The following is a 143585-nucleotide window of genomic DNA, read 5'->3' on the forward strand; positions in this document are numbered from 1 at the left end:
GCTGGGCTTTCTGCCTTTGGCTCGGAGGGGCAGAAGTTGAACATACAGTGGTGCCTTGCAAGACGAAATTAATCTGTTCCGTGAGGCTCTTCGTATAGCGGTTTTTTCGTCTTGCGAAGCAAGCCCATTGACAGCTTAGCAGATTAGCGCTATTAGCGGTTTAGCGGCTTTTAGCGATCAGCTGTTAAGCGGCTTATCAGCGGATCAGCTGATAAGCGGCTTAGCGGCTTAGGAACAGGGGGAAAAAGGGGGGGGAACCGCAGGAACTCGCAAGACATTTTCGTCTCGCGAAGCAAGCCCATAGGGAAATTTGTTTTGTGAAGCGCCTCCAAAACGGAAAACCCTTTTGTCTAGCGGGTTTTCCGTCTTGCGAGGCGTTCGTCTTGCGGGGCACCACTGTATCTGTGTTCAGAAAATCCCTTATTTTGGCTGCTGATCCCTTATTTTCGAAGCCGCTGGTCCCTTATTTTCAAATCTGTAAGTTGACAGCTATGCACAAACCCAGAGTAGAGTCCGTAAGATGGTTGGATGGTGCCTTGTCTGCTGCAGCAACTCCTGCAGCCAAGCTGGTACCAAACGTATTGCTCTGCTTTCCTTTGGACCACATCAGTGAGGCAGACAGAGGAGTCTTGTCATCCAGGCATCCCAAGACCTCAATACACACTGCCCAGGCTTGCACCCCAGGGAGGTCACTTTGGTGCTGCTAGCACAGCAGATCAACTTCACCCCCAGAGGTGCACTGTATTGTCTCTCAAGACAGACAGATGCCAACAACAACAACAACAAAGTCTGTCATTCACTGATCAGAAAATAAGGGTGCTTTGTTGTTCTTCCTGAATGAGCATATGCAGAAGAGGCAACACAATCAGAAGAATACAAGCAGATTTCCCCATCTGCATTCTTACACAACCCTATAATTCTGTGGTGGTGAACCTTCTGCAAGCCTTAGAAAGTTGTGGCTCGAGGACCTGAACCCCGCGCAGTGGAATGAAACACAAGGACACGTGATATAAGGTTAATGGGCAAGAAAAGGCCACAACTTTATTGATTACAGCAAGTGAAAAGGTATTGGCTTAGGTATTGGTTTACGTCAGCTGACTCCACCCACCTCGGAGAGGGGTGAGTCTAAAAAACAAAGGGGGTTTATTCACCAGTAGGTGGAGCCTGTTGATGCTAATCCAACTATAAGCTCTCCCCTGATGTCACCGAGGGTCGTGCCATGGCCTCCCGCCAAGCAGGCATCGCACAGAATACACGACCGCCGGATTTCTTTAACAGAATACCCAAAAATTGAAGGCGCAGGCGATGGCCACACCCAGCCCTTTGACACCACAACACATTATTCCAATGCCTAACCTACCCACCAATACCATGAAAGTTGTGACGATTGCTACGAAAAAAACCAAAAAGCCTAATGCCAAATGGAAAAATTCCTACCAGGCCCCCCGGACAACCAGGGTGACCAACCTAAGGTCCAAGGCCAAAAGAAAACTGGAAACCCTGCTCTAAGGGAGTGGAGGGTGGGTGACTCGCGACGGGACGACAAAAAATAAGGGCTGGAGGCTGGCGCCGCAGCAATTTAGGCTGCTGTACACGCCCCCTTGAAGGCACCTGGTTGGGTGCCTGGCCGAGGGCGTGGGCACTAGCCAGGTGAGTGGGAGGCAGGGGGCAAACGCCCCCTGCTTGAGGCGGAGTCCGGCCACAACCACTCCCCTCTCTTGCAGGGAGGAGAGTCTCTGTCACATAAATAGGGGAAACAACTGGCCATAGGGATAAAAGCCCGCTATCCACTCAAATGGCAGATTTAAGAGAGAGTCTGTTTGATGGATTCTGTCCTAGATTTTGAGGTTATGCTTTGTCAGATATGTTGCTGGCACCCATAAGCTTCGTAGTATTCAGCTATGGAGATCCCGATGAGAAAAGCCATCAGCAGACATTCACTCCAATATTCTGTAACAGAATTTTGGGCTAGTTTGAAAATTATTATTTTTTAAAGATTTTTTATTAGTTTTTACAATTGAATATTCAACACATTCATCATATAAAATAAAAAAATCCAAAAATCCAAATCCCCACCTCCACCCCGTGACTTCCCTCAACTTCCCCTTCTGGTTCTTTAAATATTTGCTACTTCTCCTTAATTTGTTTTTCCTTAATTTTGTAATCTTTTAGCTAAACACTCTTATATTCTTATCATTTTATACCATGTTTTCTTTCAAATTACATCTTACACTTGATTAATTTCCAAATTATTATTTCTTAACCTTTACATTTGCTTTCTTAGTTGTATGTCTTTACTCAAACCCTGCTAGTGAGTCCATTTCTTTACAATGTTTCTGTAAATACAGCATGAACAGTTCCCAATCTTTTTAAAAGTCTCTAATGTCATTGTCTCTGAGTCATCCCGTAAGGTTCGCCATTTCTGTGTATTCCATAAGTTTAAACTTGTCATTCTTCTTTCATTGGCATCTTGGCATCTTTCCATTTTTGGGCTAGTAGAATTCTAGCTGGGCTAGTTTGAAAATTATAATGTTAACTGATGACCAGTCTCATCACCTGTACCATTAAAGGAGCATAATTTTTAATGGGAGTTGAATTGAGCCAGGAAATATAATCAGGAAGAAATAATGATGCCTTGGAGGTTGAAGAAGAATTTTCAACTTTTCGATGATGTGTCACTTCCTAGAGGAAGGGCGACTTGAGATGTATAAATAAGGTCCGCCGTCCCGCAGAACTTCATCCAATCCACTTGGGTTCATCGTTACCAGTTGCTCCTGCTAACTAAGGTAGGAAATATTCCATTGATGTTCAACTTTGGGTGGACTTCTCATTGGTTATTTACTGATTGCATGGAAGGCTATTACCCTCGTGCCCTCCTTGCAGGCTCTGACTGCCATGGGGAACCTTTATGATAAGACTAGATGGAGCTTTGGTCTGATCCAGCATGACTCTTCCTGTGTTCTAATGAAGGAGGATGAGGTTAGGGAGGTGAGAGATTAAACCTTGCAAACCTCCCTCTCTATGGTTGAAGAGCCATAGCTCACTGGAAAAGCACCGGCTTTGCATGCAGAAGGACCCAGGTTCAATCCCCAACATCTCCAGCAAGTACTGGGGATTGCCCTTTGCCAGAAACCCCAGAAAGCCACTACCAGCCAGTATCGTAGACAGTACTGAGCTAGATGGATCAATGGTCTGACTCAAAATGAGATAACTTCATATGTTCCTAGGAGACCAAACTGTGGGGGGGGGAGGGGTGTGTGGATTCCATCCTCTTCCTTCTCCTCCAAACCCACTTGATCCCAATCTCCCCATTTGGTCCCGGAGACTTTTCCCAGCCACAACCCATCTTCCCCACCACACCCCTCACCAGTCCTATTTTGAATCCTCCTTGAGTGTTTTTACCTGGCTGGAATGTGTCCTTGAACTCTGATCATGCCCCTTGCTTGCTTGGATGGAGGACAAAGAAGGGTTGTTGGACTGCGTGAGCAGAAATTAACCTGCTGTACAAAGCTAAAATTCACATGTGTTGCTCCATCCACTTTTCCCTTTTGCCTACTGCCATGTGGCCCCCATAAGGTTTCCCAGAAGGGAATGTGGCCCTTGAAATAATAAAAAAAAAAAGTTCACCATCCCTGAACCAGAAGGATACCCATTTTGAACCAGCAAGTGTCTCTTTTTTGTTTCTTATGGTAACCATACCTAACTGAGGTGTTTTGATTTATCTTCCAGCTTTTCATTCGCTCAACAAAGATGAGCTGTTGTGGCTGTTGTGGTGGCTGCTGCGGTGGCAGCGGAAGTGGGGCAACCATCATTTATTGCCCAATGCCCATGGCACCGCAGCCATGCTATGCACCCCAGTGTATCCCTGTCCAAAGCTACTATCCTTCCATGCAATCTTGTTGCCAGTCTCTGCAATCCGCCTGTGCCCCTGCGAAGGCCTGCTGCCAGTCTCTGCAATCCGCCTGTGCCCCTGTGAAGGCCTGCTGCCAGTCTCTGCAATCTGCCTGTGCACCCGTGAAATCCAAGGGTGGCGCCATTCCCCTTCAGCAGAGCTCAGGTTCGGCCAAGATTTGTTAATGGAACATCTGTGGAAATAAAACCCAGCCTCCAAGTTGCTCGATTATCAGATGGATTTGGAGTATCATCATCTGAAGACTTCCTGGTCTATCTTCTGCCTGCAACTGGCAAAGGCTGTCAGCTCTCTCATCCTCTTTTGCTAAATATCTCTTCTTTTCTTTGCTGGAATTAGTACAATATTTATCACAGCTGTTATTAAGAAACAGGAGCTTCGCTGCTGAATAGTCTTCTTGATATTTTCCGTTGATAGGTGAGCTAAATTGCTTTCATATTCCTCTCCTCTATATCTTCCTTCTTGGATGAGGTACCTAGAGTACAATAAAGCTTACATGTAATTTGCACAAGTTCCTGTTTGTTTTGGTGTTTTGTTGCAAATTACTTTGCTTGAAATGGTCTCACTTTCCTTCCAGATGAATTTCTGCTACTTGGGGGAATGGGTCAGGGTGGGCACAATTCTGGAGATAAAAGGCCCCTACAAACTAGTGTTTTATTACAGTGCATTCTACAACATGCTCTTGACATAACAGCATACACACAGTCTCTAATCTTGTGGATACAGTGGTACCTCAGGTTAAGTACTTAATTCATTTCGGAGGTCCGTACTTAACCTGAAACTGTTCTTAACCTGAACCACCACTTTAGCTAATGGGGCCTCCTGCTGCTGCTGCACCGCCAGAGCACGATTTCTGTTCTCATCCTGAAGCAAAGTTCTGAACCCGAGGTAAAATTTCTGGGTTTGCAGAGTCTGTAACTTGAAGCATCTGTAACCTGAAGCGTATGTAACCCGAGGTACCACTGTATTCTAAATGCATTGTGATTTACCAATGATATTTATTTTTAAAAAATAACAATGGATGCTGAGAGACCCAGCAACAGCTAGAAGACCTTGAATTGGGCCTGGAACTGAACTTACAGCAGAGCATCAATCATGGATTTCTTCAGCTTTAGTTTCTTCTGTGATGCTTCCCCAATGCTGTACCACATTATTGCTGCCTGGAAGGTCTACAGTGCAACAAAAGCAGGTCGGAAATAAACCAGAGTATTTGTGGCATAAAAAGTCTCAACAGCCAGTGTGGTATAGTGGTTAGAGTGTCAGATTAGGACCTGAGAAAGACCAGGGTTCAAATCCCCACTTGTCTATGAAGCACACTGGGCATGATATTGGGCCAGTCATTACTTCTCAACCTGATCTACCTCACATGGTTATGGTGGGTTAAACTACAGAGCCTAGGGCTTGCCGATCAGAAGGTTGGTGGTTCGAATCCCTGCGATGGGGTGAGCTCCCGTTGCTCGGTCCCTGCTCCTGCCAACCTAGCAGTTCGAAAGCATGCCAAAAAGTGCAAGTAGATAAATAGGTACCGCTCCGGTGGGAAGGTAAACGGCATTTCTGTGTGCTGCTCTGGTTCGCCAGAAGCGGCTTAGTCATGCTGGCCACATGTCCCAGAAGCTGTACACTGGCTCCCTTGGCCAATAAAGCGAGATGAGTGCTGCAACCCCAGAGTCGGCCATGACTGGACCTAATGGTCAGGGGCCCTGGAAGGGGAGAACTATGCACATTACTTTGAGCAATTTGAAGGGGGGGGGGAAACATAGGTTGTAAATGCAATACAGTGGTACCTCAGGTTAAGTACTTAATTCGTTCTGGAGGTCTGTTCTTAACCTGAAGCTCCACTTTTGCTAATGGGGCCTCCTGCTGCCGCCACGCCGCCGGAGCGCGATTTCTGTTCTCATCCTGAAGCAAAGTTCTTAACCCAAAGTACTATTTCTGGGTTAGCAGAGTCTGTAACCTGAAGTGTATGTGACCTGAAGTGTATGTAACCCAAGGTACCACTGTAAATATGTAAAATAAATAAATGGATTCAGCTTGACATTTGGGTCTAGGAAAAAATAAGGATTCTATCTGAGTAGTGCTTCTATTACAGCTTGCACTTTCTGTGGGAGAAGAGCTAGAATTTCTAGTTGTCCAAATGATGCTCCTGTCCCTCAGGACAGCTGTCTAATGGGCTCTTAATTTCCTCAAGCAATTACAACAATCAAAGGGGTGATCTAATTGGCTGAGGATGTTCCTTGAACCCATTGGTCACAAATAAAATTAAAAATGAATTCTCCACCAAGAATCAGGGAAAGGCCTACAGGAAGGGTGGGGATGCTCTAATCTTTCCCATGTTGCTAGACTGAAACTCCCATCATTCCTGATCACTGGGGCTAGGTTGGGAGAGCTGAGAGGGGAGAAAGAAAGGTGTGACTGGGCCTGGAGGCTGCCTCCTCTCAGCACATGTTTGGCCACCCTAAGGCTTGCTTGGAAGGGTAGAGAGTTTAGGATGGTGTGGCCACCTGGGAAGGGCCATAGCTCAGTGGTAGAGCACTGGCTTTGCATTCAGGAAGTCCCAGATTCAATCCCTGACATCTCCATGTGGGACTGGGAACGGCCCACTGCCTAAAACCCTGGAGAACTACTGACAGTGTGGACAATACTAGATGCATCAATGACCTGACTCAGAATAAGGAAGCTTCCTACATTCCTGAGTCGCCTGGGATTGGAGGATGTTGGAATCTAGCAACATCTTAAGGGCTGCAAGTTCCCCATCCAAGACCAAAAAAGGCCGATTGAAACATTTGTGAAAGTGTCTACCTTTAGTAGGGATGGGAAAATCTGTTAATTGCACTTCTCTCACTCCCCCCCCCCCACATTTTTGCAATCTTAATTTCAGCCGTAACTTGCTGCTTTTATGTTAAAAACGTCTCGTGGAAATTCACCAGCATATTAATGAAAATTTCTCATAATAAGCACATTCTGTCTGCAGTTTGGACTGGTCCACTCACCCTCTCTGGTGGCCGCCATTGCGTGGTGGTATCCTCCTGCACGCTGGGATCCGATGTGGGAAGTCCCAGGGCCTGTTTCCCAGACAGCAAAGGAAGCCTCTGGGCTCAGCTTGCTACCTGGGTAGATTGGTCCTACCTGCTCACCTAATCAGCGAATCACGAGCGGGCATGGGTCACTGGGGGCTGGCTTGGCCCACCCCTCCCGTATATAACATAGGCCTCTGCTTTGCTCTGCAGCCACTTTTCATTGGATCTCCCCCTCCCACATGTTATATATTGCTGCTGCATGTTGTTCTCCTTGACCTTGTTATGGCATAGCCGGCCAGCGTATTCAGGGCCAGGTTGGCATTTTCCCAGTTGGCAAATTGGCTCCATCCCTCTGGTTTCCTCCATCCTCATAGCAATTGTCACAACTTTAGCAGTTTAGGCATTGGATAGGCATCGTCTTGGTCAGAGGGTAGGTTGTAGCCTCTGCCTGGCCCATCCGAAATAGGGTATCTAGGGTAGATGCTTCTATCCAGATGCCCATGTGGGGGGCGAGGTGCCACAGCACTCCCCAGGTGCAACATAGTAAAGGAGTTACCTCTGGATGTAGGTCACAGACTCCCTCATTTCTGGTTGACCCCAAAATGCAAGTTCTTTGGGCAGGTGGGCTGGAAGGGGTAGGGCCTACCCAATGCCCATGGCCAAACCTCTTACATCTGTTATCAAAGTTGTGGCCTGATTTCTCCCAAATATTGGATGTCATGTGTCTTATTCTTGGGGGAGGGGGACTGAAGAGTAGAGAGGGTGCCTTGCCACACAAACGTCATTTTTTCCTGTATTTTGACAGATGTGCATATTTTAAAAAGCCATTTCCTCTAATGCAGTGCTTTTTGTATCTTATTTTCACCGATACATTCATTTAAATGCATGCTTTCCCTCGATATATGCATTTTTTGTAAATACTGGTTTTTTGGGGGGAGAAGTGCACCACAAAATTCAGATACATGTGCATTTCGAAGGGTGGGTGTGTTTCGGTTCTAATATTGTTTTGGAAGGTGTGGATTTGATAGCTTCGCCTTTAAATGCAAACTGGGTTGGATTTTTCTCCCATCCCTAACCACTGGGCAAAGGAGGTATAACCAGTGTGAATGCAGACAGCAGAGAGCCAGTGTGGTGTAGTGGTTAAGAGCGGTGGACTCGTAATCTGGGGAACCGGGTTCGCGTCTCCGCTCCTCCACATGCAGCTTCGGGGTGACCTTGGGCTAGTCACACTTCTTTGAAGTCTCTCAGCCCCACTCACCTCACAGAGTGTTTGTTGTGGGGGAGGAAGGGAAAGGAGAATGTTAGCCGCTTTGAGACTCCTTCGGGTAGTGATAAAGCAGGATATCAAATCCAAACTACTCCTCCTCCTCCTCCTCTTCTTCTTCTTCATTTACCAAATGGTGTCTTGCCCCACTATTGAGATATACTCGCTTCATCCATTCTTCTGCATTCTTCTGATCAGTGTTGCTGGAAATCCTATCCCTACACAATATCCAAATTAGATTTGTATAATTAGTTGGACACAGGACAACAAATGAAAAGTGTTTAGAAATTCTGGAGCTGTCGTTTGTTAAGGGTGCTGAGAGTTGTCAGGAGATCTGCCCATCCTTCTCAACAGAGCTGAATTCCCAGAGTTGTTTAACCATAGATCCCTCCTCACAGGGATCTCTGAAAGGGATTCAAATTTGTGGATCCGTGGGAGTTAATAATCTTTATAAAAGTTTATTGGGTGGCATTGGTGACAAAGGGGCGGGGCATTGTGAACCATAAAATGTCCAGATATGACCCACGAGCTGCAGAGTTATCCACACCCCATGTTGCTACTAGGGCTACCAGGAGTTGCAGTCAAACAACCATTAGAGGACCACAGGCTTCCCATCCCTGTCTCAGATGTACACCAGGGATGGGCAATATATGGTCCTCCCAAATGCTTCTAGGCTCTAGTTCCCATTATCCTTGACCATTGGACCTGGAGGTTGAATCCTGACAAGTCAGAACTACTGTTTTGGGGGGACAGAAGGTGGGCAGGTGTGGAGGACTCCCTGGTCCTGAATGGGGTAACTGTTCCCCTGAAGGACCAGGTGCACAGCCTGGGAGTCTTTCTGGACTCACAGCTGTCCATGGAGGTGCAGGTCAATTCTGTGTCCAGGGCAGCTGTCTACCAGCTCCATCTGGTACGCAAGCCAAGACCCTACCTGCCCGCAGACTGTCTTGCCAGAGTGGTACATGCTCTAGTTATCTCCCGCTTGGACTACTGCAATGCACTCTCTGTGGGGCTACCTTTGAAGGTGACCCGGAAACTACAACTAATCCAGAATGTGGCAGTTAGACTGGTGATTGGGAGTGGCCGCTGAGACCACATAACACCAGTCTTGAAAGACCTACATGGGCTCCCAGTACGTTTCCAAGCACAATTCAAAGTGTTGGTGCTGACCTTTAAAGCCCTAAATGGCCTCAGTCCACTATACCTGAAGGAGCGTCTCCACCCCCATCATTCTGCCCAGACACTGAGGGTCCAGCACCAAGGGCCTTCTGGCGGTTCCCTCACTACGAGAAGTGCGGTTGCAGGGAACCAGGCAGAAGGCTTTCTTGGTAGTGGCGCCCGCCCTGTGGAACACCCTCCCACCAGATGTCAAAGGAAAAAACAACTACCAGACTTTTAGAAGACATCTGAAGGCAGCCCTGTTTAGGGAAGCTTTTAATATCTGAAGGACTATTGTATTTTAATATTTCGTTGGAAGCTGCCCAGAGTGGCTACTACTACTGGAGGCTGATTGGAGTATGACAACATGTGGAGGACTGCAGATTCCCCCATCTTTCACAGAGGTGGGATTCCTAGAGTTCCCTGGGAAGAGGGATTGAGTGTTCAACCACTCTGAGAGGGTAATCGGAGCTGGAGTCAGTGTAATACAATACTGAGCGAGGCAGTCCAATGAGCTGATTCAGTAGAAGGTGGCTTCCTTCAGTGATGCCTAATTAGCTGGATTTGCACAGCGCATTGGCCATACCAGTTAAACACACACACACACACGCACACACACACACACACAGAGCATTTCACCACAAACCAAACCACATCAGCTAAATCAGCTCATTATTCATTCAGCTATCATTTCAATGATAGCATTATTAACATTCACATCCATATTTTTACTATAATTATTGGTATTATTTCTGGCATTCCTGTTGATCTAATTGTTGTAATTTATTAGATTTATGTTCTGCCCTTCTTCCCAAAGGAGCCACTTGTGGTATTTCAGTGGCTGAAAAATCCAGAAGTCAACTTCAGACTTGATGACAAATGAGAAATTTAAAATTTGTGAATCACATGGTTTTTGTTATTTTTCGTTTTAACAGAAGATGTTAAATCCTGGAGTTTTGAATTGAAGTCTTTGAACTTATGGTGTTGGGGTGCTGCAGTGCTTGAAATGGTAGTTTATTCAGCTTTTGGTATGGACGGATTCTGGGGAATACATGTCATGGTGTTTATAATGCATGGGTGCCGGAGGATAAGGTTGAAGAGGGTTATTCTGCCATGCTTGAGAAGGTCCAGAATGCTCCAAGTCATAGTGGGCAGGCCGTGGTTTGCTGCAGCAGCAGCAGCAGCAGCCACCACTATGATGGTGTCTGGGCTGCTTTGGCACACACGCTGCATGTCTACGAGTTTCATGCCATGTTCTTTCATCATGCTTCCTCATACCACTTCCACAACAGCCCATCTTTCCTGTAGCTGCGGTGATGCTGAAAAGGGATTAAAAGCATTTGAGAAAGGAGCAGTTATGGCACTCAGTATCTCCCACATGACTCTTTCCTGTCTCTGCAGAAGTTGTCATAAATTTCAAAACTGGCAAACAGAGGCTGGCTGGCCACTTTTGAGGGACCTTCCAACTCATGAGTAATGTAGATGCCTATCTGAATGTGGTGCTTGAGCTTGTACATAAAGGCTTTGAAAATCACATCATAAGAAGATCTCTGATTGAAGTGTGGGAAAGATATAAAAGTTTGTTGGAACAAAAAACACCATATTGGTTATCACCGTTGGAGGCGATGAGTGTGAAGAAAATTATGAAGGGGGGATGGGTGACATATGAGAAGTTAATAACTAAAAGAGGTAAATGGAAAATGAGACCATTTGAAGAGGTTAAGGAATATGTGAATGATTGGCTGCATTTTTTTCAAATTAATGAAATGTTTAAAAAAGGGGTTTTGCTGACAAAGAATCAAAATTTCAAATAGAAATATTGAACAATGATTTTAAAGTTTTGGCAAAAATGTATAAGATATTACTAGAATGGTGTACAAAGGATGAAGAGGTAAAATCAGTTATGATTGATTGGGCCAAAGACTTAGGATATAATATACAAATGGAGGATTGGGAAAAATTATGGGAAGAAGGATTAAGATTCACTGCTTGTACAACTATGAAAGAAAATGTGATGAAAATGATGTATAGATGGAATGTAACACCGGTGAAATTAGCAAAGATGTATAAGACAAGTAATAAATGCTGGAAATGTAAAGAAAAAGAAGGTACATTTTATCATATGTGGTGGGAATGTAAGAAGGTGAAAAGCTTTTGGGAAATGGTATATAATGAATTGAAGAAAATGTTGAAATATACATTTGTTAAGAAACCAGAAGCATTTTTACTAGGCATTACAGGTAATGAGATAAATAAGAAAGAAAAGAAGTTATTTTTATACGCAGTGACAACTGCAAGAATACTGATGGCCCAGAAATGGAAACAGGAGGAGCTACCTTCAATAGAAGAATGGAGAATGAAAATGATGGACTATGCAGAACTTGACAGAATGACGGGAAGGATCCAAAATCGACGAGATCAGAGATTTACAGAAGATTGGGAAAAATTTATTGAATATTTGCAAAAACTAAGTGATAACCAGATAATGTTTGTAAGCTTTAATGAAGCTCTGTGAAGGAAAATGTTAGAACAAATATTTTTAAAAAATGGGATTGAATATACAATAATAATATAAATAATAAGGTAGAAATGTGGAATAAGTAAAACTATGAAGGATTTGCAGACAAATTGAGGGAAGTCAAAAAAGAGAAAGAAGATGTGACTAAGATGTATGGAGTGTATAATTTTGTTTTGTATTTGAATATATATATATATATATATATATATATATATATATATACACCGTATTTTTCGCTCTATAACACGCACCTGACCATAACACGCTCATCATTTGTAGAGGAGGAAAACAAGGGAAAAAACATTCTGAATGAAACAGTGGATGTATCATTTTTGTGCTTCATGCTGTGGCCACAGACATGTGATCTGATGGTGAATTTGGGCTGACCCAATGCAAAAATCCTGAGAATCCCTGTGGATCCATGCTTTGTAACCACGTTTTTGCACCATTGCAGCCCCAGGCAACAGTGGGTGCGTGGTTTTTTGGGGGCAGGCTGTAGCCATGGACATGCTATGTGCTCTGATGGTGAATTTGGGCTGACCCAATGCAAAGATCCTGAGGATCCATGTGGATCCATGTTTTGTAACCACGTTTTTGCACCATTGCATCCCCAGGCAACAGTGGGTGCGTGATTTTTGGGGGGCAGGCTGTAACCATGGACATGCTATGTGATCTGATGGTGAATTTGGGATGACTGAATGCAAAGATCCTGAGGATCCATGTAGATCCATGCTTTTTAACCACGTTTTTGCACCATTGCAGCCCCAGGCAACAGTGGGTGCGTGGTTTTTGGGGGGCAGGCTGTAGCCATGGACATGCTATGTGATCTGATGGTGAATTTGGGATGACTGAATGCAAAGATCCTGAGGATCCATGTAGATCCATGCTTTTTAACCATGTTTTTGCACCATTGCAGCCCCAGGCAACAGTGGGTGCGTGATTTTGGGGGGGGGCAGGCTGTAGCCATGGACATGCTATGTGATCTGATGGTGAATTTGGGCTGACCCAATGCAAAGATCCTGAGGATCCATGTGGATCCATGCTTTTTAACCACATTTTAAGTGGTGAGGGAAGGAAAAACACAGAAGGGACAAGGAGCAGGAGAGGGGTGTGCAGAGAAGCAAGTGGCTAAGAATGCAGGAGAGGGGTAGGGAGGAAAGGAAGGCAAAAGTTTTCCCTCACCTACCCACCCAAGCCAGCCAGCTCCCGCTCTCTCTCTCTCTCTCTCTCTCCCTCCTGCATGTTTTCAGCTTTGTTTTCAGGGCTTTCCCTGCTCTTTGTTCCGTTTGAGCAAACACAGCAAGGAAACAGAGGTGGGTGGGCAGTAAGACCCTGAGGCAGAATGCCGGAAAGCAGCCGCTTCCTCTTTTCATGTTTCCCTTCTAGGAGACGCGCGATTTGAATTTTGCCTGCTTTGTTTTACTTCCCCTTGCACTATTTGGCTCCAGGGACCACACATTCGCTCAATAACACGCACAGACATTTCTCCTTCCTTTTTAGGAGAAAAAATCTGCGTGTTATAGAAGGTTTCAGGTGGGTTTACCACCCACATCCTCACACATCTCCACTGGAGGTCAGTCTTGTCCACCTAAAGGCTTGAGATGTGGAAGGCTAATTGCAGCTTCCTCCTCCTCTGCCCTGTCTTGCTACTTCAGAGGTGAGGAATGGAGGTGCCTCACCTCCTCAGCCACCTACTAATGACCATATCCGATATAGCCAATATAGTGCCCTTCAGAAGTTGTTACAGACTATCAGCTCCCATCAGCCCCAGCCAGCATGGCCAAAGGTCAAGAATGGTGTGAGCCATAGTCCAATGACATCTGGAGTGCACCACAGTAGGTACTCCTGAGCTAGATGCAGGTAGTATGAATAGGAAGGCCTATAGTCTTCCAGCCACACGAGCCATCTTACAGAACTGCTCAGGAGTTTAAAAGCCACTCATTCTTTTACAGAAATGCCATTTTGAAACAACAACAGCCATTGTTTCCTGATATAGTTAACACACCAAAACAATTTCAGACATGAACCTAGTGTTCCCAGTTGACTTTGAGCATTTAGCATGGTGGTCTCTCAGAACCAAGCCAAACCCCTTGACTTTTCATGGGGCTTTCTGCCTGGATATAAGCAAAGACACAAATTTGCATTCATGGCTGACGGATGGAATTCAGTGCTTCCCTTTTTTTCCCAACAGAAGGTGCTATTTCATTATAACACAGTCAGTGCTATTTTTCTAGAAAGAGAGGTACCAGAGCTCACCATGAAAGTCTCCCTTGTTCTCTTATATTGGCAATGGTAACCACCTAAGAGGTGCTAGAACTGAGTTCTGGCAAGTTTTGCCTTTTAAAAAGCCCTGGAACGCACATAGGGGGAATCTATATCCTTCCAGATGTTGCTGAACTTCCATTTCCCAACTCTCATCATCACTTATCAGGCAGGGATGGGGAACCAGTGGCCCTCCATATATTATTGGATTACAGTTCCTGTCATTCTTCACCACTGGTCATGCTGGCTAGGGCTGATGAGATAGTGTCCAACTACATCTGGAATGACAAAGGTTCCTTGCCCTAGTGAATGGTCAGAGATGTCTGATGAGAGTTGGAGCCCAGCTGCATCCGCAAGGTACATCAGATTCCCTGTCTCTGCATCAAAAGAAGACTCCTACCAGAAACAGAGAATATTTGGATCCAATCCAATGTACATTGGGTTGGATGCAAACACATGCAAGCGCGCGTGCGCGCGCACACACACACACACACACACACACACACACATGGTTGCCACCCTTGCTTGCCAGCACCATCTACCCCTCCCTTTACACCTCACCCAAACCCCATTTCCTCACAGCTTCACCAAGCCTCTCACCCCCCAACAGCAACTTTGAGCCTCCCCCACCCCGTATCTTCAAATATAACAAAATCCATTCATGCTCACCCTTTATGGCAGCTGTGCAGCAGAAGGCCAAAGTGCTCTGAGTGAATTATTTGGACCATAGGACAGACATCATTTTATACGGTGCCATATCCCTCCCCCAGGACGTGAGGCATAGCCCCAAATTGGGAAAGACATCATGCGCCTTAACCCGAACCACAACAGTCTTTTTGTGCCTTCATCCAACATCTGATCTTGGGCTCATTATTTTAAATGGAATGACAATTTAGACCTTATTATGAACAAAGAGATTGTTTGTGCTACCTAGCACTGAGAATATTCATACTTTGTGCTACAGAATGCTAATGGTTTTGTTCGTTTGTTTGGGTGTCTGTGAAACTTGCGAGAAGATATGGAATAGAATATCCTGGAAGAAGGCATGGCTTGTTGGGACACTGCCAGGGAGACAGGGGCACTTGGCAGGCCCCCAGCTGGCTCCAGCCACCGGCCAGCAGCTGGGCGATCTCCAGTACAGCATCAATCAGCTACACGAGCCTCAGAAATGTTCAGAAGCTGTGCACACTCTTATCAGCAGAGTGAATAAATTATCACAATGGAAGTGGCAGACAGAGACATGTGTAAGCATTATTTACAGGCATTTATTCAGCATAGTTCAGGAACAAAGGAAAAACACGTCTGCTTCCATTTGTGTCCAGCAAAACTGCAGTAACAGAAAAGCTATATACAAACAGAAGTTCCCAGCAGACTGTGCTGGAAGTAAACAGGCATGTGACACACAACAGTCATGCCTGTTCCTTTTAAGGTGGAACGGAACTATATCCTAACATGTCTGTAGTACTTAACACTCCATCCTGCAGCATCTACAGTTGGAGGCAGAATGCCTCTGAATACCAGTTGCTGGAAATCACAATTTGGGAGAGTTGCTATTGACCTGCTATTGCGTGGACAGGCGGAGTCCCCAGATCCCATGCGGTCCCCCCCCCCCCGTCATGTGGAATAACGACTCAAGACAACGTGCTATGGGATTAAATTGGCCACAACTTTATTAAATTTCAAATGTGGGTAGACCTTGGCTCAGGCATTGGGCGTTCTCCCTCCCCAGTCCCCAGCCGGGGACCTAGGGAGCATCAGGGTTATCCAGTGTGTGTGTGTGGGGGGGAATGGGCCGGCTCTGGAGAACATATGTTCAGTGTTGGAGGCAGAATGCCTCTGAATACCAGTTGCTGGAAATCACAATTTGGGAGAGTTGCTATTGACCTGCTATTGTTCCTGCTTGTGGGCTTCCCATCTGAGCAACTGGCTTGCTGCTGTGAGAAAAAGGTAGTGAACTGGACAGTCCTATAGCCTAATTCAACAGGGATGCGAAGATCACTTCTTGGGATTCAGAAATGGGAAGAGCTGCTGTTGCGCTCACATTCTGCTTGCAGTCTTCCCACCACTGGAGGAACAGAATCCTAGCCTAGATAGGCCACCATTGGTCTGATCCAGCAGAACCCTGCTTGTGTTCCTATGTTGAAAGCCCTACGTCTCGACCTTAGACCGGCGAAGTCCCGTCTGAGTCTCCTCCCCTTCCACACCAGTTTAAGACTCTCGCCTTGCTCCACCTCTTCCTAAGTTCCTTTCTCCTCTGGGCCCTCCTGCCCGCTAGGGTCTCATCCTTCCTGGACTCCTCTGACGCTGACCCTGACGATTCTTGCCCCTCCTTCCGGCGGGCTTTAGGACCTGGTTCCCTATCCGGGCTACCTTCTGTGCCGCTCGCCTGTACCTTTGAACTTGGCGCGTGCGCCCAGCCTGCAACTTTCCTCTTGACCGTTAACTCGCTCTCCGATGGAGGCGTGGTCAACCCTGACTCATCTTCTCTCGCTGGTGGTGCATATGTGGGCTCTGACACCTGGAACTCCTCCCCCCCACTGCGCTCTGGTGGGGAAGCTGGTCCTGATTTCCAACTGCTGCTCTGGGAGTCCCCGCTGGCCCCTTGCTTCTGGGATGTCCCCCTTGGGTCGCCCCTTGCCCTGCCCATCGGCGCCCCCTTCTGTGAATCTTCCGATTCGCTGGAGAGGCTCATGGAATCTATCGGGCTGCTGTCATCTTCTCCTACGCTGCCCTCGGATTGCTCCCCCTCGCTCTCCATCTCCTCTCCTCCCTGCGCTCCCGCTGAGTCCCTGACACCACCTTTCACCAGGAAACAGGAGGAGGACAACGACCGGGAGCAGGGCCGTCTTTAGCAGATGCAGATGCTTGGGAGGCCTCTGCAGGGATCACTCTCCTCCTGCGGAGGCTTGGGAAGGAAGCTGCATGCCCACCAGCCATATAGTTGGCAGGGCGGGGCGCAGCTGGCGGGTGTGCAGGGAAAGGGGAGGCTGCCGGTAAAGCCTTGCAGCTCCCCCACTCACTAGGGTGCCCGAGAGGACAGTGCCCTGGTGCAATGAACCACTAAGCCCTATGGGAAAGACGGCTCTGGAATTGGGGGCAATCTCATCACATGTGGAGGTATGTGCCTGCAGAGGTGCAGCCTCCTCAGCTTTTTGGTGAGCTTCCTGGGCATATCAGCACCAATTTTCATGGTGTTGGGTACCAACTATAGGTAAGTTTCAATACTACCTCTCTCTGCCCCCCACTCTACCCACCCCTCCCAACCTTATACAGTATACAACATCATTGTCTCACATAGAATGTAAGTGATCTGTAGAAAAAACTCTGCAACCTGAAAATAGAGACAATGTGTGTATGTTTGTAAGCCAAGAAAACCTTTAATGAAAACTATTTGGAAAAAAGAAAATACATTATTTGATGAAGAAGAAAATCGTTCATGAGCACAAATCACAAAAGGTCCCTGCTTCAATTCCTGGCATCTCCAGGTCAGGCAGGAAAGACCTCTGTCTAAAATCCTGGAGAGTCATTTCAATTTAGTGTTGGCAAGACTGAATCAGAAGGACCAGTGGTCTGACTTGGAATAAGGCAACTTCCTGTGTTTGTTTTTAATAAGAATGAAGTCATTGTCCTGTTCACAAGCCCAGCAAGCATTATATTGGAATTCAGGAATTTATCACATCATTCTACTAGCAACTCACTTCTTGATCATGTTTGGATAAGACCACATGTCTTCTAAAAATTTATAGAAAAGCACCTGAACTTTTTAAGTAATTACGCACACATGCCAAACACACACACACACACACACACACACACACCTGTTCTGTTTTCTAATATTACATAATGAGATAAATGGTGTGAGAAAAGGAACACGACAGAACAGTCGGTTTACCACAAAGGCACAAGCCAGGAATGGTTGGATTCTAAACATGGTCACCACATCATCACCCAGTCACGAGAGGTGGTTCTGAAACCAATGTGCCTCAAATTTGATCACCTCCAGTGCTAAACAAACATGGTTGCTACCAGTATCACCGTGGAATAAAACACACATAAAAAGGCAATGTAGGTTAGTTCAGTTGTAAAACTGTTTTTTTTATGGTGCTCAGGTTGTCATTATGTAGGAATGGAAGCAGATTGAAAAAGTGTGAGTCAATGTGTTGAATGTTGTATCAAGGGAACACCAAATTACCAGGGCTGACATGAGGAATGAAAGGCCCATATACAGCAGAGTCTCTCATTACTGAGGAGCTCCTGAGCCCTATAAAAAGGCCATGGGTCCCTCATACGTTCGCCCCTGCATCGCCTCACAGAGCCTTGACTATCCACAGGGTAAGTCAGACCACACCAAGAAAGCTTTAGTCCAAGGATGGGGAGTCTTTTTGGACCCCAACTTCCCTTAGCCCCAGTCAGCATGCCCAGTGGTCAGGGATGATGGCATTTGGATGTTCCATAAATTCCCCACCCCTGTCCTAGAAGCATGTCCCAATCAATCAGGGAACACGTTTAATGCACTTGCAGAGTTGGGGAACCCATGGCTCTCCAGAAAGTTTCTGGCATGCTAACAAAGCTGAGTTTCCTATGGGAACAACTGAAGTAAACACCATGGCCAATGGTGAGGGATAGCAGTGGCTGTCTGGAGAAATGAGGAAAGATGTTGAGAATCTCTGCAGTTTGCAGATTCTGGGTTTCCTGGACATGTGGCAGGATGTAAGACAGAGAAGGGAAGCTTGTGGCTTTTCAAGATATTGTCTGGAGGGTCCTTATACAGGAGCTCCATAACAAGACCGAGCATCTATGTAGGATCTTCTCTCCCAAATTCTCCAAGTCCTGACTCTAAATTTCATCTCATAACATGCAAACATGTCTTCCAGTGAGGTTTAAACTGCTTGGAGAGGATCACAACAGAGTGGTTATAATCCAATGGTTGTGCAGAAATCCAAGTGGATTATTTTGCCAGAGAAATAAGACAATGGCTTCTGAGTGTCAGAAAAAGCTCTTCCAGAAGAGAGAAGGTAGGGTTAACTTTCAGGTATGCTCAGAATGCTGGCGAATGGAAATCATTTTAAGACACTTCTTGAAAGCAGCATCACAATTAACTTTCCGCACATCAAAGTGTTGCTGGTAATTATTCTAGCAGATGTGAGTCATGTGCATTTATAACAATCCATGGGAGATGAGGATAGCTTGGATTTCATGATTCAGGCATAAGGAAGCTTTTTTTCTCCCTTTCTCATAAAACTAGAAGTGCTTTCAGATTACCTATTTATTGAGGAATATTGTTTATTGAGTCATTGGTTTTTTTTAAAAAAAATAACACTATATATTATAGTTTGTTGATATTATTGTTGGCATTTGTTGATCTCTCTGGTCATGGACTAGAAGATTTTCTTATCAATCATCTCTCTCTCTCTCTCTCTCTCTCTCTCTCTCTCATCAAACTTGGCAGGTTGTGTCACCACCAATAGGTAGCCTTGCCAACTCCAGCATGACAAATAGCAAGAGTTTATGTGTGTCTTTCTTAATGGAGAGGGGAGAGCACATCACAGAACAGCTTAGCATGCCATTCTGTGAAGCACTCCTCCTCAATCAAGTGTTGCTGCGGCGAGGTTAAATGGAGGGAGGGAGACACTTCACACAGCGGTTTAGCAAGCCCCTGTGGGAAGCGCCTCCTCCCTCCTTGAAAAGGGGCTGGGAGTTGAGGTGAGCTGGGAGAGGAGCTTGGGGGAGCTGTGGGCAGAAGGGGTGGGACAAGCTAGGATGCGATAGGTGAAAAGTGTGTAAGGTGTAATGGGAGGAGGACTGGTGTCGGGGAAGGGACATTGGCAAAAATGTTGGCAGGTAGGGAGGGTTGGCAAGTGAAAAGAGCAAGGGCAGCAGCTCCTAGTATGTGTATATATAGATATATGGTGTATAAATATATGGTATTGAGTTTATTTTTTTGCACTTACTAGTTCAACATACTTTCAAGGTTCGTTGTCTCTATTGAGCACCCACCAGATTTGTTCGAAAGGAGATTAGATGCCAAGTTGGCTAGTGGCTGTTGGGACAAGGGGTGATGAAGAAATTTGCTTCAGCTTGCCTTGAAAAGTCAACTTACGAAATTTGCACTTTCAAAATTGATATGTGAACTGAAGTACTGCCACACTTTGAAATTTGCACTTTTCTGAATTTTGTAATGCCATTCTCTATTCAAGTACAGTGGTACCTCGGTTTACATACGCTTCAGGTTACAGACTCCACTAAACCTCGGGTTAAGAACTTTGCTTCAGAATGAGAACTGAAATTGAGAACAGGCCCCATTAGCTAAAGTGGTGCTTCAGGTTAAGAACAGTTTCAGGTTAAGAACGGAGCTCCGGAATGAATTAAGTACTTAACCCAAGGTACCACTGTAATGTGCACCAAAAAAGGGGGCATATGCTTGGGAAAGTGTTTCTATACCAGAGGTGCCAACTTGAATCATTTTTTTTGGGGGGGGGGGCAGGGAAGTCCCACCTAGCATAATCAATCACATGATGCAGTGCAAGCACGTCATTTGAATGGCAATGCCCATCAACTTTGGGACCCCCTGGCCCCTTCAAATATTTCAGGGGGGGGAACCCCTCAGCCCCCAGAAGTTGGATCCTACATTTATATATTAGTAAAAAATAAAATAAAAAAAACTTTACATGGGGGAAATTGCTTTGCAAAAATGTACATATTAGGGGAAATGCATTAAAAATGTGTATTTTAGCAGAATTTCGCACTAGGATGCTGGTGAATTTTCAGGAGGATTCTCTTTTTCTTTTCTTTTTTTTAAGAAAATGAAAATGGAGGTTACCAATTTACCCTAATAAAAAGTGTTTTGGTATGTTATTTTCACCAATACGTGCATTTTTATGTACTCTGCAGTCTATGCATTTTTACGAACTGCATTGCAAAGTTCAGAGATGAGCAAATTTCAAAGGATCGTTGTCATTTGGTTCGCATATTGTTTCAGAAAATGCAGATTTGGCAGCTTTGCCTTTAAAGACAAACTGAAATCAATTTCTTTCCCATCTCTACATCAGCCACAGGTCCACCAGTGCCTTGTGGGGCAGAGGCATTGTGAAGTGTGAAGGGGAGGGAGGCATTGACCATGCAATAAATATGTTGGCCACTCTGAGAACAGGATGCTAGAGTAACTGGACTCTGGCCTGATCCACCAGGGCTCATAGATATACAGTGATCTATCATTTAATTACTTCTGTGGTTTGTGGAAGCAAAGCTATGCTGGACTATCTTTTGGACCACTTGCCAATTTGTTTTCTATTCTTCCAGCCCCCTGCTCCTCATCTGGATACATAATGACCTGCTCTTCTGGGAGAGAGTCATACTTCAACTTGAATTCAGTATGGTACGACCCTGCAGGTTCTTGGCTGGATACCCGCCGCACGCCATTTTGCTATGGCAATAACACTTGTTGCATGACTTGTTGTGACAAAGATCTGCCCATCAGAGGAGGCCACAATTACCGCTGCTATGGCAGCCGAACTCTCTGCACTGGTACAGCCACAGAGTACTGCTGCCAAAGAGGGTCGTGCTGTGTCCGCAGGCCTTCGGGAGGCTGTCGGGATTATTGGGGCCGTCCTGCTGGAGAATGTCAAAATGGCGGGCGATTGGCTTGTGCCGAGAGCTGCCATGGAGGATGCTGTAGCACTGCAGGACCAGTCTGTGAAGAAGAATGCAACAGTAGGGAATAAGAAGAGACCTTCTGGATCAGGCTAAAGGCTCAGCATAGTCCAACATGTCATGGAAGTCTACTCAATATTGATCCAGGGTAGATTCCAATGTGGAGTTAGCAAAGTAACAACTTAAACACGTTGCAAGATTCCCCAAAAATAGACCAGAGGCAATTAATATTTCATTCAGCAGAGCTTTACCGCTACTGAAGGCAAATGAGCATGATCATAGAATCATAGAGTTGGAAGAGACCACAAGGGCCATCGAGTCCAACCCCCTGCCAAGCAGGAAACACCATCAGAGCACTCCTGACATATGGTTGTCAAGCCTCTGCTTAAAGACCTCCAAAGAAGGAGACTCCACCACACTCCTTGGCAGCAAATTCCACTGTCGAACAGCTCTTACTGTCAGGAAGTTCTTCCTAATGTTTAGGTGGAATCTTCTTTCTTGTAGTTTGGAGCCATTGCTCCGTGTCCGCCTCTCTGGAGCAGCAGAAAACAACCTTTCTCCCTCCTCTATGTGACATCCTTTTATATATTTGAACATGGCTATCATATCACCCCTAACCTCCTCTTCTCCAGGCTAAACATGCCCAGCTCCCTTAGCCGTTCCTCATAAGGCATCGTTTCCAGGCCTTTGACCATTTTGGTTGCCCTCCTCTGGACACGTTCCAGTTTCTCAGTGTCCTTCTTGAACTGTGGTGCCCAGAACTGGACACAGTACTCCAGGTGAGGTCTGACCAGAGCAGAATACAGTGGCACTATTACTTCCCTTGATCTAGATGCTAGGTGCTAGATGATGGTCACAAATCCAATACATTCAGGATTGGCACTGTCCATAAGAAAACCAGTTGCAGCAGACTTTAACTTACAAACACTTACAACAAGTCTAAACCTTAACCCTAAGCATACTATGTACAGAACACCACGCCAGAAGGGAAATACATAGAAAGAGTATGAAATCCAGGCTCCTTCTGGCCTTACTTTAATAGTCAGCATGACCTTGAAAAAGAGATAACAGAAACAGAACCAGTTTTAGCCAGCTGTACTCAGCTTCTCTGAAGGAATAACTCAAACATCATGAACCTTCTGCTTGTTTCTTTCACACAGAGAAGCTCCCAGAACCCTTTTGAATTAATTGGAATAGGAAAGATCTCTACACATCAGATCAATACTTTCTGCACTAAGAAATGAAAACCGACACATCTCATCCAGCATCGTGTTCTCACAGAGGAACTGTGCAAGAACTATGCAAACTCTGCAAGCACAATCTGAACGCAACAGTCCTCTCCCCACATGTGATTCCCAATTACTGGCTTCACATTCAGAGGCTTCTTGCTTCTGACAGTGGAACTAGAACATAGCCATTGTGTCTAGTAGGCACTTATAGCCTTATATGCCATGTGTTTATCCAATCTGCTTTAAAGCCAAGTTGGTGGCCATTACTATCTTTTGTGGGAATAAATTCCATAGTTTCACTGTGTACTGCACAGTTTGTTATTGTTTGTTAATTTTTGTGTGTTTATATTGTAAGCTGTGTGGCTAGATAGCACATCCTTCTTGCATGGTTTATGGCTCCCTCTCCTCCATACTTCATAATGCTGCCCCCTCACTTTACATGGCACCCATGCATATGGATGGATTTTTAATTATTTTGAATGTAATAGATTGGTTTATATGTTTTCTAATATTCTTGGAAGCAATCTTGGCATTAAAGAGAGCAAAAACAAACAATGCACTGTGAAAGGCTAAATTGCAGGGTTATTCTCCTTGAAATCCAACCACTTAAATACTTTAACATTTCCTAGAGCAGCAGTTCTCAACCTGTGGGTCCCCAGATGTTGTTGGACTACAACTCCCATCATCCCTGAGCTCTGGCCTTGCTAGCTAGTGATGATGGGAGTTGTAGTCCAACATCTGGGGACCCACAGGTTGAGAACCGCTGTCCTAGAGTCTTCATGTGATGACTGACCCATCTTCAGGGTACAACCAAGGTTAACAGGTCCAGGAGCTTAAATGAAAAGCCATTATACACACACACACACACACACACACACACACACACACACACAATTTTAAAAAGCAAGGTTCATTAGAGAAAGAGAATTTCAAAGGGCAACACAAGTTAAAGCAACTTAGAAGCAAAGAAAACAACAAAACTGTCTTATCCGGCTAAAGACTAACAACACTTACACAAAATACTGGAAGTTGAGCAGGAAGGTGAACTTCAATCTGGCATCATGGCAAGCAACTGCACCTTCATGATGAACATTTAAGGGAATACTGGTCCAAGTCTCATAACCAGAGGCAGCCAATCAGGAAGTACAGGTGGTTAAGCCTTTGAGAAAATGGGCATTCAGTCCTTCTATCATAAAGCAGCGAACACCTGTTTGCACCACAAGTTCTTAATTAACTAATTTTCCTTAGAGCTGGCCTTGAGAGCCTAATAAAGAACACCTGCACTCAGATTCAATACGCTGGGATTTTTAGCAGCTTCTAACAAATTAGGCTGGGGGGGGGGGAGAGACTGTTTCTCCACACTTAATTGGAAGGCTCTCCCCATCTCTGAAAGTTGAGCTGGCCTGTTTCCCCTGTGGTGCAACAATTTGTGTTCACTGCATCTGTGATTGGGTTTAACGAGGCAAGGTAAATCTATTCATTTGTTTCCTTGCATTAGAAACTTCCAGACCAGGTAGTCTCTGAAAGCTGTTTGCAATCAAATAAGCATATGGCATTTTTAAACACACACACACACACACACACACACACAGAAGCATTTATAATCTCCTATTGTGCCTGCAAAATAGAAAAACTATTAAAGGCCAAGTGGCCTGCTGAACTCTACCGCATGATACCCAGCTGAATTCACTATTGGGGGGAGAACAAGGAACTGGAGTCAAATTCATTTGCAGGGGCATTCCGAGGTGGGGGGGCGGTCCGCCCTGGGTGTCATTCCAAAGGGGGGTGGTGACAAAATGCCAACCTCCAATTGGTGGTACCCCTGGGGCACGCAGCGCACCCCCCGGATGTGTGCCAAGCCCCCGGGACATTTGCCAGGCCCCCAGGATGCGCACCATTCCTCCTACTGGTGGTGCGCCACGCCCTTCGGGACGCACACCAAGCCCCACCCCCCAGGACGGGTGCCGCTCCAGGTATCGGAGCAGGTTGCTTCGCCTCTGTTCATTTGCAAGAAAGGTATCTGGCTGAATGGTTAAATAAAGAAAAGAAAAATGAAATTGGGGGAAAAGGCTTACTGTAAACACTGAGAAGGCACTTCTGTCACTGGAATCAACTGAATGGGGAGCACAGTGGTGGGATAGGTTTATATACCACCTGCCAAGCCCTGTTTCTGATATCTAGTCATGACCAGCATCTTTACAAAGAAATGCTTCCACTTAATGTTTTCATCACTCACAGCAATTATCTTCCGAGTCACCTCTTCTGATGTTTATCTCATCTTGTATGTCATTTGTCCTCTGCATGTTAGTCCAAAACTAATTAAAGGGCGGTGCCTGCCTTTGACACTTTTAATAGCACTCTAAATGAATTTTCTGGAAATGGTAGCCTTGCACTGCAGAGCTTTCCGTCAATAGGGCATGGAAACAAGGGGCTCAGAGCAGCAAAGAGATACACAAACCAAAGGAGAATCATTCTAAAGCAGAATGGACCACCCTCAAAGCAATTGCAAACACCTAAAAGCAGTTGCGGTTAAAATAGTGCAATTGCAATTAGAAACATGCTCCCATCCATCGATCTTGAGGTTTGCCAGGAACAGCCCACAAAATGCCCGCTTAAACAGGAATATTTTAAAATTCCTCCTGAAATGTAATAATCATGCGGATGGGTGCAGTTTACTGGAGAGGGCATTCCACAACGAGAAGGACTATTTGATAAGGCAATATAATTGGGGAAGATCCAAACACATTGCTGCATGATCGTATCAGCTTCATTGCTAATGAGAACATTCCACTAGAATGAAGAAGCCGACTCTAAGTCTGTCTATTTGCGCCTCCCTCCCAGCCTGCTTTCCTTTTATGAGCCTGTCCGATCCTGAGATCATAGCCACAGATCCTTCTCTTTATGGTTAACCTCCAGGGAAGGTCGAGGAGTTGGCAATGGGAGAATGGGCCCTCTCTGCAGAAGCTCTCTGTCTGCATAATGATCTCTCCAGGAAGACCCATCTGGTGCTAAGCCTGTCATCAGTTCAGTGCCAGGTGAATACCCATTTGTATTTTTAACAACATTCACACAATTTCATTACAAATGACTATATATCACTTTTTCTTTAGTGGGAAATGATGTATGGATTTAATGAACTAAACCTTTAAATTTTATTTACATTTTTTATTTTTTTTAATACTTTTATTTTGCTTTAAACAAATACAGATAAATATAAACAACCAAAATTACAAAAGAAAAATCCTTAATAATAGTAATGGAAAAAAGCTAAAAAAAACTGCAAAAAAAAAATTCACTACATGGCATAGAACATAAGCCATTATGGGAAAGAAAAAAGGAAAAAGGGAAAGGAAAGAAGGAGGGGGGGGAGGAAAAAAAAAGGGAGAGAGAGGAAATAGACGAGCCTTCTTGTGTTTTGGCTCATTTTCCTCTTTATTTAAATTTTTATTGTTATTTTTCAGTGCTTTGAAAACTGTTTTTGCACACATTATTGTTTGAACACAGATAATCAACAACGAGATAATAACCCTACCAGGTGAGGTTCGGAAAACCCCAATAGGGTGACAGCAGCAATTCCCTTACAGTTGTAGCATATTACTTTACTTCCATGTTTGTTTGTTTCATTCATATCCCACCTTTTTTTTTTTTAGCGAAGTCATTTTAATAATACAAAGGACCTGAGCAGTGAGTTGAAAACAGTACAATGAGCATGCATGCCTGATATCAACTTGAGCTGCCTGACACCACTGCTGCTTCCTTGCTTACCAGTCTGCTTGCTGTTCTGTCTTCACACTGGAGTTGCACGACAACCTTGCATTTTTATTATATAGTAAAATTTATTTGGCAGATTTGTAAACAGTTTTGCAGCTGGAAGCTATCAAAGGTGTTGAGCTTCGAGAGAAAATGCAATAAAATACAAATACAGTTTTTAGTTATTCATTTGGAAGGTTTATATACCTTACCTGCCCCAAGGTGGTCTACAGCAGGTTGCAGTAACACACACTCCTTCCCAAGCTCAAACATACTCAGTGCAAATCCTTCCAGTACTTCTTCTTGGTATCTGAAGAAGTGTGCATGCACACGAAAGCTCATAACAATGACAAACTTAGTTGGTCTCTAAGGTGCTACTGGAAGGAATTTTTTTATTTTGTTTCAACTACGGCAGAACAACACGGCTATCTACCTGTATACTCAGTACATTTTGTTAAATGTTTATTGGTTGTAGCCTGACTGGAGTCTATTTTTCTATTGTAAATATCAATATTGAATTTTTTTAAGGTATCTTAAATTGCAAACATTTCAGCAAATTGAGGGAGCATGAGGCTTTTGGACTGAGAATAAAACTTGTTTAGTCGTTTAGTCGTGTCCGACTCTTCGTGACCCCCTGGACCAGAGCACGCCAGGCATTCCTGTCTTCCACTGCCTCCCACAGTTTGGTCAAACTCATGCTGGTAGCTTTGAGAATACTATCCAACCATCTCGTCCTCTGTTGTCCCCTTCTCCTTTTACCCTCCATCTTTCCCAAAATCAGGGTCTTTTCCAGGGAGTATTCTCTTCTCATGAAGTGGCCAAAGTATTGGAGCCTTAGCTTCAGGATCTGTCCTTCCACTGAGCACTCAGGGCTGATTTCCTTAAGAATGGATAAGTTTGATCTTCTTGCAGTTCATGGGATGCTCAAGAGTCTCCTCCAGCACCACAATTCAAAAGCATCAATTCTTCGGCGATCAGCCTTCTTTATGGTCTAAGAATAAAACTTAGGAGGGCAATTTAAATTTTGTGAGATTTGCAGCTGCAACTTGAGGCATGCTTCTTTGGCCTACCTAACCAGTCACAATATTGGCTCCCAGTACGTTCCCGAGCACAATTCAAAGTGCTGGTATTGACCTTTAAAGTCCTAAATGGCCTCGGCCCAGTACACCTAAAGGAGCGTCTCCACCCACATCATTCAACCCGGACACTGAGGTTCATCTCCAAGAGTCTTCTGCTGGTTCCCTCACTGCAAGAAGTGAGGTTGCAGGGAACCAGGTAGAGAGCCTTCTTGGTGGTCGCACCCGCCCTGTGGAATGTCCTCCCAGCCTTCAGATATCTTCTAAAAGTCAAATGGTTGTTTGACTTTTAGAAGATATCTGAAGGCAACCCTGCTGAGAGAAAAATGCATCACAGGGTTGTCATAAGCCAGTGTAAAGCTATCTCTCCATCTCTCAGCCTCGTCTCCTCCACCCTGCAATATGTGGATAATGAGCTCCATTAGCACTGGAATCCACAGGCACACAGTGCTTTCTCAGCGCCTGAAGTGCAGTCTCTAACGACAAAATCATATTGCATGCCAATGTAAATATTTCTGTTCCCGTCTCCCCAAATCCCTTGCAGTGCCAAGGAGGATATTAGCATACCACGAAGAGAGCCATCATTCCTGTTCTTCATAGAAAAGATAGATAGAGGCATGACATCATCCTTATGAGAGATTATTGGATGAGGAGACACCTCAGTTCATTTCCAGTTACAGACACTTTTCGAATTTAGGTATTGGTCCCAGTGTGCAGATACCATGATATTTTGTGGGCAGGTTGTCTTGCTCGATCTCCTTTATTTGTAAAAAGAGTTTGGTTTTGGTTGTCTCTTGAATTTGGGGAGCAAGGCTCTCAGTTCTAGGGTTGCCATACGTCCGGAGTCATACCTTAACAGTGTCTGGGTAGAAATCAGCCAAATGTCCAGAAAAATCTGGACATAGGGCAGCTCATGTTGGAAATGCCAATTTCCCCTTAAAATAGCTCAAAAAATAAAAATAAAATATTCAGCAACTTTGTCCTCCCCAAAAAAACTCAACAAATTTTCTGTCCAGATTTTCACTGTTTGAAATATGGTGACCCTATGCAGCTCGCCACTATGGATGGAGTCTGCCTCCACTGTCAAAGGCAGTAGCCCTTTGAATGCCATTTGCTGGAAATCTGCTGGGCAGAGTGCTCTGGTACCCATGCCTTGCTTGTAGGCTCACCAAAAACATCAGGATGCTGGACTAGATGGGCCATTGGCCTGATCCAGCAGGGGTCTTCTTATGTTCTTTCCACTGTGGATTAGCTTTCACTCCATCTGCACCTTACATTTAAAGCAATCGTGATCCAACTTTAACCATTTGTGGTTCCCGTCAAAGAATCCTGGGGACTTAAGTTTGTTAAGGCTGCTGAGAGTTGTTAGGAAATCCCTTGTTCCCCCTGTATAGAGTTGTATTTCCACACACCAGGAGGTTCTGCTCATTCCTCTGGCACCCAGAGATTTCTTCACACACTGTCTGCTGGTTTTCAAATACAAATCATAGCCACATGGACTAGACACTTGATTTTATCTCATTTTTAGGGTTCCCTCAAGATGCTAAGGATGCGGGTGGCGCTGTGGGCTAAACCACAGAGCCTAGGACTTGCTGATCAGAAGGTCGGTGGTTTGAATCCCTGCCATGGGGTGAGCTCCCGTTGCTCGGTCCCTGCTCCTGCCAACCTAGCAGTTCAAAAGCACATCAAAGTGCAAGTAGATAAATAGGTACCGTTCCGGCGGGAAGGTAAATGGCATTTCCGTGCGCTGCTCTGGTTCGCCAGAAGCGGCTTAGTCATGCTGGGCACATGACCCGGAAGCTGTACGCCGGCTCCCTCGGCCAATAAAGCAAGATGAGCGCCGCAACCCCAGAGTCGGCCACGACTGGACCTAATGATCAGGGGTCCCTTTACCTTTACAAGATGCTAACATAGGTCTGGGGAAACATTGGCCCTTGAGATGCTGCAGAATCACATGCCGCAGCATTCCTGGCCATGCTGCAAGGGGTTGGTGGAATCTGTCGTTCAGCAACATCTGGAGTGCCACTGGTTCCTCTTTAACTCACAAATACACACACAAAGAAAATGTTGAGGTGCAGCAGATGTAAAAAGGAACACCAGTGTAAGGAATAATAGAACTACAACATACAGTCTTAGCTTAGCATATGATTTTATTGGTTACTGTTGTCCAAATAGGAACCAAAACAGAAAAGGGATATTTCTTTTTCAGATCACATTTCAGGATGAACGAAAGATGCTGGGTTTCCGTTCCAGATGGAGAAAATATCTGATAACGTTTTAATACAGGGAGTAAGACATGCAATAGGTTCTGGGGGGTGTCCCGCTTCTTTCAGCCAGAGGCGGCTCACAACAGAACATGTTGGCCCTTCAGACACCAAACAGGTCTTCCTTGGGAGACAAGTCTCCTTTACTTCTGCTGGCCTGGCCACTGGGGAGTTTGCTTCGTCTGCTGCTGGCAAGGGGGTGGGACAACCACAGGAGGAATGCATGGAGGTGGGATGACCACGGGAGGTTGTTTTGGGCACTGTGGTGGGACAACCTGAGGAGGGTTGCATGGAGGTGGAGTAACCACAGGAGGTTGCTGTTGGCAGGAGTCCTGTGGTTTGTTGCGGCATCCTCTATCGTTGCGGGAGCACATCTTGATATCGGTCAAATTTGGAATCCTGTGAGAAATGAAGAAATAGCCTTTCAAGGAAGGTCCAGCACAAGCATATCTTTCTTAGTCTTCCACTCAAAGCAGCTCACAATATGGTGGCCTTCCCTCCCTGTAGGAGGCATCTATAACGTTCTGTTTGTGTTAGAAGCTGAAATCAATTTCTAAATGGAGCCAGTGTGGCTTAGTGGTTACAGCACCAGACTAAGATCTAGGAGACTTGAGTTTAAATCCCTACCCAGCCACCAATCTTACTGGGTGACCTTGAGCCAGTCAAGTCCTCTCAGGCCAGCCTACTCCACAGAGTTGTGAAGATAAAATGTATAGGAGGAAAATTACGTATCTTGAGGTCCTTGGAGGAATGATGATGCAATTCAAATTTAAGTAAATAAATACATATTTTAACTGCTGTGGGTCTCACTCAATGTACACCCAATGTACACTGGATATCTAATTTTGTAAAACAGGAACATATAAACAGGAACAAAAACCATTAGTCAATCTAGCATCTCCTGGTAGATTTGGGATTATCCCCTTTCTGATCTCTGGAAAACCACTGCCAATCAATGCTAACAATACTAATCTAGACTAGTCAGTGGTACCTGACTCAGCGTAAGGCAGCTTTCTGTGCTCCTAGTAGCTGAGGCCAACGTGTACCTATATTGAGGTTCAGAATGGGGGAAACCATCACCCCCTTTGTTGCTCCTTGACTGAACATACAGTATGCTCATCTGGCAAAGCAAGTGATCTAGACTAAAGGAGCTCTTGCCTTAGGTGACAATGCTCCCTAATCTCTTTAAGGGAGAAAATATGCCTTGGACTCTAGTGCCATCAGGACTAGCCTATCCATGAACATAGGAAGTGGCCACATGCTGAATCAGATCATTGATCACTGAGCTATTTCTACATTGTCTACACAGTGATTGGCAGTGGCTTTCCAGGGGGTGATTTCAGCCCTACCTGGAGATGTCAGGAGCTGAAACTAGGACCTTTTGTATGCAAAGCAGATGCTCTACTACCAAGTTAAGAACATTGCCAGAGATTCTCTTGACTCCTTCGTTCACCAGTGCCTACAATCTGTCAATTACTTGCTAGCAGACTTCACTTAAAATCTCTGCCCAGAGATGGTATTCAAAGTCCATGCTAGTTTTACTCAGAGGATACCCATGGGGAAAATAGACATGGCTAACAAAGGTTCATTCATTTCATTGTGTCTATTCTAAGTAGAATGTAGTTAGATGCAACCCAAGGACACCTAATCTGGAAACAAGGTTATCCTCATACATCTTGAATATTCAAAGTTCAGACCTCCCACAAATATAATCAATAGAGTGGGTGGTATCTCCAGACTTACCCCAAATGCCAACTGGAAAAACTGCAGTAGTGAAGATCAGAAGTGTATGTCCGGATCCTTGGAGGGTGAGACCTTTTATACGGTCCCCTTGCCTTACTTCTGGAAATGAAATTCCTCTCTTGAGCAATTGTGAGCAATATTGCCCTTCAAGCCATGAGCAAATCTTCGATGGATGGGCCCCACCCATGGAAAAGTGCCACCAGGAAATAATAGGATCATGTATGCAATACAGCAGGCGCCGAATCACATTCCAAGGGGTGATTCTGTGCCGTGTAACTTAATTAATTGCCTTTGTCGGAAACCTGCATATCAACAAACATTGGGCAACTTTTGGGATAAATAAATACAATGCCTGGCAGGAGAAACCTATCACAGGACGTCTTCCTGGATTATTTTAAGACAGATCATGGGGAAGATAACAGTTACTGTTATCAGGGCGCAGCCTGACTCCCTCCTTTGGCAATCTTTACAAAACTTTAGTTTATGGTTGCCATCAATTTTGATTTTAATTTATTTTTATAATGTTTTATAATGTTGTACTGTTTTAGTGTTGTTAGCCGCCCTGAGCCTGGCTTCGGCTGGGGAGGGCGGGATATAAATAAAATTTATTATTATTATTATTATTACTGATAAGGAAAGGCAATATCTGGTAGGACAATCACTTTGAGTGATGTTTTACTGGATTATTTTAAGACAGATCATGGAGATGATTGTTTCTTTCAATGTTTCCACACAGTTTTTGCTATAGAACTATGTTTGATATTTTACAGTTTCTTTCAATGTTTCCACACAGTTTTTGCCATAGAACTATGTTTGATATTTTACAGGGATAGTCCTGGATTTGCAGAAACCGTCCTGGTTTCTGATTTGATCCCGGAATGTCCCACTTTTCCTTGGGACATCCCTATTTTCATTGGAGAAATGTTGTCGAGTATGGTAGGATGTCCCTATGTTCATCAGAGAAATGTTGGAGAGGATGGAATAGGATGTCCCTATTTTCATCAGAGAAATGTCGGAGGATATGCTGCTAGAGTCCATGATGGTGCAGGAGCCTCACATTTCCCGGAATAGGGACACATCTGACACTAAAGAACACTAACACTTACAGGAGAGTTCAGTTGCTGTGAGAATACAGCAGTGCATTCTGGGTGTAAGAGTCAACGAAGGGTTTTTAGCCATTGTTTTTATTTCTGCTTCATTGTGCATATATCAAAATGTGTATTTCAGCTTTTTGTTTCTGAAGTGAGACCCCACAATGCCTTTGGAATGATGGGTAGGTGGGGTTGGCGAGTAGCACAAGTGCAGGGAGTGGAAGCACTAGTACATTTAAAGCACTATGATGCCGTTGCTTCCAGTGTGGTGTAGTGGTTAAGAGCGGTGGACTCATAATCTGGTGAACCGGGTTCGCTTCCCCGCTCCTCCACATGCAGCTGCTGGGTGACCTTGGGCCAGTCACACTTCTTTGAAGTCTCTCAGCCCCACTCACCTCACAGAGTGTTTGTTGTGGGGGAGGAAGGGAAAGGAGAATGTTAGCCGCTTTGAGACTCCTTAGGGTAGTGATAAAGCGGGATATCAAATCCAAACTCTTCTTCTTCTTCTTCTTCCTCAAAGTATCTTGGGAGATGTAGTTTCTTAAGGGAGATGAGACCCCGATTCCTCCTAAACAGCATTAATTTTCAGAGTAGTTGAACAATCAATCCCTCTTCCCAGGGAAACCAAGGAACTGTAACACTGGAAGGGGAAGAGGGTATCCTTCTGATAACTCTCATCACTTTGAATGGACCATAGTGCCTATCTCTGTGGACACACAGAGTGTTGTCCTCGTGCAGTTAATGGCTCCTTGCCAGGAGTTCTTGGGTGTTCTGTCCACGTTGCAAGGTGGGCTGTCCTCCCCTTCTACACCAGGATTGGGACTCATTCTTCTTGGCAACTGGGGTGTGTGGGGACTGGCCATCAGTCACTCAAGAGCTCTCCGTCTCTCCCATTCATGCCTCCCCCCCCCCCCCGCAACCTCAGATCAGACGCAGCAACCCAATGAATTTAAGCATATTAATCAGTGGAGGACAAGAAACTAGCCAGGATTCCCTCAGTCGGTGGTGGTGGCGGCGGGGGGGGGGGGGAGAGTTTCAACTTTAGAAGAAGAAGAAGAAGAAGAAGAAGAAGAAGAAGAAGAAGAAGAAGAAGAAGAGTTTGAATTTGATATCCCTCTTTATCACTACCAGACGGAGTCTCAAAGCGGCTAACATTCTCCTTTCCCTTCCTCCCCCACAACAAACACTCTGTGAGGTGAGTGGGGCTGAGAGACTTCAAAGAAGTGTGACTGGCCCAAGGTCTCCCAGCAGCTGCATGCGGAGGAGCAGGGACGCGAGCCCGGTTCCCCAGATTACGAGGCTACCACTCTTAACCATAATGGTTTAAGTGCATGGTGTGGCATTGGCCAGATCCTTGTTAATTGATTAATTAATTTCATAATCTTTATACAACACTTGATGGTAAAGAACAAACAAACAAAGCATTTTACGGAAAAGATAAAGCGATAAAATCATCAATAAGAACCCCCCCCTAAAAAAAATAATAATAGTAATTTAAGACTGTCAAAAAGTGAAAATAACATTAGTTTAAAACAAGCATCCATAGGAGAACCATGGTCAGAGAGAGTGTGTTTAGCTGAACTGAAAGCAGGTTGGAAGCTGAAGGCACAGAGACATGCTTGATCCAAAGCTACAACTACAGTGGCACCTCGGGTTAAGAACTTAATTCGTTCCGGAGTTCCGTTCTTAACCTGAAACTGTGCTTAACCTGAAGCACCACTTTAGCTAATGGGGCCTCCTGCTGCTGCCGTGCCGCTGGAGCACGATTTCTGTTCTCATCCTGAAGCAAAGTTCTTAACCCGAGGTAATATTTCTGGGTTAGCAGAGTCTGTAACCTGAAGTGTATGTAACCCGAGGTACCACTGTAATGTGAAGCAAGCTTTTGTGGGGTGTTAATGCTGTGAGCTCCTCCATCCTATGCTCCAGTTATGTACATGTGTAAACACCCCAGTCGCCACTGAAGTTCATTCCAAGAAAACTGAACCTGGGTAAGCACCTAGAACCAAGGGATTCTCTCACCACTTGCAGATTGGGATGCTTTGTGACACTACATATCAAGTGAGAATGGCCATAGTCAAGAAGTGTTTCTTCAGCATATGATGGAAACTATACAATGAAGGCACCAGAGGCACCTCTGTGGGAAAGGAATTCCACAGCTTAAAGGCTGCCACAGAGAACACCCTTCCCTGGGTCACACATCCCCAACTTCTGAGGGTGGTAGAGCTACCACAACAGGCCCTCCTCTGCTGATCTGAACACCTGAGACTGTTTCTATGGAAGAGGGTGGTCTTTCTGGGGCCTAAGTCATTTGTGGCTTTAAACAGGAATGTGAACTCTTTGAGTTGGACCTGGAAACAAGCTGGAAGCCAATGCAGCTGCTGGTCCTAAAACTACAAAAAGAACACAGCCCCATTAATATCTCCTTAAATGTCCTCTTGCTGGTGTATATGTGGTAAATGCAGTGGAATTCTAAGAATGCAGTGTAATTCCTTTTGCATTACCAGAAGCTTCTTCACTGGGGATCATCTCACAGAGAACCTGAATCCCAACTGAGGGCATTCAGAGTGTGATACGCTTGTGGGTTAATTTTGCCCTGGGAAAACGCCTTGCATTCCATGCCAGTTCACAAGTCAGTGCATGAACTGTGTGCGAGTAGTTTGCATGGGGAAAGTAATGAAGGAAAATAGGAAACTGCCTTCTACCTAATTTCCGCCTCACAGAGGTACAATTCTGGGGACCCTTAACAAACTACAGTCTCCATTCTTCTTTAGGGAAAGTCATGTACAGTACTTTAAAGATACTATACTATACAGATACAATACTATACAGATACTATATCTCCCCACACTCAGACCAATTGATCCATCTAGTTCAGGACTGTACAGACTGACCGGCAGCCCTTACCCAGGATTTCAGACAGAAATTTATGGAGACCTGGAGATTCCTTTTTTAAATGATAATAATAATAATAATAATAATAATAATAATAATAATAATAATAATAATTTATTAGTTTTTATACATGTTTTTCCAGCAAAACATCCTTTTAAACATCATTTCAAAATTTTTGGCTATCGCAGCCTAAGACTTCCTTCAGCCTCGACTAATGGTTTTCTAAAGTCTTTCTAATTACGCATTTTGTTACTATAATTATTGCTACAAACTCAAATTTCCAATACATCTATTCTTAATTCTTTTCACAATAATTTATAAATTACTGAGACCTGGAGATTCTAGGGCAGGAAATCATCTAAAACATGCAGAGTGTCTGTAAACATCTAAACATCTGAAACAACACCCACCCTCTTTTAAACACTGCTTCAGTCATGTTTAATCAAGCCATTGTGAAGCCATCTCTTTATTGCTGAGCCTCATCTTCTCCACCCTGCAATAGGTGGACAATGAAGTCCATTAGCATTGGAATCCACATACACACAGCAGCAGCAGCAGCAACCCATGCAATCTCTAATGATAAAATCATATTTCCTGCCAATGCAAATTCTGTTTTGTTTTGTTTATGTCTCCCCAAGTCCCTTGCAGCAGCAAGGAGGATATTGGAATACAACAAAGAGAATCATCATTCATTCCCTTCACAGGTGTAACAGGAAATACAGGTAGAGGCATGATATCATCCTTACGAGATATTATGGGATGAGGAGACCTCAGTTCATTTTCACGCAGAGAAAATGTTGAGGTGAAACTGGAGGTGCTGGGTTTAACCCAACAGCCTATGCCCTTTTAAAACATGTCTTTTTTTTGGGGGGGGGGCTATTGCTTTTATTTTTATTATCTATTTCACGGTTTTATATCTTGATTTTATTCTGTGAACCGCACTGAGACCCCCAGGTATAGGTTGGTATATAAATTCAATAAATAAACAAAATAACCACAAGTGTAAAAAGGAAACCAGTGTGTCCAGATAGCACAAATGAAATGTAAGTACTGTATATAATAGAATTGCAGCAAGCAGTTATTATTTCACACATTGCTTTACAAGGCAACAGTATTTCATTGCCAGTCATAGAAGATGATTTTTGTTTGAGGAAGAAGATGCGCAATAAGATTTTCTTTCTTTCTTTTTGGTTAAAAGCAGCTAAGAAGTTGTCTCGCCAAAGGCAAGGTAGCTCTTTTAAAATGAGTTTCAGAAGCAATACAAAATAGTGAAAATGAGTAAGAAAATTAATGATTTTATTCTAAAACAGCAAGCAATGCATTGAATTGAACTGAATTGAATTTATTACTGTCCCAGACCAGACTCACATACCGTACGAAACAAATCAGAAACACAATAAAATTAAGTTTGAATTAACAATCAATATAACGATAAACAATACAGTTATGGCAGCAGTTAAAATATAGTTTAAGTCTTAATCTCTACAATACCATCTATAATTTGCTTCTAAAGCCTTAGTCTTGTTGTGCTTCGAGCCCCAAAACCCATCCCCCACGGAAATAAAGACACAGTGGGGACAGAATTTAGTTTAAATGTTAAGAGGCAAATTTTGGCCACAACTTTATTAAAATACACCAATGTGATTGGTATTGACGTAGGCATTGGTATCAAACTATATCTGGCTCCTGCTCCACCCTACAGTGGTGCCTCGCAAGACGAAAATAATCCGTTCCGCGAGCCTCTTCATCTAGCGGTTTTTTCGTCTTGCGAAGCATCCCTATTAGCGGCTTAGAAAAAGGGGGGGGGGAAGGGAAAAAACTCGCAAGACTCGCAAGACGTTTTCATCTTGCGAAGCAAGCCCATAGGGAAATTCGTCTTGCGAAGTGCCTCAAAAAATGGAAAACCCTTTCGTCTAGCGGGTTTTTCGTCTTGCGAGGCATTCGTCTTGCGGGGCACCACTGTATATTGACTGGTGCTTACCCCTGGGGTTTCCAAGGTCCTGGCATGGCTCTAGCCCGTCTCCAGTCTTCAGACGAGATCCAGACCCCTGGATTCCTTTAACGGAATACCCTGTTCATTGGAGGGGCAGGAGATGGCCACACCTCCCCTCCCCACATTCCCCTAAACCAATGCCTAACCGCCAAACCTTACAAAGTTGTGACAATTGTTAAGAGCTAGGCAAAAACCAACTGCCCACATTGGAAAAAATTCCTACCCAGCCCCCATTCCAAAACAGGCGACCAACTGAAGTCCAAAGCAAGGCCAAACACGACCTAATTAACAGGTGGGTGGGGGGTGTTCAGCAACGCGAAGCAAAAGAAGGTCCCTGCCAAATACCCTATTTTTTGCATTATAAGACTCACTTTTTCCCTCCTAAAAAGTAAGGGGAAATGTGTGTGCGTCTTATGGAGCGAATGCAGGCTGCGCAGCTATCCCAGAAGCCAGAACAGGAAGAGGGATTGCTGTTTTCACTGTGCAGCGATCCCTCTTGCTGTTCTGGCTTCTGAGATTCAGAATTTTTTTTTTTCTTGTTTTCCTCCTCCAAAAACTAGGTGCGTCTTGTGATCTGGTCCGTCTTATAGAGCGAAAAATACGGTAAATACCCCCAACCTTGCCACATTGCTGATTCACTAAAGGCCATTGGCATAACTCTGGCACCCCACTTCTTTCAGCCATCTTTTAATCATATATTCATCTACACACTTCCATTCCTGTTTGAGATTTTGGTTAGATTGCATTCTAATTGTTGCCATCATTTTTGCTAATTCAATCATTTCAAAAAAATTAAGTTGCGTGTCGAGGTCTCCAATACACCCCAAAGGAAAATACAATTGACACTTTGGCATAATTTTGGCCACAACTTTATTCAAATACAGCAATGTGAGTGGTTGCTTAGGCATTGGTAGCACTAACTGCCCCCGCACGGGAACAGCTCTGACATTCGCACCCCTCACGAAGTCAGGAAGGGTAAGTCACCTGGGGAGAGAGACGGGACTGGGAACCATGCCTCACCTCTCCCCAGCATGCTCCCAGGGGCTTGCGTGGCCCTAGCCCCTTGCCAGGGGTTTTTGGACAAAAGCATGGGGGAGCCCCTGGGTTCCTTTAATGGTAAAACCCTTCAGCAGCAGCAGCAGCAGCATTTTGGAGGGGCAGGCACAGCTGAATCCATACCCCTCCACCAGCAGCAACATTTTGGGGGGCAGGCACAGCCGAATCCATACTCCCCCCAGCAACCAATTCCAGACCAATGCCTAACCACAAACCTTACAAGTTGTGATGATTTGCTACGCAGTAGGCGAAAACCAAGTGGCACACACTAATCAGCCAAATGGCAAAATTCCTACCAGGCCCCTGCCCCAAAGCAGACGACCCCATGACAGGCAATAGCAAGGTCAAGCAAACAGCCTAACATTAGGGAACGGAGGGCGGGTGATCCGAAGCAAGCAGCGAAAGAGGACGTCCGTCGCTGCGTATCTTGTATTTAACAAATAGGGCTGTCAATCACTAAATGGCAACATCTAAATTTCCCCAGTAACAGCCCACCCCTGCTTACAAGTTGGCCAAACCATCTGCCCAGAAACAGCAAGGTGTCTTGGAATTCTCAACCGCAACACATGCTCTCCGTGATGGAGAACACGCTTTGCCAATCTGCCACTGATGGTACTTTTTCTGATTTGCAATTTTTAGCAACCAATAACCTAGCGGCTGCAGTTGCAGATAGAAAAAATTTCTTCATGTCCCAAAGACTTTTAAAAATGATTTTTTTAAAGCCTGAATTTTAGTCTCTCCCAAACAAAGCCCTTTTGTTCTCTCGCACTTTTCTTATTGTGAGTTATTGGAAGAATCCTTCCTCCTTCCCATGCAGCCAGGCAATTTTCCCCCCTTCTGCTGGCGATTACTGAAGTATTTTTCCTGCTATAACTTTGATTCTTTTTGGCATTTCATAATTATTTTTACAATGGATATTCAAAATTCCATCGCTGCTCATAGCCCCAGACTGCATAGACTCACAGACAGATTGTTTGATTATTTGATTGTTGTTAGCCGCCCTGAGCCCGGCTTTAGCTGGGGAGGGCGGGATATAAATAAAAATTATTATTATTATTATTATTATTATTATTACAATTAAGCGTTTTCAGCAACTATTCAGAATAAAGCTTGAGTCCAAGAAAGACAGCAACCATTGTGTGACACAGTTCCTAACTATTATTGAGAATCTGGAACTAGCAAATTTTACACTTGTTGATGAACTGAAAGTTTGCAATTCTGGGGGTCACTTGAGCTAAAGTTTGAGACATTTGCCGCTCTCATGGCAACAGCCTATATGGCAACATTTTACTTTGCTTCCTATTTTGTGATTTTAAATTCCCCCTGAGTTTCTCTCACCAAAGAGTACATGCCCCAAACCTAGGGTTGCGGTATTTTGAAGTGCAAAAAAGAGGATAATATGACAGCCGTTCAAAGCAAACAAATGCAATTTGTCTCAAATTTTATGCCTGAAAAAGAGGAAGTGTCCTCAAAAAAGAGGACACATGGCAACCCTACACCTGGATCTTGACATCCCAGGAATTCTCCCTTTTTATATATACCCGCACCTGGGAAAACCCTTTAAGCCACAAATGCACAAATAAAATGAAATGTTGAGGTAATGGAGATGCCGGATTTAAGCACAAATGTAAAAAAGGACACCAGTGTGCCCAGAAAACACATTAGTGTAGGCTTGTCATATGTCTGGGTTCCCCCGGACATTAGTGAGATTTCAGTGGTGGAAGTGATGTCCAGGTGGAATTTCCCAAAAGCAGCAGTTCATCCTGGATTTTTGGCAACATAACCAAAAAATTGAGGGTGTTGTGAATTTGGGGATCTTCTTTAAAAAGCTCGACAATTTTTGTGTTTTTCTAAAGAAAAAAGAAATGCTAAACAACTTTGGCATTTTTATATATAAAGAAAGGTCTACAATTTGTTTGTGTCTGGATTTTCATACCCTCCAACATTTCTCTGGTGAAAATAGAGGCGTGCCATTCCATAATGCCAACTTTGCTATTTATACCCCATACATCTTACTGGGTTGCCCCAGCCACTCTGGGGGGGCAGCTTTCAACATATATAAGAACATAAGAAAACATTGTTGTTGTTGTTGTTGTTGTTGTTGTTGCTGTTGTTATTATTAAAAAATCCAGGATTGCCTTCAGATAGCTCAGGGGATAATAACTCCATGCCCTCCAACATTTTTCCAATGAAAATAGGGATATCCTAAGGAAAAGTGGACATTCCAGGATCAAATCAGAAACTGGGATGGCTTCTCTAAATCAGGCATGTCGCTGGAAAATAGGGACACTTGGAGGGTGACCCCATGTAAAACTGTAGCAAAAAGTTAATATTTTACACATTACATACTAAGGGGTGTAAAAGGCCAGAGTATTTCTGTGCCATTGAGAAAAGATGGTTTTTGTCTGAGGAAGATGTGTATCAATATTTTTCTTTCTTTTAGCCAATCACAGCTAAGAAGCCAATATTGTCCTTCACCCTCTAAACACATTGTTCAAAGTCCTTATGGACTGGAAACCTGACTTTCTTTTCAAAACAAATAAGAGTTCAAGGTTCTCAACAGGCCTGCCCTTTAGGCTACAGATATACAAAGAAAACAGTGCACCATGTCTTATTTCTGTGTATGATTTTAATTATTACTGTTGCCCAAACAGAGGCCAAAACAGAAAACAGTTAACTTTCCTCCCCAAATTATGTTTCTGGGTGGAGAAAAGACACTGGAATTTCAGTGCTAGACAGAGAAAATATTTGAAACAATTTTATGTAGAGAGAAAAGCATTCAATAAGCTATCCCCCATCCTTCATCCGCTTCTTTTAGCCAACGATGACTCAGAATAGAAGATGGTGACCCTTCAGCCAACAAACACATCTTCCTCAGGAGTCTCATGTTCTCTACTTCTGCTGCTGTGGCCACTGGGGGGTTTGCTTCGTCTGCTGCTGGCAAGGGGGTGGGATGACCACGGGAGGGATGCATGGAGGTGGGACAACCACGGGAGGTTGTTTGGGGCATTGAGCTGGGATGACCACGGGAGGAATGCATGGAGCTGGGATGACCACGGGAGGTTGTTGTTGGCAGCCTCTGTCCTCATGGCAGGAACTTCCACCCCTGTGGCAGGAGTCCTGTGGTTTGTTGTGGCAGGAGTCCTGTGGTTTGTTGTGGCATCCTCTATCGTTGCGGGAGCACATCTTGATATCGGTCAAATCTGGAGTCCTGTGGGAAATGAAGAGACAACCTTTCAGAGAAGGTCCAGCAGGAGCATACCTTTCTTATTCCTTCACTCTAAGCAGCTCACAATATGGTGGCCTTCCCTACCTGTAGGAGGCATCTATAATGTTCTGTCTGTGTTAGAAAATGAAATCCATTCCTAAATGAAGCCGGTGTGGTATAGTGGTTAGAGTGTTGGACTAGGACCTGGGAGACTCAGATTTGAATCCCTGCTCATCTATGGAGCCCACTGAGTGACCTACGGCCAGTCCCACACTCTCAGCCTACAGAGTGGTTGTGAAGATAAGATGGGGAGCAGAAATATGTACACCACCTTGAGCTCCTTGGAGGAAAAGTGGTGGGATACAAATGTTAAGTAAAGAAATCAACATTTTAACTGCTGTGGGGCTCACCCAACATACCACAGGTTTGTGACATTCTACTCATCCTGCAAAGCAAGTAATCCAGACTAAAGAAGCTTCTGTCTTAGTCGACAATGCTCCCTAGCATCTTTAAGGAAGAACATCTTTAAGGAAGTTCTTTCAGGGCTAGTTTCAGACAGGAGGCCATTTTGGCTGCACCTTGAGATGCTCAAATTGTTTAATTCAGTTTTTGAATATTTGTCTCTGTTTTTAATTGGATTGTAATTTGGTATTGTGACAATGTGGCTTTTATTGGATTTGTATTAAAATTAATAAAATTATTATTAAAAAAAGAGATGCTGGGAGTGGAGTCTGGGACCTTCTTCAGGCAAAGCAGATGTTCTACCACCGAGCTGTGACTCTTCATATGTCCCTGTGTGTGCCACTCAAACTGCTGGCTAGTTGCATTCTCTTTGTGATAACTCAGCTCTAACTTAGTCAAAGATTCTTTTGATTCCTTAGTTCATCAATGCCTACAGTTTGTTGGTTTTCAAATATTTGTACCCAATGCAAATCCTCCTCAGAGTAGAGCCAGTGAAGTCAATAGATATGGCTAACAAAGGTTCATTCATTTCATTGTGTCTATTCTAAGTCGAATGCATTTAGATGCAACCCAAAGACACCTAATTTAGAAACTAGGTTATCCCCATGCATCTTGAATAATCAACGTTCAAACCTCCCACAAATACAATCAATAGAGCAGGTGTTATCTCCAGACTTACCTCAAATGCCAACTGGAAAAGCTGCAGTAGCGAAGATCAGAAGTGTATGTCTGGATCCTTGGAGGGTGAGACCTTTTATACGGTCCCCTTGCCTTACTTCTGGGAATGAAATCCCTCTCTTGAGCAAGTGTGAGCAATATCATCCTTCAAGCCATGAGCAACTCTTCGATGGATGGGCCCCACCCCTTGGAAAAGTGTCACCAGGAAATAATGGGATCACTTTTGTAATACTGCAGACACCTGACCATGTTCTGGGGCTGATTCTGTGCTGTGTAACGTAATTAATTGCCTTTGTTGGAAACCTGCAGATCAACAAACATTGGGCAACTTTTGGGAGAAAGAAAGGCAGCGTCCAGTAGGACAACCCTTTTGAACAATGTCTTTCTGGATGCCTTTAAGACACATCATGGGGAAGGTGATTCCATCCAACGTTTCCACACACCTTCCATTTTAGAACTATGTGTGACTAAACCATTTGGCTACAACCCCTAGCAGGCCCACAGGCCTAAATCTAGAGTGTGGGTGCTAGAGTCTTTGATGGTCCAGGAAATTGTAAAACCATGGAATATGGACCCTCCTGCTGTCGGAATTAGGCAGCTGTGAAGGTACAGTAGTGCGGAGGGACTGTGTGTAAGAGTCAACAAAGGGATTTAACTTACCATTTTTATCTCTGCTTTATTGTTTATATCAGGGGTTGTCAACCTAGTCCCTACCACCCACTAGTGGGCATTTCAGGACTGTTGGTGGGCAGTAGGGGGTTCTATGGCACAAGCTGAATCCTCCCTCCACCGAGAACTGGGGGGTAGTAAGGAAATTTTACTATCAAGAAAGATGCATTAGTGGGTGGTAGGTATAAATAGGTTGACTACCACTGGTGTATATGCTGAAATGGTGTATTTTAACTTACACAGTATGTTGTGTAGCAACACACTATGATGCCATTGGGATGATGGGCAGTTAAGAAATGTAATAAATAATTGAGAGTAATTAATGAGCAATATGAGCCGGGGGGCAGCCCCTTGTACATTTAGAGCAATATATTGCCATTTTAAACAGCCATGGCTTTCCCCCAAAGAATTCTGGGAACTGTGGTTTGTTAAAGGTGCTGAGAGTTGTTAGGAGACACCTATTCCCCTCACAGAGCTACTATTAACAGAGTGGTTTAACAATCAATCCCTCTTCTCAGGGAACCTGGACCTTTATACAGAAAGGCTCTCAGACTGATGGGTCAGTGTGTCTGGCTATTAACAATAAGGTTGGTGGTTCAAGTCCATCCAGGGATGGCTGTGAGATTCCTGCGTTGTAGAGGGTTGGACTAGATGACCCCCCAGGTCCATTCCAACTCTACAATTGTATGTTCAAGCACGAGTTCTTTAATTTACAGGGTTGCATCCCACTAAAGCTACATTCACATTTGCTAAGGATGTTGGGAATTGTAGCTCAGTGAGGGGGAAAATTCAGTTGCTATGAATCCTTGGGGGAAGGCACGTGCTTTAATAGGGTTGCCATTAGCAGGATTTGGCTCCCCTCCCCTAAAAAAAGGTCAACAATTTGTTTGTGTTTGGATTTTCACTTCTTGAAATATGGCAACCCAAGCTTTAAAAATATGTTGGATGAGCTTTCAGTGTATGGTGATCATTCCTTTATTTCCCTACAATTGACTATGGGGGAAGAGAGAGGGAGGGAGGGAGAGGGAGAACAAGCTTTTGGCACAAGTGGGTGGCATTTGCAAATTCTACTTTGGGACTATTCTCCATTCTTCTCCAAACGATGACTTTTAAGAATCCAGTAAGAAGACCCTGAAAAGGATTGTTCTGTTGGACCACACCTTTCATTATCCCGCCAGATTGATCAATGTGTGTGATTGCTGATACATAGGAATTCTAAGGGCTATTACATTACGCAGTGCAGAATCAGACCCTGATTTGTCATGAGTTGCACGCTGCATTGCAAAAGTAATCTCATTATGTTCCGGTGATACCTTTTCCCTGGGGTGGGGCCAATCCAGTAACACATACAAATCATCGCATGAAAGTCCAGCTTTGCTCACTCTTGCCCAAGAGAGGAATTTCATTTCCGGAAGGCAGGTGAGGGACCGTATAAAACGTATCTCACCTCAAGGATCCAGACAAGACTCCAGTGATCATATCATAAGGACTCCAGTTTACATTTTCAGTAAGTTTGGGGATTCTACCTGTTCTGTGGATAGAATTGGAGGGCAGGGGTCGGAACTGATCTTCTGAAATTGATGCATGGGGTGATTTATGTCAAGGGAAGCCATCTTGGTGTCCCTCAGAGGACAATGGACAACAACTCCCATCATTCCTGTTCATTAGATGAGCCAGCTGGGACTGATGGGAGTTGTAGTCCAATGTTCCAGAAAGCACTACTTCGTCCATCCTTGGAGCTGTGAACGTTGTGAACCTAAGCCAAGGTTAGCCAAGGTGGTATCTTCTAGATGTTTCAGACTACAAATTCCACCAGCCCCAGATAGCATAGCCACTAGTCCAGGAAGATGAGAGTCTATAACAGCTAGAGGATATTTTTCAAACTGTGTTTTTGTTGAACCTTCTTGTGAGATATTTTTTTTCTAGTTCACTTGAACAATGTTCCTTTCCTCCCAAGGTCTCCATACTATTTCTTGGAATTCTGTTGAGTATCATAAGGCCCTGGTTTTTGTTTCTTTAGCTTTACTTATTTTAACAATTTTTATGCTTCTTAATTACAATCATCTCCTTAGGTGATTATTGCCCAAAATGTCTAGAAGGTTTGAGAAGCCACCCTAATCTACTTAAAATAGACATCTGCATTAGACCTTTTCTCCACAGGACTCCAGATCTGACCAATATCAAAATGTGCTCCATTTAGGGATGGATTTCATTTTGTAAGACAGACAGAAGATGATAGGTGCCATATAAGAAAGGCTGCTATATAATACGCTGCTTAGAGTGAAGGAATAAGAAAGGTATGCTCCTGCTGGACCTTCTCTGAAAGGTTGTCTCTTCATTTCCCACAGGACTCCAGATTTGACTGATATCAAGATGTGCTCCCGCAACGATAGAGGATGCCACAACAAACCACAGGACTCCTGCCACAACAAACCACAGGACTCCTGCCACAGGGGTGGAAGTTCCTGCCATGAGGACAGAGGCTGCCAACAACAACCTCCTGTGGTCATCCCAGCTCCATGCATTCCTCCCGTGGTCATCCCAGCTCAATGCCCCAAACAACCTCCCGTGGTTGTCCCACCTCCATGCATCCCTCCCGTGGTCATCCCACCCCCTTGCCAGCAGCAGACGAAGCAAACCCCCCAGTGGCCGCAGCAGCAGAAGTAGAGAACATGAGACTCCTGAGGAAGATGTGTTTGTTGGCTGAAGGGTCACCATCTTCTATTCTGAGTCATCATTGGCTAAAAGAAGCGGATGAAGGATGGGGGATAGCTTATTGAATGCTTTTCTCTCTACATAAAATTGTTTCAAATATTTTCTCTGTCTAGCACTGAAATTCCAGTGTCTTTTCTCCACCCAGAAACATAATTTGGGGAGGAAAGTTAACTGTTTTCTGTTTTGGCCTCTGTTTGGGCAACAGTAATAATTAAAATCATACACAAAAATAAGACATGGTGCACTGTTTTCTTTGTATATCTGTAGCCTAAAGGGCAGGCCTGTTGAGAACCTTGAACTCTTATTTGTTTTGAAGAGAAAGTCAGGTTTCCAGTCCGTAAAGTCATTAGGTGTTTGGTGATCAAAGGGCAAGATTGAAGGAAGGAAGTAAAAGAAACCTCAATGAACGTCTTCTTCCTTAAACAAAAGCAATCTTCTTTGATTGGTACGGAGATACCATTACCTTTTACTGACCTTGCAATGCCATGTATAAAATATTAACTGTTTGCTGCAGTTATCTTGCATACTTACATTTCACATGCATTTTCTGGGCACATTGGAGTTCCTTTTTACAACTGGGGTTGTGAGGGTTGAATTTGGGGTAATAGGAAAAAAAAAATATGCCAAGGGGATTTAACTGGCTGCACCAGTCCTAACCAGCTGCTGCAGCTGTAGACACAGCTGTTGGTGGAAGGAATAAGGTGCTTCAGAATAACAAAGGCATCAAAAAGGTGAAAATAGGCTTCATCAAAATTCAGGCTCAGGAGTTGGAGGGGAGATGGTCTGGTTGTGTCACATGAGGTTCCAGGATTTGCAGAAGAGCATGTGTGTGTCACTTCATCACATGAGATTCCTGGCAAATGTGCCAAAGCCTGTATCAATGCAGGTTGGGTGTGGACGTTGCCAGGCAGTCCTTTTTGGCACACCCGAAAGTGCGTGGGCCATGGAAAAAGCATGCCACTGTGCTGAGGCTTGGAGCCAGGGTGGGGTAGGAAGGGAAGCAAGAAGAAACTGCGAACCCCTCCCTCTCGCTCAATACTAGAAATCCAGGCGGCTGGGTGTCAGGAGATCCAGAGCAGACAAAATTATATATAGTTCTGATTCAAGGCCTTTGAGCAATGGTTGATGTCTCACCGATCATTCGATATCTCATCTTAGCTATCAATACTATCAGTCGAGGTGTTTAGTTACAGCATCAGTTTTAATTTTTATGTTATGCAAAAACTAGTCATTAAGGCTACAGTCTTATGCCTACTTACTAAAGTCTAACCCAGTTCACCAGAGTCCGCCGCTCTTAACCACTACACCACACTGGCTCCCAAAGTGGGTGGCACTGCTTTGGGGGGGGGACGGAGGTTTTTTATTATTTTTATCCCCCCCCCATTCTTTATAATCACACTTTCATCCAGGGACGTCGAATAACTTACAGAAAAACCATTCAGTCAAAAATCTAACAATACCATGCATCAAAATCCTCCTCCTATTTGTTATGCATAACAGTATATACTTTTGCCCCTACTCATTTATCCTAATTTTTTCCCCTTCCTCCCTCCCCTTTAACTCCCCCCTCCCCAAATTGTTCTCTCTTCAAATCTTTAAGAATATGCACAGATTATTCATTCTAATTCAGATGGTTTGGTTGGCTTCCCCCCGTGCTATCCAATTCCTATAACTTGTCCATTTATTCAAAATCTTTTGACATTTGTTTTCCCATGTATCTTCTGTTATTACCTGTTCAAATATATCAGATTGTATGTATGCAAAAAACTGGAGGTGTTAATGACTGAAAGGCTGGCATCACTTTATCAAGTTAATCATTTTCTTCTGAATTAATTAAACTAAATAGTTTTCAGTGTGCAATTAATTGCTACTGTTTTGAATTTTATTTTGTTATTTTCTTCCTTCTGGTCATACAACCTGCTGTTTTGAATAATACTTTTCAGAGTAGGGTAAAGGGGCACGAGGGATTAGTTTGTGGAACCAAAGGGATGGTGGCTCTGAAACGTTTGGGAACCCCTGTCTCAGAGGAAAGGTGTATGATAGAGGAGAATGAAATTATGAGCTGTGTGGAGACAGTGAATAGGTTTCCCTCTCTTTCTCATAGTTCTGGAACTCAAGAACATCCAATGAGGCTGAATTTTGGTAGATTCGGGACAAACTGATGGTGTGGAGAACGTGGATCCACTTTCACAATCACAGAACCCATTGGGGCTATCCATCAAATCTGAACGAATCTGGAATATTCAGGACAGACAAAAAAGAAAGCTCTTCTGCATACAGAGTATAGTAGTGACAGTCACCCACTTGGACAGCTTTCAAAGAGGATTCCAAAAATTCAGGGACTAAAAGGTATGACTGCATGACACGGGCCTTTAGGCAATGGTGTTGAGCAGATAATTTTCCTGCTACTGAATGTCAGGAAGCTGTCAGCAGCTCCCGGCCAGTTGCCCAGGAAACTATTAAGACAAGGAAAAGTTTCTTACTGCCCTTTTTTATTTCAGACTTTTCAGAGAGAGGCTATATGATACGATAATCTTTATTGTCATTGTCCCATACAGAGCAACGAAATTGAAAAAAATCTACATCAGACATTCAAAAGCCCACAAGCCTGTTATCCCAGCCTGCTTAGCCCTCTAAAACCTCTGATACCCCATAATTAAATACAATATACTCCCATAGAGACTACCCTTACACTGCGTTTAAAACCAAAATCGCATTTGGATAGAAACTGTTTCTCAGGCGGCTATTCCTAGTCTTTATAACCCTGTACCTTGTTCCAGAAGGCAGAAGCTGAAAGAGATCATTTCCGGGGTGCGCACTATCCTGCACTATGCAGCTTTCTTATGACACCTGGAAGCATAGATTTGATCCAAGGTGGGAAGAGTGCACCCAATTATTCTCTCTGCAGTCTTTACAACACTGGGCAGCATTGTTTTTTCCCTTACCATGCAGCTCCCAAACCACACACACAGACCATAAGTTAATACACTCTCTCTCTTTTTTTAAAAAAAATAATTTTTATTAAATTTCATATTTCCAAATTAAACACATCAAATCAATTAGTCCAAATTATAACAATACACATCATATAATCCAATTGTTTTCCAAATTGTAAATTTTTGTGGGGGGTACCCATGCTTCTTGATTGGCAGGAGTCCAATCCTCGAATATTTGTTCTGCTTCCATATTAAGAATGATGTTTCCAGTCTCCTCTTCTCAATACTTGTCATTACTCATTTTCCTTTCCATTTTCCTCCGATATGCTCTGCAAGTGGGTTGAAAAAGACAGTCTTATTTGTATTTCTGTGTGGGCTTTGTGCTGCTCTCTCGTAAATCACTCTCCTCCAACAGTCCTTTCCGCTCGAGCAAGCAATCGCCATCTTGTCATTCTGATGAAATACAGTCTAGAAACTCGCTCTTTGGCTTTTCCGACCTGTTGCATCGTAAATTAGTCTTTTTGCAGGAGGGCTGTCCCTTCCAGTTCGCAATCTCCTCGAAAATAATATATCTTCGGCTCGCCCTCCCCAAGACCAACTCCAACAACACAGGTCTCTTATCAAGCTTCCATCCTTACTGCGTCACAAGAGAGAGCCCTTCTTCTTTCCAAATCCTTCACAGAGTAAAACCTTTAAGTTCATAATTATTCCCACACAAATCATTTTTAGTCCCATTTGCAATTTATTTCTGTGACAGATCTTCAGAGGGAGGGTTATTAATAATCACATAGAGCAAAAGAAATAAAAAGTCATCCCCCCCCTTAGTTCCGGCATTCCAATCCACATACCATATTTGTAGTACTTTGATGTAATCTTCCTTCTCAGTCCGTCTCAGTCTTCTTCCTTTCAGTGGTAAAATCGTTAGCAGATAAAAACCTCCTGCCTCTCTTGAAGCATGTGCGTTATCTTTCCCAATTTTTTTTCCTTTTAAGTAACGCAACTAGTTTCGCTCCTGGAAGCAGCTTCAGAGGAGTTCCGAGGCCCGCCGAGGGTTGTGCACCCAGTGCCTCACCCCCTCCTTCTTCTGAACTCGGGGGTGATTTATGGCAACAGTGGGTGAAAACAGCATCTCTCCCCCCTGGAGAGATGAAGGGAGACTGATATACTCCCCATAATCAGCCTCTAATTACCTCATGCGAGCTGGATAGATGTTAATATCCGCCATCTTCCAAGGCGCCCCCTAGCGGCCCCCCTAAGTTAATACACTCTCAACAGTACAATGGTAAAACGCCATCAACAGGTCCTTTGAGAGAACCTAGCCTCTTGGATAATGGCTCTGTCCTGAGTGAATCTCCACCCCCCGTCTCTCCCACTTCCTTGTCACTTCTATGGGTGCTGCTAAGTGCCCTCTGTCTTTGAGCTCTTTGCTCTCCTACTTTTAAGGCTCGCCAGGTTCTGGGAGATGGACGGTCTGGAATGCTTTCTAATGACAATGTGTCAGCTGGGTGTTGTTCTGGTTGTCCCATGATTTCCCAGTTTTCCCCTCATCTGCCTCTGAGCTGCGACCTCCCTCAAACGCCTGTTGAAAAGCTATATTGTCTTCCTTTTCCTCCCTGGAAGGGTCCAGATGGGGAGGCAGTCTCCACCATTCCTCCTCTGTCCAGTGCCTGAGACTGAATGAGGTTGTTTTGACCTAGGGAACAGGGAGATCGGCCAAGTGTGGATTAGTTTCACATGTCTCCCTTCAGAAGTCCATTCTGTTTCCTCATTCATTTGCATTTTTGTTAAAAAAGAAGTAAATATTTGTTTTGTTTTATTTCTTTGGGAATATATATGGCTCAGTCAAAGAGCTATCTCTTGAGCATCTCCAGGTCAAACTAGGTCTTCCTTATGAAATAAAAAAATTAAGGTCTTATATATCTAATAAATGTTCATAAATGTACTAGTCTAGCACGTACATAGATATGGGGACCACATGTCTGGAGCAGCACAGGAAGACTGTCCTGAAATCATTTTGACTCCCAAACTGACCAAATGTTTGTTCTGCAAGGAGGGAGGGGGTGAGGGTACCTTCCCATTGTCTCGGGAATTAAGAAATCACCATCTCAAAGGAATAGCCAGACTACCAGGAAAGCCATTATCAGATAACCTGGCAGACAGAAAAAACAACAACATTCAAATTTCTGTTGTAGACCACCTTTTCTGTGATGTATGTATGATGTATGGAGGGGTAGTCTCCAGGGCAGGGAATTTAAAATGTCTATATAAGGGCAGGCACACCTTGGTTCTGGGTCCTCCTCCTTTCCTGCATGTGAGGGGAGCATCTTGTTGCAACAGTTCAATAAAGATCAGGCTTTGCGAGTTGCTTTGCTTCTCAATATTCCCTGGCTGGCCTCTGGCCTCTCCGACCGATGGAGAACCTACAAAGGACTCTCTAAGGGCTCTTGTGTTCCCCATAAGGGAATAAGGGCAGATTTTTGTTTATTACACTTACATGCTTGTGCTTGACTGAAGGGAAGGCAGAGAAGGGTTTGTGGGTGAAATGAGCCTATGGTGCAAAGATAACACAGGATAGGCAAATCAATACCATACATTAAAAGTACGTTCAATGGTCATTTAAAGCACCTGACTTCCCCTAAAGAATCATGGTGACTGTAGCTTGATTCTTTAGGCAAAGCCATGTGCTTTAAATAGGCTGTTCCTTTTTTTTCTTTTTCTTTTTTTTTTGGAACAGAGTCCATGTTGTGATGCAACAGGCGCCCTCTAGCGGTACTTTCCAGATTGTTGTTTTGAGGAACATTTCCAGCTGCAGGAAAAGGTTTCTGAGGACTGGAATCATGCTCTGTTTTCAGGAAACGAATTGTAGCTCAGTGATCGATCCAGTGCCAGATTTACATATAGACTAAACAAGCTATAGGTTAGGGCCCCACTTTCTTGGGGGGGGGGGCCCAAAAAATTTAAAGGGAAAAAACACCACAATGTACATTTCCAAAATATAAGATAAAAAACAAATAAAATATAACCTACATACACAACAGTGTTTTGTGTTGTGTAGGATCCTATGATGTAAGTCATGGGCCCCGCCTGCTAGCCTGCTCCCTAAAATATCACTGGTTTGCTATTTCATGTTATAGCAAGTTTCTAGAGACTAGATTATGAGTCTTTGTAAATTGTGTTTCTAAAGGAACTTTTGTTATTGCCAAATGTGCCAATGTGTTTGCATTGTTAAGTTTCTTATGAATAAAAAAAATCATTTTAAGTTAGAGCTTAATAATTATTTCACTATTAATACACCTCTTCTTAATTGTATTTCACTTTTAATATACTTCTTCTTGATTGTATTTCAGTTCAACAATTACTAGGCTAAAATACATATTTTGTTATGTGCAAATGGCTTTATATACCCTATTAGGTCCATAAATTACCATATGGCATATATGCAACACAAGAAACAGTGACAATTTGTGGCTGACAAAGGACAGCTGCACATATAAAGGGCCCCATTACCTTCAGCAGCTTAGGGTCTCATCAAACCTAAATCTGGCCCTGGGTAGAGCTCCTTGCATGAAGATAGTCCCTACTTCCAACTGAAGTATCTCCAGGTGGGACGGGGAATGCCCCGTCTGAAACTCTGGAGAGCTGCTGTCAGGCATTGTAGGCAACACTGAGCTTGATGTTCTAGTGGCCTGACTCTGTATAAGGCAGATTCCGATGTTCCTAGAACTGTCAGGGTAAAGGATAGATAGGAAGATGATGCATCCAATCAAAGAACTGTAGAGTTGAAAGGGACCCAGACAGATCTATCCTCATTACCAAGTAACAATTCTCTGTTTATGCTCATGAGGAGCTTTGCTGGATGTTGTGACTAACTGATCACGGGTCTCCTCTCCCCTGAGCATTTAGCATGTTCCTCCAAACCTGGAAAGAAGAAGTTCCTAAGTCTTCCTCCAGCTGCTTTAGTTTCATTGGCCAATTGCCTCTGGCTTCTGGGATGTTCCAACTTCAACATCAACAGGTGAGGTTAAACATGACCCACATAAGCCTGTGGCTTCCTGGCACCTCACCACAGAGTCCCTGAGTGGAACATCCAAATCCAAGAACAGTTTGACCTAAAGCTGGATGAATCATTCATTCCAAACATGGCAAGTCCGCAGGAACATTCCATTCCTGATCCCAACATGCCTCCTGCTGCCAAATAATATCTCTCTCTCTCTCTCTCTCTCTCTCTCTCTCTCTCTCTCTCTCTCTCTCTCACACACACACACACACACACACCTTGACTGGTGGAGGTTGTTCCTTCTTTTTGGCCACTAGAGGGAGAAGGAGACAATGAAACTTGAAGAACAGTTCCAACATATAAGAGTGGCACACCAAATTACTCTATGTCTCTTGGAAATAAATCGCTCCATCACAGTTAACATAGTTTATTATTCTTTTGTTTATTCATTCAATCATTAAATTCATATAACGCTTTTCATCTGAAGAACACAGGGCAGTTCCCATCATCTAATGGCCTAATGACACAAAAAGACCTCTGCTGGGTCAAGCCAAGGGTCTATCTAGTCCTGTATTCTATACCCTCCAACATTCCTCAGATGAAAATAGGGACATTTCTCCCTCCCCCCAATTGACTCTCCTCAACTCACCATTTTCTTCTGTGTGCCCCCCCCCCGACAGAGCATTTCCTGTCAGAAGAAGTGCCGACACTGCTTCACAAACAGGACATAGGACACATGCCCTCCACAATTCTGAGGAAAACCACTAAATCCCAATTTTATTATATTTTATTCCAGGCATAGGCAAACTCCGGCCCTCCAGGTGTTTTGGAACTACAATTCCCATCATCCCTAGCTAACAGGACCAGTTTGAAATCACAAAAAATGGTGAGCACCCTCTAAACACCCTCTCTGCAGCTCTCTCTTCAATCCATAACAAAAATACTGTATCCAAAAATATTCACAACCAGAATTGAAACTCTGGGGTTGGCAGGAGGCTGGAGGATGTGCAGGATAGCAGCTGCTGCTGCTGCAGCACCACCTCACACATCAGCTGCTAGGCGGGGAGGCAAAGCAGCCTAAACAAAGCCCCGCTGCACCTCAGGTCTCTTTGGGGCTTCCTTTGCCCTCACTGACATACTCTTTGGGCTCTGCAGAGGGTCTCCTCATGAACCACAAGGACTCTCCAGCTCGCTTCCACAATTTCTGGGTTTGAATTCAATTATTTAGTTATTATTTTATTATTTCCTGGTGCCACATGAATACACTGAGCGTGCTGCCTTTTCCTTCCCAGACGTGCTGCCTTTTCCTTCCCCCTGTGCTGTCTCCTAAGTTGCTGGGATTTCCCATAGCCTAGCTCTTTGCTCTTTCCCTTTCCTTTTCCCTCTCCTCTATCATGCATTCCTTCCTCTCTGATTGGAATGTGCTGGCTTTGATCTTCCAGCTGGTTGAGCATGTGTGGGTTTTTCCTTTGGACCTGCCCTGCCCAGACTCTTCTGGTCAACTCACCTCTAGAGCATGAGCAGAGCATAACAGAAGAACTTAAAGTAGTCTGCTGGATTAGGCCAATGACTCATCTAGTCCAGCATCCTGTTCTCACAGTTCCCCAGATCCCTCAAGAAGGAACCCTCAAGAAGGACTCCAGCACATCTGTGGTCCCTGAAGCTGAAGTATCACTGCTGGCTAAGTATTACTTGGCAAATGCAGAAGTATTACTGCTGGCTAAGCCAGGTGAGAGTGGCTATTGGTGCTCTAACCCTCTGCGAGTTAGGGACTTATCCTGCATGCAAAGACAGGCTCCGGCAGATGGACTGAAGGAGACCTATAATGGGTTCAGTGGTCAAGAAGGCTGTTTCTGCATGTGCTGTAGAGGGAAGTGAGGGGGAGGTGGAACTGGTCAATGTGGCAAGGTAGCCCATCTAGGAGAAGGAAAACTCTCATCCTAAACCTCCACTGCCTTCTGGGATATCTTCAGGAGAAGAAAAGGCTAAGGAGTAAAACCTATACAAATCCAGACTGGAGTCCCTTAGATGATAGGATGGGGCCTAGTATGCCTCCTTCTAGCAGCCAAGCTGGTGCCAAACATAAGTCTCTGCTTTCCTTTGGACCACATCAGTGAGGCAGACAGGGGAGTCTTGTCATCTGGGCAGCCTGAGACCTCAATATGCACTGCCCTGGCTTGCGAGCCAGGGAGGTCGCTTTGGTGCTGCTAGCACAGCGGATTAACTTCACCCAGGAGGCGCACTCTCAAGACACATGGATGCCAACTGCCCCTTAGTGTGGAGGTACAGCACAGTCATCATAGCTAGCAACTATTGGTAGCTTTCTCCTCCACAAATTTTTTCCATGAATTTTAAAGCCATCCAGGTTCTTGGCCATTTTTGCCTTCTGTTCCAGATTTTAACTGTGCTGCCCTGAATATTGCAACATTCATCTTTATTGAATGTCCATGAGTTCTAGTGCTGTGGGGGGGGGGGGCTTTTTTCTAACTGCTGCACCAGCCAGCTGCTCCTGACAGTGATATTATTACTGCATTGTGGGAGGTTGTTTTTTTTTAAAAAAAAAACTTTGGTTGGGATAATGTTTGGACTTCCTTAGCAGGAGGTGGTACACAAATTTAATGAAGCTGAACTTAAAAGAGGCATGTGCCAAACGGATTATGACAATGGAATTCAGGTGGCAAAAAAAGACATCATAGATGTGTTGATTTTGAGATAAGCTTTATTCTCTCCCATGCATTAAGGGAGATTGAAACAAGGAAATCGGCAGCAGTGGGTGGATAAGGAAACACCCATCCACCACAAACACACACACACACACACACACACACACACACACATTCATAAATTACATTGAAGAATGAGCCACACATTGAACATTAAATGCTATTGAAGAATGAAAGTGCAAAGCAACATGCAGAAGTGTCCTGGGTTTAACATGCCGTTGACAGGATGCTGATGCGAGGTAGCAAATTTAGCTTTTCTTGGGTTGCTTGGCAAATGCTGCATTTTACTTGATGCTTGGCAATGGGCAGACCTGCTTTGTTTGCCCAATGCATGGTGGGACGACAATGGGGCACTTGGTCTGTGAGGATCCACCACCAGATCCGCCGCTGCTGCAACAGACAGCTCCGCCACTGCCGCTGCTGCAGCACACAGCTCCGCCACTGCCACTGCTGCAGCAGACAGCTCCGCCACTGCCACCACCACTGCTTCCACCAGGTACAACAATGGTTTTCCCACTGCCACCACATCCTCCACTGGATCCTCCTCCAATCACCTTAACCCCACCTGAGCTTCCACCACCGGATGAGCTACAACAAACGGCGCCACCGCTGCCACTGCCGCCGGACGAGCTGCAACACACTGCACCACCACTGCCGCAGCTAGCTCCACAGCAAACCCCTCCAGATCCTCCGCCAACAACCATTGGGATCTTTTGCTGGCCATATCCATATCCACCTCCATATCCACCACCCATTCCACCTCCAACGCAACAGCCAGAAGACTGGCCACTGCCGCCAGATGATCCACAGCACACTGCGCCACCGCTACTGGCTCCGCAGCAAACCCCTCCAGATCCTCCGCCAACAACCATTGGGATCTTTTGCTGGCCACCTCCATATCCACCTCCGCTTGGTATAATGATGACTCCGCCGGACTGTCCGCCATATCCTCCTCTGCCGCAGCCTCCGCCACCACCTCCAGAGCAGCAGCAGCAGCCGCCCCCTGAACCGCCGCAGCAGCAACAGCTGCCCCCGCTTTGTTTTTGCTGGCTCATCTTTTGGCTTTCGTGTGGTGCGTTAGACCTGGAAAGTGGACAAAGCATAGTTAATGCACACTGCTGGCTGCAATGCTTGTTTCTCAAAGCGCCTCATTCTCATGGTGATCAACTTGTGCCCAGGATGCAGCACCAGAGAGTACAGGTGGCGATTGGCAGTGTGTTGGATCAAATGGTTGAATGCATGCATGTATACATAAATACACACACAGACACACCACCTTACTCCATATTTTCATCTGAGGAATGCTGGAGGGTAGGCCATTTGGTTAATGGTCACAAAGAGGACGCAGGTTGAACAAGGAGCCTGACCCAAGTGAAAACAGGAGGGGGGGGGGGAGAAAGCCATAAGCTGAAACTCAACATATGAAGAGACACTGCCCCCTACTGGGATTCAGCCAAGCAGCAGACCCCGCCACCTGCACTCGCGCTGTGCCTCAGCCGCAGCTCTGCTGCTATCCCTCTTGTTCCCCAACTAACTATAAAAGATTGTTTATTTCTTAGTGTGCCCTTCTTTCCCAGGGCCATTTTTCAAGCAGACCACTTCCCCTCCCTCATTCATGGATTCCATGCCTTGCCCCAGAATCCAAATTATTTTCCCCACCTCTTCTCAGGCTACTTGACAGTTCCCCCTACATGAAAGTCACTGTTGAAACAAAGGATTCTTACCATGAAGGATTCTTCCATTAGTTGATCCTGGCCCTGTGCTTTGAATTGGTGCAACCCAGTGACCAGTTGACCACCTCCAGAATCCCTAGTTTCAACTCTCTTGTTTTCTATACTTTCTGTCTTGAATCTGTTCCCTCAGTGCTACCTGGTTGGCTGCCAGCTACCAAGGCAAACCATATATCTGGTGTAGATATGGAGGACAGATAATATGAATGACATGGCTCCCCTCCCCTGCTAAGCAGGTCTGGCCCTGCAAAAAGGGCATGGATGTATAAGGCCTCTTCTGGGAATAATTCCTCAGTGAACCTTTGTCTGACAGATTTATCCCTTGATAATCATAAAGGATTAAAATGTCTCTTGGAACAGGTTAGGATGTCTCTTGGAACAGGTAAGGATGCAATCTCTGCCTTAGCTGCAGCTATCATTCAAGCACTGCTGTTTGGGAGGACACACCAATTCATTTGCTGCGACCTCAGCTGCTCAGGTGCCATCACCCACCCCCAAATACAATCTTCTGCATGTTTGTGGATACAGTAGCTACACTGCATGCCTGCATTTCACCTCCAAACCTTAGCAGCAAAAACATATACAGTGGTACCTCGGGTTACAGATGTTTCAGGTTACAGACTCCGCTAACCCAGAAATATTACTTCGGGTTAAGAACTTTGCTTCAGGATGAGAACAGAAATCATGCTCCAGCGGCATGGCAGCAGCAGGAGGCCCCATTAGCTAAAGTGGTGCTTCAGGTTAAGCACAGTTTCAGGTTAAGAATGGGCCTCCGGAATGAATTAAGTTCTTAACCCGAGGTACCACTGTACCCAGAAACAAATCTGGGCTCCTTTGTGCCCTAGGTATGGAGCTGTATTGGCGCCCTTATGAAAAGAGAAAACCATGTTGTCATCATAAATGACTCTCAAATGGGACATTTAACAGAACAAGCCTAGAAATGACTACTCAAAGGCAAACCTCACAGAGTTCAATGGGGCTTACTCCCAGGAAACTGGGTACACAGGACTGCAGCCTAAATCTGGCAAGCCAGAGACAGAACTTCTGGCCATTTTTCAACTGCCTCTTTGTTACCTTTGACAAGATGCCAGCGGACAGGCACTAAATTTGAGATTCCACACTTTTCTCAGAAGAACGTCCCACTTAAATCTACGGTTCCTTTCTCACTGGCAAACTTGCAACGGTGTGTGTGTACTGGAAATTGGCCGAAGCGGGAAAGAAACAAGGTAAAGCGACTCAGCTATGGTAAATTAAGAGGCTCTCCCGACATTTCTCAGCCAGCACATCAACTGAAAGGCTGCTCTCAAGGCAAGCAGGGAGAGAGGAGTGTGGGAAAAGCAGGCATTCTAGGATGTATGGCCCTGTAATGGAAAGCCACACTGCACAAGCTAACCACCAGCTTTGCCAGCCAACTGGGACTCCACAAGCTTCCTTCAATGGCCTGTGCAAGCAGCCAGATTCGTCCGCCGAAGCGCCAACGGAGGCGAAATTTTGCGCACCCACAGTCTGGGCCCTGGGTGGGGGCAACGTAGCCAACCACTAGGTATTTCCCTGCCTGGACTAGAGAACAAAAGAAGAACTCTCAACAGATTCTCCTGTTCCTCATTTAAATCTAGAAGGGTGACCCTCTCCCTCTATTGATTTTAAGGAAATCTATACAGTATCAAGAATCCAGATCAACCCTTTGCACCACGATCCTACAAAATGAATAGTATATTGGTTAAAGCTGCAGATGGTTCTGTGCATTAAAGAGAAGGAAGATTATCAAGGATCTAAGCCTTGAACTTACCTCGTTGGACAAATGTGGCAGAATGAAGGAAACGTCGCAATGGATTCGAATGATGAGCTTGCAGACCAGAGCTCCTCTTTATACCCATTTTCTGGCCGCTCCTATGGGAAGTGAGGCACCCCAGGAATGGTGAGTGACACAGCTAGAATCTCCCTTAACAATCGGCCTTGTCAATCCCAAGATGTCAGACACGTCATAGGAGATCCATATCTCTCTTTTGTATCACTCGCTATTTTTATGGGACGTAAACAGCTTAATGAAGGTGCTACACCTAATGAGTAAGTTCCTGCTTTGTAGCGGTGCCTCACATATTTGTGGGGGCTCTTGATGGGTGACATATGCAAGGACTGGTTTTCTTTAGAAGAGAGCGTGGCTTCCGACAGGTTTAGGCAAATCAGGCAAATTAGGCAAATTACCAAGGTGGTTTATTTTCCTCACCAGAATTCAGTTCTGGCACCTCTCAGGTGGGTGCCAATGCTATTCTAAGAGAATGAGGGTGGTATTTGTGGTGAGTTCCAGCACCTCTTTTTTATAGAAAAAAAAAGCACTGGTTATTACAGTGGTACCTCGGGTTACATACGCTTCAGGTTACATACGCTTCAGGTTACAGACTCCGCTAACCCAGAAATAGCACTTCAGGTTAAGAACTTTGCTTCAGGATGAGAACAGAAATCGGGCTCCGGCGGTGCGGCAGCAGCAGGAGGCCCCTTTAGCTAAAATGGTGCTTCAGGTTAAGAACAGTTTCAGGTTAAGAACGGACCTCCAGAACGAATTAAGTACTTAACCCGAGGTACCACTGTACCACACTTATTTTTCCAAAAGTTAAGAGACAGCAGTAGTGTGATATTTAGAATGTCGGACTAGGACCTGGGAGACCAGAGTTGAAATCTTCACAAAACTCTGAAGCTCAGTAAATGTGGCCTTGGGCCAGTCCAGTGGCGTAGCATGGGTTGTCAGCACCCGGGGCAAGGCAAGTAATTTGCACCCCCTAACCACTGGATTTGCGCCCCCTAACCCGTGGATTTGCCCTAACCCCAGATGTTGCGCCTGGTGCGGCCGCCCCCCCCTGCACCCCCCACGCTACGCCACTGGGCCAGTCACCACCTCGCAGCCTAGGCTACCTCACAGGGCTGTTGAGGGGATGGAATGAGGAGGGTTAGGACCTTGTAGGCCACCTTGAGCTCCTTAGAGAAAAAGTAGAGATATAGATGTAACCAACTAATCAATCAAATCTCTCTCCTAATTTCTATGCTAATCTGCATTAAGAAAGAAAAAAGAGCAAGTAGATTTGCTGTTAACCACGTTAGGTTGTACCCTAGTAGATTTTGCTCTTTCTACATGCCTACACCTGTTGTGTGAAAGAGTGTACACTTGTTAATTTGTATGGCTCAGCAACTGTGTACACAGATACATTGCTTGTGCACTAATTAAATGTTGCATATATGTGTGGAGACCAACTGTTTGTGCAGACAACCCTAATATCCTCAAAAAGACATAGCAGGTCAAGCTACTTCTAATATAGTATGAATCTGAAGTGGGATAATAAGAAATGGACACGTACAATTTAACTGGGTATTATTAGAACTGTGCCAGTCCCAGTTATGACGTGGAGCCTGATTGAGCCTCCAGTGGCCCCAGTCTGAACCAGGATGATCTGGGGCTGACCAGATCCAGATCCCAAAGCTGAACCAAACTGGGAGGGGGGTCTTACACAGTTTTAATTAGGGTTTGACTCCCTAATTAAGCATGTGAGGGTGGTGACACAGCCTGTTTCTTAGTCTCTGACTCTCCTGCTGTTTAACAGTCCTAAATCACTTCAGCTGGACATGATCTGACCCAGGCTGATGTGTGGTTTTCTCAACCTTCTCTGGCTGAATCTCAACTTGATCTAAACCGGTCCAATTCAGTTCGAGATCTGGGATCACAGCCACGCATTAATGCCTTTGAATAACAGTTGCTCAAAATCACAGGAGGGGAGAGTGCTATTGCACTCATGTCAATCTTCCACAAAACAAAAAGAGAACATGGTAAGAGGATAGGACATTGAGTTATTGCTTACATAATTCACATTGTCATCGAAAATATATGTATTGTGCTCATTGCATGTCCCCCAAGCATATTTTCCAAAGATTAATGAGATACGTAGAAAGTTAATTTGGGATAATGGTCCACTTCCTTTTGATTTGAGAGAGCGCAGCTGCCAATAACAGAAGGAGGTTATTCCAGACATTGCTTTATATTTTATTAGTTTAGCCAGTGTGGTGTAGTGGTTGGAGTGTTGGAGTAGGACCTGGGAGACCAGGGTTCAAGTCCCCACTCAGTCATCAAACTCATCACTCGAAGGGTTGTTGTGATCATAAAATGGGGGTGGGGAGAACTACATACAACCTTGAGCTCTTGGGAGGAGAAGTGGGATGTAAAAGCTATACATAAATAAATGGAATAAAAAATATCCCACAAAGCATATAGAAATGATTGGCAAATGCTTTCTTTTATGACTGGCCCAGATTGGGTAACTTTAAAGATGGCTTACTTAACCCTCCCTCTTTGGTCCTTTGTTGGAACTTCACCACTTTCAATTTTAGCAACTAGAGAGATTTGGCATATCTCAGTAGCTACCATTTGAGCCACATGCTTACACTAAATTAATCCAGATTTGTAATTCTGGATTTGTAATCCAGAAAATGTAATCCAGATTTGAAGAGAGAGACAGCCTTTATGTGGAAGAAATGGGCTGAATATGAGATGCCTACATTAGATCTGCTGTTTAGATGAATTTTTTTGTCATTTACTGATTTGCAGGAATGACTGGCAAGTGCAAAATATAAATACAGTGGTACCTTGGTTTAAGAACAGCTTAGTTTATGAACAACTTGGTTTAAGAACGCTGCAAACTCGGAAGTAGATGTTTTGGTTTGTGAACTTTGCCTTGGAATAAGAACATGTTTCACTTCCTATTGAGTGTGTTCCCTTTGTAAATTGAGTCCCCCGCTGCTATGGGAAAGCACGCCTTGGTTGAAGAGCGCTTTGGTTGAAGAACGGACTTCCAGAACGGAATAAGTTCGTAAACCAAGATACCACTGTATCTCCAATTACCAATGTTTGCTGGGGTTTATTTATGGAACGTCTGCTTCAAGCACTTCACCACCTCCTACATTATGGAGGGAATTATTGGATCCTTACAGAAAGCTAAATCTACAGTTTTAAATGCTTTATGAGTCTTTTAAAGGTTTGTGTTCAAGAAAGAAAGGTGTGGAATAGGGAATTATAATGTGTCACGCAGCCTAAACAATGGAAAGTTGCTTTGGAATCTAAAGAATATGAAATATTTCCTAAGACTTGAGACGGAGTTTGATGCAGCAAAATTTAACATTATGAGCATATTAGACTCAAAAATGTTTGTATAGAAATCCACTGTCCAAAACAGATAAATGTTGGAGGTATTGACTTGTTGAGGAATATGATGTGGGGCTTGTTCACTGATATATTATTCTTTGTACTAATACTGTTGCCTAAATCAATTTTGTATTGGTGAAATCCATAGTGTTTGCAGGTGCTCATGTTCTTGTAAATGATATTCCTCTAGTAATGGCAGGACAACAAAAAGAAACAAAGAGATTTATACTTTGAATATAAATTCCCTTCCCAGATCTACAATCCCAGAGTTTCCTGTGAAGAAAGAAGAATTGTTAAATCACTCTGGAATCTGTAGCTCTGGGAGGGGAACTGAGTCTCCTAACAATTCTTAGCACCATTAATAAACTACAGTTCCCAGAATTATTGGAGGGGAGAGCCATGACTGTCTAAAGTGATATCATGCTGCTTTAGACAAATGGTGTCAATGTGGTCTAAGTCTCAGAGGTGGTGGCTCTCAAATCTTTTGCAGATTTTGGGATGCGGGTGGTGCTGTGGGTTAAACCACAGAGCCTAGGACTTGCCGATCAGAAGGTCGCGATTCAAATCTCTGCAACAGGGTGAGCTCCCGTTGCTCGGTCCCTGCTCCTGCCAACCTAGCAGTTCGAAAGCACGTCAAAGTACAAGTAGATAAACAGGTACCGCTCCGGCGGGAAGGTAAACGGCGTTTCCATGTACTGCTCTGGTTCGCCAGAAGTGGCTTAGTCATGCTGGCCACATAACCTGGAAACTGTATGCTTGCTCCCTCGGCCTGTAAAGCGAGATGAGCGCTGCAACCCCAGAGTTGGTCACGACTGGACCTAATGGTCAGGGGTCCCTTTACATTTTTAAGGCTGCTGATGCCCACCTCTTGTCTGTGGATAGTACCATTGCCACCATACCAAAGAAGACGCGAGACAAGACAAAGTCCCCACTCCTGAGCCAACTACCAGCTGTATTCTATGACCATGCAGTGAGGCTCAAGGAAAATCTCCCCCATCCCTGTGTGCTCCTTCAGTGCACAAACTTAACAGGTGCACCATGGCCCTGTTGGTCAACATTCACCCCAATGTGCCTGCCAGGATGCTTTTCAGCAGCTAAATAATGGCTTCCTCTTCCCTTGAATTGCCTTGGAAATTTATGTCTCAAAATGTTGCTTTTCTTGAATGTGCATATCAGTTCTCATCCCAGATCTCAGCTTGTCTCACTGCACAGTGAGTGCTTTCAATTACTTCTGTCCCTCAGTAATGCATCTAGTAAAAGCCACAAGTGGAGGACAACCCACAATGGAACTTGAATAATGACCTACATATGTGTTTTGCCCACATATAGGCACAGAGAACAAGGGCACAAAACAACAGTGCATGCATTGAAATATGGGCCACAAATTTATGAGCCTGATGTGCTGCATTCTTGACTAGTTCAAAGCAATATTTCTAAACTCAGGGCAGGTATGCTTACTGCCAGGGGGTAAGACAATCAAAAGAATCACAGGAATTGCTGGAATAATTTTCCTCCAAGGATCATAGAAAGCTGCTTTATAAAGTCAGATCACTGGTCCACCTATCTCAGTATTGTTTCACAGATCAACAGCATCTCCCTATGGTTTCAGGTGTGGGGCATTCCCACACCTAAAGCAGATATACCATAAAACAGTGGTGTCCAATGTTATGTCTGCCAGATGTCCATAGACTGCAGCTCCTACCATCTTGACTGATGACCATCGTGGCTGGGGGCTGATGAGATTTGTAGCTCCTGCCATATGGGGTTTGTTTGCGTAAGCCATGCTTTTACACTCTGATGTACTCTGGCGTTAGCCATGGTCTTCCTGGGACTCTCCTTCAGTTGACACTAAACCTTCTTGAGTCAGCATGTTGGACTGCGAAGTGGGAGATCTGTGTTGTTATCCTCATTCAGTCATGGAGCCCACTGAGTGACCTTGAGTCAATCATCCACAAGCAATGATGGCCAAGGTCCTCTTCCATGGTTGGAGGCAACAATGCTTCTGAAGACCAGCTGCTGGAAACTTCAGGAGGGCAGTGTGCTCTTTTGTTCAGATCCTGATTGCCAGTTCCTGATGGGGCATTTGGTTGGCCACTATGAGAAGATGTTGGACTTGATGGGCCTTTGGCCTGATCCACTAGGCGGCTGTTGTTGCTACAATTCATACTTGTCTTTCATATAATAATAATAATAATAATAATAATTTATTATTTTTACCCCGCCTATCTGGCTGGGCTTCCCCAGCCACTCTGGGCAGCTTCCAAAAAAAATTAAAATACTGTAATACATTTCAAACATTAAAAGCTTCCCTAAACAGGGCTGGTTACAACAATTTAAAGACAACATTAATATTAAAACATAATATTACATAATTTTTAAAAAACCCAGTTCAAAGCAATTTAAAATGGAAAAAAATAAGGTGAGTCTTGAAAATATACAGATGTTCAGCCTACAACATAATATTATTGAATGAAGGCAGTGAAAGGGTGGGGAGATCTGACTTGGCAGACAAGTGGGGTAATAATAGTGAACTCCCTTTTTTAGTGCATGTTTGTGTGTTAATGACTTTCCCTTCCATCATATCATCAACACAGATCAAAGTAGCAGATAGACTGGAAACAACATATCTCCTCAAGAATCTTGGAATTGACCTACCTCAGGAATGGCAGTAAAGAGAGGCAATTGAAGTTGAACACACTTAACTTTCTGATGGAGGTTGTGGGATAAAAACAGGAGCAAAAGATCTCACAAACATCTGATGCATAACAACAGAGGAGAGCACTAAAGCACACCAAGTGGAGTCCTACATCCTAGACCCTCTAGATATTACTGACACACTTGTGACTTGTGACTTGTGACTTTTACCAACCTCAAGGAGAACAATATTCTGGTTACAGCTTAACTTTTAACCCAACGCTGAGGGGACTCAGCTAGATTGGTAAATAAAAAGTGTTTTATATTCACTGTATATGCAATATAACACAGTAACACCAGATGGTGCTGTGGAGTCCCATCTTTCCCTACTGGATTTCCCTGTATGAGTTTACAATGTGTTTCACTGAATCACTTCTTTGACGTGTCTAGATCCAGTCCTTTCTCTACCCCTCTCCCATTTCCTCGACTCTCTTTCACCCAGCCCTCTCCTCCCAAGCCCCCTTCCCAACATCCCAACCCTTATCTCCAACTTCTGCATTCCTTTAAGCCCTCCACTCCTTCCCTCCCTCCCCCTCCCTCCCACCCCTCTATCCTTCAAGCCATACTCTGCTATGCTGTACTGTAGTGCACTATATTAAATCACACCAATTGCTTAGTTCCGAAAAGCCTCTCCTCCTAAAAGAGGGGAGGGGTTGTGAGTGGGAGCCGGTACCCGCGTCTGCGGGAGGGGGCGTCTTCGGCCTCCTGCATCAGCTTACCTGGCTGCTGCACCACGCCTGTAGGCCAACCAATAGGGCTGACTTGGGGGTGGGGTTTAGCTGCATCCAAGCAGCCGCAGCAGCCCTATGCCCTCATTGTGCGCCCAGAAGTTGATGGATCACCCGCCCTCCCTTCCTTAGGTAATATCTATGCTTCTTACCTTGCTCCAGACTTTGGTTGGTTGCTCTGGTTGCCCGGGGGGGGGGGGCTGGTAGGACTGTTTACCCATTTGGCGAATTAGCACCAGCCTCTTGGGGACGCAGGTGGCGCTGTGGGTTAAAGCCTCAGCGCCTAGGGCTTGCCGATCGAAAGGTCAGCGGTTCGAATCCCTGCGGCGGGGTGCGCTCCCGCTGCTCGGTCCCAGCGCCTGCCAACCTAGCAGTTCGAAAGCACCTCCGGGTGCAAGTAGATAAATAGGGACCGCTTACCAGCGGGAAGGTAAACGGCGTTTCCGTGTGCGGCTCTGGCTCGCCAGAGCAGCGATGTCACGCTGGCCACGTGACCCGGAAGTGTCTCCGGACAGCGCTGGCCCCTGGCCTCTTAAGTGAGATGGGCGCACAACCCCAGAGTCTGTCAAGACTGGCCCGTACGGGCAGGGGTACCTTTACCTTTATCTTTACCTTACACCAGCCTCTTGGTTTTTTGCCTACCTCGTGGCAATTCGTCACAACTTTTGAGTATTGGCTGTTAGGCATTGGAATATGTGTCGGAATCTGGTGGTCGTGAGTCCTGTCTGATGCCCTGTTGGCGGCTAGGGCCATGGCATGACCCCCGGTGACATCAGGGGGAGCTTCCAGTTTTATTTGCCTCAACAAGCTCCTCCCACTGGCTGTTAACCTTTGAATGACTCCCTGCCGAGCGGGGTGGAGTCACGTATAGATTGTTTGATCCAATGCCTAAGCCAATACCGCTCACATGCTGTAACCAATAAAGTTGTGGCCTTCTTTAGCCGTTTAACCTAAAATATATGTGTCCCTGTGTCTTATTTATCCCTGGCGGGTGGCGGGTCTTCAACTCACAATAAGGGTACCTCCCACAGGGGGAATGTGCTTACTCCAGTCAAAACCAAACAAAGTGTAAAGTGAAGTGGGCAACAGCTGAGCCCATGGCGAAAACCAACATCCTGGGTCAGGACGTTGCCAACACTCCACACATCACTGCTGGAGACCACACACTTGTGCTGGTAGATAATTTTGTCTGGTTGATCTATATTTAAATTTAAACATAAATAATTCTCTCTGAGCCCGGCTTCCACATTCCTCATATTATCAACACTTTATATCGTTTCCATTTTATATTGCATCATTACAATGCTTTATTGGTAACGTAAGAGGGAAAATGACTATTACTCATACTTAATCGAAGCACAAGGGATTCTAATTAGGCATTTCAGCTATGCAATGTTGAATGCTTTCTGTTAGCCCTGTCCTATGCTGTTTCTGCCCTGCTTTCCTTTTAAAAAAAAAATCAAACAACTCCATGAATGAAGAACTTGTACATTGACCACTAATAAGGAACAATATGTTGCAGATATCACTGCGAATTTATTGTGCTATTTTTGTGATGTACAAATGACGTAGAAGACTATTTATCATTTCTTATTCCTATGATCCCTGTTTATAAATGGTCCTTGTTTAAAAGGTTTATATACATTCAGGCTATATTTCAACATAATACTGTTGAATGAGGACAGTTAAAGGGTGGGGACATCTGACTTGAAGGACAAGTGGGATAATAACAGTGAACTCCCTCTTCCTACTGATATTACGCTCACCTGGTGCTGATATTTCAATTGGACCATTAGTAGATGTAGAAAGAAGATTCCACCTAAACATTAGGAAGAACTTCCTGACAGTAAGAGCTGTTCGACAGTGGAATTTGCTGCCAAGGAGTGTGGTGGAGTCTCCTTCTTTTGAGGTCTTTAAGCAGAGGCTTGACAACCAGATGTCAGGAGTGCTCTGATGGTGTTTCCTGCTTGGCAGGGGGTTGGACTCGATGGCCCTTGTGGTCTCTTCCACCTCTATGCTTCTATGATTCTATGAAGATGTCATGTACACTCAGGCATTCCACAAATGTTTTTTTGGTTCCTCCGTCAAAAAATGTGTTTGTCGTGACACTGCTGCTATGTTTGAATGACATTCATATATTGCAGTGATATTTTCATGTCAAAAATGCAGACATGCCTTCACACCCTTGACTTATTGGCCTCCCCCAAAATGGTATTGATGTTTATTGGAATATTAAACCTTCCAAGTTGCTGATTATCACTTTCCTTAGCCTGAAAATTGGTGTTTATACTACATTTTTAAAGATTTGCCTTGAGAGAGTCTTTAAACCTCTTTTGTTGACCACCAACATTCCGCTTTCCATTTTTAATTTGCTTTGGAAGACGATAATCAGGCATCCACACAACATGACCAGTAGAATGAAGTTGATGTTGAAGAATGGTGATCTTTGCTTCTTCGAGTACACTGGCATTAGTTCGCCTGTCTTCCCAAGTGATGTGTCAATTTTTTTGGAGACACTGTTGATGGAATCTTTCGAGGAGTTGGAGATGGCGTTTATAAGTGGTCTTGGAAATATAGCTAGCCATAAGCTAAATTGGTCAATTGTTTGAAAGACTGCTGTCCTCAGGTAAATCAACACACTTGGGCAAGGAAGCCAACAGAATGTTTTTCTTTAAGATTCACTTAATTGGTGTGTTTCCCTGGCTCATAACAAGCCAGAAGGCAAAATGCTTTTCAATACATTTCAGTGTTGTTCCTTCCAGTCTTACTTTTGAGGTAAACTTGAGTGAATGCTTGAGATTCTTCATGACTTCTGATCCATACCAACTTGATCTGCACCTCCCAGACTAAGGGGTGAATCCAAATTTAACTCCCCACTTTCTGAAATTTTGAAAATTGCAAGTATTCCTTGTTTTGAGAGAATATGGCATTTAAAATATCTGTTTGTGCTTGAGTGGTGTGGAATCTGGAGTTGGAGCAGTCAGCAATAGTTTAGCAAAGGCAAAAATCAGTGTTCCTCGTATTTTATATCAGATCTGTCCATTCCAAACATTCAGTTCTGTCTCCCAGACACAAGGGGGTAATTGTGATGTTGAAGATACACCTGGGAAAGAGTGTTAGGTAATCCTGGGCCTCTCACTCCACTGGATCTCAGCCTAAGAACCTGATGCCTAGCCTTGACCTGGTACTAGACACAGAATCCTCAGAGGATGAACCAGACACCTCACATTGACAAAGATCGATGACTTTGAGTAGCATTCAGGATCCCATGAAACCAGTATCCAGGACCTTCTAGGGAAAGGAACCTGCTGAAGGGCCCTTGGAGATGTCAGAGGAGGTACTGGATCCAGCCACATACCCCAGTCTTTGAGAATTCTGGAGCCAACAGACTGAAGATTGCCAACATAGCATGTGTCTACAAATTCAGAATCGACACACCTCATGTGTAAGCAATCTCTAAAGTGCCATCTCTTACCAGCACTTGGTGCTATGGTATTGTGGGGCTCCTTAGGTAAAGGTAAAGGGACCCCTGACCATTAGGTCCAGTCGCGGACGACTCTGGGGTTGCGGTGCTCATCTCGCTTTAGTGGCCGAGGGAGAACAGGCCTTTTCTGCGTTGGCTCCCCGCTTGTGGAATGCTAGCCCTAGGGAGTCCCACATGCTGCCCTTGTTGCATTTCTTTAGGCGCCAGTTGAAAACATTGCTCCTGACTCACTACACAATCGATGATCTTTTAAAATTTGTGTTGGGTGGCATTGTTTTTGCTCATTATTGCGGTATGAATTTATATATTTTTATATTGTAAAGTGCCACGTGATCTTCAGATAGAGGGTGGCATAGAAAATTAATTATTTTTTATTAATAATAGCAACTCTCTAGACTTGGGATTCCTCGCAACTAGTATTCAGAGGCATATTGTCCCCAACTGTGCAGGCGGAGCATAGCGATTGTGACCAGCAGTCACGAGAAGTTAATAGAGAAGGAATGTAGCTTAGGTAGTCAGCACGCCTATTGGAAGCCCAATGATAGATATTAAGATGATATGTCCATAGTCTTGCTGACAGATCTATCCTCATTCCCAAGTAACAATTCTCTGTTTATGGGCATGCAGGGCTTTGTTTGATGTTGTGACTAACTGATCATAGGTCTCCTCCTGCCTGAGCATCCAGCATGCTCCTCCAAGCCTGGAAAGAAGAGGTTCCTCAGCCATTTTCAGCCGTCTAGCATCACAGCTGCTGGAGTGTCATTGGCCAATTGCTTCTGGCTTCTGGGATGTTCCAACTTCAACATCAACAGGTGAGGTTCAACATGCCCCACATAAGCCTGTGGCTTCCTGGCATCTCACCGCAGAGTACCTGAGTGGAACATCCAAATCCAAGAACAGTTTGGCCTGAAGCTGGATGAGTCATGCATTCCAAACATGAGAAGCCAGTACCATTGTCTGGTTGCTGGGACATTCCATTCCCACTCCTGACAAGCCTCAGCTGCCAAATGATGTACGTTTTTCATCCACCGCTTGGTTGGTGGAGGTTGTTCCTCCTTTTGGCCACTAGAAGGAAAAGGAGACAATGAAGTACAACGGAACCTCGGGTTGTGAATGTGATCCGTGTGGGAGGCACGTTTGCAACCTGCAGCATTCACAACCCACAGTGCCGTGTCTGTGCATGTTGTTGTTGTTTAGTCGTTTAGTCGTGTCCGACTCTTCGTGACCCCATGGACCAGAGAACGCCAGGCACTCCTGTCCTCCACTGCCCCCTGCAGCTTGGTCAGACTCATGCTGGTAACCTCGAAAACACTATCCAACCATCTCGTCCTCTGTCGCCCCCTTCTCCTTGTGCCCTCCATCTTTCCCAACATCAGGGTCTTCTCCAGGGAGTCTTCTCTTCTCATGAGGTGGCCAAAGTATTGGAGCCTCAGCTTCACAATCTGTCCTTCCAGTGAGCACTCAGGGCTGATTTCCTTCAGAATGGAGAGGTTTGATCTTCTTGCAGTCCATGGGACTCTCAAGAGTCTCTCCAGCACCATAATTCAAAAGCATCAATTCTTCGGCGATCAGCCTTCTTTATGGTCCAGCTCTCACTTCCATACATCACTACTGGGAAAACCATAGCTTTAACTATACGGACCTTTGTTGGCAAGGTGATGTCTCTACTTCTCAAGATGCTGTCTAGGCCTGTCATTGCCCTTCTCCCAAGAAGCAGGCGTCTTTTAATTTTGTGGCTGCTGTCACCATCTGCAGTGATCATGGAGCCCAAGAAAGTAAAATCTCTCACTGCCTCCATTTCTTCCCCTTCTATTTGCCAGGAGGTGATGGGACCAGTAGGTGATGGGACCAGGAGGTGATGGGACCAGTATTTGCCAGGAGGTGATGGGACCAGGTCTATTTGCCAGGAGGTGATGGGACCAGTAGCCAGTAGGTGATGGGACCAGTAGCCAGTCTGTGCATGTGCGTGACGCAATTTGGCACTTCTGCACATGCACAAAGCTTCTGCACATGCCCGAGCGCCGAAACCAGGAAGTAACCCATTCCGGTACTTCTGGGTTTCTATGTGTCCGTAACCTGAAAACGTGTAACCTGAAGCGTCTATAACCTGAGGTACCACTGTAAAGAATCATAGAATTGTAGAATTAGAAGGGACCCCATGGGTCATTTATTCAATTTGCATTGAATTGGATATCAGAAGATTGCAGGACAGTTCACAATGTAAAATGGCGCAAGAAGATATCTGCTGGAAACAACAACAACAACAATAACAACAACAACAACAACAACAACAACAAGTTATTTATACCACTCCCTCCCCTCCTTAAGGTAGCTAAATACATAAATACAGTAAAAATATTGAAAACCAAACCAAACCAAACCAAACTAAACCAAACAAACAATTGATTAAAATAGAAGTTAGAATACAGTTATAAATGCAGCTTAAAATGCAGCCTCATTTTAGTGGTAGCCCATAGATGAAAGCCCTAATGGGAGAAAACGTCAGATATTCACCAGGGCCAACTATCCATGGTGGTCCTACATGGGCCAGCAAAAAGAGCCAAGGGAAAATTTATATACAAAATCCCATAGGAGGGGTTCCATCAAAAAATAAATAAATGAGAGGGGGTGTTAGACTGAGCCCAGCCCAAAGGCCAGGCAGAAGAGCTCCGTCTTTCAGACCCTGTAGAACATTCCTTTTTAACCATGCCCGTTTAAAATGCAGGGTTGTTGTTTTTTGCGGGTGGGGGGGTATTGGGTTGATGTTTTTATTTTGATTTGATTGTGGTTTTATATTTTGATTTTATTCTGTGAACCGCCCTGAGACCTCTGGGTATAGGGTGGTAGGTAGGTAGGTAGGTAGGTAGGTAGGTAAATAAATAAACAAACAAACAAACAAACAAACAAATAAATAAATAAATAGCAGAGTGTTTGACTAGATGACCCTCAGGATCCCTTACAACTCTACAATTCTATTAATGATTCTTCCCACCTGTGGTTCCTAGCAACTAGTATTCAGAGGCATACAGTGGAGGCAGGGCATAGCCAATGTAACCAGTTGCCACTGATTGTCTTATCTTTCATGAGAAGTTAATAAGGAAGGAATATAGCTTAGCTGGTGCGCAAGTGTTTTTTATGCAGAAGGTCCCTGGTTCAATCCCTAGAATCACCAAGTAGGACTGGGAATTTTGCTTGCCTGAAACCCTGGAGACAGACAGAAAATGAATATACAGTGGTACCTTGGTTTACGAACTTAATCCTTTCCGGAAGACCGTTCTGAAACTGAAACCGTTCTTAAACCGAGGCGCGCTTTCCCTAATGACGCCTCCCGCCGCCGGTGCCCTTCCACTGTTCAGATTTCGTAGTTAGACCAAGGTAAAGTTCCCAAACCAAGACACTACTTCCGGTTTTGTGGAGTTTGTAAACCAAATTGTTCTTAAACCGGACTGTTCTTAAACCGAGGTACCGCTGTAGAGAAATCTGAACTAAATGGACCAATGGCCTAACTCTGTGTAAGGCAGTTTCCTCTGTTCCTATGCTCATCTGAACCTATTTAACTACTCTGGCTAATAGCATTTCACAGCTGGAAGAAACAGGATGAGGACAGAGGAACAGCCCTGCAGATGCATCAGGCCAGTGGCCCATCTAGTCCAGGATCCTAAAGACCTAAACTCACAGTGGCCTATCAGATTGCTTAGGAAGTCTGCAAGCAGGATCTGACTCTCCCCACAGGGAACGTTGTAGGTTTCTTAAAGGGGCAGTGCAATAATATATGCTATGTAGACTCTAAATCATGCTTATCATGGTTGTGCTATCCCTAGGGAGGCTTGCCTGGTGTCCTCGCTAAACATCTTTAGGTGCTAGGCTAAAACATTTCTCTTCTCCCAGGCCTTTGGCTAATTAAACGATCTATGGCCTTTCAAACCATGTTTGGTGGGTTATTGTTTTAGATTGTTATTATGGTGTGTTTTTATATTGTAATGTGCCCTGTGGGTGAATGAGACCCTGCCCTACCAACCTCAGTCTCTCTTTTTTATATATAATAATATTTATTAAAGTTTCAAAGAGATTACAAAAATAAAAAAGAGAAAAAGAAAACAAAAAAAATACAAAGTACAAAAAAGAATTAAAAAGCAATTAAAAACATTTCAATCTTTCCATGTCCTGTCATTCATTTACTTATTTCCCTGACCTCCTCACACCTCCCTCTTTTGTATTCTAGTTCAATAGTTGTTTCAGCAAGTTCTTACCCTTTTTGCATTTATCTTGATACTTTGTCATAATAAATTATAATTTTACATTTTTACATGTTAACAATCCATTTTTACGTACCCCTTAACAACATTATTGCTAAAACCACTTAGCTTCATTCCAACCTCCCTCTAACATTCCTTAATTTTACAGTGTTTCTGTAAATAGACTTTAAATTTCTTCCAATCTTCTTCTACCGACTCTTCTCCCTGGTCTCGGATTCTGCCAGTCATTTCCGCCAGTTCCATATACTCCATCACCTTCATCTGCCATTCTTCCCGGGTGGGTAGATCTTGTGTCTTCCAATACTTCGCGATGAGTATTCTTGCTGCTGTTGTTGCATACATAAAGAAAGTTCTATCCTTCTTTAGCACCAATTGGCTGACCATGCCCAGGAGAAAGGCCTCTGGTTTTTTTCAAGAAAGTATATTTAAATACCTTTTTCATTTCGTTATAAATCATCTCCCAGAAAGCCTTAATCCTTGGGCACATCCACCAAAGGTGAAAGAATGTACCTTCAGTCTCTTTACATTTCCAACATTTATTATCGGGCAAATGTGCCATCTTTGTCGTTATAAATCATCATCTTTGTAGGACACGACAAGAAAGAGAATGAGGAACAAACTAGCACGATCTTTTATATGCGGTGAACTTGTATTTTTTTTTTAAATGCATATTTATTAAGGTATTTTGAATACACATGTGTAAATATTAAACAACATTTCTTATATCATAACATAATTTTGTCGCTTCTTTGGACTCCCTCGCATCTCCCGCTCCCACTTACATCGTTACAAAAAAAAATTTTCCAAGCAAATTACCCACTTGTTTACAATCTTATCTCCGCTCGTTTAAATAAAATCTAGCAATTCTCCAAAAAAAATATATTTTCCTTAATCTCACTTATCATCAAAATCAGATCTAATTCAGTGGTGGGCAATTATTTATGATCTAGCATCCTTCTTAAGATTCAACCAAATTACAGTATTTTTGTAAATAAATCTTGAATTTCCTCCAGTCCTCCTCAACCCTCTCTTCTCCCAGGTCTCTATATGCGGTGAACTTGTAAAAGGGTAAAAGAGTATTTGGAAATGATCCATAATGAATTGAAGGAAAAAAAAAATGTTTACAGTCATACCTTGGGTTGAAGTTGCTTCAGGTTTAGAGCTTTCGGGTTGCGCTCCGTGGCAACCTGGAAGTAACAGAACGCGTTACTTCCAGGTTTCGCCGCTCGCGCATGCGCAGACAGTCAAAATGATGTCACGCGCATGCGCGGAAGTGGCGAATCGAGACCTGCGCAGACGTGGGTTGTGTTCGCTTCAGGATGCAAACAGGGCTCCAGAACGGATCCCGTTCGTATCCAGAGGTACCACTGTAAAAGTACTTTCCCCCTAAAACCCGGAGTGCTTTCTGTCAGGAATAATTCAGACTGAAATTCCCAGGTGTCAAAAAGGGTTATTTTTGGGCTTGCCTCTTGGGCTTGCCACTAGGAAAGTCGGCAGTTCGAATCCCCGTGACGGGGTGAGCTCCTGTTGTTCGGTCCCAGCTCCTGCCAACCTAGCAGTTTGAAAGCACGCCAAAAAGTACAAGTAGATAAATAGGTACCGCTCCGGCGGGAAGGTAAACAGCAATTCTGTGCATTGCTCTGGTTTCACCAGAAGCGGCTTAGTCATGCTGGCCACATGACCCGAAAAAACTGTCTGCAGACAAACGCCAGCTTCCTCGGCTAGTAAAGCGAGATGAGTGCCGCAACCCCACAGTCTTTCACGACTGGACTCAACTGTCAGGGGTCCTTTACCGTCATCTTACTGCAGGTCATGCTTTGCTAGCCCCAAAATGGAAAACGAGCGAGGTCCCAACCAAAGAAGAATCGCAACTTAAGTTGACAGAATATGCACAACTTGCAGACTTAACATATATAATAAAAGAACAAGAAGAACGTACATTTAGAGGAGATTGGAAAACGTTTATTGAATATATGGGAAATAATTGTGTACAGCTGAAAACATTGGCAGCATTAAGATGAATTCAACAAGTTTTGAGGTATGCAATAAGCAAATACTGAATTGTTTTTGTAAAATATGCAGGGATTTACGATATGTAAAATGAACCATGGAAAGAGAAGAAGGGAAGTCATTGATATTTCAGGGATGTAAAAATGAGTATTTTAAATTGTAAAACAGAGAATTTAATAAAAATTATATACAAGAGAGAGAGAGAGAGAGAGGACCAAACTAGGATGAATTGACTGTTCCTGACTGACTCTGACACAATCTACTGGAGGCTTCCCAGCCTTCTGCCCTACCAGTCCCATTGGGGACCAATAATCACTGCTGTCTAGGGTTGATGGGGGTTCCCTATAGTGAAAGCCGCTCCACTGACCTTTAACATCCAGATGTATTCCTTTATCACACGTTGTGTTATTGAGTGATGGACATTCCTGTGTGGAATAGATTGAAACTGCCTGAATTGTGTGTGTCCCTTACACTACTTCCTGAGTTTGGAACTGGATCAAAGTAGAAAGTTTCCTTCAAATCCATCAGGATTGGTTCCAATTTTATACAGCTTAGGAACCACCTAAAACACCCCATCTATCCCCATGTGCAGCTATCCAGACACTGAGATCATCAACTGACGCCCTCCTTTTCCTGCCACCTCTGAGAGAAATGGATCTTCTCTGTCGTAGTCCTCCATTTATGGATTTCTTTCACTATAGATTCCAACTTGTCAGCTCTTTGTCTTCCTTTTTGTACCAAGTAAAGATTTGTTTTTGTTTTTTTAGAAGATTGGCAGCTGAAATTGATGGAATTTTTCAGAATTGGCAAGTTTAACAAGTAGAATTAGAGGTAAGGATGAGGCAGACTTTAAGGAGTTGTAGGAAATGTTCATAAAAAGGGTAAAGGGTAAAGAGACCCCTGACCATTAGGTCCAGTCGTGACCGACTCTGGGGTTGCGGTGCTCATCTTGCTTTATTGGCCAAGGGAGCTGGTGTTTGTTTGCAGTTTTTCTAGGTCATGTGGCCAGCATGACTAAGCCGCTTCTGGCGAACCAGAGCAGCGCACGGAAATGCCGTTTACCTTCCTGCCGGAGCAGAACCTATTTATCTACTTGCACTTTGACGTGCTTTCGAACTGCTAAGTTGGCAGGAGCAGGGACTGAGCAACAGGAGCTCACCCTGTCGCGGGGATTCAAACCGCCAACCTTCTGATCGGCAAGTCCTAGGCTCTGTGGTTTAACCCACAGCGCCACCCACGTCCCTGAAATGTTCATAGATTATTTCTTTTTAGAAAACCTACTGTGAACTTGTTAAAACACAAGTATGCTTTGAATAAGAAAAACAGCAGATCTTATCTGAGAAAATTGTGTTGAAGATAAGGTGTGGAATAACTATAATATGCAGCAACATTTGAAAATTTGGGGAAACCATGGAGGTGTGATGAATTATGACAATGGCAATGGGGTGATGGAAGAAGACACTGCAGATGTGTTGATTTTGAAATAAGTTTTATTCTCTCCCATGCATTATGGGAAATTGAAGCAAGGAAATCAGCAGGGGTGGGTGGATGAGGAAACTCCCATCCACCACAAACACACACACATTCATACGTTACACTGAAGAATGAGTCACATATTGAACATGCAAACATAAAATGCCATTGAAGAATGAAAGGGCAAAGAAAGCAACATGCAGAAGTGTCCTGGGTTTAACATGTCGTTGTCAGGATGCTGATGCGAGGTAGCAAAGTTCGCTTTTCTTGGGTTGCTTCGCAAATGTTGCATTTTACTTGATGCTTGGCAATGGGCAGACCTGCTTCGTTGACCCAATGCATGGTGGGACGACAATGGGGCACTTGGTCTGTGAGTATCCACCACCAGATCCGCCGCTGCTGCAACAGACAGCTCCGCCACTGCTGCTGCTGCTGCAGCACACAGCTCCGCCACTGCCACTGCTGCAGCAGACAGCTCCACCACTGCCACCACCACTGCTTCCACCAGGTACAACAATGGTTTTCCCACTGCCGCCACTGTATCCTCCTCCACCATACCCTCCTCCAATCACCTTAACCCCACCTGAGCTTCCACCACCGGATGAGCTACAACAAACGGCGCCACCGGAGCCGGACGAGCTGCAACATACTGCACCACCACGGCCGCCGCTAGCTCCACAGCAAACCCCTCCAGATCCTCCACCAACAACTATGGGGATCTTTTGCTGGCCATATCCATATCCACCTCCATATCCACCACCCATTCCACCTCCAACGCAGCACACAGAAGACTGGCCACTGCCGCCGGATGATCCACAGCACACTGCGCCACCGCTACTGGCTCCACAGCAAACCCCTCCAGATCCTCCGCCAACAACCATTGGGATCTTTTGCTGGCCGCCTCCATATCCACCTCCATATCCACCTCCGCTTGGTATAACAATGACTCCGCCGGACTGTCCGCCGCCGCCATATCCTCCACCTCCAGAGCAGCAGCAGCAGCCGCCCCTTGAACTGCCACAGCAGCAACAGCCACCCCTGCTTTGTCTTTGCTTGCTCATCTTTCGGCTTTGGTGTGGTGCGTTAGACCTGGAAAGTGGACAAAGCATAGTTAATGCACACTGCTGGCTGCAATGCTCATTTCTCAAAGGGCCTCATTCTCATGGTGGTCAACTTGTGTCCAGGCTGCAGCACCAGGGAGTACAGGGGGGGGGGATTGGCAGTGTGTTGGATCACATGGTTGAACACATGTTTGTGTGTGTGTGTTTGTTTGTTTTTTTGTGTGTGTGTCGGGAAGGAAAGAGAGTTCAGGACCAGTTTCCTTTCTCCATAAATGTCCATTCATTTAAACACTTTGATCTCTGAAACTGGCACTCTTACAGATGCCACATGGTACTCATTGCACATTTCTAAGAAATTGATATTTTTGTGTTGCAGCACCCACATTTCAGAACTTCCTGACAGTTGATATCAGGTTGCAGTAGTATTTTCTGCCTCTGCTAAAATATCTTTCTGTCATCAAGCCTATTGAGAAACATTGATGGTTTAATGTGGCTTTTAGCTTATTGGTTATTTTAATTATCCTTTGAATGTTTTCATTAAAAAAAAAAACCTGGAAAGTTTTACTGTTTCTTTTTTTAAAATCAACAACAACCTTATTTTGCAAACAATTGAATAGCATACAAATTTTGAGAGCTATAGGTAGGTAGGTAGATGGATGGATATGATTCTAGCTGTCATGTAAACGTATCTAGCCAGTGCAAAAGAATTCCCCACATGTAGAACATAACCATGTTGAGGCGGAAGGTTGTAATCTAGTCTACTCACTGACGTGCCATATTTCTCAGACTGTATTGTCCTGTATCCCCTTTTTTCTATTTTATTCCTGCTTTGCAGTGATGGAACTCAGACACTGATTGACCACCTTCAGAATCGCTAGCTTCAGCTGTTTCCTGTGCTATCTTCCTTGAATCTGCTTCCTCAGTGCTTCCCTGGATGACTGCAAGCTAACAAGCCAAACCATTTATCTGGTGTAAATATGGAGGTCAGATAATGGGATAACATTGCTCCTCTACACGAGTTAAGCAGGTCTGGCCCTGCAAACTGTGCATGGATGTATAAGGCCTCTGCCGGAAACAATTCCTCGGTGAATTTTTTGTCTGACAGATTAATCCTTTAATTTAAAAGGATTAAAATGCCTTGAAGAAAACTTTGGCTTAGCTGCAGCTCTCATTCAAGCATTGCTGTTGGGGAGGACACACCAATTCATCTGCTGTGACCTCTGCTGCTCAAGTATCATCGCCCAGCTCCAATTACAACAAGCTTCTGCATGTTTGTGGATACAGTAGCTACGCTGTGCACCAATATTTCACCCCAAACCTTAGCAGCAAATACCCAGAGAACAAAGGACTCCCAACAGATTCTCCACTTCTCATTTGCATCGAGAAAAAGGTCCCTCTCCCTCCAGTGACTTCAAGGAATTGCACACTGTATCAAGAACCCAAATCAACCCTTTGCAGCCTCCAACCCAAATAGCATTATTTTTCCATCTGTGCATAGCTGAAGATGTTTCCATCCATTCAAAGGAAGGAGGATGATCTGAGCATTGAGCTTACCTTGTTTAGCAGATGTGCTGGGGTGAAGGAGAAGTCTCAATGGATTTGAATGATGAGCTTGTGGACCAGAGATCCTCTTTATACCCATCTTCTGGCCACTCCTATCGGAAGTGAGGCACCCCAGGAATGGCGAGTGGCACAGTTACAACTTCCCTTAACTGTCGGCCTCATCAAACCCAAGGTGTCAGACAAATCATGAGATCCATATCTCACTTTTGTATCACTAGTCATTTTACAGAGCGTAAACAGCTTAATGAAGGTGCTCCACCTAATGAGTAAGTTCCTGTGGTGATGCTGCTTTGTAGCGGTGCCTCACATATTTGTGGGGGCTCCTGATGGGTGATGTATTCAAGGGTGGGCTTTTGCTAGAGATAAGCAAATCAGAATCTATCCAGTCCCAATTGCTACTGCACTTGTTTATCCATAGGTTGAGAGACTGTTGTGGTACAGTCCTTAGGGTGTTGGACTGGATGTGGGAAACCAGGGTTCAAATCCACTTTTGACAATGAAGCTCACTGACTGTGACCTTGGGCCAGTCACTGCCTTTCAGCCTAACCTATCTAACAGGATAGTTGTAGGCATAAAATGAGGAAGGGGAGAACCATGTAGGCCACTTTGAGTTCCTGGAGAAAAAGGAAGAATATAAATGCACTATATCAATCAATTAAGTCTGTTCCCTGTCATTTCTATGTTAAACAGATTTTTTTTTTTTAAGTGTGTGGATTTGTTGATAAACACACAGGGTTGCATAGTTAAAGGTCTGTATAGTTATAGGTATGGTTTTCCCAGTAGTCATGTATGGAAGTGAGAGCTGGACCATAAAGAAGGCTGATCGCCGAAGAATTGATGCTTTTGAATTATGGTGTTTGAGGAGACTCTTGAGAGTCCCATGGACTGCAAGAAGATCAAACCTCTCCATTCTGAAGGAAATCAGCCCTGTGTGCTCACTGGAAGGACATATCGTGAAGCTGAGGCTCCAATACTTTGGACACCTCATGAGAAGAGAAGACTCCCTGAAAAAGATGCTGATGTTGGGAAAGATGGAGGGCACAAGGAGAAGGGGACGACAGAGGACGAGATGGTTGGACAGTGTTCTTGAAGCTATGAACATGAGTTTGACCAAACTGCAGGAGGCAGTGGAAGATAGCAGTGCCTGGCGTGCTCGTGTCCATGGGGTCACAAAGAGTCGGACACGGCTAAACGACTAAACAGCAACATCAAGTTTCACTTGGAGTAAACCTATTGGAAACCAGCAGCCTAAATTAGTTGTGAAAGGATCTACTCTGAATAGGACTAACGTTGGGTTCTTTGTCACAAGGATGTGTACACACATGATGTTGAGCAGAAGTGGAGGCTTTTTATAGAACGTACATCAGTTGGTGTGAAGGAGTGTACACTTGTTGGATACCCTCCAACATCCCTCAGATAAAAAAAAGGACACTGGGCTTTGAGACGCAGCTTCTTCTCTCGCTCCAGACAGCTCCTCCCACACCACTCCCCCTCCCCTACCTCCTTCCTCCCCTCCTCCCACTTTCTCCCCTTCCCTTCCCTTCCCACCCTTCTACCATGCCCTCCCTCCTTCCAAGCCTTCTACTATTCCTTCCCCTACCCACTCCTTTCCCCTCTCCATCTTCTTTCCTTTCTACCCTTCTAACCTTCTACTCATCACCTTCCCCCTTTCCCTATCTCCTACCCTACCCTACCTACTTTTCCAACCCTCCGCTTCCCATAGTGGGGGTGAATGGCATGTGCCCCCTTCCACCCTCATCAAACACAGGGCACAGAGAACCCCACCATCTTCCTCCTGTTTCAGCTTGCTAATGTGCTTGCTAAATGTGCAACACCTCTCCCAATTTTCCTGTTGGGTCCAAGCAACACAACCCACAAACTTTCATTCTGCCTCTCAAGTAGCTTGAAGCAGAGTTCCAAAAACATTCTTACAAGCATCCAAGTAGCCCTGAGGACGAAAGAGGATGAAATAAAGATCTCCCTTGTAATATATCAGTGGTTCAGTGCTCATTTCTTCTCTTTCCAAAATAGATTTTATCTTGAACAATTGCAAACACAATTAGTTAACCCTTCCCACGTTTCCTAAGAAGGCTTAACAATCTGAAGGACACTGTCCTCTTTCTATGAGAGCCAGTGTGGTGTAGTGGTTAAGAGCGGTGGACTCGTAATCTGGTGAACCAGGTTCAATTCCCCGCTCCTCCACATGCAGCTGCTGGGTGACCTTGGGCCAGTCACACTTCTTTGAAGTCTCTCAGCCCCACTCACCTCACAGAGTGTTTGTTGTGGGGGAGGAAGGGAAAGGAGATTGCTAGCCACTTTGAGACTCCTTCGGGTAGTGATAAAGTGGGATATCAAATCCAAACTCTTCCTCCTCCTCCTCCTCCTCCTCCTCCTCTTCTTCTTCTTCTTCTTCTTCTTCTTCTTCTTCTTCTTTGCTCCTCCCAATGGAAACATGCAGATGGGGACAGATATACCCCTGCTTTAAGTCATTTACACACTGTCTTCACTTGTATATTATTTACTACAAAGCTCGATGAGTAAGCTCTTTAGCGACAAAATGTTGGATTACCGGAACGACGCTTGAGAACTGAACCACTGTTATATCACAAGTGGGCTCTTTATTACTGTACTTGCTATTGTTTAAGATAAAAACTACAGTGGTACATACGCTTCAGGTTACATATGCTTCAGGTAACAGACTCCGCTAACCCAGAAATAGTACCTCGGGTTAAGAACTTTGCTTCAGGATGAGAACAGAAATCGTGCTCAAGTGGCGCGGTAGCCCCATTAGCTAAAGTGGTGCTTCCTGTTAAGAACAGGTTCAGGTTCAGGTTCAGGTTTCAGGATCTCTGGAACAAATTAAGTTCTTAACCCGAGATACCACTGTATTTGGGAAAGAAACTACTTTTGCTATTTTTATGGACATTTATTCTTTGTTTACAGATCGTTGCCTAGGAGATAATATATGGTGTCGATTGCGATAGTCATTGCATCACCACCCTGTTCATTGTTCTATTGATGACCATTGGAGCAAGATGGAAGCCCAGAACAAAGGATGGCTCCCACTTTTATCAGTTTTAAAAAGATACCCACAACACCACTCAAATTACTTCATGCATATATCACAAATTGGGAGGGTCTGGTGATAGAAACCTGAACATCAGGTTTGCCCCCATCCTTCCCTTGACCTCCACCCAAGTTTACAAGTTCCTGGTTTCCCAGGCCAAGTTAATCACACCTCTTTGTCCTTACTGAAGACCTAATCCATTCTTGGATGGTTTGCCATTCTCCCTGGGATGACTGCCTGTCTGGCACCCAGATGCCAGGATGCCAGTGATTATCTCTTGTGCAATAGGCTGCTGTGTACGTGATCCCAGGTTTCAGGGATTATGGCTGCCCATATCAGAGACTCTCCCCTTAGTAGCTACTCCTTTCCTGAACAGAACAAAGTTGCAATGGTGCAAATCCATACTGGATCGATTTCATATGACTTTGCAAAGTTTTCTGTATAGTTAGAGCTATGGTTTTCCCAGTAGTGATTTATGGAAGTGAGAGCTGGACCATAAAGAAGGCTGATCGCCAAAGAATGGATGCTTTTGAATTCTGGTGCTGGAGGAGACTCTTGAGAGTCCCATGGACTGCAAGAAGATCAAACCTATCAATTCTGAAGGAAATCAGCCCTGAGTGCTCATTGGAAGGACAGATCCTGAAGCTGAGGCTCCAATACTTTGGCCACCTCCTGAGAAGAGAAGACTCCCTGGAAAAGACCCTGATGTTGGGAAAGATGGAGGGCACAAGGAGAAGGGGACGACAGAGGATGAGATGGTTGGACAGTGTTCTCAAGCTACCAACATGAGTTTGACCAAACTACGGGAGGCAGTGGAAGACAGGAGTGCCTGGTGTGCTCTGGTCCATGGGGTCACATAGAGTCGGACACGACTAAATGACTAAACAACAACAACAAAAGTTTTCCCAGTGAGCCAGCATGTAGATACGTCCATCAGTGAATTTTCACATCTGATAATGTGCAGCAAAAGCGCCTTGAATAGATAGGAAAGACTGTGATGAAGTGCTCTGTGAGGACACCTGCAGAAGTGATTGCGCCAATCTTGGTAGTCTGGTTGTGTGTGCACAATATCTGCTATAGGGGTACCCCCCCAACCTTTACATAAATTCCTGCAACAAAATGATGTAGCTGTTTGAACAATGCTTGCATTTGAGCATGACCAAGGATGGACTGGACATGTGGAATGCCAATTTTTTATGTGACCTGGTGGGTTTGAGAGACATGGCAAGGCAGGTTGAAGATAAGAGAGATAAGGGGTGTGGTAGAGGCAATGGAACAGTCTACTTTAAAGGTAACCTGATAGACGAAAACGTTGCTTTTCATGAATGTATATGAGCAATGTAAGCACTGATGTGACAAAATAGAACCAATTAGCTTAAAGTTCTTTGTTAGAAAAGATGTTAAAGAGTTCTTTGTACTATGCCATGGGCATCTCTGGCCCCCACCTTACCTGGTGGGTGAGGGATTCTACTAAAGCAGTGAAATAAAGATCACCGGTTTTGAGTGCCTTCAATTTGTTTAGATTTGGGCTCTGTCTATTTATATAGTCACACCTGGAAAACAGACTTTGGTGGGTTCGGAGATTTCTCACAACAAAAATTCTGAGAGCAGGAGTCTCCAATACTACTTTAACAAACACAAACAAAGTGTGGATGATTGAAACACCCCCCCCCCCAAAAAAAAATGCACACAGGTCTTCACACCCCTGACTTTCTGGCCTTAAAAAAAATGGTATTAATGTGGAATATCAAAATACACACACACACACACACACAATTTTTAAAGTAAATTTTCTACATTTCGAAATATTCATTTAAACAATCTTAAATCAGTGACTTCTCTTCTATTCCCGTGGTTCATTTTGCATACCAAACATCCCTGCATATTTTACATAAACTAAACCATTCAGTACCATTGTTACATCCATCAAAACTTATTTATACTGTTGAATTTCTCTTAATGCTGCCAGCATTTTCAAATGACCACAATTTTCACTCATATATTCAGTAAACATTTTCCAGTCTTCTTTAAATGTATATTCTTGTTCTCTTATTCTACATGTGAAAACTGCAATTTGTGTGTATTCCATCAGTATAAGTTGGCATTCTTCTTTGGTTGGAACCTCGCTCGTTTTCCATTTTGTGGGTAACAAAACACGGGCTGCAGTAGTAGCATACATAAATAGTATTTTTTGACCCCTGGGAATTTCCCTCTGAATTATCCCCAACAAAAAGGACTTTGTTTTTTGGGGAAAGGTACTTTAAACCCCCCCCCCCAGTTCATTATATATCATTTCCCAATACTCTTTTACCCTTTTACAAGTTCACCACATATGAAAGTCTTTTGATGACTATTCTCCAGAACATTTATCCTCCTCCTCCTCCTCCTCCTCCTCCTCTCTCATTAGATTCCTTACCTTCCCAAATTAAATGACATCATATATTTTTCTTTTCTTTTTTAAATGCCACTTGATACAGCCCAAAAGCTACATTTCCTCTTGTAGAACTTCTCAGGAACCACATGCCAATGGTGAGCAGGGCCAGAGGCAAGACTAGATGTGAATTTTACAGACCCAGTATACCTGAAGGAGTGTCTCCACCCTCATCGTTCATTCTGGACCCTGAGTTTCAGCACTGAGGGCCTTCTGGCAGTTCCCTCCCTGTGAGAAGTGAGGTTACAGGGAAGCAGGAAGAGGGCCTTCTCGGTGGTGGTGCCCACCCTGTGGAATGTCCTCCCATCAGATGTCAAGGAAATAAACAACTGTCTGACTTTTAGAAGACATCTGAAGGCAGCCCTGTTTAGGGAAGTTTTTAATGTCTGATGTTTTAATGAATTTTTAATATTTTGTTGGAAGCTGCCCAGAGTGGCTGGGGAAACCCAACCAGATGGGCGGGGTATAAATAACAACTTCTTCAACTTCTTCTTCTTCTTCTTCTTCTTCTTCTTCTTCTTCTTCTTCTTCTTCTTCTTCGTTCTATAGGCTACATTCACATCAGAGGTTTACTACACATACACAATTTTACCATCCAAAATAGCTTTTGTTTTATCATGGAATTTGGTTGTTGCCTTTATCCGTTAAAATTAATTGATTCATTAATGTATTTAACAAGTAATGCAGTTAATGCAAATCAGATGGATCGAATGGATCAAATAAATGACTGGCTAGACATATATTTATAGTGTTATAGATTTTGAGGGGCCCTCTAAATCCCATATACTAATTGGAATTTGATTATTTGGGATATGAAGGGAAAATCCAACCTGCAAAGAAATTCCCCCTCTAGAGTATGTAAAACATCATAGCTGGGTTAGGACCGTTAAGGAAAAATAAAGGGCCATTGAAAGCCATTGGCAATGCCAGAGAACTGTCCCTCCCTGCTGTTCTGGGGTGTAAAGAGGGAAAGGAGATTTGGAAGTTTCCCAGAGTAACTGGGTATGATGTCATATGAAAAGTTTGGAGCCTTTTTAGCACAAAGCTCAGGACAGGAGAACAAAAACAGAATGATCTTGGTTGGGTGGCTGAAGGCAGGTAGGGAGACATACTATGGACTCCAGAGCTGCAATGCTGTGAGGTACAACCCCTCTTGAGATGACCATGCTATAACACAGGCATAGGCAAACTCTGGTCCTCCAGATGTTTGGGACTACAATTCCCATCATCCCTAGCTAACAGGACCAGTGGTCAGGGATGGTGGGAATTGCAGTCCCAAACATCTGGAGGACCAGAGTTTGCCTATGCCTGCTATAACATCTGCCAGTGGCCCCAATTCTAGGGGCCCCCGGGAAACCTAGCATAAGGTTACCAGATTTTTTTCAATGAATCCGGAGACACTTTTCAACTTCAATTAATTTTGTATGGGGACTGATTTGTAAAACCGGGGACTGTCCCTGGGAAATGGGGACGTCTGGTAACCTTATCCTAGCACCCACGATGTTTTTATTGTCGGTGCTCAGACCTACAGCCTCAACCGCCATGGGCTGTGCAACGCTGCTGCTGTGTACACTGGCAGAGGAAGCCAGGTGTGGGGGGTGTGGTGCGCACTGGGTGTCAACCGTGAGGGCGCGTGACATCGCCGCACCACATCCACCCCTCTCACCGCGCGAGCCGCACCCCCAGATGCTTGCCGCGTGGGCGGCGAGCTGCTAGGGATGGTCCCTACATGGGCGGCTAGCAGAGCCCCCCACGCTCGCCACATGGGTGGTGGGCGGCTAAGGATGCTCGCCGTGTGGCCAGTTAGCCCCACCCCATGGGCCGGCTAGCCTTCCCCCACGCCTCTCCAGGTGCCGGGACAGGTATCTCCACCCTTGGCTGTGTACCGCTGCTGCCACTACCCCCACACTGCTGCTACACTGCCACTGCGGGGTGCCTTTACTGTGAAACAGGGGCCTACCACAGCCTCTGGAAGGCCCACCGGTGCTTGTTGGGGCCTCTGGAAGGCCTGACAAGGCTCATTGGGCCTTCTGTAGGTTGTGGTGGGCCCTGTCGCATCCTCCCACAGACCCACTGGGCCTTCTGGAGGCCACAACAGGCCTCGTCAGGCCTTCTAGAGGCCTTGATGGGTCCCACTGGGCCTCCTCCTACCGTATGATGTCACACTGTGTGCTGTGTGTGACATCACAGGCCCAGTGCCTCTGACATCTACAATCCCTTTATCCTAACTCAAGTGTAAAGATGTGAATAAATCAGATTTCAAACCCTACGTTGACCAGGTGTTTATGAAATATTGGTGGACATCAAATTGTATAATGAGTGCTCTCCATTTGGAAGTTGAAGTCAAATTAATAAATGGAATGCTAAGCAACAGCCAGTTATAACTCCCCAGCTGTTTACAGATAAGCATCTTCTCCCTGTATCCTTAACTATCAGGAAGAACTTACTTCCTCAACCACAAAAAAAAACACTTCCCGTATCTCGGACAGTTGCACCACTTAAAATTGCAGTGTAAGCTTTTTGAGAACAGGGTGCTGCCTTATCTATTTGTTATCATGTTTATTCCAACTCCACCACCGCCTTTTCCATTGGATTTCTTACCACTCCTTCACCATAAAACCCCATGGTTAGTCTTGCCATACGCCAGGAAAATTCCTGACATGTCCCGGTTTTCAAGTGTAAAAATGTCATCGGGGAGAATGTTGCCGAATCAGAAAAAATGTCAGGAAAAACCCAGATGTATGGCAACACAATGGAAAAAGCAGGGAAGAGAGCTCCACAATTTTGCTGTTTTCTTAAAAAAAAAGGGGGGGGAGCATTCAACGACTTTGTAGATGTCAGGAATTTTACTCCTTGAAATATGGCAACCCTACCCATGGTGGTTTCCATGATTTTTTTAAAAAAACACAAGATTGGAACCAGTTAAAAGAATTTATATACAATCAGAAGGACAGCTGGAGTCATATATGCAATTTGGATGGCTATTGAAAAGTATCCAGCAAATTCATGGTACATAAAGCTATCAATGAAGACTGCCAACATAGCATGATAGATAGATAGACAGATGATAGATAGATAGATATAGATGATAGATAGATAGATAGATAGATAGATAGATGAAACTTTATTCGCATTAGCCAATGGCCATAGCAACAATAAAACATTACAATGTAAGCAGAAAGGGAAATTTGATATAAGAGCACAAGTCCTGAATCAGCAGTCAGTTAGTGGCCCTTATTCTGATTGCCCCTGCTATGAACCTAGCAACCTATTTTGGGATAATAGGTTTGTGCAGATATGGGGCCAGAGAATCAAAATGGAAAGGTGGAAAATGAACATACCAAGGGCAGAATTTCCTTATAGTGGCCAGGTTGTTCTGATGCTCAATATCTTTTAGATGTTGACCAATTAGACTGTTAGACCTTTTAACATCACAGTAATCCAAGTTTATGCACCAACCACTGGTGCTGAAGAAACTGAAATTGACCAATTTTATGAAGACTTACAAAACATAGAAATGACACCAAAGAAGGATGTTCTTCTCATTATAGGGGACTGGAATGCTAAAGTAGGGAATCAAGAGATAAAAGGAACAACTGGCAAGTTTGGCCTTGGAGATCAAAACGAAGCAGGGCAAAGGCTAATAGAGTTCTGTCAAGAGAACAAGCTGGTCATCACAAACACTCTTTTCCAACAACACAGGAGATGACTCTACACATGGACATCACCAGATGGGCAGCATCGAAATCAGATTGATTATATTCTCTGCAGCCAAAGATGGAGAAGCTCTATACAGTCAGCAAAAACAAGACCTGGAGCTGACTGTGACTCAGATCATCAGCTTCTTATAGCAAAATTCAAGCTTAAATTGAAGAAAGTAGGAAAAGCCACTGGGCCGGTAAGATACAATCTAAACCAAATCCCTTATGGATACACAGTGGAAGTGAGGAACAGGTTTAAGGATTTAGATTTGGTGGACAGAGTGCCTGAAGAACTATGGATGGAGGCTCGTAACAATACACAGGAGGCAGCAACGAAAACCATCCCAATGAAAAAGAAATGCAAGAAAGCAAAGTGGCTGTCCAACGAGGCCTTACAAATAGCGGAGGAGAGAAGGCAAGCAAAATGCGAGGGAGATAGTGAAAGATACAGGAAATTGAATGCAGATTTCCAAAAAATAGCAAGGAGAGACAAGAAGGCCTTCTTAAATGAGCAATGCAAAGAAATAGAGGAAAACAACAGAATGGGAAGAACCAGAGATCTGTTCAAGAAAATTGGAGATATGAAAGGAACATTTCATACAAAGATTACCATAATAAAGGACAAAAGTGGTAAGGACCTAACAGAAGCAGAAGACATCAAGAAGAGGTGGCAAGAATACACAGAGGAATTATACCAGAAATATATGGATGGCTTGTACACCCCAAGTAGTGTGGTTGCTGACCTTGAGCCAGACATCCTGGAGAGTGAAGTCAAACGGGCCTTAGAAAGCACCTCAAATAACAAGGCCAGTGGAAGTGATGGTATTCCAGCTGAACTATTTAAAATTTTAAAAGATGATGCTGTTAAGGTGCTACACTCAATATACCTGCAAGTTTGGAAAACTCAGCAGTGGCTAGAGGATTGGAGAAGATCAGTCTACATCCCAATCCCAAAGAAGGGCAGTGCTAAAGAATGCTCCAACTACCGCACAATTGCACTCATTTCACATGCTAGCAAGGTTATGCTAAAAATTCTACAAGCAAGGCTCAAGCAGTATGTGGACCGAGAACTCCCAGTAGTGCAAGCTGGATTTCGAAGGGGCAGAGGAACCAGAGACCAAATTGCAAACATGTGCTGAATTATGGAGAAAACTAGAGAGTTCCAGAAAGACATCTACTTCTGCTTCATTGACTATGCAAAAGCCTTTGACTGTGTCGACCACAGCAAACTATGGCAAGTTCTTAAAGAAATGGGAGTGCCTGATCACCTCATCTGTCTCCTGAGAAATCTCTATGTGGGACAAGAAGCTACAGTTAGAACTGGATATGGAACAACTGATTCAACATTGGGAAAGGAGTACGACAAGGCTGTATATTGTCTCCCTGCTTATTTAACTTATATGCAGAATTCATCATGCGAAAGGCTGGGCTGGATGAATCCCTAGCCGGAATTAAGATTGCCGGAAGAAATATCGACAACCTCAGATATGCAGATGACACAACCTTGATGGCAGAAAGTGAGGAGGAATTAAAGAACCTTTTAATGAGGGTGAAAGAGGAGAGCGCAAAATATGGTCTGAAGCTCAACATCGAAAAAATGAAGATCATGGCCACTGGTCCCATCACCTCCTGGCAAATAGAAGGGGAAGAAATGGAGGCAGTGAGAGATTTTACTTTCTTGGGCTCCATGATCACTGCAGATGGTGACAGCAGTCACGAAATTAAAAGACGCCTGCTTCTTGGGAGGAAGGCGATGGCAAACCTAGACAGCAGCTTAAAAAGCAGAGACATCACCTTGCCAACAAAGGTCCGTATAGTAAAAGCTATGGTTTTCCCAGTAGTGATGTATGGAAGTGAGAGCTGGACCATAAAGAAGGCCGATCACTGAAGAATGGATGCTTTTGAATTCTGGTGCTGGAGGAGACTCTTGAGAGTCCCATGGACTGCAAGAAGATCAACCCTATCCATTCTGAAGGAAATCAGCCCTGAGTGCTCACTGGAAGGACAGATCCTGAAGCTGAGGCTCCAATACTTTGGCCACCTCATGAGAAGAGAAGACTCCCTGGAAAAAACCCTGATGTTGGGAAAGATGGAGGGCACAAGGAGAAGGGGACGACAGAGGATGAGATGGTTGGATAGTGTTCTCGAAGCTACCAGCATGAGTTTGACTAAACTGCGGGAGGCAGTGGAAGACAGGAGTGCCTGGCGTGCTCTGGTCCATGGGGTCACAAAGAGTCGGACACGACTAAACGACTAAACAGCAACAACAATTAGACTGTTTGCTTTAGTGGGACCCATAGTGAATAGGTGTTGTGGGGATAGGCCACAAGAGTGAAGTTTTTGGTAGACAATGTCAATGATTTTAACCTGGACTGATTCTCTGCGCTTGATGTTGATTTGTTTGGACTGCACTGCATCTCAAACTCTGCATTTATGGCAAGCTTATTGCCAAGAGGTTTATACTTTTTAAGACTTGGAGGCTAGCCTCTAAGTATACCTGAAGGTGTGTCTCCACCCCTATCGTTCTGCCCAGACACTGAGGTCCAGCGTTGAGGGCCTTCTCGAAGGAGTCTCGTAGCAAGTCACAAATATAAGACAACAAAATTAAAATAAAGCAATAACATGAAAAATACTTGCAATAACCCATAAGATAAACTGAATGAACCTGCAGCGAAGTCAAATAGTGTCCAGTGCCAGGACGTTCTGGCGGTTCCCTCACTGTGAGAAGCGAAGTTACAGGGAACCAGACAGAGGGCCTTCTCAGTAGTGGCACCCACCCTGTGGAATGCCCTCCCATCAGATGACAAAGAAGTAAAAAACTATATGACATTTAAAAGACATCTGAAGGCAGCCCTGTTTAGGGAAGTTTTTAATTACTGATGTTATTGAATTTTTAATCTTTTGTTGGAAGCTGCCCAGAGTGGCTGGGAAAACCCAGCCAGATGGATGGAGTAGAAATAATAAATTATTATTATTATTAGTATTATTATTATATCCATAGGAGTGTGGCATTCTCCCCACTGTGGATGGTCCTATTAGGCAGCACAGCACTTCTTCCAATCAGAACTGTTTGGTGGCCCTTAAGACTTGTGCCAAACAGTTTTCACTTCAATTTCTCAGAGTTGCATCATTTTGGAGTTTTGTAGGAAATGTAAAATGGTGGTTTATTACTGGGGCTCCACAGAGTTCTCACCATCAGTGGGCCCATGCCAGGGCACAGGGCTCTAGCAGGTACCTGAGAATGCTGGGTTCCGATGGTTCTAGCCCTGTAGATCATAGTCCTTGACAATGTGTCATGACTTGTACAGGCTTGGCCTAACTGCTGTGTTAATCACAGCAGAACCTTTTGTTAGGAGGTATGACAGCCACGATGCACTTGCCTCCATGTGACCTTGTCACACGTTGACTTGTCACTTGATTTAATGTAACATGATGCTCCATAGATCGGAGCAAGCTTGGTCAGGTTCCTGATGATCATCAGATGATGATCTGTGCTCTGGATGATGATCATGTATGCTATGCACCTGAACAAGCAGGTTGAGGCCAAGTGACAATGGGCAGACATGGTTCAATTCCTGAGAACCTCCAGTTTAAAATGGTCCAGGAAAGAGGAGTGATGGAAGACCTCTCTCTGCTCTGAGATTTGGTGATGGACCATAGCTTAGTGGTAGAGCATCTACTTTGTTTGAAGGAGATTACAAGTTCCATCTCAGATGTGTTCAGGTGGGTCTTCAACCCTGAAGAGTTACTGCCGGTCAGCAAAGACAGTACCAAGTAGATTAACCGATTGTCTGGTCCAGTGAAAGGCAGATTCCTGTGTGACCAAGTGGCAGACTAGAAGTTCAATTACATTCTTCTTGGTCAGGCAAGTGAGCTGTGACCATCCAGATGCCACCCCCAAGTCCCATTATCCCTGACCATTGGCTGTTCTATCTGAGGCTGAAGCTGGGCTCCAAAAGCATCACATTAGTCACCCCTGTTCTAATCACTAGACCACACTGCTGCTCCTCATTGTTTTAAACTTTCCATCCAAACTTTGGGGATTTTATGTGCCACCCCATTGAAGGAATTGGGTGTCTTGCATTTTTTTAAAAATAAAGTGGGTATGGACTCACCCATGCATACATCTTTCTATTGACTTATATTCAACACTGGAAATGTTTTTGATTCAAGTAAGGTTTGAACATCCACCTAGTCATGTTTCATTTAGTTCCTTGTGGCTTCCATCTTTTTTATGTGGAGCTAGGGCAGGAATGGTAAACTCCCACTTCAATTGCCTGATCCTTCCCCACTCCCAAAGACCAATTTGAGCAATGGTGTCAAAAAGAAAATTAAGCACACAGGAAGATGCCTTATGTTGAGCCAGGCTCCTGGTTCATCCAGCTCTGTATTATCTATCCTGATTAACTGAAACTCTACAGGGTTATGGCAGAGGGACATTCCTATCTGGTGATACCAGGAGTCAAACATTAGGGGCTTTCCTTATCTTCTTATTATCCTGCCTTCCAATTTACTTTGCAATTAAGAGTCTGTATCAAGGGTGGGAAACCTTTGACCCTTCAGATGTTGCTGAACTGTAAGTAGGGCTTTTATCAGCCAGAATTTACTGGAACTCAATTCCGGCACCTCTTAGGTGGGCGCCATTGCCATTATAAGAGAACAAGGGAGGTGTTCATTGTAAGTTCAGGCACCCTTTTTTCTAGAAAAATAGCACTGTCTATAAGTCCCATCATTCCTGACCATTGGCCATGCTTCGTGATAGGAGTTGCAGTCCAATATCATCTGAAGAGATTTTACTTTCTTGGGCTCCATGATCACTGCAAATGGTGACAGCAGTCACAAAATTAAAAGACACCTGCTTCTTGGGAGAAAAGCGATGACAAACCTAGACAGCAGCTTAAAAAGCAGAGACATCACCTTGCCAACAAAGGTCCGTATAGTTAAAGCTATAGTCTTCCCAGTAGCGATGTATGGAAGTGAAAGCTGGACCAGAAAGAAGGCTGATTGCTGAAGAATGGATGCTTTTGAATTATGGTGCTGGAGGAGACTCTTGAGAGTCCCATGGACTGCAAGAAGATCAAACCTCTCCATTCTGAAGGAAATCAGCCCTGACTGCTCACTGGAAGGACAAATCCTGAAGATATTTTGGCCACTTCATGAGAAGAGAAGACTCCCTGGAAAAGACCCTGATTTTGGGAAAGATGGAGGGCACAAGGAGAAGGGGGTGACAGAGAACGAGATGGTTGGACAGTGTTCTCGAAGCTACTAACATGAGTTTGACCAAACTGCAGGAGGCAGTGGAAGACAGGAGTGCCTGGCGTACTCTGGTCCATGGGGTCACGAAGAGTCGGACACAACTAAACGACTAAACAACAGCAACAACATCTGGAGGGCCAAAGTTTCCCCACTTCAGATCTGCATTGAATGCTTACAGTTTTTTCACAAAGCTATCAGGTTGGCTACAGGGGGAGCGTTATTAGAGGCTGGTGTATATATAATTGAAATAAACGAATCAATGTTTGCTTGTTTGTATGTTGTGGATAATTGTTTGCCACAATGGGCAAGTCACACACACACACACACACACACACACACACACATGCCTTTCTGTATGTATCTGAAACAGCTCTACCCAAGCACAAGATGGCGCTATCATCATTGTCAGGGAAATCCCAAGTTCTTTCTTTCTTTCTTTCTTTCTTTCTTTCTTTCTTTCTTTCTTTCTTTCTTTCTTTCTTTCCTGGAGAAGAAACTTTAAAAGAAGAAGAGGGGGTATGCAAAGAAAAAACCCCAGAAAACAATTTTTAAAATATTCCCAGTGAGGATAGAGAATGCACTGCAGATGTGAACACTGTCAGTTGGCGTGAAAGAGAGAAAATAATGCAACACAGGTGGGGTAGAGGGGAAAAGAAAATGTGGAGTCTCCTGGATGAAATCATGGCTGGATGGCACACCGATCAGGAATGATCTACAAAGCAGCTTTTTGTTGCTGTACATACTCGGCACAGAGGACTTTTTTTTCCCTTTCCATTTTTTGAAGCAACCAGATCTAGTTTGTCAATCCTGGGTTTATACATGGGTCAACAGCTCCATAACAACTGGATTCCACAATTTTCTGAGACTCCATCATGAGAACTTTAGGTTGTTAAAGGTGCTGAATGTTGGTAGGAGGCCCCTATATCAGTCACAGAGCTACGACTTGCAGAGTTCCTGGGAAGGTAGATCAATTGGTAAAACTCTCTGGGAATGGTAGCTCTCCGAGGGGAGTAAGGACTTCCTAATGACAAACTACAGCTTCCAGGAACTGTAGAGTTGCCATATTTCCAAAGGTAAAAATCTTGACTAAAAAGGTATTCCCCCCCCCCCCCGAATTAATGCCACCAAACCCCCAGACATTTGCTTAAAATTGTAAAAAAATCCCCCTGGATGGGCATGTAGGCCCCACAAAAGAGGACATGCCCAGGATTTCCCGGACGTATGGCAGCCCTACAAAGTGCCAATCACACACACGACTGAAGCAAAGCCCTGTTGCCTGCCCCTATGTGGTGATATATTGAACTGCAGGTGACAGCATCCTTGAGGAAGTACCTTCAGGCCCTGGGCTAAATCTGTCCACAATCTGATTATTGAGCACTTCTGGGCTGGAAGGGGAAGAAGAGGGCTTCCTATTCTACTTAACTCTTGCTTGGAAAACATGGTTCTCCTGTGGTCTGGCGTATGCCTAAATCTCTAGTTCTTCTTTGATGTTGACTTCTACATGGTCTTACTTCGTCCTTTGATTCTCTTTTGTCCTATGAGCTCACTCAACAATCCTGCTGATGGATCTTTCTAAGAACATAAGAACAGCCTGGCTCTGTTGGATCAGGTCAAGAATCAGCTTGGAGAAGAGAAGTGTGATGTCAACACAATGTCTCTCACATCAGATGCTTATCACTTTAATTTCCGGCCTCATCACCCCTGTCATTAACATGACAACAATGGTCATGCAACAATGGGGCTGATGGAGACATTGATAGCCTGTTCCTCCACAAGGTTGTCCAATTCTCTTTTAAAGCCATCTAAGTTGGTGGCCATCACTGCTCCTGGGGGAGTGAGTTGTACAGTTTAACTATGTGCAGTGTGAAGAAGGACTTCCTTTCATCTGCCCTGAATCTTCCAACATTCAGCTTTATTGGATTTCCACAAGTTTTGAGGGGTGGGGTGGGGAGAACTTTTCCCTAACCACAACAGGGAGGAAGATACAATTGGCTGGCTCTGCTTGTCATTAGCTCCAGCGGCATCTAATGCAAATCCAGCCTCACCTGTCCCAGTGGGCACAAGCCACCATGCAACTGAGCCGTGTGAAAAAAATACAACTGCGACCCATGAAATGAATGTATTCTTAACTTAAGACCACAAGGGACTGCCATCCCAACTTTTGTTAACTAGGCTCTCTGCCATGCTTGTAGTTAGCAATGACCTTGAAGAACCACCTTGACCACTGCTTATAGATCATTCCTAGTTGCCAACCAAGACGGCAAATATACAGAAGATCTGACTTGGTGGAGTGGAGGTTCTGGTCAAGACTCAGTTCAATAGTTATCTGCAAAAATGATCCATCCCATTGTCTTTAAGAACAAAGTTTCAGCAGAAAGCTGTGCTTAACAACACCTTTCTATTCCCCCCCCCCCAAAAAAAAGCCAGTTGTGTCTTCTACTATGCTCTTCCATTGGTCAAATGAATCACTGGCCCTCCAGATATAATAATAATAATAATAATAATAATAATAATAATAATAATAATTTATTATTTGTACCCCGCCCATCTGGCTGGGTTTCCCCAGCCACTCTGGGCGGCTTCCATAAAAACCAAAAATACACTAAAATATCACAGATTAAAAGCTTCCCTGAACAGAGCTGCCTTAAGATGTCTTCTGAATGTCAGGTAGTTATTTATCGCTTTGACATCTGATGGGATTTGTTGGATTGCATTTTCTATCAGTCCCATTGGTCATGCTGATTGGCAGTGGAGGCTGGTCTATTTGGGTGAATGGGACATTGACAACCTCAGTCTCCATTCAGCCAGCCCCCACATGTCTGCCTACATGTACAGGAGATTGCCTTGCCTGTAAGCTTCCTCCTCTTTAGTTTCTATGTTGCCCTGGTAGGACCCAGGAAAGAAGAGGGTGGGGACAAATTTAGGATGAATGGACTCTTCCTGCCATTGACTCTGGCTCCACCTACTGGTGGCCTTCCTGCCTTCTGCCCCACCAGTCCCATTCTGGGAGCTGTTTTTTAAATGTTTATGTGATTGTGAAAGCTTTCACTCTACCATTATGGCTCCTGGTAGCCTTGGGGCTTCTCTTGCCTTCAGAAAAATGGGGAAAAAACAAAGCTGGTGAGCTCTACACTCAGATGAACATAGAGCCTTTCTTGTCTTCAGAGACAGACAGAGAGAGAGAGAGAGAGAGAGAGAGGAAGGAAGGAAGGAAGGAAGGAAGGAAGGAAGGAAGGAAGGAAGGAAGGAGAACTGAAATTGACTTATTTGTTAATTATTACACTCCATTTCTAGGATGCACAGCAGCTGCAGTAACAGCACCTCTTGTAGCAGACAGCACAACTGTAGGCAGAACATGGGACCTTAGCATGAGCTTATGTCTGTGACTTTTTGGGCCAATTCTAAGTACTCTAGTCTGCCTCACCGACGTGGGGATTTGGGTCATAGTCCTTCAATGGCTGCACTCGTTCCTTTCTGGTTGGGGACATAGGGTGGCACTGGCGGGTGGGGAACTGTCGTCGCACTACTCCTTGGTGTGTGGAGTACCTCAGGGCGCAATTCTCTTCCCGATGCATTTCAACATCTTTATGCACCCCCTTGTCCAGCTTGTCTGGAATTTTGGTTTGGATTGCCATCAGTATGCTGATGACACCCAACTCTATCTGTTGATGGACAGCCATGCCTGCTTGATCCCAGACACATTGATCAGATGTTTGGAAGCTGTGGCTGGATGGCTACGTGGGAGCCTGTTGAAGTTAAATCCTTTGAAGTCAGAGGTCCTTTGGCTGGGTTGACATGATATGGGGTTGGGGGGCCAACTTCTATCCCTTGCAGGGGCGCAATTAGTGCCAGCGCCTTCCGTCAAGAGTTTGGGTGTAATCTTTAACGCCTCCCTTTCTATGGAGGCGCAGGTGACAGCTATGACAAAGACGGCATTTTTTTCATCTCCACCAAGCTAAGCAGTTGGTCCCTTTATCTCTCTCACCCTGACCTCGCCACTGTGATCCATGCAACGGTCACCTCCAGGCTTGACTATTGTAACTCACTCTACGTGGGGCTGCCCTTGAGACTGACCCAGAAACTCCAGCGGGTGCAGAATGCCGCGACGAGACTTCTTACGGGGTCCTTGCCACGGCATCACATTCACCCAGTGCTATACCAGCTGCACTGGCTCCTGGTGGAGTATAGGGTCAGGTTTAAGGTCCTGGTTTTAACCTTTAAAGCCCTCGTACCTATGGGACCACCTCTCCTTGTATACCCCACTGAGGACCTTGCGGTCTGCTAACAACAACACCTTGAAGATCCTGGGCCCCAGGAAAATTAGACTTGCCTCAACTAGACCCAGGGCCTTTTCGGCCATGGTCCCAGCCTGATGGAATGCTCTCCCACAAGAGACCAGGGCCCTGTGGGATTTGACATCTTTCCACAGGGCCTGTTCCTCCAAGCCTTTGGGCAGGATGCAGTTTGACTTACGGTACTTTCCTTTGTATAAAACAAGCCTGAAGGAGGCCCCCAACCCACTCACAGGTCCTTGTATGATCAGTGGAAACAGTTGGTCCTGTCAAGTATTAACCACTCTCAATTCCAACCTGATAATTGCCACGTGCCTAGATTTTAACTTGTCTGAATTAATTTTAAGATGTATTTTACTTAATTGATGTCTGTTTTTATGCATATTGTGTTGTTTTTATGGTGTTAGCTGCTCTGAGCCTGGCCTCAGCCGGGGAGGGTGGGATACAAATAAATTATTATTATTATTATTATTATTATTATTATTATTCCACTAGAGATACTAGAGAGTGAATCTGGGACATTGCGCTTTCAAAGCCTGATCACTGAGTTGTGAGCTCTCCTACCAGGATGATGCTTGGAAGTGACTGTGGGTCAATTTGAATATATCCATTCTTAAGGAAATCAGCCCTGAGTGCTCACTGGAAGGACAGATCGTGAAGCTGAGGCTCCAATACTTTGGCCACCTCATGAGAAGAGAAGACTCCCTGGAAAAGACCCTGATGTTGGGAAAGATGGAGGGCACAAGGAGAAGGGGACGACAGAAGACGAGATGGTTGGATAGTGTCTTCGAAGCTACAAACATGAGTCTGACCAAACTGTGGGAGGCAGTGGAAGACAGGAGTGCCTGGCGTGCTCTGGTCCATGGGGTCACGAAGAGTCGGACACAACTAAACGACTAAACAACAACAAAACTACCTTATACTGGGAAAGACTATGCGTTTGTGAGAGCTTACAGCCACCCACTATGGATCCTAAGGGTCTTCAGAGCAGCATGAGCATAAGATCATAAGGACATAAAAAGAGCCTGCTGGATCAGGGCAATGGCTCATCTAGTCCACCATCCTGTTATCTAAGTTCCACAGATGCCACCATGGGAAACCCTCAGGAAGGACTCAAGCAGAAGACCCCTTTCCTCATTTGTGGTTTGAGGAAGTTGGTATTCAGATGCAGTACTGCCTCTGAGTTTGAAGGGACTGCATAGTCATCATGGCAGGAGCCACAATTATTTTCCCCAGTCATCACCGAAAGCCATTCAAGTTGGTGGCCATCACTGCCATTTCTGGGAATGCATTCTAGAGTTCAACTATGCTGCCCTGAATCTTCAGCTTCTCTGAATATCCACAAGTTCTAGTGCATTGAGAGAGGGGGGAAACCTTTCCTCTAGATGTTGCATCAGCTGCTCCTGATAGTGATTTTATAACTGCTTTGGGTTGGTTCTTTTTTTAAAAAAAGAAAACTTTGGTTGGGACAATTGTGGGACAACCTTAGTGGGAAGCAGTATACAAATTTTATAAAGCTGAACCTAAAAGAGGCATGTGGCAGATGGATTGTGATAATGGCAGAGGGGTGATGGAAGAAGACACGACAGATGTGTTGATTCTAAGTAAGCTTTATTTAATCCCTTGCATTAAGGGAGATTGAAACAAGGAAATCAGCAGCAGTGGGTGGATGAGGAAACTCTCATCCACCACAAACACACACACATTCATAAATTACATTGAAGAATGAGCCACACACTGAACATGCAAACATAAAACACCATTGAATAATGGAAGGGCAAAGCAACATGCAGAAGTGTTTTGGGCTTAACATGATGTTGTCAGGACACTGATGTGAACTGGCAAAGTTAGCTTATCTTGCATTGCTTGGCAAATGTTGCATTTTACTTGATGCTTGGCATGGAGCAGGGCTGCTTTGTTTGCCCAATGCATGCTGGGACGACAATGGGGCACTTGGTCTGCGAGGATCCACCACCAGATCCACCACTGCTGCAGCAGACAGCTCCGCCACTGCCGCTGCTGCAGCAGACAGCTCCTCCTCCTCCTCCTCCTCCACCACCACTGCTTCCTCCAGATACGACAATGGTTTTCCCACCTGATCCTCCACCTCCTCCACCTCCTCCACCAGATCCTCCTCCAATCACCTTAACCCCACCTGAGCCTCCACCCCCAGATGAGCTACAGCAAACGGAACCACCACCGCCACTGCCGCCAGACGAGCTGCAACATACTCCCCCACCGGATCCCCCACCACTTCCTCCACCTATGATGATGGTTTTCCCACCGGATCCTCCACCTCCTCCACCTCCTCCACCAGATCCTCCTCCAAGAACCTTAACCCCACCTGAGCTTCCACCACCAGACGAGCTGCAACAAACGGCCCCACCGCCGCCGCCGCCGCCGCCGGATGAGCTGCAACATACTGCACCCCCACTGCCGCCGCTAGATCCTCCACCAATAACTATGGGCATCTTTTGCTGGCCCATGCCACCACCAGATCCACCTCCAGCGCAGCACCCAGAAGACTGGCCACCACCACCGCCGGATGATCCGCAGCATACTGCACCGCCGCCGCTAGCTCCACAGCAAACCCCTCCAGATCCTCCGCCAATAATTATGGGGATCCTTTGCTGGCCACCTCCATATCCACCTCCATATCCACCTCCACCACAGCACCCAGAAGACTGGCCGCCTCCACTTGGAATAATGATGATTCCGCCGGACTGTCCGCCGCCTCCGCCGCCTCCACTGCAGCAGCAGCAGCCTCCTCCTCCTCCACCGCCAGATCCTCCGCAGCAGCCTCCTCCTCCGCGGATTTGCATCATCCCACCACCACCGCCGCAGCTGCCACCAGATCCTCCTCCGCCTCTTCCGCAGCAGGATGAGCTTTGGCTTTGGCCTCCGCCTCCGCCTCCGCTTCTTCCACAGCAGGATGAGCTTTGGCTTTGGCCTCCGCCTCCGCCTCCGCCTCCGCTTCTTCCACAGCAGGATGAGCTTTGGCTTTGGCTTTGACCTCCGCCTCCGCCGCCGCCTCCAGAGCAGCCGCCGCCGCCGCCACTGCCTCCTGAACCGCCGCAACAGCCCCCGCTTTGTCTTTGTTGGCTCATCTTTCGGCTTCGGTGTGGCAGTTGTTTCTGCGAATTAAGCCTGAAACAAGGCAAAGAATGGTTATGGCACACTGATGACTGCGGTGCTCGTTTCTGAAAGAGCCTAGTGGTCCTCAGGGTAGTCACTGAGGCTGCAGCATCAGGTGGTGGTCACTTGTGCTGGATCCCATGATTGAATAATATATATAGCTCAGGACCAGTTTCCTTGTGAGATTCCCTCTGTATATATCCACTCAACAGCTTTGATCTGTGAAACTGGCACTGTTCCAGGTACCATATAATACTCATTGCACATTTGTAAGAAATGGGGTTCCCCCCCAATTGATATCAGATGAGCATCCTCATGTAGTATAGTCTGCCCCTGCCTTAAATGTCATTGTTTAAGCCAGCCTATCCTGAAGCATAGAAGATTGGCGTGTGTTTCAATCTGGATTTAGTTTACCCATTATTATTTTATTATTCTTCAAATGTTTTTTAACAATTTTTTTCCCCTGATAGCTTTACTGTTTCATTCTTTTTGTAAACCTCTTTTTTGTAAATGATAAAACGGTATGTAAATTTTGCGAGCTATGGATAGATGGACGAGTGGATTGATATGATTCCACCTGTCATGTAAGCGTATGTAGGCAGTGCAAAATCAATCAATCAATCTCACACATTTTTTTAAAAATCAGCATGTCAGCGTGGAAGGTTCTAATTAACTCCCTGGCCTGCTATGTTTCTCTGATTTTATTGTCCTAGATCACTGCTGCATTTCCCCCTCTTTTGTAGAGTTTAATCAACATTCTGATATTTTGTTTAAAAATATATACTAAGGGTTCAAAACATTTTTTTTTGCCATTGGTATTGTTATTTTCTGTGCAACCTACATGAAAGGCAATGTCTAAATTAAATGATTTTTTTTTATAGCTCAGCACCTAGGGCTTGCCGATCGAAAGGTAGGGGGCGCAGGTGGCACTGTGGGTTAAAGCCTCAGCGCCTAGGGCTTGCCGATCGAAAGGTCGGCGGTTCGAATCCCTGCGGCGGGGTGCGCTCCCGCTGCTCGGTCCCAGCGCCTGCCAACCTAGCAGTTCGAAAGCACCTCCGGGTGCAAGTAGATAAATAGGGACCGCTTACCAGCGGGAAGGTAAACGGCGTTTCCATGTGCGGCTCTGGCTCGCCAGAGCAGCGATGTCACGCTGGCCACGTGACCCGGAAGTGTCTCCGGACAGCGCTGGCCCCTGGCCTCTTAAGTGAGATGGGCGCACAACCCCAGAGTCTGTCAAGACTGGCCCGTACGGGCAGGGGTACCTTTACCTTTACCTATTGTTATTTTCTGTGCAACCTACATGAAAGGCAATGTCTAAATTAAATGATTTTTTTTTATAGCAGAGGATCCTTTCATTAGGTGAGCTTGCTCTGGTGCTTTGAAATGGGGCAACCAGTGACTGATTGACCGCCTCCAGAATCCCTAGCTTCGTCTCTCTGTTTTCTGTACTTTCGGTCTTGAATCTGTTTCCTCGGTGCTACCTGGTTGGCTGCCAGCTAGCAAGCCAAACCATATATCTGGTGTAGATATGGAGGACAGATAATATGAATGACATGACTCCCCTGCACCACCTAAGCAGGTCTGGCCCTGCAAGCAGGGCATGGATGCATAAGGCTTATTCTGGGAACAATTCCTCAGTGAACCTTTGTCTGACAGTTTTATCCCTTGATAATCATAAAGGATTAAGTTGCCTCTTGGAACAGGTTTAGGTAAGGAGGCAATTTCTGGCTTAGCTGCAGCTATCATTCATTGGGGAGGACACACCAATTCATTTGCTGTGACCTCAGCTGCTCAGGTACCATCACCCATTCCCGAATGGTTCTCCATTCCTTGTTTACATCTATAAGAATGCCCCTCTCCCTCCATTGAATGCAAGGAATTGCACACTGTATCAAGAAGCTAAATCAACCCTTTGCAGCCTCCTAACCAAATAGCATTATCATTGCATCAGTGCATAGCTGAAGATGTTTCCATCCATTCAAAGGAAGGAGGATTATCTGAGCATTGGACTTACCTTGTTTAGCAGATGTGCTGGAATGATGGAGAAGTCTCAATGGATTCGAATGATGAGCTTGGGGACCAGAGATCCTCTTTATACCCATCTTCTGGCCACTCCTATGGGAAGTGAGGCACCCCAGGAATGGTGAGTGACACAGTTACAATCTCCCTGAACAGGTGGCCTCTTCCAGCCCAAGATGCCTGACAAGTCATATGAGATCCATATCTCACTTTTGTATCACTAGTTATTTTATGGAATGTAAACAGCTTAATGAAGGTGCTCCACCTAATGAGTAAGTTCCTGCTTTGTAGCGGTGCCTCACCTATTTGTGGGGGCTCTTGATGGGTGACATATGTAAGGATGGGCTTTTTTAAGGGGAGTTGGTGGCTCCTGATAGGCAAATCAGTTTATTTCCAGTCCAAATTATGATTGCACTTATTTACCCAGAAGCTGAGAGACACTGGTTGTGTAGTGCTTAGAACAATAGACTAGAACCTGGGAGATCGGGGTTCAAATCCCCTTTTGGCGATGAAGTTCACTGTTGTGAGCTTGGGCCAGCCGCTGCCTCTCAGCCTAACTTACCTCACAGGATTGTTGTGGGGATGAATTGAGGGGGGGGGGAGAACTATGTATACTATGGTACCTTGAGTTCCTGGAGATAAAGGAAGGATTCAATATGTTGGTCAATCAAGTCTCTTCCCTGCTATTTTTATATTTATCCAGCTAAGTTCTACCTAGAGTCAATCTATTGAAAACAGAGGATTTAAATTCATTGTAAATAGGACAAGCACTGCATTCTCTGTCCCGACAAGTGCAATCTGTTTCTACATGCACACACCAGGCTGTGTGAAAGAGTGTACACTTGTTAATTTGTACCACTCAACAATTGTGTACATTGATACATTTACTGTACAATAGGTGAATATTACACTTGAATAATTTTGTGAATGTAGAGACTGTTTGTGTACACAGGTCCAGAGATTGTAGAGTTGTTGAGGGTAATGTGTGGACACCCCATATCACCTCAGTTTTTGAGCAGGGCTGGCCTTGTGGCTCCAACATAATTCCAAGAAAATAGTAAAAATAAATAGACATTGCCAATTTTGTGGGATTATTTTCCAGCTTTGGCGATTTATAATATAGTATGAAACTAATGTGAGATAATATGAACCTACTGTTAAATGGAGTATTTTTTTAAGGACTGTGCACATTACACACACATACACAAACACCCCGGTACAACTTGCAGCCTGGTTTAGGGCTTTGGAGTGGCCCCAATCTGAACCAGGGCAATCTGGGGCTGACCTGATCCAGATCCAGATCTCAGACCAGACACAAACTGGGAGTCTTTCACAGTCTTTAATTTTGGTTTAACTCCCTAATTAAACATGTGAGCAGACAGGCACAGCCTGCTCCACGATGTCTGACCCCCTTGCAGTTTTAAAGCCCTGGATCGCTCCAGCTGGACATGCTCTGAACCAGGGTGATCTGTGGTTTCCTCAGCCTGCTCTAGCTGAATCCCATGTTGACCCAAATTGATCCAATTCAGTTCGAGATCTGGAATCACAGTCACACATTAATGCTTTTGAATAACAGTTGCTCAAAATCACAGGCGGGGAGAGTGTTGTTGCATTAATGTCAATCTTCCACAAAACAAAAAGGGAACGCGGTAAGAGGATAGGACATTGAGTTTTTGCTTACATTATTCACATTGTCATCAAAAATATATGTTTTTGCTCACTGCATGTCCCCCAAGCATATTTTCCAAAGATTAATGGGATATGTAGAAAGTTAATTTGCGATAGTGGTCTGCTTCCTTTTGATTTGAGAGAATGCAGCTGCCAATAACAGAAGGAGGTTATTCCAGACATTGCTTTATATTTTATTAGTTTAGCCAGTGTGGTGTAGTGGTTAGAGTGTTGGAGTAGGACCTGAGAGACCAGGGTTCAAGTCCCCACTCAGTCATCAAACTCATAACTCGAAGGGTTGTTGTGATGATAAAATGTGGACGGGGAGAAGTACATACAACCTTGAGCTCTTGGGAGGGAGAAGTGGGATGTGTTGTTGAGCTCATGTCTACCTTTCACAGCACGAAAAAGTGAACATGGGGCATTGAGTTTTTGCTAACATTATTCACATTGCTACAGGTGATATATGTACTTTGTGGTATTTCATTGCATGTTTCCCAAGCATATTTTCAAAAGATTAATATTTAGGAAGATAATTTGGGATAATGGTCACTTCATTTTTTATTTAGGAGAGTGCAGCTGCCCATTTAAGAAGGCAGTTATTCCAGACATTATTTTATAGTTTATTAGTTTATTCAATGTGGTGTATTGATTAGAGTGTTGGACTAGGACCTGGGAAACCAGGGTTCAAATCCTCATTCAGTCATCAAGCTCACTGGGTGATCTCGGGCCAATCATTCATTCTTAGCCTAGACTTCTTCACAATGTTTTTGTGAGGGTATATATACCACCTTGAGCCCTTGGAGGAAAAGAGGGATATAAATGCAATAGATAAACAAACAATGAATAAAATGAATGAATGAATGAATGAATGAATGAATGAATGAATAACACAAAGCATATCTTTCAGCACATACAGATGATTGGCAAGTTTCTTCTTCTGTGAATAACCCAACTTGGGTAACTGTAAAGATGGTTTATTTAAATCCCCTCTTTGGATGACTTTTATTGGGTTCTACAAAACAAGGGACCTCCAACACGTTCAGTTTTAGCAACTAGAGAGATATGGAGTATATTGTCTCAGCAGTTACAATGTGGCCCAAATAGTCATGCTAAATTTACTTCATTCTGTAATCCAGATTTGAAGATAAAGAGGTGTGGAAGAAACGGACCAAATATGAGATGCATACATTAGATCACCTGTTTAGATGGAGAATTATTGCCTTTTCCTATTTTGCGGCTTAAATATAAATGACAGGTGAGTGAAAAATTCAATTGCCAACATCTGCTGGGGGCTATTTATGGTCTATCTGCTTTAAAACCTTCACCACCTCACACTGTATTGGGGGGAATTATTGGATCCTTTTAGAATGCTAAATCCACACCTGTAGTTTATAAATGCTTTATGAATCTTTTAAAGATTCATGTTCAGGAACTCAGAGAGGCATGGAATTATAATGTGCCACACAGCCTAAACAATGGAAAATTGCTTTGGAATCTGAAGTATTTAAATTGTGTTTGATGCAGCAAAATTTAACATTATGAGTATGTTACTCCAAAATGTTTGTATAAAAAGTATAGAGGTTGTCACTTCTATACTGTCATCTTGGGGAGATGGGCCCTAGGACAGAAAGGAAGGGTAGGGTGTTTCCTTAAAAAAAACACACACACACCAGTGGATATGGAGCCGTCTGAGTTTGTGGCATGTAAAGGTAAAGGTAAAGGTACCCATACGGGCCAGTCTTGACAGACTCTGGGGTTGTGCGCCCATCTCACTCAAGAGGCCAGGGGCCAGCGCTGTCCGGAGACACTTCCGGGTCACGTGGCCAGCGTGACATCGCTGCTCTGGCGAGCCAGAGCCGCACACGGAAACGCCGTTTACCTTCCCGCTGGTAAGCGGTCCCTATTTATCTACTTGCACCCGGAGGTGCTTTCGAACTGCTAGGTTGGCAGGCGCTGGGACCGAGCAGCGGGAGCGCACCCCGCCGCAGGGATTCGAACCGCCGACCTTTCGATCGGCAAGTCCTAGGCGCTGAGGCTTTAACCCACAGCGCCACCTGCGTCCCTTGTGGCATGTAGGAACCATCTAAATGACTGGTGCTGAGCATCAAACTCAGGGACCAAATGTGGGCCACAAAGACCTCTCTATGTGGCTCTCAGGACTCTTCCCAGGCCACACCTTTTATTCAGTGTTTTTTCCTAGTTGTGATGTGTCCTTGAACTCTGATCATGCCCTTTTACTAGCCGCAATGGAGGGTAGAGAGGGGCAAGTGGAAGTGTTTCGGTAGAAAGCAGCTGAGAACACAAAGATAAAATTCATATTTCTTCTTCTGTCCACTTTTACATCTGAGCCTGCTTCCAACTGGGGACGCAGGTGGCGCTGTGGGTTAAAGCCTCAGCGCCTAGGGCTTGCCGATCAAAAGGTCGGCGGTTCGAATCCCTGCGGCGGGGTGCGCTCCCGCTGCTCGGTCCCAGCGCCTGCCAACCTAGCAGTTCGAAAGCACCTCCGGGTGCAAGTAGATAAATAGGGACCGCTTACCAGCGGGAAGGTAAACGGCGTTTCCATGTGCGGCTCTGGCTCGCCAGAGCAGCGATGTCACGCTGGCCACGTGACCCGGAAGTGTCTCCGGACAGCGCTGGCCCCTGGCCTCTTAAGTGAGATGGGCGCACAACCCCAGAGTCTGTCAAGACTGGCCCGTACGGGCAGGGGTACCTTTACCTTTACCTTTACCTGCTTCCAACTGGCATGTGGCCCCTGAAAGGTTGCCTGGAAATAGCAATGTTCTAAATATCTCATTTGTATATCTATATATCCTTATCTATATCTCTCTAGATATCATCTATATGATTGAGAGTGTTATAAAATCAGCAAAGAGCAGTTCACCCAAGCTTGCTGTCTCTCTCTAAGGTAAAGGTAAAAGGTAAAGGACGCCTGGATGTTAAGTCCAGTCAAAGGCGACTACGGGGTTGCATCTCTCATCTCACTTTTCAGGCTGAGGGAGCCAGTGTTTGTCCACAGAAAGCTTTTCTGGGTCATGTGGCCAGCAGGACTAAACTGCTACTAGCGCACAGAGGACCGTGAGAAGTGCCAGAGCATGCGGAAATGCCGTTTACCTTCCTGCCACAGCTGTATCTCTTTATGTACTTGCACTGGCATGCTTTTGAACTGCTAGGTGGGCAGAAGCTGGGACAGAGCAATGGGAGCTCACCCCGTCTCGTGGATTCGAATGGCCAACCTTCCGATCTATCTATCTATATCTATCTATCTATCTATCTATCTATCTATCTATCTATCTATCATCTATCTATCTATCTATATCTATCTATCTATCTATCTATCTATCTATCTATCTATCATCTATCTATATCATCTATCTATCTATCTATCTATCTATCTATCTATCTATCTATCATCTATCTATCTATCTATCATCTATCTATCTATCTATCTATCTATCTATCTATCTATCATCTATCCATTCTATCATCTATCATCTATCATCTATCATCTGTCTATCTATCTATCTCTATCTACTATCTATCTATCTATCATCTATCTATCTATCATCTATCTATCTATCATCTATCTATCTATCTATCTATCTATCATCTATCTATCTATCTATCTATCTATCTATCTATCTATCATCTATCATCTATCTACTATATATCTATCTATCATCTATCTATCTATCATCTATCTATCTATCTATCTAATCTATCTATCTTCTATCTATTTATCTGTACGTAAATTTTAAAATTCTTATAGCAAAATGTCTCAACTTCCACCTTCATCAGTGATTAAGTGATTAATAGTCTTAGCAATTGACTCCATCCTCCAGGAATGATGGCTAAATAATGATCTGCACTTGCAGCCTGAACTTTGGAAAAAGAGGGGGTGATAGATCTTAAGGCTATCTAGAGCTACATAGAGTAGACTTGCCCTGCCACATTTTGGGAAGCCTTTCTGATGGTTTCTCCTTCCCTTGTAATGCCTTGGATCTTTGTTGCTTTTGGTTAAGTTCAGTCTCAACTCTCTTCCCAGGTCTCACCATCAACTTGGCTCATTGCATGGTTGAATGTGTTAAACAACTTCCTTCTCTCAGCAATGTGTCTGGTGAAGGCAACAAGTGGAGGACAACCCACACTGGAACTTGAATTATGACCTACATACGTGCTTTGCCCACACATAGATACAGAGAATGAAGACACAAAACAACAGTGCATGAATTTAAATATGAGCCACAAATTCATAAGCCTGATATGCAGCATTCTTGACTAGTTCAAAGCAAAATTCCCAAACTTGAGGCAAGTATGAATGCTCCCAAGGAGGAAAAGTCAATCAAAAGAATCACAGGAGCTGGAATAACTTTCCTCCAAGGATCAAAGAAAGCTGCTTTATAGAGTCAGATCAATGGTCCATCTAGCTCAGTACAGTGGTACCTTGGGTTACAGATGATTCAGGTTACAGACGCTTCAGGTTACAGACTCCGCTAACCCAGAAATAGTACCTTGGGTTAAGAACTTTGCTTCGGGATGAGAACAGAAATTGCACGGCGGCAGCAGGAAGCCCCATTAGCTAAAGTGGTACCTCAGGTTAAGAACAGACCTCCAGAATGAATTAAGTTCTTTACCTGAGGTACCACTGTATTGTTTGCACCAGTGATGCCAAACTTGGCCCTCCAGCTGCTTTGGGACTACAACTCCCATCCTCCCTAGCTAACAGAACTAGTGGTCAGGGCTGACGGGACTTGTAGTCCCAAAACAGCTGGAGGGCCAAGTTTGGCCACCACTGGTTTACACAGATCAACAGCATCTCACAAGGTTTCAGGTGTGGGGCATTCCCATACCTCAAGCAGGTATACCATAAAACAGTGGTGGCCAATGTTGTGTCTACCAGATGCCCATGGACTACAGCTCCTATCGTCTTGACTGATGACCATCCTTGCTGGGGATGGATGGAGTTTGTAGCCCCTGCCATATGGTGTTGGTTTGCGTATGCCATGCTTTCCCACTCTGATGTACTCTGGTATTAGCCATGGTCTTCCTGGGACTCTCCTTCAGTTGACACTAAACCTTCTTGAGCCAGCATGTTGGACTGGGAATTGGGAATCCAGAGTTGTAATCCCCATTCAGTTATGAAGCTCACTGAGTGACCTTGAGCCAGTCATCCTCTTTCGTGGCTATTAGCTATGGTGGCCAAGGTCCTCTTTCATGGTTGGAGGCAGTAATGCTTCTTAAAATCAGCTGCTGGGAACTGCAGGAGGGGAGACGGCTCATATGTTCAGGTCCTGCTTCTGAGCTTCCTGATGGGTCATCCGGTTTTCCACTGTGTGAATATGATGTTGGACTAGATGGGCCTCTGGGTTGATCCAGTAGCCTGTTATTGCTGCTGCTGCTGCTGTTACAATATATTTCCTGCCCTTTACTGTAAGGTCCCAAGGCAAGTTACAACAATTAAAATACCACATTAATAATAATAATATAATAATAATAATAATAATAATAATAATAATAATAATAATAATAATAATAATATCTTTATTGTCATTCCCCCCTCTTGGGGACAACAAAATTACTTGGCTGCTCCATCCACCCAGGTAGGGCACTCCACTCAAAATCAGAACAACTATAAAAACACTAATTAAAACAATACAGTATAATACAGCAAGGAAGATTAGATGACTTTCAAAGTCCAGGTTTCCCATTCAGGGCCGAGATCGCTCTGGAGAAGAAGCTGTTCTTGAGACGGCTTGTTCTTGTCTTCATCGTCCTGTATCTCCGTCCCGACGGCAGGAGCTCGAAGAGACAGTGACCAGGATGTGATGGATCTTTTACTATGTCCAGTGCCTTCCTATGGCACCTTGTGGCATAGATCTGCTCTAAGGTGGAGAGTGGGCAGCCAACAATGCTCTTTGCTGCCTTAACAACTCTGCACAACCCCATCCTGTCCTGGGTAGTACAGCTTCCATACCACACACATAAGCCATAAGTGAGCACGCTCTCAATGGCACAGTGATAGAAGGCAAGCAGCATATAATACTAATATATAATATCAAAAAATATTAAAACCTCTGAAAAATTGCAAAAGTAAGTTGGGTCTTGAAAATATACATTTGTTCAGCATAAGCCTACAACATAATATTGTTGAATGAAGACAGCGAAAGGGTTGAGAGAACTGATTCGGGGGACGTGGGATTATGATAGAGGCAACAGAGCAGGCACCAAATCAGATATTGACCAGGTCTTTTTAAAATACAGTGGTACCTTGGGTTAAGAACTTAATTCGTTCTGGAGGTCCATTCTTAACCTGAAACTGTTCTTAACCTGAGGTACCACTTTAGCTAATGGGGCCTCCTGCTGCCGCCGCACGATTTCTGTTCTCATCCTGAAGCAAAGTTCTTAACCCAAGGTATTATTTCTGGGTTAGTGGAGTCTGTAACCTGAAACATCTGTAGCCTGAAGTGTCTGTAACACGAGGTACCACTGTAGTGATGGACAAAAAATTATAGGAGTGCTCTCCATTTGAAAGGCAAAGTCAAATGCATGAATGGAAAGCTGAGCAACAGCCAATTATAAGTCCCCAGCTGTTTAGAGATAAGCATCTTCTCTCTGTATTCTTAACTATCAGGAAGAACTTCCTCAACCACATAAAAAAAAACACTTCTTGTATCTCGGACAGTTGCACCACTTGAAATCTCAGTGTAAGCTTCTGAGAACAGGGAGCTGCCTTATTTATTTGTTATCATGTTTATTTCAACTCCTCCACCACCTCTTCCATTGGATTCCTTACCACTCCTTACCATGGTGGATTGCAAGATTTTAAAAACACAGGATTAGAATCAGTTAAAGGAATATACAATCAGAAGGATAGAGCGGGTCACAAATCTAAATTGGATGGCTTTTGAAAAGGATCCAGAAAATCTGTGGTACATAAAGCTATCAATGAAGACTGCCAACATGTTTACAGGCTGAGAGTTGTCACATGATTCATGAGTAAGGAATCCCCAAAGTGTCTTTTCCATCAGCAGCTGGTGTTATGGTGTGGTCTAAGAGGCCAGAGTAAATGAAGTCTCCCTCTTGACCCTTCTCACTTCTGGAAACAATAGGGCCCTCTGGCTCCTGGTGCTATTCCCCTCCCTTTCCTTGCCATGCAATACCTTGCCTGTACTCCCCATGACAATGACCTTGGACTTTATTGCATCTTAAACTCTGCCTTCCTTGGCAAGCTTTTTGCTAAGAGGTTTATACTTTCTCTTAGGTTGGGAGACTAGCCCCTAAGTTGATCCATGGGCATGTGGCATACTCCCCTCTCTGGATGATCCTATTAGGCAGTTCAGCACTCTTCCACTCATAACTGGTTGGTGGCCCTTATGACCAGTGCCAAACAGCTTTCACTTCAAATTCCAAGAGTGCCTGAGCTTTGTAGGAAATATAAAGTGGTGGCCTATTACTGGGGCTCTACAGAGCCCTCACCATCAGTGGGCCCTAGCAGGTACCTGAGAATGCTGGGTACTGATGGTTCTAACTCTGTAGCTCACTATGTGAGTCCTTCAGAATGTGCCATGACTTGTATAGGCTTGGCCTAACTGCTGTGTAAATCACAATAGAACCCTTTTGTTAGGAGGCAGCGTGACAGCAACAATGCACTGGCCACCTGTCACTCAGTACCTTGTCACACTTAAACTTGTCACTTGTTTTAATGTAGCATGAGGCTCCATAGACCGGAGCAAGCTTGGCCAGATCATCAGATGATGGTCTGTGGTCCGGATGATGACCAGGTGCATTATGCATCTGAACAAGCAGGTTGAGGCCAAGTGTCAATGGGCAGACATAGTTCAATTCGTGAGAACCTCCAGTTTAAAAGAACACAGCGAAGAAGAACGATGGAAGAGCTCTCTCTGCTCTGAGCCTTGGTGATAGACCATAGCTTAGTGATAAAGCATCTACTTTGCTTGAAGGAGATTCCAAGTTCCATCTCTGGTGTGTTAAGGTAGGTCTTCAACCCTGAAGAGTTACTGCTGGTCAGCAAAGAAAGTAACAAGTAGATTAACCAATTGTCTGGTCCAGTGAAAGGCAGATTCCTGTGTGACCTAGTAGCCAGCATTGGAACTCCAGTTGGATTCTGGTTGGTCAGGAGAGCAATCTGTGGCTATCCAGATGTTACCCCTAATTCCCATCATCCCTGACCATTGATTGTGCTCTTTTGGGGTGATGGGAGCTGAAATTCAAAAGCTTCTGCATGGCACCCCATTAGCCACCACTGTTCTAATCACTAAACCAATCTTTAAGTGTTTATGTGCTGCTCTGCTGAAGGAATAAGGTGCCTTGATTTTAAAAAAATTAAAATAAACTGGGTGTAGGTCTACCCATGCATTTCTTTCTGACTCATTTTCAACAGTGAAAATGTTTTTAATTCAGGCAAGATCTCATTTCTTTCTTTACAACTTTCATCTCTGTTATGTTGGGCAAGGGCAGGATTGCTTAACTCCCACTTCAAGGGCCTGATCCACCATGCTTGCTGGGGCTGATGGGAGTTACAATCCAGTAACATCTAGAGGAACAAGAAGTTCTCCACACCTGACCTACATCGAACTCCTACAATTTTTCACACAGATTATCAGATTGGCTACTTTGAGTGCCCAATCAGAAAGCTTGGGCATATCTATGTGTAATAAATGAATTGACGTTTGTTTGTTTGTTTGTTTGCTTGTTTGTATGTTATAGATCCTTAGTCATTTTTGTGTGATATGTTACTTTACCGTAAACAGCACCATGGACCTTTATGAAATATTTAAACCACCCTTCATCAAACAAACAAACAAACAAACAAACAAACAAATAATTAAACAAACACTTCTCCCTGTCTGGAATGACTTACTGAAGCAACAGTTCTTCATTGCCATCTGCAGTTCTGTGTTTTCCCACAATGGGGCAGTCACACACACACACACACACACACACACACACAAATAGAGACACAAACATACACTTGAATGCTTCTCTTTATGTATCTGAAACAACACTACTCAATCCCACTGCCTCCCCCCGGAGGGTGCTATCACCAGAGCCATACCTAGGTTCCCTTGCAACCTCAACAAGGAGGTGTGTTGGTACCCTCCATTCCCCACTGGTCCCTTGTACCCTTGGCAAGGCTCTCTCCATCTTCCTTAATGATTTTTGCACCCCCTGGACCTGTGAGCTTGGTGGGGGCCAACTTAGCCAATCCCTCAGTATGCCCCTAGCTACCAGCTACTCTGGGAACCACCAGTTGGTGAAGAGTTAGAGGAGGGTCAGAACTTTCTTCATTAAGAAGCCTGCCTTCTCCAGTTCTTTGGTTTTCCACATGAGGCAGTGACACACAGAGGGGGTGAGATGGGGGAGATTAATGCCTCTCATTATGTATCTGAAACAACACTACCCAGCGCTACCCAAGCATCTTCATTGTTAGGGGAACACAAAGGTCTGGATAAGTGCCCAAAAAACTTTAGAAGAAAAAGGGGGGACCCAAAGAAAAAACCCAGAAAAAAATACATTAAAAAATGCAGTGAGGATTGCAAATGCCCTGCAGGTGTGAATACTATCAGTTGAAGTGTGAGAGAGAAAATAAATAATGGATAGATGGGAGAAGAAAATGGAATTTCCTGCATGAGATCATAGCTGGCAGGCATCCTGAACAGGAATGATCCACAGAGCAAGTTTTTGTTGCTGTTCCTACCAGGGATGGAGGACATTTTTTGAAGCAACCAGGTCAAGTCTGTCAGTCCTGGGTATGTACAGTGGTACCTCGGGTTAAGTACTTAATTCATCCCGGAGGTCCGTACTTAACCTGAAACTGTTCTTAACCTGAAGCACCACTTTAGCTAATGGGGCCTCCCGCTGCTGCTGCACTGCCAGAGCACGATTTCTGTTCTCATCCTGAAGCAAAGTTCTTCACCTGAAGCGCTATTTCTGGGTTAGTGGAGTCTGTAACCTGAAGTGTATGTAACCTGAAGCGTATGTAACCTGAGGTACCACTGTACATGGATCAGAAGCTTCATGTTAACTGGGTTCAACACTTTTCTGAGGCCCCATCCTGAGAGCAGTAGCATGTTCAGAGTGATGAGAGTTATTAGGAGGCCTCTGTTCGCCTCACGGAACTATGATTCCCAGAGCTCCTGGGAAGATGGATTGATAGTTAAACCACTCTGCCAATGCTAGTCCTATGAGGGGAGCAGGGATCTCCCAATGGCAAACTGCGGCTCCCAATAGTCTTTGGTGGAAGGCATGACTGTTTAAAGTGGTATGATACAGTGCAGATGGGCACCTGAATTTTAGGAATGGAGATTCATTTCAAACAACTGCCTGCGGAAATGCATGTTTTACACAGAAATTGTGGCAAAAATGCTTATTATGGGCGCTGGGAATGTGTACAAAAGCATACAAAAATGAGTATTTTAGGGTAAGGTGCATACAGTTGAAATGAATGTTTATATATACAGAAAGTGAGATTGATTGAGTGATTGGATGGAATGGTTTATGAGTAAACATATCTGAAATTAACATTTCCTGTTATTCTGCTCTTTGTACAGAGATTTGCATAAAGAGTTAATCTTCCCCCGTAATGATTTCATCTGGAACATACATCTATGGAAAGCTGTCTGGTTTTCATAAACTCGAATTGGATAATTAATTTATTTCGACAGCCGTCTGTCACAGTAACTTGAGTGTCCTGGATTCCTAAAGAGGGTTGCTAGCAGCAGGTTTTAATTTAAGTACTATTACTGTGTGAAATGTTGTCTCCTTGGCCACACCTATCAAATAGCATGATTACTTAAATCAGGAGTGAGGAATTGGATCCATCCTTCAGGCCGGAGCCTTAATCCCCCTGTCCATGCAGGCCAACTTTAGCAGGTGGGTGTGGCTGCTGCCATGAAGCTACAGGGGCTATCACTCAAGGTTAGACCATTTGCTTTTAATGCAGAACATCCTGGGTTCAGTTCTGGGGAAACAGTTCTGTCTGCAAACCTGAAAAACTAGACCATGAGGACAATACTGAGGTAGATGGACCAAGGGTGTGACTCAGTATAATACAGCTTCTTTTGTTCAAAAAGCCTTGCTGTTGGTGCCAATCAACCAGTCAGCAGTTACAGAGTAGGGCTGCCATATTTTGAAGAGCAAAAAAAGAGGACACATCTGCCAACTTCTGCTTTGAACTATGGATCGCTGTGATGACTTTCATTTTAAATACCCCTACTGTCAGGGAATGGGCTGAAGAGGGGGGCTGGGAATTGTCCCCTCAGCTTCTTTCAGGAGAGGAAGGTGAGTGGGAAGATTCACACACACCCCTTTCTCCATCAGCTTCAAGAGGAGAAGGAGACAGGGTTGGTTTACAACTGTATGAAGAACTGCCAAGCAGGGTTGTCTTAAGCATATGCACCACCGGGGTGCAAAGATCCCCTCGGCACCACTGCCCCAGGTTGCCCAGTCCCAGGTGCTCAGGAGAGTGGAGCTGGTCAGCCTCCTCAGCATCTCACTGGCTTGGTAGCCTCCAAACTTGCAGTGCAGAGCCGGCCGCAGCAGAAGAGTCGGCTACAGAGCTCTGACCAACAGGTGGGCTCTTCCCCGGACTCAACTCTCGGACCCCGGATTCTCGGCTTGGCACCCCAAGAGCCTGGTGCCCGGGTGCCCCACACCCCTAGCGCCTATGGGTAAGACTGCCCTGCTACCAAGCTACGAGATAGTGAGAGTGAGGGGGAAAGTTGGAAAGCAGCCAGCAGACACATCCTTAGAGAGTTTGGGAACTCCTCCATCTCCAAGGACTCACCGATCACTCAGAACTCAAGAACAAAGGACGCTGTGGAGTTTGCATCCTGTGGCGTCCCATAGAATCACAGACTGTTGTTGGAGAAGGAAAGGGAGGGGCTCAGAGTGAGCAACATCCTAATGGCGTTCTTTGTTCTGATCCACAGTTACTGAATGAAACCATAAATACAAACTTCCTTGTTCCTTTTTTGATCCTGGAGGCTGCTGGGATGAGGAGAAAATCCCTCAAGCCTGACACCTACTACAGTGATACCTCAGGTTACAAATGCTTCAGGTTACAGACGCTTCAGGTTACAGACTCTGCTAACCCAGATATAGTACCTCGGGTTAAGAACTTTGCTTCAGGTTGAGAACAGAAATTGTGTGGCTGCAGCACAGTGGCAGTGGGAGGCCCCATTAACTAAAGTGGTACCTCAGGTTAAGAACAGTTTCAGGTTAAGAACGGACCTCCAGAACGAATTAAGTTCTTAACCTGAGGTACCACTGTATATGTAGGCTATAGAAGCTGTGATATATTGGAAGTAGCAATGTTATTAACTTCAAAGAGCCTGCCAGAGTAGAGTCGCAGGTGCCACAACTACAAATGTTCATGTGACCACGACACTGGCCTACAGCCGCCGCTCTCATTGGCCCCGTTCCATTCATGAAAAATGGTCAGGGGTAGAAGCATGACACATGGGGCTTTTACAATTGTTTTTATTTTAAAAAATCTTGGGTTACTATAAACCAAGCAAACAAACCAGAAACCCCGGACATTTTGCCAATTTTTTTAAAAATCTGCCTGGACAGAAATTTTAATCCTGAAATGCAGTGGTACCTCAGGTTAAGTACTTAATTCGTTCCGGAGTTCCATTCTTAACCTGAAACTGTTCTTAACCTTTAGCTAATGGGGCCTCCTGCTGCTGTCGCGCTGCCGGAGCATGATTTCTGTTCTCATCCTGAAGAAAAGTTCTTAACCTGAAGCACTATTTCTGGGTTAGCGGAGTCTATAACCTGAAGCGTATGTAACCTGAGGTACCACTGTAGAGGACGTGTCCGGGGGAAACAGGATAGGTGGCAGCTCTTTGAAGTCCATTTGCAGGTGTGGTTTTGATTCAAATAGCAGCTGCAAATGGACATTTCTCCCCGCTGCAAAGAGTGCGCAGAGAGGGCTAAATTTTCAGACTTGACTTGAATCTATACTGTGGATGCAACTGAACAGTGGTTTTTATTGACTGTGCTGATGAGCTGATCAGCAATGGCTGCAAACTCCAATTGACTGCAGTAGTAAGTGCCCAGGAGCTTGCTGTTGACACTGGTCATCTGGTTGGTGCTGTCAGAGAGCCCTGCTTTTGAAGCAACCTCAGGGAGCTCATGTGAAGGCTCCTGATTATTCCTAGGCAACCATGTATTTGCCTGTGCCACCTCTGACATCATATATGAAGGCAGGTGTGGGTGTGGCTTAGAGATAATCATCATAATATTTTATACCCCGCTCATCTGGCTGGGTTTCCCCAGCCACCCTGGGCGGCTTCCAGCAGAACATTAAAATACAATGATTCATCAAATATTAAAAGCTTTCTTAAACAGGGCTGCCTTCAGATGTCTTCTAAAAGTCAGATAGGTAAAGGTACCCCTGCCCGTACGGGCCAGTCGTGTCTGACTCTAGGGTTGCGCGCTCATCTGGCTCAAGAGGCCGGGAGCCAGCGCTGTCCGGAGACACTTCCGGGTCACGTGGCCAGCGTGACTAAACGGCATCTGGCGAGCCAGCACCAGCGCCACACACGGAAACGCCGTTTACCTTCCCACTATAAAGTGGTACCTATTTATCTACTTGCACTTAGGGGTGCTTTCGAACTGCTAGGTGGGCAGGAGCTGGGACTGAACGATGGGAGCTCACCCCGCCGCAGGGATTCGAACTGCCGACCTTGCGATCAGCAAGTCCTAGGCACTGAGGTTTTACCCACAGCGCCACCCGCGTCCCTAAGTCAGATAGTTGTTTATTTATTTGACATCTGATGAGAGGGCATTCCACAGGGTGGGCTCCACTACCGAGAATGCCCTCTGCCTGGTTCCCTGTAAGTACACTTCTCGCAGGGAGGGAACCGCCAGAAGGCCCTAGGAGCTGGACCTCGGTGTCTGGGTAGAACGATGGGGGTGGAAACACTCCTTCAGGTATACTGAGCTGAGGCTGTTTAGGGCTTTAAAGGTCAGCACCAACACTTTGAATTGTGCCCAGAAATGTACTTGGTGCCAATGTAGGTCTTTCAAGACCGGTGTTATGTGGTTTCAGCGGCCACTCCCAGTCACCAGTCTAGCTGCCGTATTCTGGATTAATTGTAGTTTCCAGGTCACCTTCAAAGGTAGCCCCATGTAGACAGATGAAGATGATAGACTATATGGGACTGGCAGAAATGACCGGCAGAATCTGAGACCAGGGAAAAGAGACGGTGGAGGAAGATTGGAAGAAATTCAAAGACTATCTGCAGAGGCATTATAAAATTAATGGACATTAGTGTGATGTTGGATAAAAATTAAGTGGTTACCAGCTGTAATGTAGAGGTTGAACAATAAGTTATGATAATTTATAACAAGTTATAATAAGGATTTGCTGAATTAAGAATTTGAACGGGAATACAAAAGGGGGAGGTGAGAGGAGGTCTGGGAAATAAGTTAATGGAAATGAGTAAGGGAAATTACATTTGTTTTAACTGTTCTTTTTTGCTTTTGTATTTTTGTGTTTTTATTATTTCTTTTTTGTGTATGTTTATTTTTTGTATTAATTGGAAACTTTAATAAATATCATTAAAAAAAACAAAAACAAAGGTAGCCCCATGTAGAGTGCATTGCAGTAGTCCAAGCGGGAGATAACCAGAGCATGCACCACTCTGGCGAGACAGTCCGTGGGCAGGTAGGGGCTCATCCTGTGTAGCAGATGGAGCTGGTAAGCTGCCCTTCCCCACAGGCCAAACTGGGACCTATACCACATCCAACCTATACATCCGGGGGGAATTTTCCAAAGGCAGTGCTTTGTCCTGGATGTTAGGCAAATCAATCCAAAAATCACTGGTTTGGGGTGTCCTTGTTTTTACTTTTTGAAATATGTCAACACTAATATACTGTTAGGTGGCTGACTGTGGCTAGGGCAATATCTGAAGAGCCATTTTTGTCGTAGGCAGTTGTGCTGACACAGGAAATATGCGCTACAGTCTCAGGAGTCAACCATCTCCTTTTGCTGAATGTGCCGGATAGGTGAAAGGCTCATAGTCATAATTAACCAACTAAAGCTCTATTGCCATATAGTGAGATCCAGAGAGGGCATCAACTAAATAATGTGTTCATTGAGAAATTGAGTCTTTTTGTGACATCCTGGAGTAATAAGATACAGGATAATGTAAGCCCATTTGTGCCTGTTAGAACCTTGTGATAGTAATCTTTAGGATTAATTCTCCTTTGGAAATGTGTTCCTATAAATGTATTCCTATAAATGTTGTTCTAGATAATCCCTTCTACTTTTATTTAATTTTATTTTGCATCTGTTATTATTCAGTCTGTTAGGTTTTATTAAGAATAAATATATGAAATGAAAGAATTTTTCTTGTCACAATGGATATATGTGACTTCCTGGTTCAGAGGTGGGTTCAACAAATGTCAAGAAACAAGAACAGAGGACAGCTGGTCTCTGTGTGCCTTCCCTATGGGCATCCTAGAGGCATCTGATTGGCCACTGAAGGGAACAGGTTGTCCGGACAGTTGGGCCTTTGGTCTGATCCAGCTGGGCTCTTCTTACACAGAAAGAAGGAAAAACTCAATAGTGGTTATTTTAGTTCTCAAGAAAGCTTTATTATCTCCCATGCAGTAGTGGAGACTGAAACAGGAAACTGTAGGGGCATACTGTCAATACCGCTTCAGCATAAATAAACATTTCTTTCTTTCTTGGACAATAAAACACTGAACTTGCAATAACAAACCAACAAAATGAAATGCAGAAGATACAAGCAAGGGATTGTGACTGAGACTGAGGAGAAGGCATGCAACATGCAAAGCTGTTCCACATTAAGGTGGGATTTCACGTCAAGGAGAAATAAACTGGCACTTCGGTCTCATTTTCCTTCTGGAAGGACACATTGTTGAAGCAAAGGACGTAGAAGCCTTTTACTTGTGGCTGGGTGGCCATTGGGAAGATTGCTTGGTCTGGGATAGGCCAGGTGGTAGGCAAACAGGTTGCTTTGTCTGCATGGAGCCCCCACTGGACCCTCCTCCAATGCAGCACCCAGAACCTTGGCCACCTCCTCCACTACTGCCTCCTGATACAATAATAGTCTGACCACCTGAACCACCACCAGAACCTCCTCCAATGCAGCAGCCAGAGCTCTGGCCACCGCCACCACCGCCACTACTTCCACCACATGGGACTATGATGGTCTGGCCACCTGAACCACCACCAGAGCCTCCTCCAATGCAGCCGCCAGAGCTCTGGCCACCTGAACCACCACCAGAGCCTCCTCCAATGCAGCAGCCAGAGCTCTGGCCACCACCGCCGCCGCCACTACTTCCACCACATGGGACTATGATGGTCTGGCCACCAGAGCCACCACCAGAGCCTCCTCCAATGCAGCAGCCAGAGCTCTGGCCACCTGAACCACCACCAGAGCCTCCTCCAATGCAGCAGCCAGAGCTCTGGCCACCACCGCCGCCGCCACTACTTCCACCACATGGGACTATGATGGTCTGGCCACCTGAGCCACCACCAGAGACTCCTCCAATGCAGCAGCCAGAGCTCTGGCCACCTGAACCACCACCAGAGCCTCCTCCAATGTAGCCGCCAGAGCTCTGGCCGCCGCCACTGCCACTACTTCCACCACATGGGACTATGACGGTCTGGCCACCTGAGCCACCGCCACCACCACCAGAGCCTCCTCCAATGCAGCCGCCAGAGCTCTGGCCACCACCACCGCCACTACTTCCACCACATGGGACTATGACGGTCTGGCCACCTGAGCCACCGCCACCACCACCAGAGCCTCCTCCAATGTAGCCGCCAGAGCTCTGCCCGCCGCCACTACTTCCACCACATGGGACTATGATGGTCTGGCCACCACCACCACCACCACCACCAGAGCCTCCTCCAATGCAGCCACCAGAGCTCTGGCCACCTGAACCACCACCACCTCCTCCAATATAGCCGCCAGAGCTCTGGCCGCTGCCACCGCCACTACTTCCACCACATGGGACTATGATGGTCTGGCCACCTGAGCCACCACCAGAACCACCTCCAATGCTGCTGCCAGAGCTCTGGCCACCACAACCAATAGATTGACCACCCATTCCACCACCTCCACCAGACCCTCCTCCCATGCTCTGGCCACCACTGCCCTGGCCACCACTGCCCTGGCCACCCCCTGATCCTATAATCTTAACTCCACCAGAGCTTCCACCTCCTCCTCCTCCCCCTCCACCACCAGATCCTCCACCGATAATCTTAATTCCCCCAGAACTTCCTCCTCCTCCTCCTCCCCCTCCACCACCAGATCCCCCACCTATAATCTTAACTCCACCAGAGCTTCCACCTCCTCCTCCTCCTCCCCCTCCACCACCAGATCCCCCACCTATGATCTTAACTCCACCAGAGCTTCCACCACCTCCTCCTCCTCCCCCTCCACCACCAGATCCCCCACCTATAATCTTAACTCCACCAGAGCTTCCACCTCCTCCTCCTCCACCACCACCAGATCCCCCACCTATAATCTTAACTCCACCAGAGCTTCCACCTCCTCCTCCTCCACCACCACCAGATCCCCCACCTATAATCTTAACTCCACCAGAACTTCCACCTCCACCTCCTCCTCCCCCTCCCCCTCCACCACCAGATCCCCCACCTATAATCTTAACTCCACCAGAGCTTCCACCTCCTCCTCCACCACCAGATCCCCCACCAATAATCTTAACTCCACCAGAGCTTCCACCTCCTCCTCCACCACCACCAGATCCCCCACCTATAACCTTAATTCCACCGGAGCTTCCACCTCCTCCTCCCCCTCCCCCTCCACCGCCAGATCCCCCACCAATAATTTTAACACCTCCTGATCCTCCTCCACCACCACTGCTACCCCCTCCACAGCATATCCCTCCTCCACCACCAGATCCGCCACTCATGTATGGGATCTTCTGCTGGCTCATTCCACCCCCCTGTCCCCCACCAGATCCTCCTCCGATGCAGCATCCTGAAGACTGTCCACCAATGCTGCCTCCTCCACCACTTGATCCTCCTCCACAGCAGCCTTGTCCACCTCCACCTCCTCCTGAGACAATGATGATCTTCTGGCCGCCTCCACCGCCACTGCCTCCTCCACCGCCGCCTCCGCCACAACAGCAACAGCAGCCTGATGATCCTCCTTGGCCTTGATAGGTGATGGAACCTCCTCCACTACTTCCACAGCATGAGCCACCACCTCCACCGCCGCCACCACCTCCTCCTCCACCTCCTCCACAGCTGGAGCCGCCACCCTGCTTCTGCTGCATAGAACTCATCTTCTTATATTGGTGTGTAGGGTGTTCTTTCTCTTGTTTTGTTTCTCTTCTGGTGGTTTAGCTCTGGAAGATAAGTAAGGCAAAATCAGCCTTTCATGCACCAACAACCTTCCAAGGGTTCACATGGCAGTGGGAAGAAGAGTCAGGAGCAAAAGTGGGTGGGGCAGCAAAGGCAAATTTCACCTTTGTGCAGTAGGCTGGTTTCTGCACACACTCCCAAACCACTCCCTGTTCTCCATCCAGGCACACAAGAAGCATCCCCAGAGCTCAAGGAGACATTTCATCCAGACAACAACAGGGAGCATACAATGGAGGTAATGACATCGTAATATGGCAAAGCCAATTGTATTTGCTTGGCTTGTTTTATATACCGAAACCTCAAAGGGGCATGCAAATCCAAACAAAAAGGGATCAGTGCAAGAACTACAATATGAATTCCAGTGTCAAAACCAAACTGCTACTGCAAATTGATTACTGTTTGACTCATTGAAATGAAATGTCTATACAGAGTTATGGTGGCAACCTCTAAATGGAGCGTTGAATTTGGTTTCAGAATCAATTCTGTGGTGCATCTGTGTCTATTTGCTAACCCTATCCATAACTGCTTCTTTGTTTTGCTCTAGAAATATATTATCATATATAAATTTCACTTAAGCAGTCGTTGATTGCATCAAAACCCATTCTCTAAAACATCCTCTTGCACAACCAGAAGCTATCGTTTTATAATTAGTTCATCTTCAATTTTCAACTCCAGCTGAATGACTTAGTTCTGTTATCGGTCCAATGCATGCAAGCATACGGACTAGACTTACCCTCTCCAGCAACAGGAACCAGCCGAGAAGTTGAAAGTGAGTGAATGAAGACATCATTGGGTCCAGATAACTTTTTATACCATCTCAAGGCCTCTCCTACGGGATATGATACACCCCTGGGCATGATGAGTTGCATATTTACTCCCTGCCTAATGACTGGACTTTCTAGTCTTAGATGCATAACAAAGGCAAGAGATTGACGTCTGTCATTGCTATAATTGTTGATAAATAAACATCATTAATTAATCATGAGCTCCACCTAATTCCTTGGCTTAATGCAGCCTGTTTGGGGCAGTGAAAGAGTCCTTGCAGGTGTACCAGAAATGTGTAAACCCAGTCTCCTTATTTCCATAATAACAACAATAATTTTATTACTTAAATGCCACCCATGTGACTAGGTTGCCCCTGTCACTTTGGGCGGCTCCCAACAGAATATTGCTACTAGAATTGAGCAAAATACGGTTTCTCTTTCTCTTTCTTTTTATTTATTTGCCAAAAGATATACAAAAGCTTATATCCAATACACCAGAATAAAAGAAATAATTTTAAAATCTAATCTAAAATAGAACAGGAGCAAAGAAAAGGGAGGGGGGAAGAGAAGGGGCAAGAAAAGAAAGAAAAAGGAAAAAATGGAGAAAAGAAAGGAAATAGAAAAAAGATTTTAAAGTCAGCTAAATTTAATATTCACTCATTGACACCCAACTGTTCTATTTTCTATAAGCCAATATTTTTTGAATCTTCAAATCCAAATATTATAAGTTCATTTTCTCTTTCATGCATAAAGTCCATAAGAAATTTCCAATTCTTAAAGGTAAAGGGACTCCAACCATTAGGTCCAGGGGTTGTGGCGCTCATCTCGCTTTATTGGCCAAGGGAGCCGGCGTACAGCTTCCAGGTCATGTGGCCAGCATGACTAAGCCACTTCTGGCGAACCAGAGCAGCGCACGGAAACACCGTTTCCCTTCCCACCTGAGCGGTACCTATTTATCTACTTGCACTTTGACATGCTTTTGAACTGCTAGGTTAGTAGGAGCTGGGACCAAACAATGGGAGCTCACCCCATTGCGGGGATTCGGACCACTGACCTTCTGATCGGCAAGCCCAAGAGGCTCTGTGGTTTAACCCAGAGTGCCACCCACGTCCCTCCTTCCAATTCTTAATAAAGGTCAATAATGATTTTTTTTCAAATTATGCGTTAACTTTGCCATCTCACCTAAGTCCAATAATTTTATCAGTCGTTCTTCCGTAGTAGGTAGCACTGTGTCTTTCCATCTTTGTGAGTACAACAATCTTGCTCATGTAATCATATATTGGAATAATCTTCCATAAACCTTTCCAATTATGTATCCATTAACCCTAAAAGAAAAAAAGTTCTGGCTTCAGTTGGATATTAATCTTTAAAATCTTCTGTTTCGATGTATGTATTTGTATTTTTAGCCTTTTCATATGTCCACCAAGCACGATCAAATGTTTCCCCATGTTCCTGGCACTTCCAGAAAATACCTGAAACACTTTTGTATATTCTAAACAATTTCTCATGAGTTAAATACAAAGGATGCATCATTTTATAAAAGTTCTCTTTAACATTATAGCACAACGTAATTTTTAACCCTTTAGTCCGCATATACTCCACCAGTTCCATCTGTATATTATAACATAAATATTTTGCCCATTTAATCATACATTCTTTAACTTCTTCTTCTTTGGCTTTGAATTTCAACAAAAGTTTATACATCTTTGTAGCAACATGTTCATCCTCTGCTCTCAGTTGAGTTTCAAAGCCTGTCTTTCCTTGTTCTATATCTATACCAAATGTGTTTTCATCCAATTTAAACCTCTCTGCTAATGGCATATAAGAAAATCACTGAAAATTATAACCTTCCTCTATTAGCTGTTCCCTTCTTTTAATTTTATAGTCTCCTTGATGCAATTTTAAAAATTCTTGGCATGTTGTACATTTCTCTTTGCATTTTATCTCTTTTCTGTAGAAAGTTTCTTGTGATGACATCCATAACGGTGTCTTTGGGCACAATCTAGGCTTGTCACATATAATAAAGTGATTTTTAAAGTCCACTTTAACTTCGTGGTGCCACAAATAGCCACACCATCCATACTTTAGGTCATGTCCCTCTTTTCCAGGACCCTCTTATTTCTCAATCTCATCCAGTCCTGCATCCACACTAAACAATGGGCTAAAAAATAAAGTTTTAGGTTTGGTACACCCAATCCTCCCTTTTCCTTTAAATCTTGTAATATTTTAAAATGTAGTCACCCATCCCCCCCGCTTGCCTTCAAAACCTTGATAAGTCTTTTTGCCATTCTTTGAATGGTACTGTAAGTCATTAGCTGTAATGGAACAAAAAACATCATTCTGGGCAATATATTCATCTTTATCACAAAAATTCTTTTTTTAAAGTATTTTTTATTAAATTTCCATTTAACAAACCAATCAGATCACATTAATTATTCCAAATTATACCAATACATAATAAACTCCAAATATTTAGCCGAATTTTAAATTTTTGTTGGGGGTACCCATGCTTCGAGTTCAGAAAGGGTCTAATCATCTCATATTTCTGCTGCTTTGATGTTCACAAGTCCCATCTTCCCATCTCTTTGTTGTTATCCTTTTTCTTCTTAATAACCTCCGAGTATTTCCACAGGCAAGTTGAATCAAACATTATTTATGTTTCTGTGTGAACTTTGTAATGCTCTCCTGTAATTCATCTCATGCTTTATCACAAAAATTCTACCCACCAAGGACAATATTAATTTCCCCCAACTTAGCATATCTTTTTAATTTCCATCCATGTCTTAACATAATTATTTTGAAACAACATACAATTTATATTTGTCATGGTTATACCTAAATACTTTACTTTTTTCCAATTTGAAGTCTAGTTTTCTCCATTTTGATCTTCTGTTGTCATATGTTTTATTAACATTCTTGGGTTTTTTGATTATTAACCTTAAAACCTGCTAGCAAGCCAAATTCATTTAAATTAGCAGAGTACAATTATTCACACTTTTTTCTTTCTTTCATGAACAGGACTTTGTTACTTAACTGATTTGTATCTATATTTGTTACTTTGCTCATTTGTATCTTTATTCACTTTAAATTCCTTTTCACCTGTTCTTCTAATTGTTTATATACAGTCGTACCTTGGAAGTTGAACGGAATCCATTCCGGAAGTCCGTTTGACTTTCAAAACATTCAAAAACCAAAGCACGGCTTCTGATTGGCTTCAGGTAGCTCCTGCAGCCAATCAGAAGCCATGGAACCCCTGTCGGATGTTTGGCTTCCAAAAATAGTTCGCAAACCAGAACAGTCACTTCCAGGTTTGCAACGTTTGGGAGCCAAAACGTTTGAGAAGTAAGCTGTTCGGAAACCAAGGTAAACAACTGTACATTATAAAATAGAACATATTTTAAAAATAAGTTTTCTGACTTCAAGGGATTTTCTCCTTCCAACCAACACTACCTTCAACTGATAATCAACATGGTTGAACGTTGCCTGATTACAGCTCTGTCAAAACAAATTCAATACCTTGCTATGCAAATACAGTTATTACAATACACAAAGTGCAACAGGCTGAATAATAATGTGTGAACATTTTATTGGTTATTTCCTAACGTATAGGTCTAGTCCAGTATGTGTAACCTATACAGTTCATATATACTGTATTTAACCTATGATAATACATTTCTTCTTTTCTTCCTGTTTCTTTTTGTGAGTTCCTGTATAACACTTCCTTATTGCTGCTTCCTGTAAGTTCCTGTATAACACAATCCTTCAAGAGCCAGTTTGTTGTAGTGGTTAAGAGCGGTAGATTCGTAATCTGGGGAACCGGGTTCACGTCTCTGCTCCTTCACGTCTCTGCTCCTCCACATGCAGCTGCTTGGGCTAGTCACACTTCTCTGAAGTCTCTCAGCCCCACTCACCTCACAGAGTGTTTGATGTGGGGGAGGAAGGGAAAGGAGAATGTTAGCCACTTTGAGACTCCTTCGAGTAGTGATAAAGTCAGATATCAAATCCAAACTACTACTACTACTACTACTATTCTTCTTCTTCTTCTTCTTCTTCTTCTTCTTCTTCTTCTTCTTCTTCTATAAAAATAGAAAAGTCCTCAAGGTAACAAGAACAACACAGCTGATGTAGACTGCTGGCACAAGCTGGCTGGTGCAGGTACAAACTGCTAACTTGGGCAGGACAAGGTTTTCAGATATCTCCCTTGCTTCACCCCCAAAGAGCTTCCTCAGCCCTTATAAAATAGTACAGTGGTGCCCCACAAGACGAACGTCTCGCAAGACGGAAAACCCGCTAGACGAAAGGGTTTTCCGTTTTGGAGGCGCTTCGCAAAATGAATTTCCCTATGGGCTTGCTTCGCAAGACGAAAATGTCTTGCGAGTTCCTGTGGTTTTTTCCCCCTTCCCCCCCTTTCCCTAAGCCTTTAAGCCGCTTATCAGCTGATCCGCTGATAAGCCGCTTAACAGCTGATCGCTAAAAGCCGCTAAACCGCTAATAGCGCTAATCCGCTAAGCTGTTAATGGGCTTGCTTCGCAAGATGAAAAAACCGCTATACGAAGAGCCTCACGGAACGGATTAATTTCGTCTTGCGAGGCACCACTGTACATATTTTAAAAAATAAGTTTTCTGTCTTTAAGGGATTTCTCCCTTCCAACCACCACTACCTTAACCTGATAACCAACATGGTTGAACACTTGGATGTACAATGTACCTGATGTACACTTTCCGGTAAGAAAATGGCTGCAGATATCATCATGAATTTATATTGTGCCATCTATGCACCTTACAACATATCAGAGAACTTGTCCTTGATCTGTCAGACTTATAATCCAGAAATGATCACATGGAAGACAATAGAACAGGGGTGAGGGAATCATCGTTGACTATGGGCCATGCTACTTGGTGCCAATGGGAGTTTGAGTACAGCAATATCTGGAGACTCCAAGATTCCCCACCACTGCAATAGAGAAAGGAAAGAGAAACAGAGGTAGGGATAGATAGAAGAATGTGCATTCCCCGCCGCCTTGAGCTTCATTCCCATAGAAGCTTATTCCATGTTCCCAACATTCCCCTAACTGTTTTCTGTTTTCATATGACATAAAAGGCACTTCCGGAAGTACAGTGGAATATAGCATATGTTTAGTGCTCATTTCCAGTGTCCAGTGGAGAAAAATTATGTTTGCAAATATGGAAATGAGTACTAAACTGTGGATCATGAGACTGAGATCAAACCAAGAACCCCTTGCAGTTTCTATAGCTATATCTGTATATTACTTGACCAAAGGCCAGCCAAGTGCATAGTGGAAACTTTGGAGATGATGGCTGGTATTTCCTTGTAGCCAGACACATTAACTGCTATTAACGGAAAGGGCCCGATCAATCTGCTCTAATTCTTTCCAGGCGATATAATTGACTAATAAGAACCAGCTAAGAATTCATTTCCACAAATTAAAGGAAGAGAGTTCAATTATCTTCACCATCAGTGTTTGTAAAGTACAGCTTGGGACACAGAGAGAAAGAGGTTGATAAAGGTCAGGAGATTAATTAGCCTTATTTTGCCTTTGCTACATGCTGGTGTTTGTTTGTGGATTAGGAAATATAGACCAAGGCATTCTTAGTCAAGCTCACAAGTAGGTGGCTGGGATGGATGGAAGATTGGGGAGAAGATTCCTGTGCAGCTGTTGGGTGTGTGGCCACAGATCAGCTCATAGAATGAGTCATAGAATGAGGGTCATCTAATCCAACCCCTGAAATGCAGGAATCTCAACTAAAGCATCCATGCCAGATGGCTATCCAATCTCTGCTTAAAAACCACTAGTGAAGAACAGGCCACCACCTTCCGATGGAGTCTGTTCCACTGTCCAACAGCTCTTACCACCCAAAAGCCATTTTTGATGTTTAGTCAGAATCACCTTTCTTCTAACTTGAATACTTTGATCTGAGTCCTACCCTCCACAGTAGGAGAAAGCAAGCTTATTCCATCTTCCATGTGCCAGCCCTTGAGATATTTGAAGATGGCTATCAAATCTCCTCTCAGACTCCTCTTTTCCAAGCTAAACATAACCAATTCCTTCAACTGCTCCTCATACTGATTGGTTTTCAGAACCTTTATCATCTTGGTTGCCCTCCCATGCACACAGCCCAGCTCCTCAATATCCTTCTTAAATTGTGGTGCCAAGTACTGAACACAGTTCTCCAAATGGGTTTGAGGATAAAAAAATCAAAATTCCAAGTTCATTACACTCTATTGAGTGTAAAGGAAAAATGTTATCTAGAATGTATGATTTATTACTTGATTGGTACACAAAAGATGAAGAGGTTAAAGAATCGATGATAAAATGGGCAATAGATATTGGGCATAACATTGAGTTGGAAGCTTGGATAAAATTATGGAAGGAAGGTTTGAGATTTAAAGGATGTATGGCATTGAAGGAGAATGTATTAAAAATGATGTATAGATGGCATTTGACGCCAACAAAACTGGCTAAAATGTATAGAAAGAGAGACAGAAAGTGTTGGAAATGTAAGGAAGTAGACGGGGACTACTTTCATATGTGGTGGAACTGTGACAAAGTTAAAAGATTTTGGGAATTAATCTATAACGAACTTAAAAATATATTTAAGTACACTTTTCCCAAAAGACCAGAGGCATTTTTGCTAGGTCTAGTGGGAAGAGAGATTAAAATAAAAGATCAGAATTTGTTTATGTATGCCACAGTTGCTGTGAGAACCCTACTGGCCCCAAAATGGAAAATGCAAGATTTACCAAACATCCAGGAGCGGCAGGTGAAGATGACAGATTCCGTGGAACTTGCCAAATTCACAGGGAGGATCTGGGACCAAGAAGACCAGAGATACAATAACAACTGGAGTAAATTTCTTGAATATTTTAAGGAGAACTGTAAAAGCTTAAAGACACTAGCAGGACTGGAATAATACCTTCAATGTAAAATAGTAGAGTTATGACAATAATATATGCAATAAGTATGTGATGTATATACCAGCTGCTGGGAGGGAAGTCAAAGGGATTATACTGTGATAATATGGATTGTTGGGGAAAGGATTATATGAAGAAAATAAGAAAAAATCATTTTTAAAAAAGAAAACAAGGCAGAATTGAGTGGGACAACGACTTCCCTTGATCTCGACACTATATTTTTCTTAATGCAGCCTAGAATAGCATTAGCTTTTCTTTTTGCTGCTACTTCACACTGTTGACTCCCCTGAAGCTTGTGGCCTACTAAGATCCCTTAGCAATCTAGTTGTCCCCCATTTTATATTTGTGCAGCTGGTTCTTCCTGCCTAGGTGAAGAACCTGACATTTGCCCCATTGAAATTCATTTTTGTTAGTTTGCGCCCAGTTCTCCAATCTGTTAAGGTCAACTTAAATTCTGATTCTGCCTTTTCAGGCATTGGCTACACTTGGGTGTCATTTGCAAATTTGATGAGTATTCCGTCAGTTTCTTCATCTTACAGTGGTGCCCCGCAAGACGAATGCCTCGCAAGACGGAAAACTCACTAGACAAAAGAGTTTTCCGTTTTGGAGGTGCTTCGCAAAACGAATTTCCTATGGGCTTGCTTTGCAAGACGAAAATGTCTTGCGAGTTCCTGCGGGTTTTTTCCCCTCCCCCCCCCCCTTTTCTAAGTCGCTAAGCCACTTATCCGATAAGCTTCTAAAGGTAAAGGCAAAGGTACCCCTGCCCGTACGGGCCAGTCTTGACAGACTCTGGGGTTGTGCGCCCATCTCACTTAAGAGGCCAGGGGCCAGCGCTGTCCGGAGACACTTCCGGGTCACGTGGCCAGCGTGACAAAGCTGCATCTGGCGAGCCAGAGCCGCACACGGAAACGCCGTTTACCTTCCCGCTGGTAAGCGGTCCCTATTTATCTACTTGCACCCGGAGGTGCTTTCGAACTGCTAGGTTGGCAGGCGCTGGGACCGAGCAGCGGGAGCGCACCCCGCCGCAGGGATTCGAACCGCCGACCTTTCGATCGGCAAGTCCTAGGCGCTGAGGCTTTAACCCACAGCGCCACCTGCGTCCCTATCCGATAAGCTTCTAAAAGCCGTTAAAACCCGCTATACCGCTAATAGCGCTAATCCGCTAAGCCGTCAATGGGCTTGCTTCGCAAGACGGAAAAAAAAACCGCTAGACGAAGAGACTCGCGGAACGGATTCTTTTCGTCTTGCGAGGCACCACTGTAGTTATTTATGAAGATACTGAACAACTATGGGCCCAGGACAGAACACTGTGGCACCCCACTTGTCACTTTTTTCCAGGATGGTGAGGAATCATTAGAGAGCACTATTTGAGTTTGGTCAATTAATAGCTGGAAATCCAGCTAACAATAACTTTGTCCAGCCCACATTTTAATGGCTTCTCAGCAAGAATATAATGTAGCACTTTGTCAAAAGCCTTACAGTGGTACCTCATGTTAAGAACTTAATTCATTCTGGAGGTCCGTTCTTAACCTGAAACTGTTCTTAACCTGAGGTACCACTTTAGCCAATGGGGTGTTCCGCTGCCGCCGCACGATTTCTGTTCTCATCCCGAAGCTAAGTTTTTAACCCGAGGTACTATTTCTTGGTTAGTGGAGTCTGTAACCTGAAGCGTCTGTGACCTGAAGCGCCTGTAACCTAAGGTACCACTGTACTGAAATGAAGATAAACTATGTCAACAGCCACTTTGTCAGGTATCTGAAGAAGTGTGCCTGCACACAAAAGCTTATACCCAGAACAAACTTAGCTGGTCTCTAAGTTGCTACTGGACAATTATTTATTTATTTATTTATTTTAAAAAAATATTTATTTATTTATTATTTTGACTGCGACAGACCAACACGGCTACCTACCTGAATCTATGTCAACAGCATTACTGATCCACTAAGTTTTTAACTCTATTCAAAAAGTAAATAAGTTTCGTCTGGCATTAACTGTTTCTGAGAAATGTATGTTGGGTCTTAGTAATCACAACATCCTTTTCTGAGTGCTAACAGACCAACCATTTAATTATATGTTCTATGTCAGGGACATGGCTGAATTGAATGCCTGGGAAGAGTCCTACATTGGAGATGAAGGATTGCTAGTACAAAGATCATCAGAGTCTGACCCTGGAGACGAAAAAATGCAGACAGAGCAGGTGTGGGTGAGCTCAGCCCCCGTTCACCAAGTTCCCTGACTCAGCTCGAGCAGCAGACTTGGACAGCTCACAAGAAGAGGGGGGAGAGTTAGAAGGCAATGAGGGGGTTGCTATGCAACCAGCAGAGAAACAGTGTGCAGAGGGTTCTTCTTTTGAAAGCAGGGAGGGGGAGGGAATTCCAATCTCCTTCTCCCCGAACCAGAAGAGCTGAAAGGGTTAAAATGCAATGAAAGAGGAAGGGCTGGACACCTTTTTTGCTGTGATAGGGGCGGAGACTCAGAGCGACCAACACGTATCAAAATGTGGCAGCTTGGGAGCCATGCTTTGGATGTAATTTATAAATAAACTTACTATAAAACTGCCAGAGAGTCGTTAATTCTTATCAGGGCTTGCTTGCCTGCCTGAGATCATTACATTCTAGGACCTTTCCTGATATCAACGTCAACATGTTACCTGGGTCTTCTCCCTCCCTGCTCAGATTTTAGTTTAAAGCAGTCCTGATCAAATTGCTAGAGCATATAGATAAAAGCCATACATCAGTAACTTCCTCAGCACCTTAGAGGGGAAAGACACTCATTTCCATAAAACAGGGGGAAGTGTGTGAGCATGCAAAAGGTAAACTCTCTGTACCATTTTAAAAAAAATCATTTTGTATTTATATCCCACCTTTCTCTCAAAGGAGACACACATGGTTGGGGGGCTGCATCTGGGGCCCCAAACATTTTTTATCCTGTTTTATTTTCCCCTGAGAACATGCTGTTTTTTGTGGTGGCACTGGGGGATATATATATATACAGTGGGGAACCTGTGGCTCTCCAGATGCTGTTAGACTACAAATCCCATCACTCATAGCCATCGGCCATGCTGATGGGAACTGATGGGAGCTGGAATCCATCAATACCTGAAGGTCTATAGCAGCGGTTCTCAAGTTGTGGGTCCCCAGATGTTGTTGGACTACAACTCCCATCATCCCTGAGCTCTGGCCTTGATAGCTAGGGGTGATGGGAGTTGTAGTTCAACAACATCTGGGGACCCACAGCTTGAGAAAGGCTGGTTTATAGGCTTAAGATGGTGAACTCACGGCTCTCTAGTTATTTATTGGACTCCAGTTCCCATCAGCCCCATTCCAGCATGGCCAGTGGTCAAGGGTGATGGGAGTTGGAGACTGACAACAGCTGGAGAGCTTCAGCTACATCCCTAATGTAGAGGAATGTGCATGAATATTAAGATGCCACAAAGCGGCTCCATGCAAACTGCCCATAGTTACACACCCTGCAGCAGCTGCTGTTTATTTACCATTACCTGTTACAGGGCAGTGATGTAACAAAGTTCATTTCAGGCAAGCAGGCGAGACAGGAAACCATCTGACTCATACAGTTGGCTGCAGACGCCTTTGTCAGTTTTCTTTAGCTGAAGCAGAAGAAAGGTTTCAGTTACTGAGCACAACGTAAGAACACTGGAAGAGACTAGCTAAATTAGCAGGAATGGTCCATGTCTCTCAGCATCCAGGTTCTCACAGTGGCCAATCAGATTCCTCTAGGGAGGCACCCTCATTTCTATTTCCCCCCTAATTAGCACTGAAAAGCGAGCAGTCAATAAAAGTTGAGCCAGTGTGGTGTAGTGGTTAAGAGCAGTGGACTGGTAATCTGGTGAACCGGGTTCGCTTCCCCACTCCTCCACATGCAGCTGCTGGGTGACCTTGAGCTAGTCACACTTCTCTGAAGTCTCTCAGCCTCACTCACCTCACAGAGTGTTTGTTGTGGGGGAGGAAGGAAAAAGGAGATTGTTAGCCGCTTTGAGACTCCTTAAGGGGAGTGAAAGGTGGGATATCAAGTCCAATTACTTACCATGGTCAACAGCTATTGAAAAACCATGAATTAGTCTAATCCTATTTTAAAGCCATTTAAGGTTGGTCTATGGGATCATGAAGAGTCGGACACGACTAAACAACAGCAAGAAGGTAAATTCATTAGCATGCCTTGGCCCAGCAGATTTCATAAGTGAAGGTTGGTGCTTATGGTGATAATGATCATTAATTACCCGCCTTTCAAACCAAAGTCACATGGCAGGTTACAACAATTAAGGCACAATGTCAAGAACAGATAAAAACAACTTAGAATCATCTAAATAAGGTGGATCCTAAAAAAATATGCATATTGCATGTCAAGAAGGCTCTTTGCCTTGTTGTCTGTAACTTCACCTCTCGCAGTGAGAGAACCACCAGGAGGTCCTCAGCTCTAGATCTCAGTGTCCATTCTACGGTTTTTGTTATACCATGAGCCCCATTCATTTGGCTAATCGTTTAGCTAAAAGGATTCAATTTCCTTGCATTTGTGATGCTAGCCCCCTAGTGCACAACAGTTGTTATTTAATTGCCCAAGCATTTTATGGAGGCACAGGGAGAGTTCTCATCCAGAGCAGTTAGGAAAGAACACTACATATAAGCATACAGATCCTTGTATTTGGCAGAACCAGTATGACCATTTATCCATCTCAGTATTTTGCATGTGTCTCATCCCAGGTTTATGTGCAATCTGAACTGTGGGCAACTACTAGCAGAGTCAGCAAGGTTTGTGAATGTGGTGAAAGGAAGCAGATAATTTAATAGAATGGAATGTGTATCAAGATTCTGCATTTAAAGTGTACAGGCACATAAAGCATAGACAGACATATTCATTTTAATAATCAAGGAAAAGAATTCCACTAGCAGCAGAATGGTTTCTCTCTCCTTCCACATAGCTACTCCACCAAGAGCCAGTGTGGTGTAGCAGTTGCGTGTCGAGGTCCCCAAGCCACCCCCCAAATAACTCTCAACGCACACTTAATTTTTGTTTAAGGTTTTTGGCATAATTTTGGCCACAGCTTTATTTAAATACAAAACTGTGAGTGGTTGTTTAGGCATTGGTTAAGACTATCTGTCCCCCCGCCTGGGGACAGAACTGACTTCAGGGCACCACTGAAAGACAGTGCGGGGGAAAGCAAGTCGGGGAAGAATTGGAGCTGAGACACAGACCCTCAACTCTCACCCGCCTGCTCCCCGAAGGCTTGCCGGCCCTAGTCCCATTCCAGGGATTGGACGAAAAGATGGCAAGCCCCAGGATTCCTTTAACGGAATTCCCTTTCCGCAGCAACCATGGAGGGGCAGGCCCAGCCTATCCTAACCCCTCCTCCACCAATTTATAACCAATGCCTAACCGCAACCTTACAAGTTGTGACGATTTGCTACGCAGTAGGCAAAAACCAAATGGCCCAGCCAATCAGCCAGATGGACAAAATTCCTACCAAGCCCCTGCCCCAATGGCAGAAGACCCCATGACAGGCATAGCAAGGTCAATGCAACAACCCCTTACTCAAGGGTGGGTGAGCAGGTGATCCGTTGCATGCAGCAAAGAGAAAGCTCCAGGCTGCATGCAGAGTATTTAAACATTTTACTCCTCCCACCAAAATTGCAACATAACTTTTACCCCAGCAACCCAGTGAACCAATCACTGCCCCAGGCCATCTTTAGAGACCCTGCCTGGTAACAGAGGGGTGGCTCAGCAGACCCCACCGCAACACGTGCTCTCCATGAAGGAGAACACGCTTTAGCATGCCAGACCTGAGAGACCAGGGTTCAAATCCTGCTGTGAGGAGCCAGAGTCAAGCACAGGTCAGCCAAAGAGCCAACAAGGTGTCAGTGAAGTTAACTCTTTATTCAAGAAACCAAAACAGCAGCACAGGCCTAGTGATTCCAACAATTCCAGTAAATCTTGCCCCAATGTGGTAGTTGTGAGGACTGAGGGTCCCTGCGTTCCCACCACTCTCTAGGCTTGCGTACAACCAAACTCTGCCCTTTTCATTTATTTCCATGTTCTACCAGACTGGGGGTGGGGCCAGAGAGAAGGGAGCTGATTGCAGTAGGAAGGGGAGACTGCCTGGATTTTTCAGCAGCCTGTCTCATCAATGCCTCTTGGCCCCTCTCCAGTGTGGTGTAGTGGTTAAGAGTGGTAGACTCGTAATCTGGTGAACGGGTTCGCTTCCCCACTCCTCCACATGCAGCTGCTGGGTGACCTTGGGCTAGTCACCCTTCTTTGAAGTCTCTCAGCCCCACTCACCTCACAGAGTGTTTGTTGTGGGGGGGGGGAGAGGGAAAGGAGATTGCTAGCCGCTTTGAGACTCCTTAGGGTAGTGATAAAGCGGGATATCAAATCCAAACTTCTTCTTCTTCTTCTTCTTCTTCTTCTTCTTCTTCTTCTTCTTCTTCTTCTTCTTCCTAGCCACTTTTTCTGACTCTGAGCCTGGACTGCTCTCTGCCCCAACCTCCTCCTGCTCACTAAACCCTGTTGCCCCTTTAGCTTCCAACACCTCCTCTTCCCAGTCTTCTCCCTGTTCTCCCTCTGACCACTCATGTTAATCCCACCACCAGTCCCCTGGCTCTGAGCTTTCATCCCTTGGGGGTTCCCCAGCTCATACCTTTCACCTTTCCTCTTCATCAAGCCAGTCCATGACACACAGTCATGATGCTCACTGAGTGTGACCTTAGACCAGTTACTGCCTCTTACCCTAATCTATCTTGCAGGGTTGTTGTGTGGATTAAATGAGAAGGGCAAGAGCCATGCATGCCATCTTGAACTCCATGAAGAAGAAGAAAAGCGAGATGTAAATGCAATTAATTAATTAATTGGTTGCTTGATTTATTTAATAAATAAATAAATTTGAAACACCTGAAGTGTGTTGGAGAATGCTCAAGATGGCAGAGAAATACAAGCAGAATGAGTGCATCCCTCCACAACCTGGTACCTTCCAGATACCATTGGACTACAAATGCCATCAGATCCAACCAATTTGGCCAATGGCTAGGGATGCAGGAGCTGTCAACCTGCAGGTTACCAGAAGATGGTTGCCAGAAGCCAGACCATCTTGGTCCAGGAACAGCCATAGCTGTCTTACCTGCCAAAGCTGGTAAAGGGCAATTCTACTTTGATAGTAATAATAATAATAATAATTTATTATTTGTACCCCGCCCATCTGGCTGGGTTTCCCCAGCCACTCTGGGCGGCTTCCAACAGAGATGAAAAATACACTAAAATGTCACATATTAAAAACTTCCCTGAACAGGGCTGCCTTCAGATGTTTTCTGAATGTCAGGTAGTTGTTCATCGCCTTGACATCCGATGGGAGGGCATTCCACAGGGCGGGCGCCACCACCGAGAAGGCCCTCTGCCTGGTTCCCTGCAACTTGGCCTCTCGCAGTGAGGGAACCGCCAGAAGGCCCTCGGAGCTGGACCTCAGTGTCCGGGCAGACTGATAGGAAGTAGAATCCGCATCATTCAGCCCGGACACTGAGATCCAGTGCCAAGGGCCTTCTGGCGGTTCCCTACTGAGAGAAGGGAACCAGACAGGGGGCCTTCTCGGTAGTGGTGCCCGCCCTGTGGGACACCCTCCCATCAGAGGTCAAGGAAATAAGCAGCTATCCTATTTTTAAAAGACATCTTAAGACAGCCCTGTTTAGGGAAGTTTTTAATATTTAATGCTGTATTGTTTTAACACTCGATTGGGAGTCGCCCAGAGTGGCTGGGAAACTCAGCCAGATGGGCAAGGTATAAACAATAAATTATTACTATTATTATTATTATTATTATTATTATTATTAACATGGGAAGCTACCTTACACTGAGTCAAAATAGGGATACGAGTGGCACTGTGGTCTAAACCACTGAGCTTGCTGATCAGAAGGTTGGCGCTTTGAATCCCCACAATGGAAGGAGCTCCCATTGCTCTGTCCCAGCTTCTGCCAACCTAACAATTCTAAAACATGCCAGTGCAAGTAGATAAATAGGTACCACTGCAGTGGGAAGGTCAGTGGCATTTCTGTGCGCTCTGGTTTCCATCACAGTTTCCCGTTGCACCAGAAGCGGTTTAGTCATGTTGGCCACATGCCCTGGAAAGCTATCTGTGGACAAACACCGGCTCCCTTGGTCCAAAGTGAGATGAGCACCACGCACCACCACTGGACTTACCGTAACTGTCCAGGGGTCCTTTACCTTTTTTTTTTTTTTAACCTTTTACTGAGTCAAACCTTTGGTCTATCTAGCTAAGTATTGTCTACACACTGTCTGGAAGCAGCTCTCCAGAGTTTCTCTCCCAGCCCTACCAAGAATTGCTGGGGACAGTACCTGGGAGCTTCTCCATGCAAACCAAATGCTGTCCCATTTACTGGTCCTTCTGGGCCACCAGGGGTTTCCATAGCAGGTGCTGATGCTGGGCCTGCTACTCTGCCTCATTCAAAGTCCACCTACTTAGGGATTGCTCATTACTCAAGTTTACCTGTGCCTGGTCTGTTTGTTTGCTTAATCCATGCTCTTCAGTCTTGCTTAACTTCATATTATCAGTGAGCACCTGATCTGTCACACATAATTTATGCTAAGCCTGGGTGACATTTTACAGGTGTCCCATGGAGCTGTTGCCCATATATATATAAATTGTATTATATTTTGTGCTCAACGTACCTGGAAGAGCTGTCAACAAACACACATGTAACTCCTGTTCACAGGATTTTCTTTTTACTTTTCTTTATATTTTTAACAAATCAAAAAGACTAGGAGCTCTCTCTTTTTAATTTGAAATAAAAAATAGCAAAGAACCCAGACCCCACATGGACCAGTTGAGTGTGTGTGGGCTCATGTCCAAATTTATTTTGGAAGATTCTGTCCCAAAAGGATTTAACTTCCCATGCCCTCCAAAAAAATAATGACACCACAAGGCAGGAAACCTCTTTGTTTCAATTTCAACAGGACAATAAATTATTTTCCACAAGATGAATGACTTGTCAAATCATGAGTGTGTGTGTTTTTATTATAAAATATCATGTTTTATGTTTTCTTCCAGAATGGAAAAGAGAAAGAAGGACAACTGTGGTATGGCGAAAGGCAAAGTGAGACCTGTATATTACGTAATATCTTGCAAGCCAATTGAGCATCAATGCTGGGTTATCTCTTCACAGTAAGCATTGGGGTTGCAAAGGAGAATCATGTGGATTTGGACTAATATCAAGCACATTATGGACTGGACCAAAGGCCCATCTAGTCCCGTTTCCTGTTCTCATAGTGGCCGACCAGATGCCACAACGAAAATTCTGTAATCAGCACCTGAGTTTTTAGTTATGAGCATGTGGAAAGGAAGCAGTCCACTTTTGATATTGCCCCCACCAATTGCCTTCTCTCTTCTTAACTCCAGGAGATGTTATTTTGGATTCTGTGGACAGGATGGAGGTGCCTTCTTCTGTTGATCCTGGGAAGGTGAGCACGTTTTTGGTGGAGTGCAATCAGCATCTTGCTTTGGTGGACATTTCTGTGGGTTGTCTTGGCATGGCTGTGGGTTGGTTGGGCACTGGGATTGCTGGGAAGACATCCTTCAGAGTGTTCTAAAACAGATAGCAGAGATATTTTTTATTATTGCTTACAGTCTTATTCTGCCTGCCTTCCCTCCATCATGGAATGTAAAGTAAGGTACATGTGGTTCTGGTTCCAATTGGTAATCTCACCACTGTATTCCGCACTACCTGCAGTTTCTCTACTGTCTCCAAAGGCAGACCCTAGCAGTTAACATAGCAGTAATCTAACCTAGAGTTTACCAGACCATAGACAACAAAAGCCAGGTTATTTCTGTCCAGATAGGGTCACAGATGGATGAATACTATCATTACTGTTACTACTTATAACTGTACACTGGGCAAGATCAAGGTTTGAGGGGGTCCTGTGCAAAGTAACCCATTGATAGGTCTTGATGAGATTGCCTGGCACTGGTGATAACCAGGAAAGCTCCAAGAAGCGCCAATTGCCCAGTTCTAGGGGCTGATTTTTGATCTTTAGAAGCCCTGTGCAAAGTGCAGGACGAAAGAATGCTTCTAGAGGAGCTTCTAAAGGTGTCACTGTGCTTTGAACACAGCTTTCAATTGATTGGTCCTGCCTGCAAACATCATTTCAGCCAAGCCCCATCTTTACCTGTACAATACCTAATGCCATATGCAATGTCAGATATAAGGTAGGTGAGCGTGACTTGGCTGAAAAGTCCTTGTGGGCCAGATGGTAGGCCACTTCTCTAAAGCCAAAAACGATGTTTCTGGGTTTCTCGAAAGGTCAAGTGCTAGGTGTCGATTTGGACACAATAGCTAAGCTCTTAAAGGCAACAATTAAAAAAATCTGCATAACTAAAAACTGGAATTAAAGGGATCCCTCAGCAGTAAGCAACAGTTTGGAAGAAAAACACCATAATATCATAGTGATGATTAAATTAACACATTTTAGGAGAATCTGTAATGAGCAACCAAATAAATTTATGGAATCAATGGTTCTGGAACAACAAATACCAATACAATAAAATATGCATGTATTTTATACTAATGTGAAAGCATTATAGGTAAGGATGTCAGAGAATTCCAGCCAAAACTGACACGGGGGAAGAAATTGCCCATGATTCTCATGTTATTTGTAAAATATTGGATGCACAAGTATAAATCTCCTTTCCTCAGAGCACAATTGACTTCTCTCTCCCCCCTCTCTCTGGAAGAAAACATAAAACATGATAGTTCCAAACAACACTCATGTCTGTGACATTCTTTATCCATTAATCTTGTGGACAAACATTTCCCATTCTGATGAAAGATTTAAGAGGGCATTGCTTTCTGCTCTGCTCTGTATCTGTCACACGCAGCGTGGTTTTCCTCCTCCTGCAGTTCATCTTCACCAAAAACTACGTCATTCATCTCACTCTCTGCTGTGGTAAATTCATTTACATTGTGTTATTTACATAATGAATTGCATACATTATGCACACTAGGTTGTCTTCACATTATTCTACCCTATTCGTTTCAATGTAAAGGAAACATGATGCAGCCAGGGGAGAAACAATATCAACCATGTATCATTTGAGGACCGGAAACCACAGGGTCCTCTGAAACTAATCATGAGAATGTAAGAAGAGCTTGCTGGATGAGGCCAATGCCCCATCAAATCCTGCATACTGTTCTCACAGTGGCTGACCAGATGCCTCTGTGGCAAATGCGCAAGACAGACCTGAGCACAAAAAGCAAATTTCCCTTTCTGCAGTTTCCAGCAACTGGTATTCAAGAGCATTACCCTTTCTGTGTGTTTGTTTACTTGCAGCTATTTTACAAGTTGCTCAAATGTCTGTTGCTCGACTGCCATCTCTATTTATCTCTTTTATTTCATTTGTTGGCGTGATTTATATCCTGCACAATCAGGGCCAGATTTAGGTTTGATGAGGCCCTAAGCTACTGACAGT

At 44.5% G+C, this 143585-nt stretch overlaps 4 protein-coding genes and 11 long non-coding RNA genes across 21 annotated transcripts in view; 5 read left to right on the forward strand and 10 right to left on the reverse strand.

The window, feature by feature from the left end:
- Positions 1-2107: 2107 nt before the first annotated feature.
- LOC307205861 lies at positions 2108-4421 on the forward strand. The gene is made up of 2 exons (XR_013834131.1): positions 2108-2786; positions 3730-4421. It is a non-coding gene; the product is annotated as an uncharacterized lncRNA (long non-coding RNA).
- Positions 4422-10243: 5822 nt separating this feature from the next.
- LOC307204624 lies at positions 10244-15271 on the reverse strand. The gene is made up of 2 exons (XR_013833760.1): positions 14799-15271; positions 10244-10668 (listed from the first exon to the last, which is right to left on the reverse strand). It is a non-coding gene; the product is annotated as an uncharacterized lncRNA (long non-coding RNA).
- Positions 15272-21685: 6414 nt separating this feature from the next.
- Positions 21686-25177, reverse strand: LOC307204625. The gene is made up of 3 exons (XR_013833761.1): positions 25084-25177; positions 24023-24215; positions 21686-21819 (listed from the first exon to the last, which is right to left on the reverse strand). It is a non-coding gene; the product is annotated as an uncharacterized lncRNA (long non-coding RNA).
- Positions 25178-29966: 4789 nt separating this feature from the next.
- On the reverse strand, positions 29967-32188 carry LOC307205815. The gene is made up of 2 exons (XR_013834072.1): positions 31842-32188; positions 29967-30497 (listed from the first exon to the last, which is right to left on the reverse strand). It is a non-coding gene; the product is annotated as an uncharacterized lncRNA (long non-coding RNA).
- A 9296-nt stretch (positions 32189-41484) lies between these two features.
- LOC307205816 lies at positions 41485-44018 on the reverse strand. The gene is made up of 2 exons (XR_013834073.1): positions 43223-44018; positions 41485-42084 (listed from the first exon to the last, which is right to left on the reverse strand). It is a non-coding gene; the product is annotated as an uncharacterized lncRNA (long non-coding RNA).
- Positions 44019-45089: 1071 nt separating this feature from the next.
- LOC307205822 lies at positions 45090-82591 on the forward strand. Of its 2 annotated transcripts, XR_013834081.1 has the most exons (3): positions 45246-45397; positions 46239-47206; positions 82580-82591. It is a non-coding gene; the product is annotated as an uncharacterized lncRNA (long non-coding RNA). The 2 variants fall into 2 exon arrangements; XR_013834080.1 differs by lacking the exon at positions 82580-82591 and having other exon boundaries at positions 45090-45397; positions 46239-46838.
- Positions 56240-59902, reverse strand: LOC307205707 (uncharacterized protein). Its single transcript, XM_079958451.1, has 2 exons — positions 59781-59902; positions 56240-57344 (listed from the first exon to the last, which is right to left on the reverse strand). The coding sequence occupies exon 2, from the start codon at positions 57314-57316 to the stop codon at positions 56546-56548; it is 771 nt and encodes a 256-aa protein (XP_079814577.1). The 5' UTR covers positions 57317-57344; positions 59781-59902; the 3' UTR covers positions 56240-56545.
- On the reverse strand, positions 77821-104431 carry LOC307205708 (uncharacterized protein). Of its 3 annotated transcripts, XM_079958454.1 has the most exons (3): positions 104342-104431; positions 78302-78910; positions 77821-78271 (listed from the first exon to the last, which is right to left on the reverse strand). In XM_079958454.1, the coding sequence occupies exons 2-3, from the start codon at positions 78880-78882 to the stop codon at positions 78115-78117; spliced, it is 738 nt and encodes a 245-aa protein (XP_079814580.1). In that variant the 5' UTR covers positions 78883-78910; positions 104342-104431; the 3' UTR covers positions 77821-78114. The 3 variants fall into 3 exon arrangements, with proteins under 3 accessions (XP_079814580.1, XP_079814578.1, XP_079814579.1); XM_079958452.1 differs by having other exon boundaries at positions 77821-78910; XM_079958453.1 differs by lacking the exon at positions 104342-104431 and adding an exon at positions 80437-80552 and having other exon boundaries at positions 77821-78910.
- On the reverse strand, positions 100787-102299 carry LOC307205232 (uncharacterized protein; the record flags this gene model as incomplete). Its single annotated transcript, XM_079957428.1, has 1 exon — positions 100787-102299. One exon carries the CDS (start codon positions 102297-102299, stop codon positions 101076-101078), a length of 1224 nt encoding a protein of 407 aa, XP_079813554.1. The 3' UTR covers positions 100787-101075.
- On the forward strand, positions 104369-110640 carry LOC307205894. Its single transcript, XR_013834167.1, has 3 exons — positions 104369-104470; positions 107154-107272; positions 110060-110640. It is a non-coding gene; the product is annotated as an uncharacterized lncRNA (long non-coding RNA).
- A 3122-nt stretch (positions 110641-113762) lies between these two features.
- Positions 113763-114720, forward strand: LOC307205914. Of its 2 annotated transcripts, none has more exons than XR_013834187.1 (2): positions 113763-114007; positions 114488-114720. It is a non-coding gene; the product is annotated as an uncharacterized lncRNA (long non-coding RNA). The 2 variants fall into 2 exon arrangements; XR_013834188.1 differs by having other exon boundaries at positions 114493-114720.
- A 7233-nt stretch (positions 114721-121953) lies between these two features.
- Positions 121954-123235, reverse strand: LOC307205233 (uncharacterized protein; the record flags this gene model as incomplete). Its single annotated transcript, XM_079957429.1, has 1 exon — positions 121954-123235. Exon 1 carries the CDS (start codon positions 123154-123156, stop codon positions 121954-121956), a length of 1203 nt encoding a protein of 400 aa, XP_079813555.1. The 5' UTR covers positions 123157-123235.
- Positions 123236-124350: 1115 nt separating this feature from the next.
- LOC307205891 lies at positions 124351-134196 on the reverse strand. 3 transcript variants are annotated; one of them, XR_013834161.1, is made up of 4 exons: positions 134017-134196; positions 126355-126497; positions 125142-125237; positions 124351-124392 (listed from the first exon to the last, which is right to left on the reverse strand). It is a non-coding gene; the product is annotated as an uncharacterized lncRNA (long non-coding RNA). The 3 variants fall into 3 exon arrangements; XR_013834162.1 differs by lacking the exon at positions 134017-134196 and adding an exon at positions 130798-130871; XR_013834163.1 differs by lacking the exon at positions 134017-134196 and adding an exon at positions 128304-128317.
- LOC307205911 lies at positions 128310-134280 on the forward strand. Its single transcript, XR_013834184.1, has 3 exons — positions 128310-128535; positions 129990-130156; positions 134192-134280. It is a non-coding gene; the product is annotated as an uncharacterized lncRNA (long non-coding RNA).
- A 6855-nt stretch (positions 134281-141135) lies between these two features.
- LOC307205851 overlaps positions 141136-143585 on the reverse strand; it is a 4179-nt gene continuing 1729 nt past the window's right edge. Inside the window, exon 2 of the long non-coding RNA XR_013834117.1 lies at positions 141136-141705. This is a non-coding gene — a long non-coding RNA (uncharacterized lncRNA). The remainder of the gene's footprint in view (positions 141706-143585) is intronic.

The sequence above is a fragment of the Podarcis cretensis genome (assembly GCF_951804945.1).
Source record: "Podarcis cretensis genome assembly, chromosome: 16".
NCBI classification, from domain to species: Eukaryota; Metazoa; Chordata; class Lepidosauria; order Squamata; family Lacertidae; genus Podarcis; species Podarcis cretensis.

Coding starts and splice junctions, on each gene's coding strand:
- LOC307205707 (XM_079958451.1), bottom strand. CDS start 57,316: ATGAGCCAGCAAAAACAAAGCGGGGGCAGCTGTTGCTGCTGCGGCGGT.
- LOC307205708 (XM_079958452.1), bottom strand. CDS start 78,882: ATGAGCAAGCAAAGACAAAGCAGGGGTGGCTGTTGCTGCTGTGGCAGT.